The 114,300-nt window shown below is 42.6% G+C and overlaps 12 protein-coding genes and 1 long non-coding RNA gene across 18 annotated transcripts; 6 read left to right on the forward strand and 7 right to left on the reverse strand.

Moving 5' to 3' along the window:
- Nucleotides 1-1,523: 1,523 nt before the first annotated feature.
- Nucleotides 1,524-3,837, reverse strand: LOC127763756 (GPI-anchored protein LLG1-like). The gene is made up of 3 exons (XM_052288550.1): nt 3,413-3,837; nt 3,255-3,314; nt 1,524-2,052 (listed from the first exon to the last, which is right to left on the reverse strand). Exons 1-3 carry the CDS (start codon nt 3,495-3,497, stop codon nt 1,694-1,696), a joined length of 504 nt encoding a protein of 167 aa, XP_052144510.1. The 5' UTR covers nt 3,498-3,837; the 3' UTR covers nt 1,524-1,693.
- Nucleotides 3,838-4,928: 1,091 nt separating this feature from the next.
- Nucleotides 4,929-11,044, reverse strand: LOC127763373 (phosphatidylinositol/phosphatidylcholine transfer protein SFH9-like). 3 transcript variants are annotated; one of them, XM_052288050.1, is made up of 15 exons: nt 10,760-11,044; nt 10,352-10,457; nt 9,943-10,258; nt 9,752-9,851; nt 9,331-9,597; nt 8,535-8,612; nt 8,360-8,461; nt 8,230-8,279; nt 8,038-8,137; nt 7,826-7,924; nt 7,614-7,733; nt 7,280-7,421; nt 6,791-7,152; nt 5,995-6,069; nt 4,929-5,514 (listed from the first exon to the last, which is right to left on the reverse strand). In XM_052288050.1, the coding sequence occupies exons 2-15, from the start codon at nt 10,356-10,358 to the stop codon at nt 5,494-5,496; spliced, it is 1,839 nt and encodes a 612-aa protein (XP_052144010.1). In that variant the 5' UTR covers nt 10,359-10,457; nt 10,760-11,044; the 3' UTR covers nt 4,929-5,493. The 3 variants fall into 3 exon arrangements, with proteins under 3 accessions (XP_052144010.1, XP_052144011.1, XP_052144012.1); XM_052288051.1 differs by having other exon boundaries at nt 10,352-10,467; XM_052288052.1 differs by having other exon boundaries at nt 6,791-7,149; nt 10,760-11,043.
- A 1,844-nt stretch (nt 11,045-12,888) lies between these two features.
- LOC127761964 (tyrosine--tRNA ligase 1, cytoplasmic-like) lies at nt 12,889-32,618 on the reverse strand. The gene is made up of 11 exons (XM_052286300.1): nt 32,183-32,618; nt 31,946-32,105; nt 31,499-31,782; nt 31,275-31,371; nt 16,633-16,738; nt 16,413-16,495; nt 15,194-15,339; nt 14,848-14,953; nt 14,312-14,371; nt 13,325-13,390; nt 12,889-13,244 (listed from the first exon to the last, which is right to left on the reverse strand). Exons 1-11 carry the CDS (start codon nt 32,218-32,220, stop codon nt 13,242-13,244), a joined length of 1,149 nt encoding a protein of 382 aa, XP_052142260.1. The 5' UTR covers nt 32,221-32,618; the 3' UTR covers nt 12,889-13,241.
- Nucleotides 32,619-33,063: 445 nt separating this feature from the next.
- On the forward strand, nt 33,064-36,802 carry LOC127764482 (serine/threonine-protein kinase KIN82-like). Its single transcript, XM_052289366.1, has 9 exons — nt 33,064-33,163; nt 33,285-33,800; nt 34,301-34,513; nt 34,595-34,712; nt 35,273-35,401; nt 35,484-35,668; nt 35,745-35,859; nt 35,939-36,196; nt 36,555-36,802. Exons 1-7 carry the CDS (start codon nt 33,064-33,066, stop codon nt 35,831-35,833), a joined length of 1,350 nt encoding a protein of 449 aa, XP_052145326.1. The 3' UTR covers nt 35,834-35,859; nt 35,939-36,196; nt 36,555-36,802.
- Nucleotides 36,803-38,089: 1,287 nt separating this feature from the next.
- Nucleotides 38,090-41,197, forward strand: LOC127763103 (transmembrane 9 superfamily member 12-like). Its single transcript, XM_052287713.1, has 2 exons — nt 38,090-38,241; nt 38,825-41,197. The coding sequence occupies exon 2, from the start codon at nt 38,858-38,860 to the stop codon at nt 40,817-40,819; it is 1,962 nt and encodes a 653-aa protein (XP_052143673.1). The 5' UTR covers nt 38,090-38,241; nt 38,825-38,857; the 3' UTR covers nt 40,820-41,197.
- Nucleotides 41,198-45,309: 4,112 nt separating this feature from the next.
- Nucleotides 45,310-51,771, forward strand: LOC127763007 (probable amino acid permease 7). Its single transcript, XM_052287563.1, has 7 exons — nt 45,310-45,541; nt 46,969-47,205; nt 47,818-47,911; nt 49,478-49,695; nt 50,217-50,350; nt 50,471-50,698; nt 51,059-51,771. Exons 1-7 carry the CDS (start codon nt 45,451-45,453, stop codon nt 51,464-51,466), a joined length of 1,410 nt encoding a protein of 469 aa, XP_052143523.1. The 5' UTR covers nt 45,310-45,450; the 3' UTR covers nt 51,467-51,771.
- Nucleotides 51,772-51,820: 49 nt separating this feature from the next.
- Nucleotides 51,821-56,332, reverse strand: LOC127763009 (ADP-ribosylation factor GTPase-activating protein AGD12-like). The gene is made up of 9 exons (XM_052287564.1): nt 56,153-56,332; nt 54,911-55,013; nt 54,531-54,615; nt 54,277-54,352; nt 53,917-54,080; nt 53,589-53,718; nt 53,312-53,428; nt 53,128-53,223; nt 51,821-52,359 (listed from the first exon to the last, which is right to left on the reverse strand). The coding sequence occupies exons 2-9, from the start codon at nt 54,960-54,962 to the stop codon at nt 52,081-52,083; spliced, it is 999 nt and encodes a 332-aa protein (XP_052143524.1). The 5' UTR covers nt 54,963-55,013; nt 56,153-56,332; the 3' UTR covers nt 51,821-52,080.
- A 1,285-nt stretch (nt 56,333-57,617) lies between these two features.
- Nucleotides 57,618-62,237, forward strand: LOC127763010 (uncharacterized). Of its 4 annotated transcripts, none has more exons than XR_008015625.1 (4): nt 57,618-59,981; nt 60,054-60,510; nt 60,592-60,764; nt 61,943-62,237. It is a non-coding gene; the product is annotated as an uncharacterized LOC127763010 (long non-coding RNA). The 4 variants fall into 4 exon arrangements; XR_008015624.1 differs by having other exon boundaries at nt 57,618-59,350; nt 59,806-60,510; XR_008015626.1 differs by having other exon boundaries at nt 57,618-57,778; nt 59,202-60,510.
- A 2,290-nt stretch (nt 62,238-64,527) lies between these two features.
- Nucleotides 64,528-69,098, forward strand: LOC127763329 (KH domain-containing protein At5g56140-like). Its single transcript, XM_052287996.1, has 7 exons — nt 64,528-64,792; nt 65,292-65,377; nt 66,657-66,805; nt 67,575-67,679; nt 67,773-67,889; nt 68,243-68,386; nt 68,511-69,098. The coding sequence occupies exons 1-7, from the start codon at nt 64,683-64,685 to the stop codon at nt 68,658-68,660; spliced, it is 861 nt and encodes a 286-aa protein (XP_052143956.1). The 5' UTR covers nt 64,528-64,682; the 3' UTR covers nt 68,661-69,098.
- Nucleotides 69,099-69,624: 526 nt separating this feature from the next.
- Nucleotides 69,625-79,395, reverse strand: LOC127763328 (enhancer of mRNA-decapping protein 4-like). Its single transcript, XM_052287995.1, has 13 exons — nt 78,570-79,395; nt 77,975-78,024; nt 77,571-77,727; nt 77,275-77,493; nt 76,384-76,512; nt 74,798-75,371; nt 73,808-74,694; nt 71,549-71,908; nt 71,358-71,477; nt 70,877-71,047; nt 70,579-70,737; nt 70,230-70,355; nt 69,625-70,147 (listed from the first exon to the last, which is right to left on the reverse strand). Exons 1-13 carry the CDS (start codon nt 79,326-79,328, stop codon nt 69,839-69,841), a joined length of 4,020 nt encoding a protein of 1,339 aa, XP_052143955.1. The 5' UTR covers nt 79,329-79,395; the 3' UTR covers nt 69,625-69,838.
- An 18,653-nt stretch (nt 79,396-98,048) lies between these two features.
- On the reverse strand, nt 98,049-102,275 carry LOC127762647 (uncharacterized). Its single transcript, XM_052287122.1, has 4 exons — nt 102,263-102,275; nt 100,803-101,027; nt 98,324-98,468; nt 98,049-98,085 (listed from the first exon to the last, which is right to left on the reverse strand). Exons 1-4 carry the CDS (start codon nt 102,273-102,275, stop codon nt 98,049-98,051), a joined length of 420 nt encoding a protein of 139 aa, XP_052143082.1.
- Nucleotides 102,276-104,306: 2,031 nt separating this feature from the next.
- Nucleotides 104,307-106,163, forward strand: LOC127763413 (probable glycosyltransferase 7). Its single transcript, XM_052288105.1, has one exon. The coding sequence runs from the start codon at nt 104,664-104,666 to the stop codon at nt 106,005-106,007; it is 1,344 nt and encodes a 447-aa protein (XP_052144065.1). The 5' UTR covers nt 104,307-104,663; the 3' UTR covers nt 106,008-106,163.
- A 361-nt stretch (nt 106,164-106,524) lies between these two features.
- LOC127763414 (DNA-directed RNA polymerase II subunit 4-like) lies at nt 106,525-111,407 on the reverse strand. Its single transcript, XM_052288107.1, has 10 exons — nt 111,222-111,407; nt 109,396-109,464; nt 108,248-108,340; nt 107,977-108,075; nt 107,569-107,680; nt 107,374-107,451; nt 107,227-107,260; nt 107,082-107,150; nt 106,901-106,996; nt 106,525-106,810 (listed from the first exon to the last, which is right to left on the reverse strand). The coding sequence occupies exons 1-9, from the start codon at nt 111,286-111,288 to the stop codon at nt 106,922-106,924; spliced, it is 696 nt and encodes a 231-aa protein (XP_052144067.1). The 5' UTR covers nt 111,289-111,407; the 3' UTR covers nt 106,525-106,810; nt 106,901-106,921.
- Between the last annotated feature and the right edge of the window lie 2,893 nt (nt 111,408-114,300).

The raw sequence follows: 114,300 nt of genomic DNA on the forward strand, positions 1-114,300 counted from the left end.
TCTCTTTCTCTTCCCTTCGGCGAGCGGCGGCCGTGTGACGGCTGACAGAGGCCAGCGATGCGCGGGAGCCGGTGGCGGCGGCAGCAGCGGCGCGCGGGAGCCACCGCCGGCGGAGGCGGGAGGGCGGGCGGGCGATGGCGGGTGGAGGCGCAGGAGGGGACCCTGGTGACGACGCCGTCGGTGTTGCGGTAGTCGTCGGCGACGGGGTCGTAGACGAGGCCTCCACCGCCGTGGTGACGACCCTGGTGACAACGCCGTCGGCGTTGCGGCAGTCCTACTCCACCGCCGTGCAGTGCCTCTGCCGGAAGGGCGCCCCCGACGAGGCCAAGGAGACGCTCGACGAGATGGTGGCGCGCGGCTTCCGCCCCACCGTCGCCACTTTCTCCGCCGTCGTCAGCTGCCTCTGCAAGCACGGTCGTGTCACCAGGGACATGGCCCATGGAGGTAGCAACCGAGGAGGTTGGAGACGAGAGTGGCGGCGGCGGCGAGCGTACGAGGGGCGGCGGGCGAGCGAAATCTCGGGGGCATCGCCTCTCCTCCCTCCCTTCCGGCCCTCGCCCACCGCCGCCGCCGCATGCGTCTCGGCCTTCGCGCGCCGCCGTCGCTGCTCCGGCCCTCGCCCGCCACCGCCGCCGCTCCAGCCCTTGTCCGCCGTCGCCGCCGCCGCTCCGGCCCCGCCCGCCGCTCCAGCGCAGCAAAGGGGGAGAGGAAGGGGAGAGAGAGAGAGAGAGAGGGGAAGGACCGGAGATGGCCGCCACATCTACCGCCCTCGTTGGCCCTCGCCCGCCCGCTCGCCGATGGTCGCCGCCGCCGTCCCCACTGCCCGCCGATGGTCGTCGCCGCCGTCCAGCACGAGCCTGTCGATGGCCGCCGCATCGCCGTCCCCGCCACCGCCGCTACTCCCGAGTCCCGACCGCCAGACGCCACCGCCATCCCCACTGCCGCTTCGGTGGTGAAAAGAGGCTGGGGGAGAGAATGAGAGAAGGGAGAGAGAGAGGGGGAGGAGGAAGAAGGGGAGGAGATTGGATGACATGTGGGCCCCACAGGTCAGTGGGTCCCCATGTTAGTGGGCCCCGTATGTCATCCTCCGTGTGAATGAAAAATTAATTATTTTTTTTAAATTCTAATGCCACCTAAGCGCCACATCAATGCCACGTGTAAAGGAGACCCGGTCAATACCACCACGTAGGCGCCACGTCAGCAAAACCGTCCAGGGAGTCAAATTGCACCGGTTTTAAAAGTTTTGAGGGTCAAGATATCCGGTTTTGTGGTTGAGGGTCATAGATTAGATTTCGATCACTTTTAAGGGTAACAAAGTGAACTTATTCCCCGACAAAAAGCATGTCAGTGTCTGGGCTGAAAGACATTCCAGATATCTGACCGAAGAAGTCCAGCTCTTGCCTTCTGTTGTAATCGTTCATGTTAACAAAACAACAAATACCATTATACACATGAATGACATGAATTTGATGCAACATAGTGTAGCAGTTACAATGCAGCGACAGAAGGTGAGTTCTAAGTAGTCAACCGAGAAGTGAGATTCCAGATAATACGTAGCCTCTGCCATAAATTACAAAGGATTTTACACGCAAAAGGAAAATGCCCAGCCACCCCCTTAAGGTACCGTGAACGAACTCAATCCTCATTGGTTACAACAGCACACCAACTTTGGATAAATGAAAGACATAATAACTCAATGGAACCACAATGCAGCTAGTCCAAAGGTCAGCATGATGAAAGCAAGCAAGCTGCTCTGAGCTTGCTGGCCAGCACTTGAAACGACACTATCTTTTTGGGAAACGCCTTCGCAAGAAAGCCCTAGCTTGCCTTCTCGGCACTCGTTTGCAAACAGACCAGGTGGATACTTGCCATAGAGGTTGATGTAGCTGAACATTGTTGATGCACAGTCATTGCTCTCGTCGTTGATATATTCATTAAATGGGCATGCGAATTCCTTGAAAGCATCGCAGCACTGTTTAGCAGGAAACCGTGGCCCTTTGCACTTGCTTGTGATTATTGTGTAGTTTTGGAACTCAAAATTCACAGGGCAATCTGACAAGAATATGTAAAAAAGTACATCAGTATATTAGAACGATGTACTTGAAAGTCTTGTAGCATGCAGAGAAGGTAAGGAGTACTCCTATATTACAGACAACTTACACTATGATCAGAGATGACCAGTGATCTATCTTAACGTTATTTGGTGCATTGCATCAGCAATATATGTGTATTGTTCATTAGACCAAGGATACAGAAAATATGTAATTAGAGGTTGCCTTGAATAATTTAGTTCTTGTGCAGATGTTTGCAGGGACAATTTATCTAATTGGCATTTGGTCCCTTTGCAGAAATTTTCTATATTCATATTAACTTATCTGTTACAGGCCCACTTATTAATAAGTACATGTCGTGTTATCTGGATATTGCACATCAAACTAGAGAACGCATTCCTGCTTCACCATTCAAGGATCAACAGAATTAGCTCAGAGAACTCATTTCATCTCCGCCCATCTAAAATCAAGAGAACAGCAGTTTGCCTGTTCATCGCCATACCCTATAAGCATGACATTTTCAGTTTTTCTCACTATCATATACTTAGTACCTGCACTTTTGGCGTGCAATAGATTCTGAGCACCTCACACCACCCATCATAAAACAGTTCATAATCTTGGAAAAGCTGTGGTGATCAAATAACCACAAAGGTTCAGCTCCTGACACTTTGGCACACCAGTTGCAGCAAAGCGTGGTTTGTAATTTCCATTGGTATGTTATACTTAACCCTGTTGTCAAAGTCCCACCTCACAATGGTATAAATGTAGCAACAAGCATCTTTCTGTAAACAAAATTAGCAACATCATGTTCACATAAACACTACCCTGAAACTTCGCTCCAGATCATCCATCCGACTCATCGGAGTAGCTTATCCATAAAAAATGTCCCAGTTCTCTTCCTCAAGACAACATGGATGAGTCAATCAAATACTTTTCAGCAATCCTCGAAGCTACCATGATCCAATGACACGATTTCTAACTACTCGCAGGGTGGCAAGCATGTCTTTGATTTGGACAGATCGGGGAATCTACTCCATGAATCTACGCGGCAGCATCCAAAGGTCACTTCCACTTTGTCACATGTTCCCCCCAAATCACCAATTTCAGATCAAATCCCCCCTACCTTAACCCGACCTCGAATCCACCACGAGCAATTGAAGTTACAAAAGGATGGAACTGAACAAGAAATGGAGGGAAACGTACTCTTCTTGGCCTGCAGCAAGCTCCTCCCCGTAGATCCGACGCTCCCCAGGAACACGCTGTCTGCAGAAACAAAAGAGGCGAAACGAAACCAAACCCGTCAGAACCTCACGAACCGAAGCAAAGCGGAGTTCGAGGCAAGCGGCGGAAAACGAGCGCACCGGAAATGAAGGGGGACGCGGAGGCGAGCCCGACGAGGACGGCGGCCGAGACGACGAGCAGGAGGAGCCCACGGTCCACAGCCATCGTGCTGCACCTCCTCCTCCTCCTCCTCCCAGGCGCAGCAAGAACTCCTTGTGCTCGCTCGCTCGCTCGCCGCCGCAAGAAACGGCGGGACCGGAGCTCGACGGATCTAAGCAGCACGGCGGCGATGGGGGAGGGGACGCGCGGGCTGCCCACGTGCGCGCCTCAACGTCTTCGCTGGTGTCTCGTCGATCCTGAGCTCTCTCTCTCTCTCTCTCTATTTCTCTCTCTACCTTAAGAAGAAGCAGAGGTTAGTGAGGCAATTAATTATGCGCGGGGACGGAGCTGGAGTCTGGAGCTGGAAGAAGCAAAGAGAGACGAGCACGACGCGCTTTGGTTTGGTTGCCGTTTTTTCTTTTCTTTTTTTTTCTTTATTATTTTGGTTGCTATATTTGTGACCGTGTCGCGACGGTGCGATTCTGTGAGCTGGTTTGGTTTGGACGTGAGGGAAGTGGAGCGGTGGATGGAGGGGGACTTCACGCTCGTCGTGCGTTTTCACTTGGTTTTCTCTCTCTCTCTCTCTCTCTCTCTTTTCATTCGGGGCTTAGAAGTTGCTGTGATCAGTTACTCTTAGGAATACACTACATGCAAGTTTAAGACGTCATGTTTTTTGAAAAAAAAAATCTATAGGAGAGTTAAAGTAATATTATTAATCTAGTTTTTAAGTTTGAAATAATGGCTCAACTATCTCTTAATTTTTTTCTTTTCTTCACTTCTCAAACATAGTCAGAAAAACGAGGAGAGTATACAAAATGGATTGAAATTAACAGGCAAACAATGAATCTTCAGGGGGCGTTGATGAGGCCCAGCGGGAAGCGGGTAGAAATTACACAAAACAAGTCCAACAATGTGATAATTTTAACGTTTGTTCCTTCCGATTGTTACTGTATGACGCTGTGAGTAGTAAATTGCAGCGCCACTTGTTCTTTCTGATTGAAGTATTATGTTACTATAATCGTAAAAGGACTTATACATCACTTTCTCCTTTTGTAAATTGTATCTCATTCTCACGTGAAATGGTCAATATCTATGTGTGTTCCCATGACAAGCGCACGCAGCTGTAGAGACGTTAAAATGGGTCAGCCCTAACAAATCTTTCCTCGCAGGCATGTGCGTTGCCCGCGTCCATCCTTGTCCATGAGATGGACGTGACCTTCTCTCTTGACGAAAATGCCATATTCCATCTGGCATTTGTGACAGGAGTACATACTACTCCTATCACAAACTTTTCTGCGAGAACGAGTTTGCTGTTTGCCAGCTAAGTTGGTTACATCATGTAGTGCCACACAGCTCACTGCGCGGCGGAAGAATACCCACTCCCCAACATGCGATCCACAATCAGCGGATGTCAATGAAAGGACGTGGCAACACCAACCTGGAAAAACACCTCCTTTTGCCTCGTTCAGATTTTGCTTTGCATACGACAAGTAAAAGAACGGTAAATTTTGGCATTTATTGGCCGTTTCACCATGTCAATCTGGTATAAGTATCTTGCAGCAGCAAGCAGGCAGTCAGATATTTACACTTTACATTTGAAGGGAGGCAACGCAATGAAAAACCTGATCATGTATTGACCATATCAACCAAAAAAAGGGGTATGAAGAAGTATGAATTCCGGCCCATTGCCTCAAACTGTTCTGAAAATGAAAAATGCGCAAGGCATTGATGAGATGCATACAGCAGATCAGGAGGCTCGATGGAACATAAATAAGCTGTGCATTGGCTCTTTTAGAATATCCCTTTTGGACTATTATAAGCTGGACTATGTTAAGTGACTTCCAGCACGGTCTTTCTTGACTATCTTCTCAGTCTGCCTCGGGTCACCACTCTGTACTTATTCACAGTAAGATTTGCTCGGTTTTTTGATAGACCAAAAAAAAAAAAGTGAGAAAAGGGTAACCATGTACAAAGCAATGAAGTTTAGTTTTATGTTGGAATGCCGGCATTAGTAAGTCGTCGACTCTTCTTTTCTTGTTCCTGTACATTGCTGCTAAGTTTATTATGTACAAAATTTTCTTCTCTGCAACAGACAAGAAAAATAAAATAAAGGAATTTAGCGTCTGACAAGAACACCAAGAAATAAAAGCTGCAGAATAAATACAAATATAGTCTGTGCTACATAGATACACGCAGTAGTATTTGAACCTAGAGGCCAATCAAATCATACAATATGAAGAACAAATGCATTCAACGTGGGAAATATTGTAATTATTTCATAACTAAAATTCACTGTGGGAATTCGCTTGGATATATTTTTTTAAAAAAATCATGAGCTGCAATTAGGAGTATGTATTTCATCTCAAGTTAGCATGAGAGTTTTTTTAAAGAGATTTCTTATACAACTCATTTTGTATTTTCAAAAGCAAAACGAGCTTAAAATCCAACTCAAACACGGATCTATATTTCCAAAAGCAAACAAACATAAAAACCGATTCAAACAAATACCAACAAAACATCTACAATTTTTATAATAGTAGAGATAGAGATATGATATGCTCACCCTAAGATCGGACTCCTTTACAGCTTCCAATGTCTCAGCCATCTGCATTTGTCTAATCACTGTTGCATGCAATACCTGAACAAACAAATTCAAAAACATCACATATAAATAGACGAACAATGAAATACAACAACAAAGGAAGCTAATATTATCAGCTAAACTGCAAAAAGGTAATGAACACATATCCAATGAATTATAGCTTCAGTATGCACTCCACCCAAGCAAACAACTATATATTAACATGCCCACTCTAGTAGACTCCTAGGATCTGACCCATAGAAGGATTTACGTATGGCAGGTTAGTATAATTGCAAGCCTGCATATTAAGACTGCTATGAACATAACCAATGATAGCGATGTAAGATTTGAAAATGTTATAAAGCACATTTTTAATAAGTACAAAAAACGAATGGCCCTTGGGAGATCTCTTGTTAAAATTTTGGATTTAAATAGGCTGCATTGCATTTTCCTTCTATCTCCACTGTTTAACTTGTAAAGGTTGGACGAGCATAGCCCATGCAGTTCCTATTGGATAGTGTGATCAAAAGTCTCAGGAGTGGATTGGAAGTATCTTAAATCTGCATATTCAAATAAATAAAGCCACAATTTCATAGTTGACTTCAACTATGTTGGTTCAAAAATTCTCTTAACTATTTAACAGAAATTCATCTATCAATTACAGAACACCCTTCTGTGGTAAGCACATGACAGAGAGCTAACCTTAAACCTACAAAAAAAAAAAAGTCAGCACCATAATTCAATTACAGAACACCCTTCTGTGGTAAAACACCATTACCTTCTTTGTCTTCTCCAGATCAAATTCAATGCACTTTATCCTGTCAAAAGAATCCTGTATAGCACGATCCTTATCCTGTGGAATCTCTGGAGGCTTTCTGCTGAGCTGATTAAACATTGTCTCAAGTCTTTCAAGACGCTCTAGACAAGGATTTACACGATCTTCCTTAATTATCTGAAGATCTGCCTGATTACTGTGCACTGTTGTAGTATGCTGGGGGACATTTTCCAACTGTTGTCGATGACGGATGAAAATACGCAAAAAAGAGAGTACTTCAAGAATTACACCGAGAACTTTTTTAGAAATATATTTCAAGATCCCATGATCTGCATTTCCTTCACCATCACTTGGGACGTGACCTGCTAGTTTCAATTCATAGTTTCAAGAATCAGAGGGGCTGATCTCCTTACTTAGACAAGTGAATCAAAATATTAATGAATTAATTGTTTTTTAGAAAATAACTCGTGCATGCAGATTTTGACTGGATACCTGGCTCAGGCGAAACTCTGTTTATTGAGGAATTTTGTCTTGCGCTGTACTGTCCCGATCCATTTCCAGGAGGGTTGTATCTTGTATTCGTCTCAACAACTTTATCATCAGAACCACTGCATGTTGATCCTGACTCCCTGGCCTGCATGATAAAACCAGGAGATTAAGTCTGTTATGGAACGCCATTGGTGATGCATGCTATATGCAGGCACATGGTAACTGCAAAGAACATCTAAGCTACTTTTCATGACAACCGAAGTAGTAAATGCGTAGTTTAAGATGGAGCAGACAGATGTTCTTAAATAGTGGTAGCACAAAAGGACCAAGAACAGACCTCCTCATGAACTGGAGCCAAACTATGATACTCAAAATCTTCCTGTCCGATAGGAGATCCAAGATCATCAACATCTGAACCAGATTCAGCATTTGATGTATAACTAATTCTTTCTGGTAACTGAAAGAAGTAGCATCAAATAAAATGTCAAAATAGAAGATGGGACAACTGAGCATATGAGAGTTCATAGATTGAACAATTGGTAATCTTGCCTTGAGAGCACGCAATCTTACAGAGCCTGTAATTGCTTCTTCTATATCAGATACTTGGCCAATGTCCTTCAACGCAGATGATTCCATGCAATGTACAAGCTACAATTGGAATTAAGTTAACGAACAGTGGCAGCAGAGTTACAAATTTACCTCCTGCTGCACTGTGCAGACTATGATATGCTAAGAGAAAGATGGCAAATTTAGAGATTTACCTTCATAATTAAAGGATCACTCCAGGGGCCTTTGTTGGATCGCAGGCATCCTCCCTGGCTAGAGCACGTGCAAGAACCACCAAGAAACTCTGGTAGTTGGCTGCATATATATGTTGGTAAGCCAGGCACCACAGAACACCAACAAATCTTACATTTGAAATCAAAATAACATATAAGATCACAATCACCAACCTTGAGTCAATAGCTTCAAGAAGTCTGTGTTGGTATTTTGTTCCTAGAACCTGTAACAAATAGTAGGTATGAGCACACACAAAGATCACAAGGTGAAAAGTGAACTTTCAAAGCTTGCAAAAGTTTGTACATGGATTTTAGACGAGGTTTTGGGGTCAAGAAGTCCCTTCACAGTACTCCAGATCAGTTTAAAACCAGGCCCCGCATTTACGATGAACATTTGATGTAGTGTCTGCATGATTTAGGGCAAGCTTGGTAGTCAGCATGATTACAAAATAGGCCTAAATTTCATAAGTAACACCTACCTCAGGATAATAATCACCATCTATTTTCTGCATACAGCGCACCAAATCCCTTGCGATCTTGCTAAAGTTCTTCCAACCCTAATACACATAAAACAGAAGGAACAAGCTAAAATGCTATGAACCATTTTCCACTATTATGCAACCAGGATAGAGATCTACATTACTTGTAAAGAAAGGTACTGCTTGAAGAAAATAGTCTATTATCAAAAGGAAAACTATCCTGGGTCATATGTGCATATGTTTAAGGAAACTAATTGTCTGAACGTATACAGATCTACTCATGGCATTCTTATCTTGCATTGAGTGGATTTATCCCAAACCCTTCCGAAATTCCACCCAAGTGTTAGAATAAAATCCACTATACATTTGGTTTGCATGGATCAGATAAGATTTCCAATCATTAATTTGGAATTGGCAAAACAAAATATTTTGGTGTCCTTTCTCAAAACAAAATATTTTGGTGTTCTTTCTCAGTTGCTCCAAACATCATACAAATTTGACTAGGACAATGCTTGCCTTTTAAAACATGATTCTCAACTCAATATCATGAAGGATATTTATTTTACATGTTCTTGGTGTTTAATAAACAATGATGAAGGCTAATTTCCAAATTGATGGTTTCATAACTTCATGCCTTTAATGTATCAACACCTTAAGAAATTGTTAGTTCAGGCAAATGTCTTTATTGTGAGCATGAAAGTATCTTAATGTAGGACTGATATTCTTTGTCAATTTTATTAGACAACTGCTAGCAAGAAGAAGACATAGTTAGGTGGCGATGGACAATTGAACATACCACACCGTGGACATCCAGTATTGTAGTTGTCGTATCAATATGCTTTTTAGCAGCAATTGAGCATGCAGGAAACTTCTCTCGGAATGCTCTCTCAAATTCCTGTACATGATATTTAATATAGCGTTCCACTGTTGTAATTTGTACAAGCTTACTGGGTTCAACTTTCCCAAGCAACTCGATATAGACGGGCCTTCCTTCCTTGTCAACACCATGATAACCATGGGGATAATACTGCAGCACCTCCTCTAGCTCATGAAATTCAAAATCCTTTAACAGAGAAGAGTTAGATGCAATCAGTATACATGTTGTAGTAAAGAAATTATGTGGGAAGCAATTGTTCATATCCATAGAGTCCTAGTAAAAATGCATCAAAGTGTAGTACAGTTTTCAGATCAACTCAAAGAATAGACAGTGTCTTTACTTCCAAAATTGTGTCAGTCCCGAAATCCTTCCTCCAGTGCAGCATGTCAGCCCACATATGTGCTGCCTTTTCAACATCAAATTTCCTAGCTTTCAAGAATCTGCAGGATATATAGATCAGAATGAACAATCAGTAAGTGGGCATTCGACAACCGAAAATACTTATATGAGAATGTTTCAACTGATGCTAACCTAAGCATCGTGTGATAATCGTCATGCCTCTCAGGCAGCATGTCCCTGGCAAACAAAACCTCTCGAAAAGAGCTGACAGCCTGCTCCTCCTCCGCGTCCCTGACATCCTCTATCGTGATCTTCGGCACTCTGCAGCCCACTTTCCTCTTCCCTCTCTTCTTCAGCGAATGCGTCAGCCTCGTAGATGCATGCAGCGCCTTCTTCTTCAACGACCGTATCCTCGTCTGCCTTGGCTCATCCTCCGAAATCTCAGCGTCCCCTCTGTCCCTCCTCTCATCGTTACTAGCTGATATTTCGATTGCGTCGACATTGCTCTCTGCAACAACGCAACGCAATCCAGAGAGCATGAGCTGCATTGGCCATTATCCACTAAACCTACATACCAGCACGATAATCTACAATTTCATACCTGACATTCTCCACAAATGCACCCTCAGACGATCAGACTTCTCACTCTGTATTTTTCTCAAAGATCGCTGATCCGATACTTAGTCACAACCACACGGGCCTAGACGCTGCCAAAGACTTAATACAGATTAAAATTCAATTCAGAGAGTTGTACTAGAACAATAACGAACTCGCCGCACATTCATTCAACGATAAGCCATGGAAACAGCTAAAACCCGATCCCCCCAGAAAGCCCCCAAAAAAGAAGTGATCCGTTCAATCTGCAATAAATGCTCCCGCCGCGAGATCCAGCGGGAGCCGCACCCAACCCCCCAACCGCCTCGGGAATCACGCGACCGCAAGCAGCTAGCTAGATCCAACCGCCCCCAATCCGCGGGCGAACTGCGCCCTTATCCGAATCGATCCGTACCTCGTCGCCGGGAGAGGAGGAGATCTGCAGCTAGCGGCACGCACGCATCCACCAGCTGCGGCGGCGCGGGACTCCTCCGATCAGGCTCGGATCGGAGAGGCGGGCCAACGGGGGATACCCCCGGCGGCGAGGGAGGATTCGAGCCGGCGAGGGCGAGGGCGAGGGCAACGCGGAGGAAATTCGAGTTCGGTGCGAGCGTTTGTTTTGTTTCGTTTGTTTGATCCGCTCTCTCCTCGCGCTTACGCTTCCATGGCCTTCTTTTTCCGCCTACTCCTATAATACTAGTAGTGCTGTGCTTCTAGTGCTCTCTGTAACGGGGGTTTCCTTTTTCGAGGGGCTTTTGATGTGGGGCCCACGCGTCAGTGGGGGTGAGCGTGCGCGCGTCGAGATTGACCTGGCGCGCGCGCTCCGCCCGGCGCCCGCGTTGCGTGACTGCGTTACGAAGCCCCGGGAGGGGAGCGCCGACGCTCACGTGCGCGGTATCCGGGACACGTGGGGCCCGCTGTGAAGTGGGGTCCTGCAGAGCCACCGGCAGGAGGTAGGAGGTGGCTCCTGAGTCCCTGAGTCTCCTGGCTTCACACAAAAGTATTTATACAAATCAGCCAAGTATACTCCCTCTAAAAAAAATAAACATAATAGGATGTGATTTATCATTGTATAATAAATCTGAATAAAATATTCAGACTAGTTAATATGATAAATCATATTCTATTCTAGATTTAGTTCTTTTTGACATGGTGAGTATGACATAGGTGATTTTTCTCGAAAACACTTATGAATTGACATAGATATTAGGCAATGTTATTTATCACCTCTTCCTAACTCCTGCTCTCTCTTTTTTCGTGCGCACACTCCTACTAAAAAAATATATATTTATATTGAAAGTTGTTTTAAAAAAATTGTACTAATCATTTTGTTATTGTAGCTATTGTTTAAAAATCATGCGCTAATGGATCGCTCCTTTTTGATTAGGAGGTGAACCGAACTCACCTCGACCATAAAACTTTGCTCTTAGATAGTGATGCTTAGAGCATATACAATAGTTCCCAATATCCCTACATCCCAAACAAATTACCACTTTTGGAGATTTGCGTGCTCCAACAGTCCCCTAGTACCTTCCTCTATCCCCAATAATTATTGGTAATCACCAACACCCCCTTTCCCCTGACAGACAAACAGAGGCTTTGTTTGGATCATGGGTTAAGAGGAGTGGGATTGAGGTAAGGATATGAGTGAAGACTTAAGATGAAACGGAATATGAAAAATTAACGGCTAGGTCTAAAGGTTATCCTTCAATAAGATGAAATAAGAATTCTTTGTCCCATTATCCAAACATAGTCAAAAGGGAAGTTCCAACTCCCCTATACTCGCAGTTTGTTTTGGTGGCGCCACCCCTATCGCCTCAATTGGGCTCTGTTCGTTCACCATCGTGCTCCCTCTCACCCCACTCCCATGCCCCACCTACCAATATGCTCGAGGCCGCCACTCCCTCACGATGGCGCTACGTCGACACTGCTGGAGTTGTGACCGTCCGCGGCTTCTCGCTGCATCGAGCTCGTGCTTTGCGAGTGAGATCTTGTAGCAGGTTGCGATGATGATTTTCAAACATACATTGGTTATATAAATTGGAGGATTTTATAGAGAACGGATTATATGGTAGTGCCATGGAGTAGGATGCGTTATCTCCTTGTTGGTATTGATTGAGGGGTCCTTTGTCGCGTTAGATAGTACGCACAACACCGTTTCAAAAATATAAGACATCCTTATTTTTGGAGTAAAGGGTATTTATAAGTTGACTAATGATTAAATAAACTAAAAATATGTGTTTAGTATTATGCATGTGATTCAGATTCATAGTTAATTAATATTATAATATAAAATAAAATAATAATCAAAGCCGTAATAAAAAATATACACTATATCTTGGAATTTGGAATGAAGGAAGAATTACAATGTCTTGGTAAACTTATACCTTAGATTTTAATGATACATGATATTTGCATGAGAAGATACTACACATGGTGTGAAATGTGGATTTGCTTAGCACTTTAGCTAAAAGACGTGCCTTTTTAACCTTGCACAGTTTGTAACATAGACCAATTATACAAAGGGTATAGTAATTGGGACGGTATAGCCACACCGAAGTGCCATTAGAATTTAGAAGTTTAGAACGTACTGCCTCTGTTTAAAAATAAAACAATTCAATTACTGAATGTAACACACTCGTAGTATTTGAATGTGTCACATACACATACACAGTACTAATTGCTTTATTTTAGAAAGGAGAGAGTAGGGTGTAAAACCAAGGAACAGCCTCGCCATCTTAAATAGCTAAATATTGCACATTACTTTCTCGCCGAAACACAGACAAAGCAGAATAAGTCAACATCATATTCCATAGACAAATTTCATGCACAAGTAAATGTCTGATATGATGATATATACAACACTTTGCTCCTCGTCCTCGTATAGCACTGGAATATCACTGAAAAAGAAAGATTTTATTTGATATGAGTCGTGGTAGAGTATCCAGCGGACCAAACAGTTCAGGCCGAGAAAACTTACATGATGGCGCATCTCTTTGTTCTGCATTTGAATCTTCAGGACATCTCCAGTAATTTCATTCTGCAACTGAAGTTGAAGATGGTAAACATCACACACTTTATACGGCTGAAGTTTGCTAACCCCACTTCACAAAATGTATATTAACCAAACCATATATTTACAAAATGTTAATATCTTACAACTATGATAGCAGCAAGTACATAGTAGATGTTACTAGTTTACGTCTGATCTAGCACGATTGCTATGTGGTTTTGATTCACATGTTTGTAAGGATTTGTTTCCACCTTGTATACATATTCTGAGAATCATGCATAGTGCTAGCTTTTTTTTTCTCCAATTTCATTAACGAAACGCCAGTTGTTTTGAGCATAGTGCTAGCTATACATGACTCTCCGTTGATAGTTTATCTAGTTTGATCCTTCAAAGAACAGTTTATCCCGTCCCCTATGTTATTATTAATATTAATCTGCTCCCATACATAGTATACGAGAGTTGAGTATACCCATGATTATAACTTACAAGAGTGTTGTCATCAAAAGCACATAAATTTTTTAACAATGGACAGAATGAAAATCAAGATCCTTAACCAGTCACATAAAAAAAGATTGATGCATTTGTTAACCTACCAATACACGACGAATATACACACATTGAAATGCTCACTTAACCAAGGTAATTAGTCCATGAGAACACACTAAAAGGATGACCTACCAGAAACTAATGTTAACACATAAAGATGCGTAATATAGAACACACTAAGATGCTTGTTAAACTAGATAAAGCGTACAGCCACACAAAAACAACATTGCTAGTTTATTGGTGATGTTGGCATGGAAGAACATTAATTCAGAATGAAGTGGCAACATTTTTCACGCCAAAGTTCTCAACTTGAAACCCTATTGGTCATTTTCAGGCACAGAGTCAATCATAGGTGTTCTACCAACAACAATTGCCACAGCATTATCAAAGCTTAGGAAACAATTGTACCTGGCAGGCCATAATTAGAGCTTGGGCTTTAGTGTTACCACTGAAGTAGTCACGGACAGGCTTAAAGAACAAAAAAATACAGTAAGAACAAATTAAGAGCAGAGAATAACGAGTAGTTAAATTAAGGGCAAGAACATAATGGCAAGATAAAATATCTACAAGCATCCCTCAGATTTGGTTGAACTCCTGCATATCCAATATCCTGTAGTAGTTCACATACTGATTGGAACCAGACCATCATCCCGCAATCCCACTGCTCATTGTGTAACTTTATTTACTAAAATTATATTAAAGAAAATCTTGTTTGTCGCTAGGTATCTTATCGAAATGTGGACTTGGACCAGCCTTACACCCATAATAATGCAAAAAGTCCCCCTTAAAAACACTCAACTTTCATTTGTATACAAATAATTCCATGTACAGCTTTATTAAAAGGTGTTTTTAACCTAAATAGCCTAGTGATCCTAGTAGAAGCTATCAACACATGACTAGCCATTTGGACCGTAGCTCTTAAGAGAGCAATATATATAAGTTACCTCTAGTATGTTGTTTATTGCTTTCTCAAGAGCCATCTTAACATCAGCAGAATTGAGATAACCTCTTTCATAATCAACACTAAGTTCTTCCATGCTTACAAATGTCCTGTAGAAAAGTAAAAATCTCATATCATGGGGTTTGGAGTATGATATCAATCTATAGCACTTACATTTACAGCATAGCAAATTTGTTTATTTCGTGAATTAGTATTTACTAAGCTGCATCGACTGATTATTGAATATAGATTGTCATGATATAGAATGGATCAGTGTACATTCTATAGGTGAATAACAAAATTGACCTTTGTAACTTTTAGTAGATAAGCGAAAGATCAAAGAACCTTACTTGGTACTACCATTCCATTCATTCTGGACTACCTCCAAGTTCCCAAACCAAGGTAGGATGATATATTTGATATACTCCAGACATGGGTTGTGTACCACTACTTTTGGAGGACAGAATGCCCTCTGTATTTTTGAATTTAAAGTGTGCTGCAATGAACGAAATGGCATTTTCAGATAACCATATTCATTAAAAAAAAACAGTGAACAAGAGAGCTAAATATTGCCCATAGATCATAATACAAACCTGATTGTCCCCTAATAATACAGCGCACTGTATATCTCATGGAGAATTACAAGAATGGCGCAAGTGTTCAAAATTAACTACTTGATCAGCATTTAGAAGGACTTGAGTAGTGAAGCAAAAATACAACAATTTGAGATAAATCTCTTGTACAGAAAAAAAAGTTTCAGGTGTAAAAGGGGTTTTACCACATAGGCTGAGAGAGATTCAACTATGAAAACTATAGGGCTAAGTGGATAACATATTCTTAATATGGCATCAGGAGGCAATAAAGTTATTTTATTGTCTGCATCATTTTAATCTATTTAACTTGTACAGGCAATACAGTTGATCCCCCAAGTGTAGTTATTAGTATTTCCATATCTTTCCTTGGGCAAGCCATACTGTCCCTATTACTCAACCTTTAGATGAATAAGTAGTGCAGACGGATGTTTAATTCATTTAGCTAACCCAGCCAGCTCAAAACCTAATAAAATCCTACATTTTCCACGAGACACAGCCTCAAGCTTCTAACCAAGAATACCATCCGATCATTAAAATGCCACAATTTATTTACATCAATGATGCTATACGGAATGTCAAATCAAGAAAACACACTAGTATCATCAGAAAAGATGGTCCATCTCCGTATCTCACTTATTGATGCTTTGGCTTAAGGAAAACAACAATTTTTTTCTTGCAAAACAACATACATTCGCATAAATATTACATGCAACAAATTTCATAATGTAGCTATCACGTAATTTGTTCATATTGTCATTTTTCTTAATTACTATTGCAATACACCTACTCCTATATATTGCTATCAGTTACCATTTTTCCACAGCAATTGTGAGTGTATGCCCTCCAAAACTCTTGAATTCAACCAGATTGTGCATATATTTAGCTTAAAAATATGCAAAAGGGAGATCGATATATTGGCCTTAGCAATAAAGGCTAGATAGCCATTGCAAAATTATCAGTTTATCACACAAAATACCTCCTCATCATGCATGAAGATAGTTCGTCCACGATCTCGCAAGTCCACATATTCAGGATCTTCTAGTAAATTAGGTAGAGCATCTGCAGTTGAACTCTTCAAGTTAAGGATACATTTCAAAGAATGCCAACATCAACGCTAAAACAGCAAAAAAGTACAAACATATGCATCCATCATTAGCAAACTGGGGTTAACAGAAAAATAGGTCTGATAATCATACCATGCAGCAAAATAGTTGGTTTGTTCACCCAGTTTATGTTTTCGCAATAATCTCTAGTGAGCATGATAATATCTCGTTGATCCATGCTGAATAGCCATATGTTCGTCTGCAGTTCAACAATGGAAGGCTGTGAGTATTTTCGTGCAGGGCCAAGATAATCTATAAGTAATATATATATATATATAGAAAACTGTTCATTACAATAGTTGACCTAAACTAGAACTGGAAGGCTATTACTTGAGAGCTAACATTGTGATATCTGATAGCAATTCTACAGGAAGGGCACTTCATATCAAAGATCTTCTTAGAGTAAGAATATAAAAAAAAATGCTAGGAAGCTGTTAACGACCAAATTTGGCAATATCAGCATCGGAAAAGGAGATTAGATCAAGGTGGAGTCGAAGGTGGAGATTGATCCGAGAACAGAGCAAGAATCGGCTGAAGTCTAGATCGGCTACGATTAAGATCGGCTGGGTCTGAGTCGGACTAGGTGAGCCGATGCAGCCGATTCTGACAGTATAATTTGGTGTATGACATTGGGTTGAATTGAGGTGCTTCAAGATGATTGCCGCATATGGATAGAGTCCTGAGAAGGCAATTGTATCTATTAATTAGGATGTTTTATGTAACTTCCTTAGAGATATGTTTGGGCAAAAGTCTGCCGCAAAGAGGTATCTTAGAGTTTGTTAGAGATAGTGGTCGTGTCCGGTATGGACATATCTTGTAATTCTCGGGTATAAATAGACCCCGAGCCCTATGTAATTTTTAATACACACGTTCAATACAATTTCGGTGCATCGCCACCTTTTTGCTTTAGTTTTGTTTCGACGAGTTCTTGCTTTCGGGTTGAGCTGCATCGGTTTCGATCTTCAACAAGAGGTAAAACTTGTTATGACGACTTGTGTTCTCGAGATTAGCGTTTACATCTTTATGACACTCTAATCTTGTCTATATAATTCGTCAAGTTATCATATATCTTACATAATCCTTGGCAATATCGTCATCTAAGCTACAATCGGCTAACATCTGTTAATAGAAGGCAGCCGATTAGATTAAATAGCGACGTTGTCCTAGATCATATAAGATATCTACCACTTTATGAAACACCCAACAGCTTGATTGTGTAGATATTGTTCTTCTTTTCATACTTAATGCTACATCAGTTGAGTTTGATCTATTAAGTCGTGCTTAGAATATCAATCTCTAGCCAGGCCTCGTGTTTTCTGTCAACACGCTTTTGGCACGCCCAGTGGGACCGATTAGAAGTCAGCAAGCAATTCTTCCTCATGGCCGAGAAGCCACCACTGTCGCCATCCTCGGCTAGCCCAAGCACTGTTAAAGAAAAGATCCAGAAGTTGGGGTTGACTGACGTCAATGAAGGAAACGTCGTGCCCATCGATCTAGAGAAATTCACACCTGAGCAGAAGAAGGATTTTGAAGCAATGTTGCAGCAAGCCCGGGATCAGTTCTTGAACTCATTCATGCAGACCCGCAAGGGAACATTGGTTCAGAAGTATAAAGTAAAGGTAGTTGCCGATGATCCTGGGACCAGTTCTTCCAAAGGTGAAGACGGGAAACAAGCTCCAGATGGCTCGGTGTTGACGAAAAAATCGAACACACCGGCCTGGGAGATCTGCTTAGCTCCAGTGTAGGTCCAAATATGATGAGATGCGGGTGTGCCAGTCAGTTTGATCCTGCAACTGACAAGATATGCAAATAGTAGATCAAAACAGCCAATCGGCTGACAAGCCAATGGAGTAGTTCCAGCCGATAGCCGATAATAGCCGATACCGATACCAGCCGATTGCGATAGGGTTTAAGCAATCGGCTATATGTCCAATGTAGATATTGATATAAAGGCAATCGGCTGATGATGATGTAATAAAATAACAATATAATCCAATATAAACCAATCGGCTAGCAATGATATGATAAATAAGCATCGATCCGAAGGTTAAAGCATCCAACGGCTAGAGGTCCGATGTCATGAAATCCACAAGATTAGATTAAACAATGAAACCTTTGTTGCCATCGGCTAAATCCAACTTATATGTATATGCAATCCTTATGAGCCGATGCAACGTCCAGATAACTCACCGGCTGAAACCCCGATGAAACCCTTATTGGCAATCAATAAGCAGGCTAGAGATTATGGTTCTAAGCACGACTTAGTAGATCAAACTTAAATGATGCAGCACTAAGTATGAAAAGAAACACAATATCTAGACAATCAAGCCGTTGACTGATTTTCAGGGTGGTAGATGCCTAGGCTAATCTAATCTAGCAACGCGATTTAGCCGATACCGGCAGAAACCCTAAAGCGAGAGACAGCCGATAGAGCTAAATTGATATGCTAAGACTAGATTAACAGAGACATGATAAATAGGTAGGCAAATATATCATCCAAACCAGAGCAATCCAAGAGGTCGAATGTACTGATGCAGCCTTGAACGACGCCGATGTAAACGATACAATTGCCTGGGTCGACGGAACATTGGACTTACCCCTTCGCTGGAGATCGAACACCGATGCAGCCCTGCGTCAGGTGCCAAGTCCCGCCGGATGATAAAATAAAGTAGAAAAGGTAAAAGGTGGCGATGCGCCGAATTGTATTGATCGTGAGGATAGATTACATAGACCCCGGGTGTACATATTTATACCCATGGGTTGATACAAGTCCTTGTCGGACAAGAAAGAAACTAACCTAAAGATAAAAGGAAAATATAAAGTCCTTATCGGACACTAAACACACTTTCCTAAAGATAAAAGGAAACTAACAAATTATTCCTAATTAATAGATAACTTGCCATGCCGCATTCTCTTTGAACTCGGTCTCTTCTGGATAAGCTTCCTTTAGTACATCAATTTCCTTAACCGAATATAGCAAGAATCCGACAACTGACGACTTGACAATTCTCATCGGCTAATCTCAGGACTTTGAAGCCGATGCTGACTCTCAGCCGATGACTACTCCGGGCTTACCAAAATTCACTGTTAACACTCGGCTCAACTGAGTGATAAAGGTGCTACCAACGGTTCTCTAGGAAGTCAAGGTAACAACTCTCAAGGGGTCCGTGGAGTTTGAGGTGATAGAGTGCATGGAGTTCAAGGTGATGGTGCTCAGGGGTTGCAAGGGGGAAATCTTAATCAGAATAGTGATGCGGCACAAGATTTTTTCAATAATTTCTAAGACCGAGTCGACTATGCTGTGCACCATGCTTTGATCAATCAGTCTGGGGTGTTAGTCAATACCTTATCAAACATGATGAAGTCAATAGCCGATGGATCAATAGCTGAGCATCAGGCTGCAGGCCCAGTTTATTTGCAAGGAGGTGTCTTTCCAAATTATCGGCCTTTGATCACTGATGCCCAGCCATCTATTCAGGCAGTTCCCCCCGTCGCACCATCAGCTCAGCCGACGATGCCGGCATCAACTCCCTTACCTGCTCCATCAGCATTGGCACCAGGCCAGCTGGTGAACCCTCAGTTGTTAATGAGAGAGCAGCCACAGCATAGTGGGAAGGTTGTGAATCGGCCGACGCAAGATCAGGTTGTTGCCATGTTTCTGCCGCCTCAACCTGCTGTTGATCCAATACAGCAGCAGCCGATTCAACAGACACTCCCGATTCAGCAGGTTGTACAACCAATCCAGCAACAAGTTGTGCAACCAGTCCAACAAACGCCACCAAGGCAACAGCCTCCGCGGCCGATTCAGCAAACGCCGTTAAGACAACAAATCGTTCAGCCGATTCAGCACCAAGGCTCAATGAGCGCATCGGCCGGGTTTGTGACGCTTGGTGGACAGCCTGTACAACAATTTTTAAATCAAGTCGTCCCAAAACACTTGGTTCACCATGTACAGCCGGATGGCACAGTAATGCCTCAAGTGGTTCCCGAGCATTTGGCACGTAATATTCAGCCGAACCTTCATAATTACCAGGGGGGCAACTTGAATTATCAATATCAGCCTCCTTCCCTGCAAGCCCAATATCAACCAGGGGGACTGGCTCAACCTCAGTTTGCGTCTCAGTACGGTCAGTTCGAGCCCATGCAACAACAGTCACAGGGAGCAGCTCAGCAACGACCGTGGGCCGACGTGATTGCTGATGTAATGAGGAAACAGTTTGGGCTTAAACCAAAAGAGACTGGAAGCTTGTATCGGCAGCCTTACCCTGAGTGGTTTGAGAGAGTTCCTCTCCCCAATCGGTTCAAAGTTCCGGACTTCTCCAAATTTTCGGGACAAGATGGTGTGTCAACCTATGAGCACATTAGCCGATTTTTAGCTCAGTTTGGTGAAGCATCGGCTGTGGACGCTCTGAGGGTTAGGTTGTTCCGGTTATCTTTGTTTGGATCGGCTTTTACTTGGTTTTCTTCTTTACCGTATGGGTCGATCAATAGTTGGGCCGATTTGGAGAAGCAATTCCACAGCTATTTCTACAGTGGGGTTCATGAGATGAAGTTATCTGACTTGACAGCGATTAAGCAGCGGCATGATGAACCTGTGCACGAGAATATTCAGAGATTCAGGGAGATGAGGAACAAGTGCTTCAGCTTGAGTTTAACTGACGCTCAGTTAGCCGATCTGGCCTTTCAGGGTATGATTGCTCCGATTAGGGAGAAATTCTCGTCTGAAGACTTTGATAGCTTGTCACATCTGATACAAAAGGTAATCTTGCACGAGCATAGGTCTACGGAGGCTAGGAAAAGCTCTAAGAAGGTTAATCATGTTTGTCCTTACACGTATGGGTCGGATGACGATGGGGATGACTTTGAGATAGCTGCAGCCGAATGGGTGAGGAGTAAAAAAGTCATATCGTGCCAATGGGTAAAGAGTTCTGGAAAGGAAGAGAAGTATGATTTTGATATTACTAAAGCTGACAAGATTTTTGATCTGCTACTCCGAGAGAAGCAAATTCAACTCCCTGCTGGTCATACGATTCCATCGGCTGAGGAATTAGGCAAAAAGAGATATTGCAAATGGCATAATTCTGGGTCCCATTCTACTAACGATTGCAAGGTGTTTAGACAACAGATTCAGGTGGCCATTGAAGGAGGCAAGATTAAGTTTGATGATTTCCAAAAAGCCGATGAGGGTCGATGGTAACCCATTTCCCGTTAACATGGTACACACAGCTGGCCGAACAGCTGATACGGGGCGCATGAGGGGTTATCTAGTAAGTTCGGCTAGAATTATAAACAAATATCAAAGGAAATACGACAAGAAACAGGAAAGGCATCATGAAGAAGAAAATGGTGGCTTTGATCCTCATTGGGCTGTTAGTTCTTCAGGTTCTGTTGGAATGAAGGTATGAGGTTACCATCTATCGAGGATTGTCCTGGATGCAGTGATGTTGCAGGGGGTTCAAGCTGATTGTACGATGGAGGCAATTGGCCAAAAAAGACAAGAGTGCCTATTCATCAGAGATTGGGCCCGGTAAACCAACGTGGTGATTCGGAAGATGACGAAAATAAGAAGACTCAATGGTGTCCTCCTGATATTTTTACGAAGAATCAGAAAAGAAGGGTTCAAAGATTGAGGAGTAGAGAACGCTTCCAGGAGGTCGAGCAAGAAATTAATCATCGGCTGAAGAAAGCAAAACCGAGGCAGGAGTGGCGTGTTAAAGAATCAGGCTCCTGTAGCCGACAATGTTGCAGCTGATGAGGCAAAGAGGTTGGCAAAAGGAAAGAGTGTTGTGACAGCACCAGTTAACATGGTTTTTACCTTGCCAGCCGAATTCGGCATCGATCAAGCCGATGTCGACGAGGTGGAAGAGGAATCGGCTAAGTTGGTTCTATCACCAGAACAGACGGTGTTCGAAAAGCCTGAGGGGACAGAGAATCGGCATCTTAAACCATTGTATATAAATGGCTGTCAATGGGAAGCTGATGTCTAAAATGATGGTTGATGGTGGGACCGCGGTGAATTTGATGCCTTATGCCACGTTCAGGAAGTTGGGTAGAAATGCCGATGATCTCATCAAGACAAATATGGTGCTCAAGGACTTTGGTGGCAATTCATCGGAAACCAAAGGTGTTCTAAATGTGGAGCTGACAGGCGGCAGTAAGACTATTCCTACCACGTTTTTTGTCATCGATGGTAAGGGTTCTTACAGCTTGTTGCTTGGAAGGGATTGGATTCATGCCAATTGTTGTATTCCTTCAACTATGCATCAATGCTTGATTCAGTGGCAAGGCGACAAAATAGATATCGTACCAGCCGACAGGTCAGTTAATGTTGCCAGTGCCGATTTAGCTCTTTGGGAGATGGATGGCCTTGATTGTTTATCTGGAAAAGTTTGGAATGGAGATTTTCTAAAAGTGTCCGATTCTGATACACAGCCAGTTGAAGATGGAGAACCCAAGCTATTATTTTGAGGGAGTCGTGGAGGGTTCAAGTGTCTACACTAAGGATACGGTAAATGATCTCGATGACAAGCAAGGTCAGGGTTTTATGTCGGCCGATGATTTGGAAGAAATAGATATAGGTCCAGGCGATCGGCCAAGGCCGACATTTATTAGTAAGAATTTGTCTCCAGAATTTAGAACCAAGCTAATAGAGCTCTTAAAAAAGTTTAGAGATTGCTTCGCTTGAGAGTATTATGAGATGCCTGGACTCAACCGATCAATTGTAGAACATCGGCTACCTATCAAGCCAGGGGTTAGGCCGCACCAGCAGCCTCCGAGGAGATACAAAGCCGATATGCTTGAACCTGTCAAAGCTGAGATTAAGCGTTTATATGATGCTAGTTTTATTCGTCCTTACCGATATGCTGAGTGGGTTTCTAGCATAGTTCCTGTCATCAAGAAGAACGGCAAGGTGAGGGTATGCATTGATTTTAGAGATCTGAATAAAGTTACACTGAAAGATGAATATCCAATGCCAGTAGCCGATCAGCTGGTTGATGTTGCGTCAGGGAACAAAATTTTGAGTTTTATGGATGGAAACGCAGGGTATAATCAATTTTTTATGGCTAAAGAAGATATCCATAAGACAGCTTTTAGATGTCTTAGTGCAATCGGTTTATTTGAATGGGTTGTTATGACTTTCGGCTTGAAGAGTGCTGGAGCTATATATCAACGGGACATGAATTATATTTATCATGATCTAATCGGCTGGCTGGTTGAGGTCTATATTGATGATGTGGTTGTTAAATCTAAGGAAATAAAAGACCACATAGTCGATTTAAGAAAAGTTTTCGAGAGGACCAGGAAATATGGCTTGAAGATGAATCCGACAAAGTGTGCTTTTGGTGTATCGGTTGGCCAGTTCTTGGGATTTCTTGTCCATGAGAGGGGAATTGAGATAACTCAGAGAAGTATCAATGCGATCAAAAAGATTAAGCCCCCGGAAAACAAGACCGAATTGTAGGAGATGATCGGCAAGATTAATTTTGTTCGAAGGTTTATTTCTAATTTGTCCGGAAAATTAGAACCTTTTACACCATTGTTGAGATTGAAGGCCGATCAGCAGTTTACTTGGGGGGCAGAGCAGCAAAAGGCTTTGGATAATATTAAAGGATACCTGAGTTCCCCTCCTGTTTTGATTCCTCCACAGAAAGGGATACCTTTTAGATTGTATCTGTCGGCCGGTGAGAAGTCAATCGGCTCAGTCTTGATTCAGGAGTTAGATGAAAAAGAACGAGTTGTATTTTATCTCAGTCGTCGGCTCTTGGATGCAGAGACTAGATATTCTCCTGTGGAGAAGTTATGCTTATGTTTATATTTTTCATGCACGAGGTTAAGGCATTATTTACTGTCCAATGAATGTACTATTATATGCAAGGCCGACGTTGTTAGATACATGTTAACGGCTCCAATATTGAAAGGAAGGGTTGGAAAGTGGATATTTTCCTTAACTGAGTTTGATCTTCGGTATGAGTCACCGAAGGCGATTAAGGGACAAGCTATAGCCGATTTTATTGTGGAACATCATGATGATTCAATCGGCTCGGTTAAAATGGTGCCATGGACTTTATTCTTTGATGGATCGGTGTGTACTCATGGTTGTGGTATCGGCCTAGTTATAATTTCCTCTAGGGGGGCATGTTTCGAGTTTGCTTATACTATTAAACCTTATGCGACTAATAATCAAGCTGAGTATGAAGCAGTGCTTAAAGGGTTGCGATTGCTCAAGGAAGTTAAAGCCGATGCTATTGAAATCATGGGAGATTCTTTGCTGGTAATCAGTCAATTGGCAGGGGAGTATGAATGCAAGAATGATACGTTAATAGTTTATAATGAGAAGTGTCAAGAACTGATGAAGGAATTTCGGCTGGTTACTTTAAAGCATGTATCTTGAGAACAAAATATTGAAGCTAATGATTTGGCCCAAGGGGCATCGGGGTATAAGCCGATGATCAAAGATGTTAAGGTTGAAATTGCAGCAATAACAGCCGATGATTGGAGGTATGATGTGCATCAATATTTACATAATCCATCTCAATCGGCTTCTAGGAAATTAAGATATAAGGCGTTGAAGTATACTCTATTGGATGATGAGCTTTATTATCGGACGATTGATGGAGTGTTACTTAAGTGTTTGAGTGCCGATCAGGCTAAAGTTGCAATCGGCGAAGTTCATGAAGGAATTTGTGGCACTCACCAATCGGCCCATAAGATGAAGTGGTTACTTCGGCGTGCAGGGTATTTTTGGTCGACAATGCTGGAGGATTGCTTCAAATATTATAAGGGGTGTCAAGATTGTCAGAAGTTTGGGGCAATTCAACGAGCGCCGACGTCGGCTATGAATCCTATTATTAAACCGTGGCCATTTAGATGTTGGGGAATTGATATGATCGGTATGATAAACCCACCATCAAGTAAGGGCATAAGTTTATATTGGTGGCGACTGATTATTTCACCAAGTGGGTGGAGGCCATTCCTTTGAAGAAAGTTGATTCTGGAGATGCAATTCAATTTGTTCAAGAACATATAATCTACCAATTTGGTATTCCTCAAACTATTACAACTGATCAAGGTTCAATCTTCGTGTCCGATGAGTTTGTTCAGTTTGCCGATAGCGTGGGTATCAAATTGTTGAATTCTTCACCATATTATGCACAAGCTAATGGGCAGGCCGAGGCATCTAACAAGAGCTTGATCAAATTAATTAAGCGGAAGATTTCTGATTATCCTCGGCAATGGCATACCCGGTTGGCCGAAGCATTGTGGTCTTATCGGATGGCTTGTCATGGATCAATTCAAGTTCCTCCTTATAAGCTTGTTTATGGACATGAGGCTGTTTTGCCATGGGAAGTTAGAATCGGCTCTAGAAGGATAGAATTGCAAGACGGTTTGACAGCCGATAAGTATTATAACCTTATGGCCGATGAGAGGGATGACTTGGTTCAATCGCGTTTACGAGCCCTTGCTAAGGTTAACAAAGATAAGGAACGAGTTGCTAGGCATTATAACAAGAAAGTAGTGCCTAAGGATTTTTCGGAAGGTGAACTTGATGGAAGTTGATTTTGCCGATTGGAACTCGGGATAACAAGTTCGGCAAGTGGTCACCGAATTGGGAAGGACCGTTTCAAATCTATAAGGTTGTGTCTAAAGGGGCATATATGTTGCAAGGGCTTGATGGTGAGGTTTATGGACGAGCGCTCAATGGCAAATACTTGAAGAAGTATTACCCAAGTGTTTGGGTTGACGCATGATCGGCTAGTGTTGCTGATGCATGACAGCCGATGTGTTTTACATCGTCTTGAGATGGCCGATATTGTTATATCACCCTTAGTTGTTTTTTCAATTGTAATCGGTTATGGTTTGCCGATATATAATGGCCGATATTGTTCGCCCTTAGTTGTTTTTCTAATTTTATCAATGCTGTTGACATTATAAAATTGGGGGGGGGGCACATATATACAAAAAATGAAAGTGAAAATTAGAAGTTATGTTAATCGGCACAAAGGATTGTTAAAACAGCAGGGTATTAAGGTATCTTAGCTGATTACAAGAATTTCTAAGTCCTATTACACAAAAGTTATTGAGACAAGTACTGCTGGATAGCCGAAATATCTCTTTGCCTAATTTGTTTGACTTCTTCAATGGCTTGGGCATCTTGAGCATCAATTCCAGAAATGATCTTCAGGGACTTGGTTAGGTCAACAACATTCTTGATAGCCGATTTGAGCCTTGCTTTTTGCTCTTCGACAGATTTTGGGAGATCGGCTAGCTTTTTGTGCTCCATATCCAATTCAGCATTGCATTCTTCAAGCTGTGCCAAGAGATCGATCTTGCGGGCTTCAAGCCGATCGATATTGGATTTGATCGGACCTTCGGATAGCTGATCGAGTTTGATTTTTTCTTCATGCACAAGCTGCCGATTGACTTGGATTGTGGCTTCAATCTCCTTGCGCTCATGGCGTTCGGCTAATCTTAGCTTGGCTTTTTCTAGTTTAAATTGATGTTGCTCAAGATAAGCGGCTGGAGTTAGGACATCGGCCAGTTCTTTAGGAATTAGAGCTTGAACTTCGTGCAATCGTGTCCTAATCGATCCACAGTCGACCACTAAGCTATCCAGAGACGAGGCCTCTGGCCGACGCGAGATATCTTCAAGTGTTTTCTTTGCATCGTCAGATAAGGGAGCTAGAGCTTTGCTTGAAGTATCTTCTTCTGCCTCATCAAGATAATCTTTGATATCAAAAGAAAAAAGATCGGCTAGAACCTGCAGGTATAAGTTCAGAAAGTTTGAGAGCTAAGTTAATATAGTCGATCTAAATTCTTGCATCAAAGTAAAACTTACTGGGATAGCAGGAGCAGCCGGTTGTTCTTCTTCCACAATATGATGACTCCCCACGGCCGATGGAGTTCGGTCACTCGATGATTGTTGTACAGGAGAAGAAGGAGGAGGAGGAGGCTGTAAAAAGACAAGTGTTAGACAAAATCGGCTGAAATCAACTAGTAAAATTGAGTGTCTTACTGGTGGAGCTGGTTTGAGAATTGGTGCTGCCGATTTCTTCTTTATAGCAGTTTTCTTCTTCTGCAACTACAAAACCTATGAGTAGTTGGCTGAAAAATAATGATTATAAAAGGGTTTGCAAGGAAAGATGTTTTACTCTGAAGAAGTGAGTGGGGGCAGAAGGAGTTGAAGGTATCTGCTTAGGCGAAGCCGATGGTGTTTTTTCAGTATCACTTACTTCGGCTGCAATCTGATCAACATCATCCTCAATATCTTCTTCATCCAGAGCTTGTTCAATGGATGAATCCAAAGTAGGCAGGTCATCGGTTGGCTTGGTTTTCTTAGACTTGGCCTATTTCTTTGGAGCTAGAGTCAAGGTGCTCACAGCCGATGATCTAGTTTTCCTTTTCTTGGTTACATCGGTTGGTTCCCTGATGGCGCCTTGGAGGAGGGTTTAGACCTTGGGGGCATGATAGCCGATGACAGGGGGAGACAATCCGCCTCCATTAGGAATCAGACCTGGGGCATATTCAATGTTCCCACCACTATTGCTCTGATGTGGAGGGGAGGACTCTGTTGTTTGCAAAACAGGAACAAAAGATTAGTCAAGTAATGAATCGGCTAACCATTATGAAATTTAGTGATGACAAAGTTTACCTGGGGTATGACGTCAGGGAATAGATCTGTCATGCACATTGTGGCCGATTGATGAAATAGATGCAACTTCCATTCACCCCACCATCTGTCAAAGTTCTTGCTCCTGAATCCTGCTAACTCAATATTGTCGATACTGCCTAAGGGAGGTCCTTGGAGGTTAAGCAGTCGATCCATCATTAGAGTTGAATAAATTTCTCCTCGGCATTGGATCTTGTCAGCAAAGAATAAGCCGATTGGGAGTTGGCCTAATCCAAGTTGTCTAGCTGAACTTATAGGGTGATAGAATTCGTAGGAGACTTGGATATTTCTTCCTTGGTGAATACCGACAAGTAGGATGCATGGGCTGATTGCAGCTGTAAAGACTTCCCTGGACGTTTGATATCTTTCATGATTGATGTCTTCAAATCTGAAGTCTAATGAGAGCTCAAGGTCTGCTGAGTCTTCATAAAGAAACCAAACCCGGACATCTTTCTGGAAGCCTTCATAAAAACTGCAGAACCAATCTTTGAGCAGCTCAGCCGATAGTTTTGCCCCAGCATCGGCTGGTGTGGATGCATATTCTCCATATGACATGCATCTGCGATGGGTGCATTCTTCTCCATCGTCTTCTACAATTGGCTCCAGCCTTGGGAATTCAGCTTCTGTTATAGATGGCCGATTGACAACTTTCATGTCTACCAGGTTTAGCCAGGTCTGCAGTAGCCACCACGGTCCACCTGCTCCAACTATTGAGCCGATGGCTATCTTAGCCGATGCATTGTTCAACATTTGGTATAGATAGCCGAGAAGGATTTTGCCCAAGGGAAATTGTTTCTTTGATCTTAAGGCTTCGGCTACAAATTGCCAATTGGTTGTGGGACCACAGCTGGATCCACAGAAGAGAAACTTTTCTAGCCACATTAGCAAGAAAGCTACGTGCTCCCGAGGAGTGACAGGCCCTTTGCCCATGTATGTTGCTACATAACCAGACCACCCTCCTATGCTTTTGGTCTTGAAGTCAAATTGGTTCTTGGTGTTCATACTCATAGGGTTAGCCGATGAAGTTACATCTAATCCAGTAATCATGATGATGTCGATCAAAGTTGGAGTCATCGGCCCTTGGTTAAATAAGAAGGCATTGATGGTGTTGGACCAGAAATAGGTGGCGGCAGCCATCAGAGGTTCATCCTTTTAGCAGAATTGGCTATGGTGAGAGCAAGCGCTTGGCCGATCCCAATCTCATCCCACTAGGCTTTCTTACCAGCCGATATGCGTTGGTACCAGGTGGTCCAGCTCTTATCAGGGGTAGGCTTTTCGAGAGATGGCCAAGACTTGAAAGTATTCTTCCAGTGACCCAAGTTAGGATCGGCGACGATTAAGATCGGCTGGGTCTGAGTCAGACTAGGTGAGCCGATGCAGCCGATTCTGACAGTATAATTTGGTGTATGACATTGGGTTGAATTGAGGTGCTTCAAGATGATTGCCGCACATGGATAGAGTCCTGAGAAGGCAATTGTATCTATTAATTAAATGTTTTATGTAACTTCCTTAGAGATATGTTTGGGCAAAAGTCTGCCGCAAAGAGGTATCTTAGAGTTTGTTAGAGATAGTGGTCGTGTCCGGTATGGACATATCTTGTAATTCTCGGGTATAAATAGACCCCAAGCCCTATGTAATTTTTAATACACACGTTCAATACAATTTCGGCGCATCGCCACCTTTTTGCTTTAGTTTTGTTTCGACGAGTTCTTGCTTTCGGGTTGAGCTGTATCGGTTTCGATCTTCAACAAGAGGTAAAACTTGTTATGACGACTTGTGTTCTCGAGATTAGCGCTTCCATCTTTATGACACTCTAATCTTGTCTATATAATTCATCAAGTTATCATATATCTTACATAATCCTTGGCAATATCGTCATCTAATCTACAATCGGCTAACATCTGTTAATAGAAGGCAGCCGATTAGGTTAAATAGCGACGTTGTCCTAGATCATATAAGATATCTACCACTTTATGAAACACCCAGCGGCTTGATTGTCTAGATATTGTTCTTCTTTTCATACTTAATGCTGCATCAGTTGAGTTTGATCTATTAAGTCGTGCTTAGAATATCAATCTCTAGCCTGTCCTCTGGTTGCCGATTAGGGTAGTATCGGAGTTTCAGCCGATCTTATCTGATTTAACCATATTCGATCTATATGCTTCAATGACATGTTAAATCCGCCCTTTATGTCAGGATCTTATTGCATTTAAGTATATTAAGCTTTTGTTTGGTATATTATATTTGTTTTGATATCTTTATATAAAGTAGTATCGGAGTATTAGCCGATACATGCTAGATCTATCTGATCGGCTATGCTATAAACATATATAATCCTGTTATTAATATATATTTCGATCTAAGTGATTTATACTGTCTCGGCATGGTGATCGATCTATCCCAATCACTTGATTTAACTATATATTAATATAAGAACTATATATCGTTAATATCTACAGCCGATCGAATAGATTTAGTTCCTTACTATCTATTTATAACCGCCGATCGATTCATATATGACATCGGCTCAAAGATAAATGATATGTCATCGGCACCTAGCCGATCGGCTATCATTTATAGATTTAACCACGAATTCTTTGTCTCTATTTCTTGTTGATTACAGGATCAAATCAACTGGCACGCTCATACATTCGAAGGCGAGCTTTGGACCTGCACTGGAGTTAAGCAGATCTCCCAGGCCTCGTGTTTTCTGTCAACAGAAGCTTCATCCCGGCATCATTTGCAGGCATTCAGAATGGGAAATATGGTGCGCTGTTTTTCAAGGTTTCACGTACCTAACTACCTATTGAAAACTGAGTAACTTATTTGAGGAACTTAATAAACAGACAGACCTACCAATCTACTCCACAATAGCTTGTCAGCCTTAAGCTTTTTTGTTATTATTTTGAATGAAAATCCTAATGTGTCTGTTCACAGGGCTTTCTCTTCACATAATGTATGATATAGTATCCTGTGCAATGTTGTGAATGGTATATATCATTATGTTCATCTTCAATCACTTACAATAATTTGTATTCCTCTAATTGACTAATTTCTAAAAACCAACCTTCTCGCATAATATAGAAGCAACCTGCATGCAAGGATAAATTATCTCAGCAGCAGGAAGTATTTGTGGCCCATGTTCTGCATTACTCCAAAAGATCCTGGTTGGCAAACAGTAATGATGTGATTTGTTTCTTACAAGAACAAAGACTGATTTGGTTATGCAATGAACAAGTTCAAGGTTTGCAAGTGAAGAGAACCTAAAAATGCAAAAGAAGGAAATAATACCTTGCAATTCTTGTCATGGTATATCTTCTGGAGACATCCATGGCAACTGGCCAGTAATCAACTGCATGGAGATTCAATTCATCTGACAACCACACAAGCTCTACCCTGTCAAGGTCCATGCCAGCTGCTTTCCACATCTCAATATTGAGATAGCCAATGTTCCGTATTTTACTTAGGTTGTTGCCAATCTTATAATGACGCTGCAAAAACCAATCTGCCGTCACAATTTTGACTGCACAACCAGCTTTGACCATCCTGTTGACATAGATTGTCTTCATAATCCCCTGTATGATGACAGATCGATACATCCAATTCATTTGCAAACAATATATTAAAAGTATGAACTATCAGCAATTAACTGTTTATACTGATGCATTAGGTAGAGAATGGCCTAAGTAATTCCAAGATTCCCTTTATTCATGTGTTTACTGTTTGTGTGTGCTGTACCTGCTCTATGTCCATATTGGTGGATGGCTCAAACCAAACACAGCATGTAGGACTGGGCTTATTCTTCAGCAGGCCGCGGAGTTCATCCTCATAGATGCATTCATCTCCTATGCTCCTCAGTACTGCAAACTTCTCATCAGAATTAATCACCACGTTATCCCTACAAGAAAACTGACGTGCCATTACTACAAACTCTTCGGATATAAAGTTACAAATTCCATATGAACATATGATTACTCGTTGATGTCGAAGGCAACATCATCTAAGTTATCCATTGTGGTTGATGCAGTGCTGTAGAAGTGGAAGATAAAGCTGGTGTGGTTATTGCGGCGGGGTCGGCGGCAAGAGATCGGCAAATATCAGCGCCGGCGGCCGTAGGTGGGTGGGCTAATGGTACTGCTGCGGCGGCGGTGTATTGAGGACTACCAAATATATATAGGGTAAGGGTACATATAAGATCCTATATATAGCTATAAGAGAGGGACCCGGATCGGCATCCAACCGTTCAACAAGCAAGAGATAGTTGGATTAAAAGATCCTATTACTCCAATGCGGCGGCAACGGCGCAGGTAGGAATGGACACGCGGAGGTGCGACGAGACGGCATACCAGCGGCGGCGGCGGCGGGGCATCATGCGGAATCGCTCAACCACCACGACGACCCGGACGGGGACCCCCCCCCCCCCCCTACGTCCTACTCGCCGCCGCTCTCCGCCTCGCCTCCTTCCCCCTCCCCTGCATCTGCTCCGCCGCCGCCGCCTCCGTGGCCCGCTACGGCCGCCTCCCCAGTTTCCCCCACCCGCCGTCCCGACGAGGCTCCTCGTGGGCCTCACCTGTCAGTGACTCATGTATCTGCTTCCGCCCCTGCTTCTCGACTTGGAGCCGTTGGATAAAAATCTGACGTGTCCAAGAAAAAAAATGCGGAGCCCTCCTGTCGGTGTCCTCCAAATAAATCAAATTCCGGCCTCTTCCCCGTTCCCGGTTAGCATTTCGTTCTCCCGAAGAAATCCAAACCCATGCTTCCTCCTTTCTCATCCTCATCGCGCGCCTCCCTCAAATCCAACCTGCTAGGATAGTGACAGCCTGTTTGGCAAGAGAAGGGAGGAGGAATGGGAGTTGATGGTGGGATTGGTCATAGGAGTTATATTTTTAGTCCCCATCTATTGTTTGGTTTCATATCGAATTCCCTTCAAGTCTCACAAATTAACATGCCTCCCCAGGTAAGAGATTGGTGGGAATTAGACCTCTTAATTCTCCATCCCAAACCCCTTCGAATTCCCAAATCTTCCAACCAAACTAAAGGTTTAAACTCCTAAATATCATAAACTCTCATTCCCCATAGCAACTCCCTCCAACCAAACAGCCCGGGTTTTCACAATTCCCCAATCGAGCAATGGCGGAGTCCGGCGGGTCCGAGGAATTCCTCAAGCTCTACATCCATGGCGTCCTCGCCGACGGCACCACCACCTCGGATTACCGTCTCCTTCCAGCATGGGAGTTTTCCTCTTCCGAGCGCGTGGTGGCGGCATCCACTTCAACAACCTCCCGGCCATCGCCGGCCGATGAAGGCGAGCCCACTGGATGGGAAGGGCCTAAGTTGGAGGTGGAGAAGCTGGCATCGTCCACCGATGTTGATGCAGGTGAATCCTCTCAACCCCAACAGCCCGCAAGTGTTTGTGTACAGGAGATGGTAATCACGATGGTGAGCGCCGATGACTGCGTATACTCTCTCTTGCCCATGGTGCCGATCGCACTGAGTGATCCAGGAACAGCATTGCCCGATGCCAATTCTTACTTCTCTATAAGCATCTATCCTGTTGAAGGGCGCTGTGTCCTCAAACACTATCAGAACCGAGGTATGATATTCTAAGCATGATTGAGATATTTCTGTTATGTCATTCTTAAATGTTCAGAAAATTCATTTCCTACCGGATGAGAGGTGGTGGATCCATAGGGGTTTAGAACAAATCACTGTTGTTGACTTGTCGTCTTGTTGCTTAGTATTTGAATTTAGTGGTCATTCAATTTGAACCTGAATTTGATTATTGCGATGGGCATATGCAAAATTGGGCGACTAGAACCGAGGTATGATAGTCTAAGCATGATTGAGATTTTTTTCTGTTATGCGTCAGCAAAAATACTTTTTCTGTTATGCCATTCTTAAATGTTCAGAAAAATCATTTCCTACCGGATGAGAGGTGGTGGATCCATTGGGGTTTAGTACAAATCACTGTTATCGTCTTTTTGCCTAGTGTTTTTTAATTTAATGGTCATTCAAACTGAACAGGATTTTGGTTATTGCAATGGGCATATGGCGACTGGCATCAGTAACATGTATTTTATTTTACCTATGTAGGTTCAGAGAAACAGTGGGTATCTACTAGCATCTATTATTTGGCCTTGAATTCACTTGAGGATGATTTGGGAGAAGACCCAATTGAATTGGATTCTCCCGAGGATGCTTTGGGGAAAGACCCGATTGAATTACATGGTCAGATATCTATGGAGATACACATGCCACCTTTGATGATGAAATTCCAAAAGGACTACCGCTGTGAAAAGCAAATAGGTAATGCCGTTACATTCACATCTTATTGATATATGAGTTTTAATAGTTAAAGTTTATGTCTAAAATACTTCTACATTCTAGGAAAAGGATCGGAAGGAAGGGTCTACAAATGCACTTCACGTTTTAGTCCTCATTGTTTTGCTATTAAAGAAGTTGAGTCAAGTGAGCTAACGATGGCATCTACACACTGTGAACCAACGTACCTTCTTTCTCTTGCTTCAGTTTTATGTTTCATTTAGTTTGTAACAAGCAACATAGATCGGCAGATTTTGTATCAATGAATCAATCCATGGAGGCTTTATTGATATTCCCTGATCTTGCTTTTATTTGACGCAATCCTTTTGCGCAATTCTCATTTAAAAAAAAATACTTCATCCGTCCTAAAATGTAAACACTTTTGAAGGTTTTATGGGGATGGTTGTGATTGAGTAAGATGAGAAAAATAGATAGAGGAACTAAATGGTGGATGGTTGTGATTGGCTCAATAAGAGGGTAGGCAAAATAGTGCTATATTTTTGGGACAAAATTTGATCGCTTGTTCAAGGTTGAATTTTAAGTTTAGAATATAACCTTTTTATATACGTCTGGAAATAAATGCCTATCAAGGTTGAATTCTAGACTCTTAGCAAGAGGAGGCCGAATGACCTTATTCCTATATGCTGTTGCGGCCAAATATGTGAAATATTTCCTTTCTCAAGTTGTAATGTTTGCTCTTAAAAGAATGCCATTTTAATTATGCTTTTTATATGTGACATGCAGTGATGTCAGCACTCTTGCACTTCTGGATCATGTAAATATTGTAGATCTCTATTCGGCATGGATTGAGAAAAAGAAGTCCTTTGGCTCTGTGACCAATGTGATATATATTTGTATGAAGGAATGCGCCAGGTACTATTCTGAAATTGGAAAGGAATTCCTCAAATTGTATCATGAATGTTGTTTTAGTATAATAGTTTACATTGTTGACCAGGTCCCTTTCAGAATACCTTAATAAACGACAAGAGCTCGGGTTGCAGAATGAGCATAATATGTTTGCACAGTTAATTGATTCCCTTATCTTCATGCACCGGCATGGCATCGTGCATCGAGATGTGAAGCCGGGAAACATCCTCTTAGAAGAAAACTTTACAGTAAAATTGGCTGATTTTGGAATAGGTATGAACCATCACCTCCATATGTTTAATATCATTCAAGTTACTACAGATGCTGATAATTCTGTTTTCTCTTTTAGCCAAAAAAAAAAAAAACAGCCACCATATATCATTGACTTTCATGGGGGTTGGTATGGCAGTCTGCCCTACCGGGCCCCAGAGCTTGTAAACTCTTACGATCGTCACAATGAAAAGGTAGTGTAGCCTTACTGTATTATTGTATTAATTGGATGCGGAGTTGTTTTTAATTTTGAAAGTTGCATCAATCTTGTAGGTTGATATTTTCTCCATTGGAATGGTATATTTTGAATTACTCATGCCTGGTAAAAGAGAGAGGAAGAGAAAATTGAACAAGCTTAGTGAGACAATCAGGAGGAAAAAGCAGGAATACGATCAGCTTGATATAGAATTTGATTTGGATAGTGCTCTGGAGGGAACTGACGTGCTTACGGACTGGAAGGGCGATTACAACCTGCTAAAGAAAATGACAAGTCCAAATGCATGGGAACGACTTTCAGCGGTAGAAATTAAGGTACTCACTTCTTTGCATTTACTCGTCAATTTTGACCAATGCAGACATATTTAGGCAATCATTTTTTGACAAAAGAATGACCAAAACACCCCCTTAGAACAACATATTGTTAAAAGAAGTTCTTGGTGCAACATTTGACAGCCACTGAATCATTAGGTTCTTCTCTAGAGTCTAGACAGCAGTTGAAATTTTGATTGCAGCCAACATTACTCAAGATCCTATACTTCACTGGACAACCAAAGGGCAAGATGAGAAATTTTGCATTGAAAATAGTGTGGTGACAAGTATTTGTGGAAGTGTCGAGTGTATGTATGCAAACGGAGGAAGTATAGCATTTAATTTTGTTATATCTTCTCAGGAACATTTTCGAGCCACAAGGAAGGGTAGCGAAGAGCTTCTCAAAAGAAGAAATAACCAAATATGGTAGATATTATAGCATACAACCATGTGGATATATACTGTAAAGGAAGTGGTGCCGTCGAAAGTCTGTGGATATTATAGGAAGAGCATAGCTATGTCTGTACCTCTCTACGAATTTTCTAGCACTACAAACTGTCCTTCCCGTTTTTCATTTGGTCATTTGGGTAAGGAACAAATGTAAGTATACATAAAGGTCAGTTTTGCAGAATTGCAGTACATCATTTCCTCTTGTTGGTTACTAGTACTGTTACTCCCTCCGTTTCAAAATGTTTAACACCATTGACTTTTTAGCACATGTTTGACCGTTCGTCTTATTTAAAAAAATTTATGAAATATGTAAAACTATATGTGTACATGAAAGTATATTTAACAATGAATCAAATGATATGAAAAGAATAAATAGTTACTTAAATATTTTGAATAAGACGAATGGTTAAACACGTACTAAAAAATCAATGGTGTCAAACATTTTGAAATGGAGGGAGTACTTCTCAAGGAAGTTCTTCGTAGTGGAGTCAACAAGGCTTATGGGATTTTTGGAGGAATACTCTGTTCACCCCGTTTTTTCTTTCCTTTCTGCCGTTTGGGCCGAGGAAACCGGTCGTACGAAAACCAAACCAAAGTTTCCTTGATAACGATTTGTTCACGTGAAAAAATCCAGCTGCCTCGAGCTCCTTTTCCGTTTCTTTCCCATAAGATCATCGAGGCAATCAAGGAACCACGCGACCATCAGAGCAACAACAGTCTCAGAAGGGGAAAAAAAGATCAGATGAAGAGACCAGGGGAAAGGAGGAGCTCAACGCGAGTACGCTGGCTGCTGGAGCTCGCGGTGGATGGCCACTGAGACACTGACCTTTGACAGCTCGAGCTCATGGCGGCTGCAGCCCTGCAGGCCGCTGGAGCATAGCTGCATAGACCATCACAAATCGCTTCATCTCACGCTGCTGGCTCGTGGTCGATTGGAGAAGAATGGACAGTAGCTGGACGAATAAAGGATGTAAAACACGGGAATAGAAAATATGTAAGATCTATGTTGATTATATTCATGTATTTCTATAATGCTTTACAATTTTGTTTTTAAAAACGTTTCGTAAGTATTTGTCACTAGAGCGAAGTGAGCGTAACCGAACTGGTTAGGTTCCTTGTAACGGAACCAATCCACCCAAATTCAAATCATAGATTTAACACGAGTGTTCATATTTATAGCTAATTATTATTTCAGTAGTAGAGTATTCCTCGACAATAAGGTGTCCATAGTGTCTTCATTAATATCAAGATATGCCGGATAATGAGACGTCTATAGTGACTTCAATATTAAGATATTTTTTTGCGGGGAAAATATTAAGATATGTCGGTACAGAATTTTGGATTTGTATGTATTGTGTTTTTTTTTAAAAAAAAATTATGTATAGAGAAAGCCTTAATAAAAAAAGAAAAAAAAAGCCTATACAGTCACCCAAGCCAGCGTAACAGGCTAGTGCCCTGCCCTCTGACTCATTTGCGCTCGATCTCGTCGTCCCCTCGGCCTCGAAGCGACCCCGTCTCTCGCGAGTTCTCCCGTCGTCTGCGCCGATCTCGCGAGCAGCGGGTGCCGACGTCGTGCTGCTTCCGCCGCATCCTCGCCGGTGAGCACCCACACGCACATCCTCCACCTCCTCCCTCTCTATCCACACCTCTTCTCTTTGCCCCAATCTCATCGTCTCTTCTAGATCTGGAAGCTTTTCACTTTGCCTTAACCTAGTACGTGCTATTAACAGTTTGTTCCTAGAAAAAAAATTGGGTGTTCAACTGAATCCCCATGCCCCAAACGCTAGGTCCGGTCCTGGATCTACCTCCATGCCCTGCGTTCAGGGTAGCTCCCTTCCTGATTCACGATGTTTCAGTGAGCACTGGTGCATTTCGTTTCGTTTTCTTCTAGCACCAAGTTGAGCTGATGGATGATTACATCCCATATGCTTGTTTGCTAATTTCGTGTCCTATATGCATGCTAAAATCCTAACTAACAAGTAAGAGTCGAGCTATTTGGTACATTGGATTCACCCAGATATGGATGCTTATCGGTGAATTAATTAAGAAACCTGTCCATGATTTCAATGTTTGTTCTGTGTATAGTATTCTTCTTAAAGAGAAGTATCAATGTATCATCTAGTAGCCACATTGCTTTTTTATATATATTTTAAATGTGAATGATCTTTTTTCCCCCTCCAGATTTTAGGTCAACTTTCCCAGGATTTGCTAGTCATGGCCAAAGGCAGGATATTCTCTGCCTTGTTAATGGTGTTTCTAGTTTTGGCTCCCCACTGCGAGGCGTTCTATTTGCCAGGCAGTTACATGCACACGTATCGGCAAGGCGAGGAAATATGGGCAAAGGTGAACTCACTCACTTCCATTGAGACTGAACTGCCATTCAGCTACTACAGTCTCCCATACTGCCGTCCCCAAGGTGGGATAAAGAAGAGTGCTGAGAATCTAGGGGAGCTCCTGATGGGTGACCAGATTGACAATTCCCCATACCGGTTTCGTGTGAATGTCAATGAATCACTGTATCTGTGTACCACAAACCCACTTGACGAGGCTGATGTGAAGCTCCTCAAGCAGCGAAGCCGAGACCTCTACCAGGTGAACATGATTCTCGACAATCTTCCTGTGAGGAGATTTACTGAACAGAATGGAGTGACCATTCAGTGGACAGGCTATCCAGTTGGTTATACCCCGGAAGGAAGCAATGAGGTCTACATCATTAATCACCTGAAATTTAAGGTCTTGGTCCATAGGTACGAAGGAGGTAAAGTCAAGGTAGTTGGAACTGGGGAAGGAATGGAAGTGATCTCAGAGACGGAGACAGATGCCAAGTCTGGCTATGAGATTGTGGGATTTGAGGTTGTCCCATGCAGCGTGAAGCGTGATCTTGAAGCTATGTCAAAGCTTAAGATGTATGAAAAAGTTGATCCTACAAGCTGCCCTGTGGAGATGGAGAAATCTCAATTGATTAGGGAAAAAGAGCAGATTACTTTTACGTATGAGGTTGAATTTGTAAACAGTGATATCAGATGGCCATCACGGTGGGATGCATACCTGAAGATGGAGGGTGCTAAAATTCACTGGTTCTCAATCATGAACTCATTGATGGTAATACTATTTTTGGCTGGAATTGTGTTTGTCATATTCTTGCGGACGGTGAGGAGAGACTTGACTAGATATGAGGAATTGGATAAGGAGGCCCAAGCTCAGATGAATGAGGAGCTCTCCGGGTGGAAGCTTGTTGTTGGTGATGTCTTCAGAGAACCAACATCATCAAAGCTTCTCTGCGTCATGATTGGTGATGGGGTTCAAATTCTGGGTATGGCAATTGTTACCATCTTCTTTGCTGCCTTTGGGTTCATGTCTCCTGCATCAAGAGGAATGCTTCTCACAGGGATGATATTTCTTTATATGTTGCTTGGAATTGTGGCTGGATATGCTGCCGTTAGGCTCTGGAGGACTTTAAAAGGAACTTCTGAGGGATGGAGATCTGTTTCCTGGTCAACAGCCTGTTTCTTCCCTGGTATTGTCTTTGTTGTCCTCACTGTGTTAAATTTCATGCTGTGGTCAAGGAATAGTACAGGAGCTCTTCCCATCTCACTCTTCTTCACACTTCTGTCCTTGTGGTTCTGCATCTCTGTGCCACTTACCCTCCTCGGTGGTTTCTTTGGCACAAGGGCTGAGCCAATAGAATTCCCAGTTCGAACCAATCAAATACCAAGAGAAATCCCTGCAAAAAATTACTCTTGGCTCCTTGTGCTTGGTGCTGGGACTCTGCCTTTTGGAACACTATTCATTGAGTTGTTCTTTATTCTTTCAAGTATTTGGCTCGGAAGGTTCTACTATGTGTTTGGGTTCCTCCTTGTTGTCCTCCTCTTGCTGGTTGTGGTCTGTGCTGAGGTATCTGTTGTTCTTACCTACATGCATCTTTGTGCGGAAGATTGGCGTTGGTGGTGGAAAGCTTTCTTTGCCTCTGGAGCAGTAGCGCTTTATGTGTTCCTGTACTCTATCAACTACTTGGTGTTTGATCTCAGAAGCTTGAGTGGCCCAGTTTCTGCTACGCTCTACATTGGATATGCTTTCGTTGTCTCTCTTGCAATTATGCTGGCTACTGGGACTGTTGGGTTCCTGACATCATTCTCTTTCATCCACTACCTTTTCTCATCAGTTAAGATTGATTGAAGACCATACCTTACAAATCTCCAAGGATGACTGTACACTGAATCACTCTAAAGCGGCAATGATTTGATCATGGCATCTGAAGGCCCTTTACACAATTGTGATGTCTTCCTTATGTAGCTAATTACCGGGACTATTGTACCACGATGAATATGGTGATAGTAATGTACCAGCATATATGCTTTTAAGCTTGCATTCATCATCTTTTATTTGTTAAAATTTTGTTGATTGTGCAAATGCTTTCTGAAAAGACCATGAATTTTACTTAGCATATCAGTGGTACATTATGGAGTGATTGCTTTGTTACGTAAGTTGACTTTGCAATCAACCAGTTATTATCTTGAGGTATAACATCTTGTCCTGGCTTGTTTTTTCTTGTAACTTACCTCCTTTTGGCAAGATTCCATACAGCACTACTACTAGTTTTACTTTGATTATAATGTATGATAGTTCACTTCATACACATTTTTTACCTGAACCATTTATTGCCAGAAGTGAGCTGTAATCATTTTATTTCGGCATATGCACATGTGTTTCTAGTCTTTTATTTCAGTCTTCTTTAGATTTATATCTGTTCAGTGCCTTATCCGATTTCTGTAATTTCTGAATTCTGTAACAGATAGTTCATATACTTTGAACCGTGCTTTATTGGATAACTTCACATGTGCCACCATTATTTTGAGGTTTCTTAACTACACTGTCACGTAATGTAGTAATGTACTACGCATGTAGCTACACTTGCAACATGAGGTATATATATACTGTTATACATATACTGTTATACAGGCATTACCAGTACCACAGCTATTTCTGCACATAAATCCAGAATATGTCCTTCTGATTGTTGCTGTAAGGCATTAGTTGCGAGTGTGTTTCTGCTTACCTGTGAAAATTACAGGGTGCAAGCTCTGCTTGTTAGCCTGCATCATGCAAGGTGAACAAGTCCTTCAAATGCTACATTGTTTGGTAGCTTTGAACAATACTTCACACAGAACCCAGTATCCATGTATGGTTGATGGTTCCATGTTGACGTATCTATTCTCCGGTGAAATGTGTTGTTAGGCAACTTGAGCATTTTCATCATTAGGAACTTCTGACCACTCCTCTTATGGCAGTTGGAACTTCAGTTTAGATGGTGCTTTATTCAGTGCTCAGTTGTCTTCTTGGGTTAATGACATAACAAGATGTCGATTGTTTTTCTTTGGGGGGTCCGGAAGCAAGTCTCATTCTTTGCTGTTGTGGTTTTGTTCATTATTCTTCCCCTTGGTGTTCGGCTGTTATTCTCAGTCACAACAGTCATGGCATACAAAATGTACCAGCAAAGGCTGATGTCGATGTGGGTTGCTTTAAGTATTCAGCCTTTACCTCCCCCATCCACATAATCTTCTACTGTTCTACAGCTCTACTCTACCTACACAGACTTGATCTCTGCAGCTTCAGAACATTACTACTTAAAGAGGAAACTGCATACTGCTTGTGGTGTTTGTACCTTTGAGTGGTTTATCATATATCGAAACAGTATTCTTGTATGGCAAACTGGCATGTGCTTTGTATCTTGCTCCTGATGCACACCATTAGCCTTTTCTGACAATTGCGATATGCGCTAATTCAAAACTGAAAGGTAGTATACACATGCAGGTAGTGTTTTCTTGAAGAAACGTGTCCCTTTCCATGCTCATGCAATCCATCTGATTTTTTTTTCTTAAGTCCATGTTTATATTTTGTAGGCATGTTTGCAATGTTTCAGCTATGTTTTCTGACTTTTTAATACTATTATGTTTTGTTTTCTCTGGGCATTTGTGAGCAGCCTTTGTTGGAACACTTGACGGATATTCAATATTATAGAGCTATTCGATTACAGTCCTTATGTTTTATCCCCTGATATCATACTGTTGAATGCTAGGTGGCTGCTACTTGTTATGCTGCTTCTGTTACTCTGAAGCTTGCAATTGTAACGAATTAATGCCATTGAGCAATTTTCTTGATAAACATGTGTCTACATGAGTTCAAAAGTTGCTGTCAACCTATCCGCTGTGCATAACTGCATACTCGTTTTCTGTATTCTGAAGGTTATAACCAGGTCACAGTTTTTCTGGTAGTCGCCACATGTTCTGACGTCTGTGACATAGTTCGCTGTTTCTAGTGAGCTGTAAAAGTAGAGCCATACGCTGCTTCAAACCCCTATTCCTTGAAGAAATTATGCAGCGTTCAGATATGGCTGCATGTATTCTTGTTCCCTGTTCATGGTATGCTTATGATATCATGATGTCTGCACTCCATTTTGTGGATGATATACTTGCACTCTTTCTGTTGCATTCTTTTGTGAGAAATATGTACATCTGCAGCATGTTGTGCTCGCATCTTCTTCCCTGGTGCTACATTTGCATTTTCTGTTTATTGTTGGATCAATTAGAGTAAAACATCAAACTGCTACCTCTGGCCTTGACACACGGATCTCCCAACTTGCTAGATGAATAAAGCAGAAGTTTATGTCACCCAGTTTGAAAGAGCTGAGTGGCTGATGGATTATTTGTTTTGCGATAATATTTCAGCGTATAAATGAATAAATTAATTACGAGTAATATAAAGTTGAAAATTTTGTTTTAGAAAAGTTTCTAAGCAGTTTATATATATAAAGTTATTGCAAGAAAATGCTTAGGAAATGTAACCGCAAAAGGTGTTTAGAATTATCCATCATATCAATTAACTCCATAGGAAGAACTATAAGTTCATTTGTGATCAGCAAAATCAGATGCATACAGTGGTGGACACCTGAAAAAACACAGTATATGACAACTTGACAGGTAGCAACATAGTTTAACTGGAATTGTAACAAACTGCATTGGTGATTTGGTGAGTGCTTGTAATGCTAGGTTCTCAACCTCTCTCCATCGTATTCCATGTGCACGCTTTTCAAACTGCTAAACGGTGTGTTTTTTTTAAAAAGTTTTTATACGAAAGTTGCTTAAAAAATCATATTGATTCATCTTTTTTAAAAAAATTATAGTTGATACTCTCACCGTCCCATAATATAAGAACCTAAGATTGGATGGGATAGTTCCTAGTAGGAAATATCCCATGTAGTCCTAAGTTCTTATATTATGGGACGGAGGGAGTACTTAATTAATCACGCTCTAATGGACCGCTCCGTTTTCGGTGCGCACGGATGATTCCGAACACAGCCGTAACCTGCTCCGGTTTTATATTTGCGTGGTGAGGCAACTACCCACGACTTTTTTTTTTTTGCCGGACCTTGAAAAGTGGAGGCACGATGATACAGGGGAAAGAGATGGATGGATGGATTGGGGCCGTGGAGAACAGCGAGGAGGAAGGGGACGACGCCGTGCAAAGCCCATATCCTGGCCTTTCCAGTGGATGGGCCACTGGGACGGGATCGAACGAATCGAACGGTTCCCCTTCTCCGCCGGCCGGCGGCGGGCGTACGTCCTCCGGCGACCACCGCCGCCCCGCCGCGACAGGATGAAACCCGATGTACATGCTCGTATTCCGCAGTATCGTCATCCCATCCGGGGACTCGCCCCGCACCCCCGAGGGAGAGCGACCGCGCCGCCGCCTCACCGACCGCCCGTCACGTATGGCCGGAGCCAGATCGCGAGCGGGTGGCTCAATTCTCTGATTGCTCCGGCTATCCGGCGTGCCGCGCGACGGCGTCCTTCTCTCGGCTGTACGGGGACGCCCTCCGTCTCCGCCGCTATGACTTGCTGACTTTGCGGGGGGCAGACGCGCGCATGGCACCAGCGGGCGCACGACGGTGACGGCGGAGCACAGCAGCTTCAGCAGCTGCAACTGCCAAGTAACTAAAGCTGTCGTAAGTTGAAAACTTTCAAACATAAACTATATACTCTTGTAATATAATTTTATTATAACTAACATTATAGCTACAATGCAACTATACGGCTTCATCTGTTGGCTTATGCATATGCATAACCGAAGCGCCTATTACTAACTTAAAAATAATTTGTGAATAAATATTTTATATACGTGCCAATCGATAAGCAAATACGGTAAAATAAACTACGATGAAAAACCACAAAATCAACACCAAAATTAAATTTTAAATTTTAGCTTATAAACATATGCGAAACGATGAGATAGATAGTGTAATTAGATGTAGTTACACTATAAATATATTATACATTTGAAAGTATATTAACCAAACAACTTATGACAGTTTTTTCAGTAATTCTCTCTCTTTTTTTCAGCAAGCAAGCACACGTATACTTAAGCTAGCTGAATCTCCGGAGTCCCGGACCGTTTCAGATAGTGCACTCTCTTCTGCGTACCACTACTGTACCAACAGTGGCATCCGAGCTGATGTGAGAATTCCTGATGGTGAATTGGTGATGGCCACAGCTGCCGGCCCCCACCAGCAGAGCAGAGCAACCACCTGACGTCATGCGTACCAGTCGGACCACCAACCAATCCAATAGCCATCAGATTGCACTGCAGAGTGAGTGCTGGTTTATCAAGGATGATTTTGTCATCAGGAAAGCTTTCTTTATATAAAGGACGGGCATGTAGCTACAAAGTATTAGCTCTCTTAACACTAGGCTGAACTGCCCAGAGAAGAAGAGAGTGACAAGCAAGATCGAAGATCGAATCAAGCTACCGCCATGGGAGGAGCAGGGGAAGGCGACGGCCAGACGGAGCCGCTCCTCGAGAAGCTCTCGAATTCCTCGTCGTCGGAGATTGACAAGAGAACAGGTCAGGCCTAATCATCAGCTAATCCTTCGCAAGATTGCTCTTTCATTTTTTTTTTGTTTGCTTAAATACCTGCATCGAGATCATCCGTCACAAGGTTTCCAATCTTCCAGCTCTGACTTCTGAACTGTTTGTGCTGTGATGATCTTCCTGACTTCTGAATTGTCTGCGTTGTGATGATCTTCCTGTGTAGCTGATCTTAGTTAGCACCAGCTACAGCTAGCTAGTAAATTTTTCCCCGTTTGAACGATCTATATTGCTGGATTACATATATCCCTACATTAGAAAAACACGGCCAAGGTCGCATATATCCGGTTAGATGTAGATGCTTCGTTAAAAAAAAAACCTTCTCTAAAACAATATATATAAAAAAAGAGAAAAACATGGCCAGTCCTCGGAAAAAATAACAAGGCCCAGTTACTGTGGTGATAACAACAGAGACGGCATATCACTGTACACATTAATTTCTGATTATGTTTCAACGTGGCTCGTACAAATTAATTAAGGTGCGTAGTCACATTGCTGTGATTGCCCGTCAGGTCACTGTCTCGTAACAATTAACCACTACGATGGACTGCAATTGCGTGGGATAGATTTGTTTAAAAGTTTGCAAGATCAACAAGAAAACCTCTAGCATCTAATAGTTAATATTTTTTTAGGATATCATAAACATCTGAAATGACAACGGGAAATAGCTCAAAGCAAAATACGACTTTTTTTTCAATATAATGGAAGCAAATTACGACATGAAGAAAACAATTCAATTGTGAGCCTTATCAGATAGTTACATTGGTATGAAAATTTTAAAAAGAAAATAACTTAACCGGCAAGGACACGTCTGTCCCCAAGACTTTTTACTAAGAAGAGAAAACCTTAACCAAAACGACCGAGAAAAGCTACGAAACCTTAGCCCCCACACAAGGACTCCCCCATGGATTGATTCTTAACGTGTGCTTTGATATGGTTAACTCTAACTTTATAGATACACAATCAGAGTTGCGCGTTGGGCCTTTTTTAACGCCGATCATTCATCTTTGCACGAACAAATTATCTTACCGTGTTACATATTAATGTCTGAGTTCTTAGAAAACACTAATCCAGTCCATGTATATATGAACAAGCATATCAAGTTATGAGCAGCCGCCCAACACCTCATATGCTTGCACATAGGACACGAGAAACTGATCAATTGGAAGGTAAAGACGTCTTGGATCATGCGTGCGCTCTGTGAGGGACCATGAGTACTCGAACAATACATACAAAGTGAAAACTTTTAGCTAGAAAAAAAGAGTCATATCCAGCAGAGATATACCCATATGTGCCAAATATAATAGCAGGTCACGCTATATGAACAAGAGGTCCAGCTCCAGTCATCATGAGTCATGAATTGCATATGCGAGAGGCTATAATTGATGGGCGGGTGCTTGCAGGAACGGCATGGACGGCGACGGCGCACATCATAACGGCGGTGATCGGCTCCGGCGTGCTGTCGCTGGCGTGGAGCGTGGCGCAGCTCGGCTGGGTCGGAGGACCGGCGGCCATGGTGCTCTTCGCCGGAGTGACCCTAGTCCAGTCCTCCCTGCTCGCCGACTGCTACATTTTTCATGACCCGGACAACGGCGTCGTCAGGAACAGGTCCTACGTGGACGCTGTGAGGTTTTACCTAGGTGATCATCTCCCCCAATTTTTTTTTCCAAATTCTAGATTCTAGATTTTTTTGTTTGCACGTTTTTCAAGCTACTAAACGATATGTTTTAATTTTCTATATAATTTTTTTCATGAAATACTTTTCTATAAACAAGTTTTCAACTTTGGAATGATTAATTGATTCGTTTAGTTATACTCAAATGGCTATCGTAAAGATTATATTATCCGTTGATTTCCGCTATCTCAAAAAGGACCATGGTTTTACTGTTTGCACGCACATGAAGTAGAATCGGTTGATATCATACAGTACAGTAGGTGGTATACTATATGGCACACTGACAACAATTGTGTTTAGTAAAGAACATTAGAGAAAAATAATAGAAATGCAATCGTCAGAAGTTGCGATTATTGTCAATAAAATTAATGCTGTCTCTTTGCCTCACAAGGGGAAGTCGATGTACAAGTGCGTACGGGTAGATAGGACGAACCGAAAAAGAAATTGATCGATGATACACGGTTCATCGACCGATCTGTACTTTATTAATAGTTAAAATTATCAAATTGTGCCATTTTATGCTAATGACTTAATTAATGCCACTACTGACGGTGGATGGCACGAACGGTGGCTGCAGGTGAGAAGAGCCAGTGGTTCTGTGGCTTTTTCCTCAACATCAACTTTTTCGGGAGTGGGGTGGTGTACACACTCACCTCGGCCACCAGCATGAGGCAAGTTCATTTTTCATGTGAAACTAGCATCTTGAACACGCGACTGTTACCTCTCTATCTACTAAATATTATATGCTATTTATGTTAATAGACGTAAATGTTTAATAACAATTAATAATAAATATGTTTTTAACATATTTTTTAAGTAGTGCAACTATAACATTAATTATAACATTAATGGATTTATATATCTTAATTTGTCATTAAGAATATTATCGTAACAACGAATAATTTATCATATATTACCACCGCCATTACCTCCTACAATATCTAAATGCGCCATTTGTAGTAATAATGTAAATAGCCACATCTGTTACGTGTTGCAATTCTGTCATCACCAGTTGATAAGTATCTATACATGTTTTTATCATAAATCTTATAATCATATGGTTTAAATCAACTTTAAAAAAATATTATGTCCTCCATATCACATGATTTTTTAATTTAAGATGTGGTGATGTAATTGATAGTATTAGATTATTTAGCTATTCATATTTTCACAGATACTTGTTATTGTTGATATAATAGAATTACTGTTGAATACTCATAGGTGATTTTTTAAAAAGATAATTTTGAAGGTATTTTTCACTCTCATATCTTTGTTACCACATATTTTATCGGATGTGCTTGAAGGGTCTAGAACATCCCTTGACACTATTTGCTTTTTTGACTGATTTTTCTCTATTTTGATCCAACGGTTCTCTTCATTTAAATCGTGCATCCAACGGTTCATATTTATTTGTTGATGTGGCTCATTCTAGTGGGATGTTGATATCCCCTTTTCACTAATGTACATATGATCTCTCTCGCTTTCTGTCATTCTGTGCCTTGCGTGGCAAACATCTAACCACGGCTTTATTAGTTGTAATGCAGTCGTAAGATGAGGAAAAGATTTTAACTAACATGATTAGATAAAATTTATTTTATCTACTACCTTCTGCCGTTTTAAAATATAGCAATATAAAACTGAATAAAATATATCTCAATTTAATGAATGTGGACAAGGAGCTGTCCAAATACGTTTGAGACGGAGTAGGCACTGAATGGTGATGCTGTCGTTGTCCTTTAATAATCTCGGTAGAAGGTATAGTAGCTAGATCACTGTTCAGTGGTAATATACAGTCGCAATCAATGATTATTTAATTGATGGTGAGGGAGTGTGCTAATACCTAACATAGATAAAGGTCCTTTTCAAATGGACCTCGCGTCGCGTGTGCACCGAATTTCTAGTACGGGCAATGTTGCATTTGTAGTTTTTTTTGCCTTCTTTTCTTAATCAGAACACACAACTAAGGTCTCTTTTAATTTGAAGAAAAAACATAAAAAATGTATAGGATTTTTTTTCCTATAGATATCTTTGTTTAGAGAAGGGTATTTTTACCCGGCCTCTACATCCAACTGGATATATACAGCCATTGAAATAAACCAAACAACCCAATCTGAAATCTGTTCCTATGGAGATTTGAACTCAGAACCTTAGGGTACTACTCAGGTCACTGCAACCACTAGGCTACATGCGCTATTCTAGTTAGCAATGAACTCGGACATTTTCTATGGGTTTTGCAGGGCAATTCAAAAGGCGAACTGCTACCACCGGGAAGGGCACGACGCGCCGTGCTCCGTCAGCGGAGATGGCTACTACATGCTCATGTTCGGGCTCGCGCAGGTGGTGCTCTCGCAGATACCGGGCTTCCATGACATGGCGTGGCTCTCCGTCCTGTCGGCGGCCATGTCCTTCACCTACTCCCTCATCGGCTTCGGCCTCGGCGTCGCCAAAGTCATAAGTACACACGCATTTAACAGTATTCATTAATGCTAGTAGCTCTCACTTTCATTACAACTGATGCGAAATGGTACGATATTGGGAATGTGGATTTTCATCCTTCGGCAGGATATCCCTTTATTGTTTGCATGTCATCTAAATAGTTATTAAAAAATTTGAAAAAAATTTGATAATATAGATTAATATGAAATATATTACCCCACAAACATAAAAGATCAAATTCAACTTTGTACATGTTGCAACAAAAAGAACAAATTAAACTGAAAATAGTTATCGTACATTCACAGCTATATTTAATATTTTTGTTATAACTTGTAGAAGTTGAATTTAAACTTGTATATTTATAGAGTAATATCTATGTTACCATTTTTTTAAAAAAAATTTAGTGACTATTTAGGTGGCATGGACGAAACGAAAAGATATCCCCTCAAGGGATAAATATCGGATAATGCACTACTCCAACGTACGTACAGTACAGCTAACAACGCGATCGAATGTGGCTTAATTCGTTTTTTTGTTCAGCTAATGGAGTGATCAAGGGAGGAATCGGGGGGATCGCCATGGTGTCCGCGACGCAGAAGGTGTGGCGAGTCTCGCAGGCGATCGGGGACATCGCGTTCGCCTACCCCTTCGCGTCGGTTCTGCTGGAAATCGAGGTAATTCGTGCATGCTATGATGCGTATGTGCAATGCGCGACAAGCTAGGCGATCGAACGGCGATGAGCCATGCATTGCATGAGCTGAGCAGCTAGCAATGGCGGGTGTTTGTGGTGAAAGGACACGCTGAGGTCGCCGCCGCCGGAGAGCGAGACGATGAGGACGGCGTCGAGGGCGAGCATCGCGGTGACCACCTTCTTCTACCTCTGCTGCGGGTGCTTCGGCTACGCGGCCTTCGGCGACGCCACGCCCGGTAACCTCCTCACCGGCTTCGGCTTCTACGAGCCCTACTGGCTCATCGACTTCGCCAACCTCTGCGTCGCCGTCCACCTCCTCGGCGGCTATCAGGCAAGAACAGGGTTTGAAATTTCGGTTCGAAATTTCACCCCCCACTGAAATGCTCATATCTCGCCTGAAACTTTAGATTTTTTTTGCAAATTTTTATGAATTTAGTCAAATTTTATTTAAATCCATTTAAAATCAGTCAAAAATTCAAAAAATTCCGTACGAAAGAACCGACTCCCCCCCCCCTCCAGCAGAAACCCTAGTTTCAAAATTTGAAACCCTGGGCAAGAAGTGCCACTCCACATGTCCTCTCCTCGAGACCCTCCGACTCTGATACCATATTGAGTTGTATGAACCGATCAATTCATTTCAAAAACTTAAACCGATGAGAAAAGACAGAACAATTCACACGTACGCATGCAGGTGTACTCGCAGCCGGTGTTCGCGGCGGTGGAGCGGCGGATGGGCGGCGCGGGGGCGGGCGTGGTGGAGGTGGCGGTGCCGGCGGCGGTGGCGTGGCCGTCGCGGTGGCGGCGCGGCTGCCGCGTGAACGTGTACAGGCTGTGCTTCCGGACGGCGTACGTGGCGGCGACGACGGCGCTGGCCGTGTGGTTCCCCTACTTCAACCAGGTGGTCGGGCTGCTCGGCGCCTTCACCTTCTGGCCGCTGTCCATCCACTTCCCCGTCGAGATGTACCTCGTGCAGAAGAAGGTGGCGCCGTGGACGCCGCGGTGGCTCGCCGTCCGCGCCTTCAGCGCCGCCTGCCTCGCCACCGGCGCCTTCGCCTCCGTCGGCTCAGCCGTCGGTGTGTTCTCCTCCAAGACCAGCTAATAATTGAAATGCATCAGCTCGATCAGCAAATGAATCGAAGAAAGATGGTCTGTAAATAGCAAAGGAAGTGTTAATTTGTTCTTGTATGGAGAGAGCATTTATGTACAGATCGGTAAAATGAAATGCGCAAAATGGCACTTCAATCAATGGTCAATAGTGATGTTGATCTGCCTCTAAAAAAATTCAATGGTCTGGATACAGCCATACAGGATACACATACCTGTAACTGAAGTGCAGCAGCATCTTCAGGCTTTAGCCAAAGAGGACTTTTGACTCGAAAAATGGAACAAAAAAAACAGGGAGCTGTTGAAGCACCGGTATGGCATTTGCAACATGATTTAGTACTTGATATCACCACAATGAATTAGCCATTTTTATGACAACGGGTTGAAAGCACACTTCACTAAAGAATAATATAATTGGTCGTGAGTGCAGCCGACGGATTACAACATGATATTTTACAATGGCATTTTTACGAATTTCGTTCGGGTGGCCAAAATGTTGAAGACAGAGATTCAGTAAGTACACGGGATTTGAAGCCATTCATTTCAATTAAAAAACTGACGCTTCTTGAGTAATTTTTTTTGGCAGAGAACCAATCGAGCTTTATTAATCTAGGGTATTGGAACCCATTCCAGTTCTAACTCCATCTCACCTGATTCTACATTCTGCAACTTTAGGTGCACTTCCTGTTTTACCTTGCCCGACACAACATTGACAGTGCTATCTTTCACCAGGGCATTGTCTTTGGTCATGAACCACCTTCCAATTTGCATGTCACCAACACGCGAGGGATCTCCAAAGGCCATGACGGCTGTGATCATTGGTTGAAGATCTATCTCCGCTTCCCCCATGATATCATCAGCAGAGAACGTATCATGGTCGTATACTTCCTGAAAATAGAGAGATTATTATGTTATTTGGATTCAGTGAAAAGACAGCTTTTCATATTGGCTGCTTTATATAAGGGTACTTCATTCCATAAATGCTTCCCCTCTCTCCGTCATTTATTTTTATTCAAAAAGAATGCCACGGATGGTATCACGATATCACCTCATTTTATAGGATTTTATATACACCTTACGATTAAAAAAAAAATCGGATATGGAGCCATGGAGACCTGATTTTTCTTGTTAATTCCCTCCTACAAATTTCAAGCATCATTTTTTTAATTTCCTTGCAACCTGTACCGATTAATGTGATTCTAAATTGGAGTGAGATGTATGATATTAGGAAATACCAAAGCTCAATTTATTAGTATTATCTTTATTTATTATATAACTCATGCATTTTTATGTAGAATAATTTATGTATATTTCCATACCAGCCCATTGGTGCAAATAAGTATTTCCCTATGAACTGGTGAGCTAGAACTTTTACTACACTCACATTGAAATATCTTCATCACTTAGTTAGAACTACATTCATCACTTGCAAGATGGTAATAATCAATGTAATCTAGCCAACTATGTATAGCGTTATTTTAGGTTCTAGCATTATGCATGTTGTGTTTAACCGACTTTGTAGTTGATTAATCATGTTTCTTATTGCAACTAATTTCAGGAAAGAAAACTGTGTGATGATATTGCTACTTATTAGTGTACTACACTCTTCCATTAGCAGCTTATGGAACTCAGTGAAATAACTTTGATCAAACTTACAAGTTTAAGAGGTCCATAATTTCGAGGAATTGATATCTTAAGCACCTCATTCCATACTGGGTTCAAGTCACTCGGTTTAACAGTGGTTTGAGCTTTCTGCAATTAGGCCAACAATTGAATGTTTAAAGGAACAAATTAGCATAGCAATCAAAATGGTTTATGAATTTCAAAAGAAAAAGCATACCTGCTCCCCAAGTGTTAGAACAACATATGGATCGCTCGTTAGCATGTCTCTGACGGCCAACTGAATACCTCTTACCACTGTAATGTTCAGCTCTCCAACAAATTCTCTTGTATCGTCCTGTGACCATTTGCAAGGTTAAGGCTGATTGTCTGGATCACTAAAATCATGCAACAATCATTAAATATGCTCCATTTCAATGGCTAACTTGAACCCACAAATAAAATGGTTAGACAAATCTTCACAGCTGTATCATATATGTTTCAGCAGAACAGCTTACAACGACATGCTTCCCTGAAGCGCTAGAGATACTGCTAGTTACACTCTTCACAGCATTGGTCGCATCAAAAGAACCCTTTGATGTAATGCGCAAACTTGGCTTCAAAAAATCTTGTGTCTCATACTTGGCTCTGTGTATCAAAAAATAATATATCACTCTCCATTCTAAATATAAGCATTTCTGCTTGTTCTTCAAAATGTATCAAGACATCCTCCATCCAGATACATTTTGGGAAACACACAGAAATGTTTATATTTTGGAATTGAGGGAGTAATATTATGAATAACTCTGATGAAATTACATATAATTGGATAGATAATTATCAAACCTTATAAATTTAGTCCTATATTCCATAGTTGAATCCATCTTGGGTTTTGGGTGATCTTTTGGAAGAAAAGACTCATAAATGGAATTTGCATATGAGTTTCCACCAATCTCAAGCATGGAATCTATATCACTATCAGACCAATCATCCAGAGTTACTGACAAAACCTGACAAAAAAAAAGAACAGGTGGAAGAATGAAATCAGTAGTGAAAGCTGCAAACATGAATACTGATTGTGTAAGTAATTCTAAGAAGAAATAATGGGAGAAAAGTTTGAAGATACAGTTGCACAACAGGAGGATTTTTTTTCTTATTTTGTAAGAACTAAAACTGACAAAGAAAAGTTCCTGTGGTCCAAATAACCTTTGAAACGTCTGGTCCAAGTGCTCTATGTACATCTCCACACTTTAAGCAAAGAAATACTCCGATATTAGCAGACCTGAAATGCAAAGTAAACATTGTTTACACTCTAAATTTCAGATAGACGACATGGGAAGTCCAAAACAAAGGTCTTCAGCATAACATGCAAATGTCTTTCCATTAGTATGGAAACATTAGAACATAATAGGTATTCATACAAAAAAAGATGCCCTAATCACTGTAATAGAGGCACTTACGCCCATTTGGGATCAGGTGCACCACAATCAGCACATATCCGGTTGTCACTTTTTAACATTAGATCCTTCAATTTTCTTGCTTTGCCTGCCATATAGTAAAAAAAAATAGCTAAAAACTTGTAGACGTTAGGGAAAACAAGAAGAACATAAACATCATTGGCATCATTTAGGGCACTGAATAAACTAAATTTGGTGTGTCATGCTACAGCAAATACATCTTTTCCTATCCTAGTCATGAATAAAGTGAAATCCACCACAGAAGTTTTGCTATTTTGCAGGTTTATCCTCACTATCCATATGTTGTATATCAATACAAATACATACATTCTACGGTTCGCAGATAATGACATACTGTATATAATTTAGTAAGATATCCGCACCTAGAACAGGCTTGTTTGACTTGATGTGTTGATAGTGATTAGTGGTACTCATTTTGGATTTGGAACCTCGGATAGCTCACAACAGCAAATAAACTCTTTGTACCTGCAGAAAGCATAAAAGAAAGAGTCAAGGACCAGGTTCTTTACAAAATAAGAAGGTTAATGTGAATTTCTCCAAGGATATATAACTTAAATTAAAAAAAGAAACATCACAAATCCACATTTCACAATGCACAAAAACAAGTGTTCAGCTGACACGCCTCACCACAAATAAGGACCAATGGATGCCAAATTTAGGAGGCACAGTCCAGTACATGGGTCTGGTTATCAACATTTTGTTGGTCTCGAAGCATATAAGCAGCCTGGTTTTGGGCTTGAACAGAATTGGAAATCATGGATACCCAAAAGAGTTGATCACATTTGGTCGGGATTTATACATTTATGTAATTCAGGAAAAAGAAACACTCCAGCAGAGATGGCTGGAATATTTTGACCAGATTCCGAACCAAACGGCATATGCCACTTGTGGGGGTAAATGTGATCACCAATTGTTTGTTCCGGTCCTATTTCTTCCATGCTACATCGTTGTCACAGTTGCAAGGACGTGTTCGACAAGGGAAAAACAAGAATCACTGCTGCAGTAGTCTCCACTCGACCACCCTAACAGCCCAACCCAACGTCCCATGTGGATCCAGACGTTGTCTGATCTCAGTATCTCACAATCTCTCAGGCCAGCATGTAGATCGGCCTAGATCAGGCAGAATGACAGGCTTGAATACAAAAGGCCAGGGGATTTCAATAGCTGGTTGGTTGATGTCCATAAATTGTACGCTTCCAGCATATAACTCTAATAAATGGGCATTACCCAAGATTCCTCCCAGGTTTCCACACGCATATCCAAAGCTAAGATCTTCATCAATCGTGTCAACCTCCCGATCTCCGAGGCAATGACACCATGGTCGCATTCCAGCTCCGAAATGGAACGAAATGGTCGAAGAACAAATTGAGAATTCAGACATCAAGGCCCCCCCTAGCACCGAGGTGGGTTGTGTCCGTGTTCGTTGGGGACCAATCACGCGTCAAGCCATCAAATCAAACCGGATCAACCACGCATACGACATTCCTTTTCCCGCGCGAATCAACATCAAGACAATAGGAGGCTAACCGCATCCGGGATTCCAAAATCAGCAAAATCACGAACAGCAAAGCGGGGGGAGGAAATGGGTGAGGGGGAGGACCAACCGGATGGATCGCGGCGGGCGGGAGGGCGGGGGGAGGGGTGCCGCCGGCGGCTTCGCGGTGGTGGTGGGGGGGAGTGAGGTCGCCGGCGGCGGTGGAGCGATCGCCCACCGGGCAGTTCGTCGCGCTGGGGGGGCAGAGCCTGGTCGCGGAGAGACGCGGAAATGGAGCACGAGTGCACGACGACGTGAGGACGGAGCGGAATTAGTATTTTGGGGGGGATGGTAACGATATTCTCCTATTCCTATTTCTGTAAGCCCAATTTCCCATGGGCCACCATGGCGGATTGGCGCGTTGGGTGCTTCAGCTTGACCTGACGACGTCGTTGCTGTTTCTTTTCTTCCTTCTCCGGCTTCGTTCGGTGGAAACAGCCCTCGCAACTCTGGCAATGCATATGAGCACGCACATACACCCCCACAAATATGTCCCCTGATACATACTTTAAAAGATACTCCCTCCATTACAAAATATTTGACACCGTTGATTTTTTAGCACATGTTTGACCGTCGTCTTATTCAAAAACTTTTGTGAGATATGTAAAATTATATGCCTACATAAAAATATATTTACCAATGAATCAAATAATAGGAAAATAATTAATAATTACTTAAATTTTTTAATAATACGAACGGTCAAACATGTGATAAAAAGTCAACGACGTCAAACATTTCGAAACGGAGGGAGTAAAAACTATATTAAAAGTTTATCTACATGTACGTAATATACATTGACACTAGAATTTAAACTCTGGTAGGTAGAGTCATACACTCACGACTCCACCATCACATCATTGCTGTTTCCCTTAGCAATGCAATTACGCAATGATTGTTTTTTTAAGCTATGAGTTCTTTTTATCAGCAATTCAAAACTCTAGCTTTCTTCGATTTTCAAGCCATAAACAACTATAGCCAAGCTGCTATAAGTCATTTTGACTTTTTTTTAGTCAAACTTTTTTAATTTTAATAATATTTTTAGGAATATTTAGCAACATTTAAAACACTAAATTAGTTTTATTGGTATAGTATTGAATATATTTAATAATATGTTTATTTTATGTTGAAAATGCTAATATATTTTTCTACAAATTTGGTTTAAATTTGACCTGAAAACATCAAAACAATTTATAATATGAAACGAAAGGAGTATATCAACCATGGTAGTACTAGATTGCTATATAGTACTTTTTTTCATTTCAAAATATGGAGTATATAGATTCGACACAACTAGTGCTAATTCGTTATATTTCAAGATGGAGAGTATTCATGATTCATGTATTCAAACTTCATGTATTCGTGGTTCATCGATGAAAAAGAAAAGAAAAGAATAATCTTTGGGCTGCATAACCTGGAACTCATTTCGTCTTAATCTGAAGCATCCCATTACGATCTAACGTCAGATATGATCTTAACATCCCTTGTTCTAAACTTTTTCTTTCTTAACACATGCGTGGCACACGAGGAGCCGCCTCCAACTCCCAAGCCGACGGCGGCAATGGCGCGGCCGCGCGGGAGAGGCGAGGCGCGGCCGCGCGGGAGAGGCGAGGCGCGGCGGCGGCGGGTACTGGGCGAGGGAAGAGCCGATCTTCTTCGCCTACACGTGGACAGGATACGGCGTTCACATACTAAAGTGGTATAATCGCTTCGATCGAATTGTTTTTTCTAGGCTTGGAGCGCGTGGATTTGTAGTCTCCTCACTCAGTTGGGGCGCGTTCGCGTACATCCGTGTTGGTGTTCTCGAATCTGGAATGGAGGAGGGAGTGGAGGAAATTTGCAGCTAGGGTTCGTGTTTGGGATGCTAGTGTTTGGAATTTGCCAATATTCGGATTGATGGCCCGGCTCTCCGACCTATTTCGTACTAGTAGAAATTATTCTCCAATATGCGACCTACAATGTGCGACCCTTTAAGCATGTCGATGATTACTATGGTTCAATCGGCTTTGGTGTGGTTTCTTTTGATTAGCATTGGCTATTTGGGCTTCAGTTCTGATTGGTTCCGTCAGGACTGTTCAGTCATGTTGCTTGCCGTGGTGGAGGAGACGCTTCGAAAGTCTGATCGAGGCATTGCATTGGTTAATGGTTGGTCTAGAAGAGGGGCAAATTTATTGAGATGTCACTGTTTGCTGAATTGATATGGCCTTCATGTTTGCCATCGATTGCATCATATTTTCAGTTTTTTTTTTCGAGGCTCCTTGTCAAGAATTGTGCCATTCTGCACCTGCTCAGATGCATGATAGGTAGAATTTTGTTTAGCTCAAGTTCTCGTATCCTTTTGCAGCTGCCATCATATCCTACTAGAAAATCTAGCTGTAATTTATTTTAATTAATGTCCTCCATTAACTAGTTGATATGTTCTTTTCCATATTCAAATATTTATGGGTCACTTTCTGATGAAGTTTTATGATATCTGTCATGCTACTGAGCCCAAGCTTCATATAGACCCCAATTTAAGAACATGAGTGGTATGTGAAGTCATACCTTGGGAATCTATCATGATAAGATTGGCTAAGTTATGCGATGAGTCTAGGACACATTCATCCATTGAATTCTGTTGTCGCATATGAGTTTTTAGTTTTCCTAGTCTCATGGACCCACTTCAGTTAATTGCTTTGGTTTGCATTATTTAGTTGATGTTGATAGAAACTCAAACAAGTTAAGTTCATATTGTTTACAGCATTTCACTTGGTTTAATTTTGAACAATACTCATTTTGGAGTTTGGACAATATTAGCAAAATCTGCAATATGAATTTTCATGAAATATATATTCGGTGTCAATGATAAGTTCATGGAAGGTTGATGGGAGAGAAAGTAGTATAGTACTTCCTCCGTTTCACAATGTAAGACTTTCTAGCTTTGCCCACATTCATATAGATGTTAATGAATGGCTATAGAGTTTTCCCAGATGCCACAGCAGATTAATGCTATTCCAGAGTACTGTCATAATATTGCACTGCTTTGTTGGTTTCATGATAAAATTGCTCGTTGTTTTGCTTTGCTAACCTCTTTTTTGCATAACTGATGCAAGTTGCATTATCTGTTGAGAGGAAATACGCAGATAAACTAGTTTGCTCTGTGGACATTTGTCCCATGTGCACTGTTTGATGTCATGGCTGGACTGCTAGATGGACAAAGCACTTGCCCCACATGCATAGCTTCAATTATTCTCTAGTAATTCACATGTTTATGGCGTCATTACAGAACTTGGTAAGATTACTTTCATTGCCTTTATTTTTCGTGTTCCAACTTCAGTAGTCCAAATCAGTTGAGTGGTATGTTAAGAAAATGCATACCATTCATCTCGAAGTGACTTTGTCATTATGTACTCTAGTTCTCAGCGCCTCTCCTGGTTTCTGTTAAAAGTTGAGGTCTTTGCACCTGGTTTTCTGTCAAAAGAAATCTTATTGCATGGTTTCCTTACTGATTCTCTGCGCACTATTGTTATAATATAAATCTATTGAATCAATCTGTAAATAAGTCTCTTATTTTATGTCATTCATTTTACAACATTTTACTATGGAAGTACCTTTGCAACATGTACTTGCATCACCGTGAAAGGAGTATGGGGAAGGCAACCTGCCAACTTCTGCTATTGATCCAAGCAACTCTCACTTGTTTATCTTCAGAGTGATTTTGCAGCTAAAGAATATGCATTTTTCCAGATTTTACAAGTTCAGTTCCGAATACTTCAGGCTTCCAACCGAAGAAATACAGTGCTATTACTACATCAAGAGTAGCTGACAGTGACACCCAGAAATTAACTGAAGCTATGCATAGGGGACGATCAACTTGCTCCAGAAAGCTAAAAACCATAAGCATGTTCACAGGCACATACATTGTTGGTAGTTTGCTCTCATTCTTTTTTTAGAAAAACGAAAACTCTCATTCATTTAACGTGGAAATTTGTCAGGTTAGGCCACCATTGGAGGTGTCATGGATAAGAGTAATTAGTACTGCAGCAGACTAATTTTCAGGATCATCTGGTGAAACGTACACTTACTGCATATATGATTTATATCCATCTCTGGCCCCATTTTATGTACATTTGTTTTCTTCAAGAGCAACCTACCAATAATATATTTCTCCAGCATCTGCGCCGTATCAGCTCTTATGCTGGGTTTCTTAACAAATCACTAAACTCAGGTACAGGTAGGCAAGTGACAGCCTACAATGTGGAGGGGCCATTGCTGAAACCTATAATAACTACCAACCAGAATTGGTAGCATTGGATACCTGCACTGCATTCCAGTGTTGCAACTAACATTTTGTTTTGAGTTGGCACTTTTCTGGACACCTTTAGGAATGATTATGTCCACTTGTGTCCTCTGCTTGAACCTTTGGGGCAGCTATCGATCTCATTTATTCAGGTCGTTTTCAGTCCCTACGATTGAATTTTACCCATGTTGTGGAAACTACTGAACTATATAACTAATGATTTACTAATGCAGGTCTGATCAATCTGTGATGCCTGAACCTCCCTGAAGTGAAAGGTGCTCTATCGTGATCTACTAACCTGAGACATCTTGTCATATGGGGAGAAGTTTCATTTGCTGTGTCATGAGACCAGCGAGGAGATAAGGCACATATAGTTTCATTGTCATGCCAGCCAGAGCGAAGACAGGTAAAGTTTAAACTTCACTTTCTGCTAGCTTAAGGTTGGGGTGCTCCATAATACTTTGGTTAAGTTTGTATTGAAGTGAATTATGATAATACCATTTTGTGCAAATGTTTCTATATATATGTTTTTGTTGTGTTTTGGCCTAACCGTTTTAATAGTCGAAGTTGCAAACAGAGAAATTGTTGTGTTTTGAGAAATTGGACAAATGTCACAGAAGAAACAGTTGGATAACAGAAACTATCAAACAAATTACTGTACTTTAATTTTTCATAACCATGATTCTAGATGACCCTAAAAATTAAACAAAATGCAGCACATAACAACAACTGCAAACTGGCTCTTCCTCCGTCTACAGCCACTTGCACCCTAAAATACCCTTAAATCAATCAGATTAAACTTGATCGCACCAATATTTAATAGGAGTCGAGGGGAGATAAAATGGTAAAAAGAAAAAGAGTTGGGGTTGATGAACTTCAGAAATTCAGATTCTGACTTGTTTGACCAACAATCAAATAATTTCTGATTCAGAAATATGATAAAAAAAACAAATAATTTCTGATTTGTTTTTTATCATATGTGAGTAAAATACCCTTAAATCAATCAGATTAAACTTGATCGCACCAATATTTAATAGGAGTCGAGGGAAGATAAAATGGTAAAAAGAAAAAAGAGTTGAGGGTTGATGAACTTCAGAAATTCAGATTCTGGAAACCAGGACCAACTTGGCACTGGAGTACTGGACACTAAGCACAGGCGTTTCCATCAGTAGATGTTGTGGGGGACGGATTCTCTGCCCGCTTTTCTCGCGAAGCAATCAAATCACAGCGCTTTCGTTTTCTCATCTTTTTTTTTTCCTCTCCCTCTCCTTTTCCTTTTCCAAGAACAGCCTGGCTGATTGGGACGGACCGCTTGGTTATCGCCATTCATCTTGCCTTGTCGAGTAATCCCTCTGAACCTGTCTTTGCCTGTAGTGGTTATCTGCTCATCTCCCTCCATCGATGTCACTCCAAGCTCACATAACCTACATGCTTGTGTGGTACATTTCTTGGCAAATGGCAGACGTCTACGGGTGGCCAGTGATTCGGGATTACTTTACATTTTTTTTCTTAAGAGAAGATAAGTTTATATTCTTTTTCGTGTGATTGTTTCTTTGCAGTATAATGGGTTTTTTTTTTCTATAGTTATCTTGAAGTTGCTTAATGTACTGGAAATCGTGAATGGTTCAATGAGGCATGGAAGTCGTCGGCGCTGTCCCTGTATTTAGGCTTTCTTTTTTTCTACGGTAATCCGTTGAAGTCTCTTGTCGATGTTACATTTTATATATTGTTCTATACTGGTGGTTCGTTCATTTGTGTTTCCATTATGTTGAGCAATTGAAAACGTGTGTACTGCGTGCCCTGGCTGTTGTAAAAATATTAATATATTTTCTTTCTGTGATTACTGGAAACACCTATGCAAATGCAAGGAGATTAGGAGAGGAGGCAATCAGACACCTAATCACCACGTATTTTATACGCTGCAATGGTACTGTGCTGAATTGCTGATGTGACGTGGATTTTCTCTGTTCTCTCCTTAATTACAGGGAGAAATTTATTTTGATTTGAAGAATAATCAGACCGTGCTATTATGTAGCGATGGAGGTTGATGCATTTGACAGCCCTGCGTACAATTCTAGAGACGGAGATTAAGAATGTTGTGCAGACTCTGCATGCCTAAGTATAATATGTCGCAATCGTTCCCCTTATTATTTACCTGGTCAGAACTCAGAACTCAGAAGTAGCTGCGAAATGCAAAATGAACTTTCGTCAATTCAATCTGCTGCCACGATCCCGTCCCATCTGGTGAAGGCTGTGTTTAGTTCAGCGCAAAGTTTGAATTATAGTTGAAATTGAAGATGATGTGACCGAAAAGTTATATATGTATGATAGGTTGATGTGATGGAAAATGATTGAAGTTTGGATCCAAACTTAAGATCTAAACACATCTGAAGTAAATATGTGTCTTCTCAAGCTCAAGGTTTGAAAACATGAAGCATAAGCTATCTCATACAACGTGCTTTAAGAACAAGGATTCACGTACTGCGTGCTTGTTTGATATATTAGCTACTCAGATTATTATTTTTTTAACATTCAAGTGACTATAATAGTGAGTTTATCCTGCTAGGAAAGCCTAACTTGGTGGTATGGTTTTTCAAACTAAACTTTAGCTATAATTAGAAGTAAAAATAGTGTGATTATTAGGCAATTATCTTTAGAGTACCATGAGAGACGAGACTAATAAAAATATCACGCTTTTACCTATTTTAAAATCAAATCCTGAAAAATACAAACGAGACATCTTGATGAATTCATCAATCTCAACTTCTCAAGATATATCGGCTTAGTTTTTCGGCTGTGCTCATAGGAGTAGGATGTGTGTGTCTGTATTCATGGGAGTAGGTATACACTTGTTGTGAACGTATGCATTAGTAGTGTTTCTAAAAAAAATATATAAGAAGAAAAAACTGTACTTAGAAAAAAAACTATGTTTTATTTGTAGTTTTTAAGCTATAACACACACTCAAAATAGAAGAAACTATTTTTATTTGGTTGTACAGACTTACACTAATAAATCAAAATACAAATCTGAATATTTAGTAGCTTCTATGGACTGTAGTTACTGCATGCTTGCAAAGTAAAAATAAAGAAATTAGAAACTTCTTTTTGCGAGGACAAAAAAAAAAGGGATTGCTAAAAATATGTCGTCATAAAATATGATGGATTTCAGTCGGTTGAAACCAACCGCCAGATGATCCAGCTGGCTGTCTCCTCGCCGCGCGATGGTGCCATGGTGGTCCGCGTGCATAGCCGGCCGGCTGAGCTAGATCTCTCCCACGCACATATCGTCCCTCCGATTCACTTCTCTTCATGGCATCTGCTATAGATGATTTTTCTTAGCCACTTACACAGTAGTTATATATGTAATTAGTATGTAATTTTCGAATTTACATATGTAATTTTAGGACTTACATATGTAATTTTGAGATTTATATTGTAAATGCACTAAAATTACATATGTAATTTAGGAACTTACAATGTAAATATATGCCGACTATTTTTTGGTGAAAAATGTGGCGCTATAAATATAGCTAAAAAAAAACTCGCACACTCACAAGGCTACCATGAGAAGGCTGAAGATAGAAACTACCAAACCCTTAAAATATGTCCACACCAGGGTTTATTTTTTTTTTCAAAGTAAAAACTGCTCCTCACCAATTTAAAAAAACAACCAAAAATATATAAACCGACAACTTTGTGTTAATGTGTATGGACATCGGCTAATACCGGACGGCTTTCACAAATCAAGTATCACCGGTTTCTATCAAGGGTTGATCGGTTTTGTGAACCCTGGTCCACAATGTGTAGATTTGGATTGAGGGTACACCATGGCCCCACTGTCAGTCTCTCAGCCCAAACCTCCATCCTAAATTTCTCACCTTCCCACCCCACCCAGCGCCCCTTCTCCCGGGAAAAAAAGGAAAAAAAAGTTACCTACCGCCACCGAACCAACCCGCAGCAGGAGACCGAGCGCCGCCACTCTCCCTCTTGTACAGTCGCCGAGTCGCCTCCCCCTCCCCGCTACTATTCACTTGACTTGTTTGTTACCGCGCGCCGCTACTGCCCCCTTCCCTTTTACCCGCCGCGCCGCACGCCCATCACGCGCGGCAGGGCAGGGCAACCCAAGCGCTCCTCCCCTCCCCCCCATATAAGCCTCCCCTCCCCATCCTCCAGCTCATCCCCCCCCCCCCCCCCCCCTCTTCCTCCTCCTCCTCTCCCGCCGCCGCCGCCGCCATCGCGTCGAGCTGCCCCGCGAGATCCCGCCGTTGACGGAGGAGGAGGGAGGAGGAGGGAGTGAGTGAGTAGCAAGAGGAAGAGGAAGAGGATGGCGTCGGGACGGTACATGGCGTACTCGCCTTCGCCCTCCACCACCCCGCACTCCCCGCGCATCCCCGGCCTCCGCGCCGCCTCCTCCGCCGTCGCCGACCAGGAGAAGTAAGCTCAGCAACGCCACCTTCCTCCACTGCTTCGTTTCGCTTGTCGGGGGATGGGGGGACGAGCCTCCGCCGCCGCCGCCGTGGCGGCCTTCGGAAGGCGTGCCGCGTGCGGCTCGGCTGCGATCGTGGCAGATTCGGCCGGTTCCAGCGTGGATTCTACGTGCTGTGAGATTTCCCCCCCAAGGTTTTTTTTTGTGGCGTGAATCTGATGTCGGGTTTAAGGAATTTTTAGCATCGGATCTGATTCCCCTGCGGCGAGATCTCCCGTTTGTGGTAGCTCCGCTTCATTTTGACTGTGTCGAACAAGTGGGATGCTCGATTCAGCGTTTGCTGAGGTCGGTGATCATCGCACTGACTTTTGGTGCTTATCTCGTTTGTTTTTGGGGGGAGGTCTCAGTGTTTTTGCTTAGTATTACAGAGATCAAAGCTGAGTTGGTTGTAGGCGTGTATTGTATCACAAGGATGACGAATGATGAGTTTGTGCTGGTCATTTGTAGGTACCTCGCGGAGCTGCTAGCGGAGCGGCACAAGCTGAGCCCGTTCATCCCAGTGCTCCCTAATAGTGTACGGCTGCTGAATCAAGGTGAGCCCTCATATACCCATGCCATCTGTGCCATGATACAACTGAACTAATGAGTGATAATACTGGTTGATTGCTATTTCTTCCACACACGCGGAATATTCTGTTGCGATGTGGGAATCTTTGACTCCTGTGGCTTGTGCACATCTGTGTTTGCTTCATGCTGTAGTTTGTGTTAATATTTTCTTTACTCTACCAGACTGCCTAAGAATAGATTTACCATGAATTCATATTGTGTAAAAAATGAGTAGCTATCGGTTTTGAGACTGCCAAGCAATCCTAACTTGGTAATCAACAATCAACTTATGTTTTCTTCCTCTCTGTTGTAAATTTTGATTCTTATCAATCTTCCTCTCTACCATGCCACACATTGGCCTCAATTCTTTAAGCTTACCTTGTACACAACCTACTTGTTTTAGCTTGGCCCTAGATACCTTTTCTAACTTTGCCCAGGGTTTTCTGGACTATTATGGTTCCTTTTGAGCTCATTCAGAATAGTTCAAGGAGCATGCTGTTTCACAGAACTGAATTCTGCCTCATTTGAAGATAATGCCAAATGCTGTTTCAGAGATCTAGATCTGGATTGTTCAATGTGAGGTTAGAATGGAGTATAGTTTGTGATTTTTGAATGCAGGGTTCAAATTCTGACCTGTTTTGGTTGAATTTAGGATGCTATGATAGTAATTTTTGTGTCTATTATCTTTTAACCTTATCCAAACACCCCTAAGCTGGAGCTTGGTGTGGGAATACTAAAAATTGTAGTGGCATATCTCTCCTGATGGGTACCATCTATGGTTTGAGTATATTATAAATTTGATATGTCCACTAGACAAACTCCAACTTAGTGGGATGAAAGCCAGTTTTCTTGCATTTATACCTGTGAACGGACAAATAATTACAAATCATATTCGTAATTCTTAAATAATATGTTGAACATACCTTTTGGTATTTTTTCCATTTGTCTGCTTGAACACACATCTTTTGTTTTGTTTTCATAAATTTTATCTGTTCTAGTATCTCTTCTGCTACTCTTTTTTTTTACATTGTGCGTGATAATCATTTGTTTGATTCGCATAACTTCTCAGGATAAAATTTTTGTAGCTATACAACTAACTATACATGGATTCAGTTTGACACTGTTATAACTGTTAATTTTCTAGTGTAAAGGAGAGAGAGTTAAATGATTAAACTAACCCATCAGGTATATGTATGCATTTACTAATCACTAATTCTAACTGCTAACTTTCTATATCTTGTGCTTGAAATTGCAATGTTGGAGCAGAAATTTTACGTGTTTCCACACTATTGGAGAACGCGTCCCTTTTAAATCAAAGTGGCCTTGAACATGGTAGTCCACTAACAACTGGAGGATTATATTCAAATGGAGCAGCAGCTGATATGAATGGGTGGACATCAGCATTTCAATCAGAAGTATGGATACTGACCATTTAACATAACTTACTCTTCATGCCTAATTTACCATTTTTAAAGCTTAGGTTAGGTTTTTTCTAACTGATTTTAACACTACTGAAGCCGGTTACATGCTTGGTACTGCTTCTTCCTTGTGCTAATTTGCTAACTTTGTTATCCCTTCCAGGCAGTGGGTTCAAAAGATGGCATTAAATCCTTCTCTTTATTGCAACTAGTGGAGTTTGGATAACATGCTGACACTAATCCACTAATTTGGTCCATAGGAAGAAATTCTAACCAATTAGTTAGTTGCCATGCTAACATCAGAGTCAACTAATTGCTCTAACAATGTTATTTGTTATTTTATATTTTGTGCTGCACTTCAGAATTCAGATCAGTTTCAGATAATTATTCATGAGGCTTGTAAGTATCTGATTTGGCAAAATAGTGATTCCCTTACCAATCTTTATAATATAGATATAAAATGAGTTGTCATAAAACTATCCTTATTGTCTTATAGATCATAAATATCTTGTAATCTTTTGGGGTAACTAGCTTGTCAATGGAACCCATATATACGCCCAGAAGTAGTTGGGCACAATATTGCACTTTTTAAGTTTAGTCCTATAACTCTTCAGAATGCTCCTAAATCATCTGTAGTTTAATCTATTTTTACATTTGGATTTAAATTTCTGCATTTTCTATCATTGAATGCAAAGCTACTCCATTGCTCTGTATCGAATGCTCCTATTTGAACAAGTTTTAAATAATCAAACTGTGACCATTGCAGGGTTCACCAGCTTATAGCTGGCGTGGAGGTTCTCAAGGCAGTTCCTCTGGACTAATTGTTAAGAAAACCATGAAGGTTGATATCCCAGTAGACAAATATCCCACAGTAAGTGTGCTATTTTTTGTAGTTGGTATAGTCGTGAATAGCTATATCATTTATGGCTTCATCCTCATGTGCACCTGTGTTTATTTTTCTCAGTTCAATTTCGTTGGTCGCATCCTTGGTCCTAGAGGAAATTCTTTGAAGCGAGTGGAAGCAACCACCGACTGCCGTGTGCTTATAAGAGGTCGGGGAAGCATTAAAGATCCAGCTCGGGTACAACTCCTGATACTAATATACCGTGCTTTTTATCTCGTTAGATAAAGTGGACAATTTGGAGAATTATGTATTGATTATTGCATTTTAAGCAAGTTTTTTTTGTTGAATGGTGGACTAAAGATTGAATTATCACAAATATATATATTCTCTTGAAACATAGCAAATAGTTCCTTGATTTAATGTCATAGAAAACCTGTTCCAGCTTCCCCAAAACCTGTATGTTTCCAACTGGTACCATCTATTACTTTGGTTGGTCTTATTTGCCTTTCTGATGCATCTCTTGTATTTTCATTAGAGTTTACCTGCTCGGTGTTCACTTTTGCTAGTGCACTTATGCTAATGTTTTGTAGGAGGACATGATGCGAGGGAAACCAGGTTATGAACATCTGAATGAACCCCTGCACATATTGGTTGAGGCAGAACTGCCTGTTGAAATTATTGATACCCGTCTGATCCAAGCCCGTGATATCCTTGAAGATCTGCTGAAGCCTGTGGTATTGTGCTTTTGAACATTTCTGTTCTTTGAACTCTTAAAATGATCCACCTTGTATACGATCTGAGAACCCACGAATCATTTTACAGAACGAACGCCTTAGAAGTAACTTCCTTCTTTTGCAGGACGAGTCTCAGGACTTCTTCAAGAAGCAGCAGCTCCGGGAACTCGCCATGCTCAATGGCACCCTCCGTGAAGAAGGGATGCAAAGATCTGGCTCAGCTTCCCCTTTCCACAACAGCCTTGGAATGAAGAGGGCGAAGACAAGGGGGTAAGTGAGCAAGTGTTCATGATGGGAGGACCAATCGTCTATTCTGAGACCGATGCTGAAGTATGCCTATGGGGTTGCCTTGCTGGCTGATGGCCCAAAAACGGTCTCGCACCGCCAGCATCGGAGCGGCCCGTACTTGATAATACCATATATCTGGAGTTGTGTATTCCTGCTACCGCCTACCGAGGGGTCTGGTTATGGCAACGTAGGGTGTTGGGCTATATATTGGGTTGTGCATGGTTTGGTGGTAGCTATGTGGTTTGTGTATTGCTATGAACTGATATCTGGGGTTTTGATATAAAGGCCCTGAGCTTGTATTTTTGAACTTTTTTAAGACTTCGATCTAAGGATGATAATTGGGATAACTCGGATTGAAGAGACTTTGTAACTTGTAACATTTTTGTGGTTGTACTGTTTATCGCACACTAATCGTTGAGCAAAATTGATGTCGGTATTCCGTTGTCATAACCATTTGCGGCACCTCAGTTGTTAGTCTGAAGTATGGTGAACCCTACAGGTAACCATTTTCACTGGGCATTGAACAGTTTAAAACAGGATAGTGCACAGCAGCAGCATCAATGTTTGCACGGGCCTTTTGCTTTCGGTCATCTGATGCAGACTTTGCCTTTTGTGCAATCGCAGTCCGGATGCTTCATCTGATGCATATACTTCGAGGCCTTCTTGAGTCTAAGCATCTGATGCAGACTGCCCGTGACTTTCTGCAAACAGGAAAAGGAACGAGAGTACACTAGAGCTGCAACGCAAATGCTGCAGGAAATGGGACAAGAACACTGTAAGCCGGAGCGACAAAACAACTTGCCAAGGAAACATTTATCTTTTTGAACTACAAAATTTTGAGTGGAAATTGTCACTCACGGTAAAGCGGCCGCTACAAATTACCATCTTAAGCTGCAGGGGCTACAGTTGTGTGCCTGATTGAGCATTACTGGCTCAAGAGGGCGAACTAGTAGACACTAAACTGGATATTGAAATACTCCAAATTAAGACTGTTACAAGCCTAGTTCACAGCAAGGGGCACTTCCACCCTCCTGCCAGTGTTCTCGGTCACAGCCTCATAGGCAATGGAATGCCCTATTGGGTTTCCTTCGCTTACCAAAATTTCTCTATACAACGGTAGTAGACCATGCATCTCAGTTCCAGAACCTCAATAGATGCCTAGAATCACTTGTAGCTAAGCAGAACAGAATTAATTACATGCATGAATAAGCGGATGCTGGTGCTGTCTGATGGGCTGGTGGTGGGGAGCGAGCGTAGGTGGAGCAATGCATTGTAGACTTGCTCGAAAATAGGCTTCACGTGCATGGCGATCACCGGATCGGTTGGATTTATCGCCATAGCGACATCTGTCATCCACTGAATCTTCCGCGGCGTATCAGTAGCAATGTCAACTGCTAGCTGCTGCAATAGGGCTAGGAGGACCCCCTGGTTAAGGGGGACAGGGACCATTGAGCACAATGCGCGCAAATCAACCTGTTGAGTAGTATAATTATCAGAAAATAAACATAGCTGGTAGCTCCACATCAGGTGAACAATTCAGGGAAGAGGAAGATACCTGAGAGCACAACCAAGACACTATCGACACGTCACTTCTTTGAAGAGCCATTGTAAATGCCTCGTCAAATTTGCGTTCAGATATCAGTCTGCCCAACTCCTTCATTGGATCTAATGGAGCCTCAACCTTTTTACAAAACAAAAAAAGCAATGCACATGTGAATTATATAAATAAGCTTGTTCTTTCATACGTCAGGTTATACTAGAGTCAGGAAGAACTATCATTCTCATACCCAAATAGACATGTCAGAGATGAATAGTAAATTAAACTAGACAAGTCACCAGATTTTTTTAATAAAAAACAAAAATTCATTATCTGGAGCATTAAAAATATTTCAAGTATTTCGCACCTCCGGTGGACCAGTCACAGGGACATTGTTGGGCTGCAAAACGTTTGTACTATGTGCTTTTGCATTGCCCGATGCAAGCAGCGCCAATAGTTTGCGATGGCCATCAAGCAACTCTGCTGTAAGATTCTGGGTGATCGAAGACGCAGAAGAGATGGTATCCTGGAAATTAACTCAAGTAGACGGATATTAGTCGTTTGTTATGGTATTACCATAACTGGAAAGGACATTAGCACCTTAAACCTACCTGTGCCCTGACATCTTACATACAAGTGTACAACTAATAGTTGGGAAATTTTACCTTTAAAGTTTGCGCCAATGGGGTATGTGCTGCCTCAACTTGCTGCTGAATAGCAACAGTGTGTTCAGACATTCCTTTCTGGAATGCGCTATCGACTTGCTCAAACATTGTCTTGCAAGATTGTTCAAACGCTGGAACAAGGAAAGCTTCCAGGCTAGCACGTAAAGCATCCTGCAAGAAACCATTTAAGGCTAATCAATTCGTGCAGGAAAGCTAAAACCAATTTGAGCGCCTTTTCAGAAGGCAGCAAGGCATTTGTTGGTGAGACAGTGAGAAGATGAAGAAACAGGCCTTAACAGCAAGCACTATATCTCCGGAATGGATGAAACTATATACCAAAACACAAAAGTCCACCAAGTGGCAACAGTAATAGATGAAACAATCAATCAAGACAGAGAAATCCACCAAGTGGCAATGTTATATTATGTTCAACTGCTGCTTGACAGCCATCTATAAAAATAAATGAACAAAGAGTAAATACCTGAAGGGTCTGTTTTACAGATGTGTGGAACTGCATTTGGATTTGTCTAGCAACAGTAGCTTCAAGTTTTGCACTAACAGACTTGTCCAGCTGATTCACCACTCTGTCACCAACCACTTTCTGAAAGCAAAACGTCAGATGAGTGATGACAACATGCAGAACAAGATTCACAACAAGAAATTAGCCAGAACCTGAATTGAATCAGCAACTGCAGAGGCTGAACACTTCTCGATAATAGGTGTTATTGCCCGTGCAATAACAGGTCCAAGTGAAGAAATTTCTTTCTTCAGTGACTTCTCCAAAGTAGCAGGAAGGTCCTTGCTTATTGAATTAGTGATAAGAGTAATCATTTGCTGCATTCGCTCTCTTTCAGCCTTTTCTCGTTTTGCATTCTCCTCCTGGATACGAACCCACAAGGAATCAAGGTTAGCCTTGATAGATTTCTCCATGGTGCGCCCTAATGATGCCTCAATTCTTTTGCCTTCCTTTGCAAGAGGTGCAACAACAATAGTACCCAACTGCTTTTGCAAGTCCTTATGCATTGCTATGAGCTGCAAGACACAAACGTGCACAGTAAATAATCTGAGAACTTGCAATTATACCTTCTAACTTGCAGCTGAAAGGCATATAGTTAACCTACAATTATTGTCCTTCAGTAGTTGATCATGCAATAAACAAGTCAAAATTAACTAAGTGAAATAACAAGTGATGTTTTTTTGCTTATTCTTGAAAAGGAAACTTAATTTACATGAACAATAGACAGTAATGTCAAGATCATGGAACTGCGCAGGATGGCGTAATACTAGATGGAATTGTAATTCCATAGAGCTGAATTCAATTAAGCAAGCATTGTTGCTTGTTTTATATGAAACCAAGAAAAAAAATGTGATTTTTTATGGTTCCTCTATTCTTCTGAAATATATTTTACATGCTGATAAATTGGGGGCAATGAGATATAGTTTGTGATAGGCCCAATTCGGATAGAGCAAAAATCAGGTATGATTTCAGCTCATCCAGATGGAAGGTGAAACTTGGCCTCTAAATGAATCAACAGATTCCAGCCCATCCAATCCAAGTGGAGTTGAGCAGCTTGCTTTCCAAAAGGCAGCCCTGAAATACTTTTAGTGCTAATAAGAATGAGGATTCCTCTGGATTCTAAAAGCCTATTCAGGGTACTTGATTTCTGGTTCAAACAATGGAAACAGATCCAACTGGGAAAACTCTCTCATAGATTAGTACCAGAAAAATGTTGTGGGCATTAAAAGCTAGGCTAGATCTCACCTACCCAAATAGATGGTATAGAACATGTAGGACCTATTTGGCCTAGGCTAATAACCAAACTAGACCCAACCAGGATTCACTGGTCTTCCTAAGAAAACTATATAATGCCTATCCACACCTTGTAGTAAAACAAAAAAAAAAAAAAGAGTAAAGTCCATCACCGGTCCCTAAACTTGTACCGTTGTGTCATCCCAGTCCCTAAACTCACAAATCGACTGTTCATGTCCTCAAACTTGTTCGACTGTGTCATCCCGGTCCCTAAACTTGCAGATCACTCGTTTAGGTCCTCCAACTTGTTCAGTTGTGTCACCCCGGTCCCTAAACTTGGATTTGAATATCATCTGGATCAAATAGGATGGTCTAAAGACTTTATATTTAAAAATAATTCATAACTTTTTCATGTGAACTCTAATGAAGACAAACTTTATATCAAACTTGTAGCCCTCGATGCGATCTACAACTTTGTAGTTGAACTTTTTTTTATTTTAAGTCACTTTTTGTCCCAAAATGTAATTTTAAAATTAAAATTTCAAAATCTATAAACATGCAACAATACTTTGGGACCCTAAACAGTTTTAATTCAAAAACTTTTCAACTACAAAGTTGTAGGTCGCGTCGAGGGCTACATGAAAAAGTTATGAATTATTTTCTGATATAAAGTTTTTAGACCGTCCTGTTTAGGGACCGGAGTGACACAACTGAACAAGTTGGAGGACCTAAACGAGTGATCTGCAAGTTTAGGGACCGGGATGACACAGTCGAACAAGTTTGAGGACCTGAACGGTCGATTTGCGAGTTTAGGGACCGGGATGACACAACGGTACAAGTTTAGGGACCAGTGATGGACTTTACTCAAAAAAAAAACTAATAACACTAATAAAATCAGGATTCTGGTTAACATGCCAGACACACTACTTGTAAAGGACATCATCTCACAACAAAATAGCTAAGCAACATATAGCTAACATTAAAATTTGGAAGTGCAGTAGTAGCAGTACACAATAATTGTAACATAAAAAACATGCAAACAGATAATGACTTGGAATGGGGAAAATGCTTCACTAAATTGTTGCTATGCATTCAACAAAACAAATATAACTGTAAGTGCCAGAAGCATCTAGTCAAGGTAACCACAGTGCACACAATATAAATTAGTTGAATATGGTCACCTGTTGAAGCATCCCTTGCGTAGTAACTTCTGGAAATGAATTGATAGGAGGGTATGCACTACTCGGAGGTTCATGTGAAGACTCAGTTGAGTTGAATGCGCTTGTAGAAGGAGATGACTGCCCAGATGCTTGAGGATGCATAATTTTCTCCTTCTTGGTATATGAAGATGATTGCTCCACAGAAGCAGAGGAATAATCACTTTTCTCAGGCACTTCAACAGGTTTTTTTGTAACACTTTCGTCAGCAGCACCAGTACGCTCAGAAATGGATCGATCACATGATGTCTGTGATTCTTCCACACTGTACTTATCAGTTGTTACCGAGCGCTCACTAATCATTTTAACAGTTTGCTCCGATGAACCAGCTTGCTTTGTATTCTCACAAACAACCTGTGCTACTTCAAGGTCCAAATTTTGATCAGATGTGTGCTCATTGGTATGTTTTGGTTCTACTTCTGCCATCTGATGACCACTACTTGTGCCGTCCTGGATTTTCACTCCATCAGACTTAGGGACATGGTTGCTCTCAGCTGAAGATAGAGCGCCAGATATGATTTCAGATGGAGTTACCAAGTGTGTAGTGTTCCCTCCTACCTTAAACATCAAATGAGGATTTGGAAGCATTGTAACATCATTGCGACCATCTCTTGGATCATCCTTTCCAAAGTTGTCCTTAGGCATGGGTGTATCTTGCCTAGTCAAAATTTTAGGCTCCACATTTCTGTTCATCGCATAATCAAAAGCTGGTTGGTCCATTTCAAGGTTACCTAGTGACGATCCTGATCCAGAAGGGTCCATGTTTGATGCAAGAGAGGCTGATGGAAGATGAACAGAACCATCACCTTCTGTGTATGTAAGTGGTGGAGCTGATGGTTTAGGATCAAGTTCTGCAGATAACCACAAAAAAATAACAAAGCCTGAATTAACTACAACACAAAAATAACAATTTCCGATACAAAAAATAACAATTTCTGAATTAACTGAACTAACCAGACTGTTGATCAACGGTTGATGATTTACTTGGAGAACCGACGGAATAAGAATCGGTGAAGCTAGTTGGCATGGATGACTCTGCTCCTACCACTTCCAGAGGTGTCTCGTGAACACGAGAAATAGATGGATCCCTTCCAAGTCCAGTAGTTTCACTTGTAGGAGGTGAACAGAGTGATAAATCCAGCCCATACTGCTGGATAGCCATTGTTTGAACACAATAAACTTGTACAACTTGGTCATTGCCAGGTTGGCTTTCATGTGTGCCAGTGAGACTTAAAATAGGCATTGCAACTGTAAAATCTGCTATATAATCCAAGCGAGTTGAAGCAGGATCTGTGCCATACTCAACATGCACAGCATAAATAGCATTTTTCTTAGCATTTGCAAGTAAAATAATACTTGCTTGAGGCAGCACGGTAACTTGGTTGAAAAATGCCTCCTCTACCCTGGGTTCCAGTGAACTGACAAGTTCCAATGTCTGTGTGCAATTCCAAGTCTCGGAATCACTTGGCAACAACACACCTCCTTCATTGGCAGAAGCCCAAATTTTAACTTCTCGGTTTAGAGGACCCTACATCATTTAACAGCATAATAATGTAATGTGTAAACTCTAACAATAGCTGCTATGTTCCTCAAAAAAAAAAAAATAGCTGCTATGCACAGCGAATTGCTTAATTTCACAGCAGGTGCAAAAACATTCACGTTAATTGATTGTTCTAAACGAAAATGGAACACATAGAATTCAAAAGATCCGGAAACACTAAATATATCTAGCATCTCACAGTTTATCCAACCTAGGACAACCTTAGGCTACAATTCTGGCTCACAGCCTAATTGGTAGTCCGTCACTCGTAACTTGACAAAAGAGAGTGAGGGAGAGGAAGGGGGAGCAAGAGAGGAGAACAGCAGCAGCACGAGGAAGTGGTGCTAGGGTTGGTCTTAGCCACGCACAGCAAGAGCAAGGTGAGATGGACAAATATAGCTTTTGGTGAGGTGGGGTCAGACTACTCCCTTCTTCATATTATTTTGCAGCAACACTTAAATTAGATTGGATTCCTCTAAGAAAAGTTAGACTTGGATTAGACTTAATACTTATGTCAGACTTTGAAGGGAAAACATCACTTTAATCCGAGTCATCTAACTGACTTGATTGGAATCGCTCCATGTCCAAGACTAGAGTATCAAATACCACCCTCTAAACCCACATTTGCAGTGACCCACAACACTGTTCCTCCACCCAGTCATGATGGTTACTGGTTTCACTATCAATTAAATGCAAGTTGTGCACGCACCACTATGAGACATCTTGTTAATTCATTAATAGAAAAAAAGAAAGTGTACAATCAAGTGATTCCAGTATATGGAGTGTATGCAACAATGAGATACGTGTACTTATCCATCAGTTAGCATAATGGATTCAAGCTACTGGACAAATCTTTTGGCTAGCATAGCTTGTCTACGGAAGTTTACAGAACAAGATACCCCCAAGAAAAAGTATGCATAAAAAGGCTATGCACACTGAATAAAATATTGGCTAAAACAAAAGATTGTATACTGCTGTATCATTTTAAAAAAATACATACTGCTGTAACGAGGTTTATATGGTCTGGATGCTCAGGTGCCGTGAGAAAAGCAACAGAATAAACAGCTTGACCATCATGTGGCTTCAGAATCGATAGAGGCACTGGCTTGCGATCATCCCAAATTTTTACCTGCAAAACATACATTAAAAATGGGCTAACAAAGAACGATTATTTCTCTATATCACATTGAGTTTGTGGATTTAGGGATGGTGGAGGTGGGATAGGGGCTGAAATAGGGGTTTATCTTTCTTATGCACTGCACCAGGCTGTTTTTTATTTTACAGCATGGAAGAATCTTGGGCAGAGAGCAACTAGCAACAACTCACTAGCATTAGGTTTCACATGGCAGAAAAGTACTTGCAGTTCCACTATTTGACTATTTGTACTACGGCAAAGGATAGTTTACATTGTTATTTGGCACGGAGTAGTTTTGCAAAGTAAATATTGCAATCATGTACAAGAAATTAAATAAATTCAGTCAGAGCCATGAAATCAGGAAGGGCACAGACAAAATCGGGATTATTATTGGATAAACTATATCCGTTTACCCAGTGTACCTCGTGCGGATTTACCAGTCAGCCTCTGCCAAAACCAAAAGACATATTTTGAAATCTTTTGTCTAGAGGAAGTGATGCAGTTTCACCACGACAAACCCAGCATGTAAAAATTAAAATTATATATATATATATATATATATATATTTAATCCTATTATTTAATTTTAAGTTAGAACTTATAGCATATCTTATAATCAATGAATGATCTTATTGTTTATTCGTTGAAAGAGAAAAGGGAAGGCTTAATGACAATCAAACACAATTTTGAAAGTAACATTCTGGCCAAAGTTGCCAGGGCAAGTACAAAATGAGCAGGAAGGGTATTTGATACAAACCGTGCCATCTTTTGATCCTGAAGCCAGTCGGGTAGTCATCCATTGAGATAAGGACAAATCTGTAACGTCATCATCATGCTTACCAACTAAGCGCACACCATCAATGAGCTTGTCAAGATGACACTTGATAGGTTCCTCTGCACTTACGTCCCTTCCCCGTCGCACTTTAGTTGTGTCTATTCTTAAGACACAGTTTCCAATGCCAACAAACAGAATCTCCTGTAGGATAAAGGTGTAAGTACATTCATAAGTTGAGGAGCTTAAAGTCGGCAAATGTGATACAAATAATGCTTTACCTGCTTATGAGAGTGCCAACAGATCCTTGGATGGTAAGATTCAGCATCGCCAACAATCTGGATGGCAATTTCAATCTTTCCTGTAATTTGTGGTTTGCTGTCCTCATCAGGACCCTCATCAATCTTCCAAACATATATCCGACCATCTACACTTGCACTGCACAATAAGAAATCAAGTTAACACTTAAGACCCCCAAAAAATCCAAAAAAAAAAAGAACCATCCTTAAGAAATCAAGTTAACACTTAAGACTTAAGACCCATCTGACATTTATTTTATACAAAGGCCATAAACTCAAAAAATAATGAATATGAGTTCTTCAGGGTTAGAATGCACATAGCTTTTGCAGTACTAATTAAAGGTCCTTATGAACAAGGTAATATTTTATCACTACGTACTCAGTACCTTGCTAAACGATGAACATCCTCAGCAAAGAAAGCCATATCTGTCACCCTCTGCAGCAAAATAAAAAATATCCAACACAAGAAATCAAATACTAATGCACTTTTTAATGTACTGACCAAAATTCACAAATCCACATGGAAATGAGTATATAACCATCTTGAAATCCCCAATGAATTCCTTAACCACTTAAATTACAATAGGCATTTTACACCAGCTAGACAAATATTATTTGATCATTGCTCCATAAAATGTGAATTCACATTGGACGAACATATTATAACTAAACTAAGCCATTTTACAATCATTCTACAGACTTAACAATCAACGCCATGTTATCAGAAGCGAATAATAGTGTATAAGAACCCAAAATCAAGATGTTTAGAAGTAGCATACAACAGGACCATCTGAGTACGGGTACATTAAAAAATACCACATTCAAATCATACTGTATAAATGTAGAAACAACCAGATCACCTCATACATAAAGCAATATGCCCCACTTTGAATTTTACCAACCTATACCTTCCACATTACCGGGATCATACACATCATCATCAAGTGTCCATTAACCAGTGAAGGAGTATGCAGTGAATACCTGTGTGTGGCCACGAAGGAGCGAACGGAGCGCGGTGTTGATGTTTAGCACGCGGATGTTCCCGAGCTTAAGCCCATACACGATGTACGTCCTGTTCACGGCGATCTGCCTGCCCAACACGAGCCCGGGATCCGATGTGTACTTGGTGATCGGCGTCACCTCCAGCTGCGGCGGCTGCGCCTCCCCCGGCAGCCTCGAGTCAACGTCGTGCACCGCTCTGTCCCCGCCGCCGAGAAGGCGCCCCCGCGGCATCTTGCTGCTCGTGCTGCTCAGCATCCTCGCCGGCGGCGCCGACGGCATCGCGGGGATCGGCTGCGGCGGCTGCGCGGCGGCGAACTCCGACGCCGGCGGGGGCATGGAGGCGGAGGAATCGAGGTGGGCCGGCCCGGAGCTCCCCAGGAGCTGCATGAGGCGCGCGCCGTGGTTCTGGCTGGGCCCCGCGGCGGCGGCGGCGGCGGCGGCGGCGCTGGGGATAGCGGCCGGGTTCGGGGTCGGCATCGGGAAGGAGATGACGGGGCGGGGCATGTGCGGCGCCGCCATGGGGTCCTGCGGGTAGTGGAGGAACGGGGCGCGGTGGAAGGGGGGAGTCGCAGGCGGGTAGGAGTACGCGGCGGACGGCGGCGGCGGGCCCGCGGCGGGGCCGCCGGGGAAGATGGGGGCGGCCGCGGGGGCGTTGGAGGGCGGCTTGAACAGCATGCTGACCTCGAAGGGAGTGCTAGGGTTGGGGTTAGGATTAGGGTTTCCGGTCGGGGTCGCCATGGGAGGCGCGGCTCGGGAGGGAGGGGGAGGAGGAGAGTGGAGTGGCAGATCTGATGGAGGAGGAGAGGGGCGGAGTTGGAGGCGAGACGAAGTGGAAAGTCGAGGTGGACCGTGGATGTGGTGTTAATTTTTTTTTTTCACTTTTTAAGGCCGCGTCATTTGCGTTAATTAAGCCTTTAATTGGTTTGCATGTTTATTGCTGCTATGATATCATCTTGCAAGGGACTGTGCTGAAATTGTTTGAGTGAGGCCGGGTTTAGTTTTTTTTTAGATAATGGAATATAATATCCCGGCCTTTATTTAAAAGAGTTATAGCCAATTATTACATAGTAGTTTTCATGAATATAGCGTAAATCTAAATGAATAGAACACACCGAAGAGAAAAACAAAGAAACCAAACTAACGTAAGTAGATCACAATTATTGAAGTCTATTTGTAAATCTCCAACCATAATTGGCAAATAGTTGCATAACCGTAGTCTCCAACTTTCGGCATGCAACTTTCAGAAACTCTTCATCTTCATCACACCTTTGTAGTTGTGCCAAAAACCGGAGCCAATGAGTTGCCCTGAAAATGACCTGCATATAGGAAAATGATGATGATTTGTCAAAAACCATATCGTTCCTACTCAGCCATATTGCCCAACAAATGGCAGAAGCTCCAACAAGTATCAGTTTACTCATTTTCTTATCAACTCCCAAAAGCCACCCATTAAAAATATGAGATATGATAACTGGAAGATTAAAACCAAAAAAGAACTGAACTGCTCTCCATAGAAACTTCGCAAAATGACAATCCATAAAGAGATGTTGAATAGACTCGTTCTTCAAACAAAAAGAACATCTCAAACTGCCATTCCAGTTACGCCTTGCCAAATTATCCTTAGTTAACACAACCCCTTTAAGCAGGTACCACATGAAAATTTTAATCTTAAGGCAACTTAAGCTTCCAAATACACTTGTTTCTCTCGATATAGCCATTATTAATTAAAGCTAGGTACATAGACCTCACCGAGAACAAGCCATTCTGATGGAAATTCCATCTAAAACTATCAGACGAATCATTCAACTGAATATGTACTATAGAGGCACACAACTCATGCCAACAAACAAGATTCTGACCAACTAAAGCTCTTCTAAAAGAAACATTAAGCAGAACAGATCCCATAATAGTGGCAATAGAAGATGTTTTCCTCCGAACAATTGCGTACAAAGATGGATATTTACCCTTAAAAGCCAAGTTACCAATCCATCTATCTTCCCAAAATCTAATTTGTTCCCCATGAAAGTGTCAATTAGGCCTAGAGGGGGGTGAATAGGCTAATTCAAAAATTCAATTAAAAGCGGAAGCAGTAATTTTCGGAGTCAACACAAATAGCAAAGTAAAACCTAGATCTAGTTGCTTACAACAAGAATATGCTAGCACAAACAGCAACTAGACCTATAGCGGCTTAAACAAGCAAAGCTAGTGGAGAGGTGTAGGATCAGGGAGGCCGACTAGAGGGGGGGTGAATAGGCGGTTTTAAAACTTAATGGCACTTAAACAAAACTAACCTATGTTGCTAGGCAAGGTAAGGTGCAAGGTTAACTAAGCAACTAAGTTAAGTTTTGCAAACCTAGGTGATATGGGCTCAAATATGTCTCTATGAATGTAAATAGCATAAATGTAAATGCAACAAATAAATGAGACAAGAGACGAGGAATTTTTCACCGAGGTTCGGAAACTCGCCGATTTCCTAATCCCCGTTGAGGCGAGCCCAACTCCAGCGCTCAACCACGAAGCCACCGCACGCCCCCTTCGTCAAGGGGTGGGCAAGGCGGGAGCTGGTCCACGGAGAGGACTACCCAAGCCTCGATCACTCGGGGTAGTTCTTCCTTCACTCCGAAGGTGGTGAACTCCAAACCACTCACAAACGGCGCTAGGCCTCCTCCACAATCTCCTCGGAGAGGTCACCGGGCAACACCTACACAAGCCGTATAGGAGACGGCAACCTCCAAGAGTAACAAGTCTAGGATGCTTGCCGAGGATGATCAAGTGCTACACTAGCTATAACAATGAAGCAATGCATTTGGATTGGCTTAACTCACTCTCTAACACCTCACTACCTCACTAGATAAACTAAGTGCACAAGGGTGTGAGAGCTCTTGCAAGGGTTCAAGATAATGCAATGGAGTGCCAAAACCTTAACCTTGCTGCTGGGGAGTGGGTATATATACCCCCAACCACCAAAACTAGCCGTTGGAACCGAAATCCCCAACTCTGTGCTCTGCCGATCAGACCGCTGTTGTGAGGCTGGTCAGACCTGACTACTTTGTAACGGCTAGAAAACTAGATGTTACAGGGCAATCATTGAGCCCACTCAACCTGGTCGGTCTGACCGCAGTGTAATGGCCGGTCAGACCGTCCACGGCTCGGTCAGACCGCCGTCGGCTCGGTCTGACCGGTTACGGCTCTGGCGGCTCTATATCGCCACCAAAAACCAGACCAGTGCAACAGACCAGTGGGGCCGGTCAGACCAGCCTTACCACGCCGGTCAGACCAACTAACAGGCCCGGTCAGACCGGCGTAAGGCCCACGGTCAGACCGCAGGTCACTTTTCAGCTCAACCGACCGTTAGTAAAACGACGATATCTCTTGACTCGGGTCTCGGAATTTGGCGTTCTTGGACTTTATGGAAAGCTTATTCAAAGGGCTATCCAACCCATGAACAATCCATCCAAGAAACACAACTTTTCTCAGGGAGAAAGGGCTCACACTCCAAAGGATACTCCACCGGACATAACCACATGACGCTACCCAAATCTATAGGATTTGCCCACATCTCTCTTTGTTTAGGACTTGAGAAAACTCACCACACTTGGCTAGACAAGCCCACCAAATACACCTACATGCATATGAACTAATATGGCACAAGATCATCCACAAGCTTGCTTCATAGACCCCTCTTGATAGTACGACGCCTATCTAGCAAATCCGGTCTACACCAAACACCAAGACCGGGAAAAGACTAAGAAAACATTCTTAACTACATTATACCTTTGCCTTGCGCCATCCATCTTGGGGTCAAGCTTGAGTCGAGATCAACACTTGTGACCATTTGATTCAACCATGTTTATACCAAGGTATTTACCATCATTTGCCAAGACTTTCTTCTCATCACAAGCTTGATTTCATTCTTGCCAACATGGCGATGTCCTTGGCTTGGTGACCATTAACCCATGGTGTCATCCATTAGCCTCATCATAGTGGGACCTATTCCTTTTCACATCTCAAAGGAGAACATTAGTCTCAACAAATCGGTCGTCATCCTTCACTTGATGACTAACCGGTTGCATATGAAAGATATGGATATGTTTGTTGAGTATTCATTAACATCACAAGTGTCATATACTCATATGCAACCTTAAGTGCAAAGATCCGATATAAATAATAGGTGAACAACATGGATCTAGAACATGCACAATAAATGTATAGGATTTGCCCCCCTAAATATATGCATACAAATAAATATACAAGAGATGCAAGTGTATGCATAATTAGAGAATGACCAATGGGGTTTATCCTATACACATAGAGAAGGCATATGTAGTAATGATGTAGACCAACATAAAACATATACATTCATGATCTCCATGTTCTTAATATAAATGAGACTAAATAAGATACGACTCGAGTAAACATTAGTCTCACACTTATATAACAATAACATGGAAATCATATATATGAACCTATCAAAAAGTAGGAGATAAGAAGTGGTACATATCGTTTTATCTCCATGCATTTCATCCTTATCATGATTAAGGTCCATCACCAAAGAATGCATATCTACCACATCTTATCATCGGGAAATAACCTAGTTAACAACTTATGAAAAAGAGAGGTTAATCCCATAAACATCGGTTTATCATCTATCATCAAAGCAACAATTACACAAATTGTTTAATCCAAGATCTTTCAATCTTTTCTGCTATAGGTACGGAGCTTTGCCGCTATAGGTACTCACATAAGATGTAGATGTAGGGGGATAGTCATAAGGGATCTTAGCTCCCTTATCACCATCGTTCCCATCCCCCGCTTGGCCCGACATGATCTCTCCAAGCGGTTAAGCCTAATTAGGAGATTAGGCTCTGATACCAATTGAAAGTGTCAATTAGGCCTAGAGGGGGGTGAATAGGCTAATTCAAAAATTCAATTAAAAGCGGAAGCAGTAATGTTCGGATATTTCCGAAATTTTCGGATATATCCGAAAATTTTCGGAGTCAGCACAAATAGCAAAGTAAAACCTAGATCTAGTTGCCTACAACAAGAATATGCTAGCACAAACAGCAACTAGACCTATAGCGGCTCAAACAAGCAAAGCTAGTGGAGAGGGAGGAAGTAAAGTCACCAAAGATGAAGCTCACGAAGTTGTTCCCGAAGTTCGAATCCTTGAGGGGATTCTACTCTCCGTTGAGGAGCTCACTAAGAGCCGGGTCTTAGCTAACCCTTTCCTCAAGATGTTGCACTAAGCACTCCTCCTTCCACTAAGGGTATCTCTTCCCTTTCGGAGGTGAGATCCGACCTTCACAAACTTCTCTCGGCCAACCACAAGTAGATCGGTGGCTCGGGAGCGACACCTAGCCGCCTTGGAGTCCTCAACCTCCAAGAGTAACAAATGAAGCAAAGAACTCCCGGAGATGATGCAAGTGCTCACAAATCTTCACGAAGTCAACAACAAGCACTCACACAAACTCGAATCCACAACTCTCACACACACACCAAAACCAAATTGAACACGGGTGAGAGGGGAAACAAGAAAGCAAGGCTCAAAAGTGCTAGAGAGAGAGAGCAAGCCAAGGGCACAAATGATTGGAATGGAAACAGCAGCCCTCACAAGTGAGGGGAGGGGGGCTATTTATAGCCACAGCCCAGATTCTGCCCGTTAGGCACAATAATTGAGATTTTCGGATATTCCGAAAGATTTTCGGACATGTCCGAAAATTTCAGCTCAGCACCAATAGCAAAGTCAACGAAAGATTTTTCGTACTTCCGAAAACTTTTCGGAATTTCCAGTACTACAAAACATAGTTCTGGATGTTTTCGGAAAAGTCCGAAAATTGCTTTCGGACAAGTCCGAAAATATACATAAGTGATTTTTGACTTTGCTGAAGTTTTTCGGAAACTCCGAAAATCAATTTCGGAAAAGTCCGAAAATAAACAGAACCACATTTGCCTTCACAGTCATTTTCGGAAAGTCTAAAAATGTTTTTCGGACATATCCGAAAATTCCCAGAAGCGAAAATTGGTTCTGTGCATTTTCGGAAAGTCCGAAAATGGCTTTCGGAAAACTCCGAAAATTTCCAGAACACACCAAACTGAGGAGAAACACTTTTTTTTAAAAAAAAATGATTTTGAGCACTTTGATCACTCCTCATATGTCAATGCATCATCCCTCTTAATAGTGCGGCATTCCTATTGACTCAAACAAAAGAAAAAGGTACAATATACCATTTGCTCATTTGCCGCATCACACACATCAACGTATTCGGCGGGATATGCATTACGCTAACTCATTGAGGACATAACAACCTTCACATTTGCTTAAATAAAAATGTTAGTCCTCTCTAATTGCATTGTAATCAATCACCAAAATCATTAGGGGCCTAGATGCACTTTCAATCTCCCCCTTTTTGGTGATTGATGACAATACAATTAGAACACAAGAGAGAAAGAATATAATTTAAGGTTTTTGGTGCAAAGGTTTAGTGAAAGCTCCCCCTAAGAGTGTGCATAAAAGCAAGTGGAAAGCTCTCCCTAAATCTTTGCATCCACATTTAAGCTCACAAGAGAACAAATATATCACATATGCTCATCACATCCAACACATCACATGCAAAAGAATAATTACATCTCATCACAAGCACCATATAAAGAGGATAAGGCATTGCACCACATTAAACATAATAAGATCCATTACATCTCAAGCATTTATAATTAAACAATAGTCTTACAAAGCATTAAACTTAACATAAAAACCACACATAGTCTCATACAGATAAAAGCCAAATGTGCTCGACCCTAAGGACATGAAAGATAATCTAAAAACATGATAGATAGTCTCCCCCATTGGCATCAGGACACCAAAAAGAGAGGACGAAGAGACGACGACTCAAGCGAAGGGCGCCTGAGGAGGATCCTCTGGAGGTGGTGGAGGAGGATAGCCATAGCCAGGGCCATAACCAAAGAAGTCAAAGTCAGGAGGCAACCCAGCAAAGGGATCCTCAATCTCTTCATCCTCTGGCTCATCGGGCTCGGCCTCAAAACCCGGAGGAGAAGGAGGGATATCAATGTGGTGGTCCTCATAATACCTTGCCTTGAGGAACTTGACGTCACGAGCCGTTTTCTTCGTCGAATTCCACAATCGGCGGTTCTTTTTGGCCTCCGCAGAGCAAAGACCAAAAAGACTCCGCAAAATGCGGAATAAGGGAGACGGCTCACGACGAGCCACAGAGGCAGGGCGCTTAAGAGCAGGAGGCGGCTGAGTGGAAGAGGAGGGGATGTCCCGAGCAGCTGAGGAGCGGGGGGCCTTAATAAGGCGCAAGTGAAGCTGAGAATGAGTTACATCATGGCGAAACTGGAGCTGAGTCACAGTCTCGATCATCCGCATAATGTGAGGGGCATAGACCAACCCCTTCTTGTACTGGATGGAAGCCATGCGGATCTCCTCCCACACAAAGTGATAAACATGAAAGCGATGAGGAGGGGGATCAAACCTAAGAAGCACGGTCCTAGAGAGGTGGTTAATGCTGCTAGCATCACCATCCTTAAGCACAAAGGACCGGCGAAACATCCGGTTCAAGTAGGCAAAGTACGGCTTGAGGCCGTCGACCTTGCCCAACACCACATTAGGATCATTTGGAGTGTAAAGAGGGAGCAATTCTGTGTTGGCAAGAATTTGAAGATTATGAAGGTCATCAAGGTTGAGCAAAGAACGAAGACGGAAGCCCCAAATCTCAGCCAACTGCTGATAAGAAACAAAAAACCAGGACCCCTGAGTCATCCAGTGCATGGCACGATAACAATCAAAGTAGACGGTGGCATAAAACTGAGCAATGATCTCGTTGCACCAATTTTGCTGCAAGGTCATGAAGGAGCGAATACCCATGAGATCACAATTTGCAATCACAGAGTCTATCACGGGATCATTGTGCGCCTGCAGCTCCTCCCAATTGATCCATTGCATGGGAACAGTGGGATGAGCTTTGGACTTGATCACAGACTCATAAAAGTCTTGTTGAAAGAGAGTCCAAAACCGCGGATCCGTGGCGGTGCGGCGAAGGGAGCGCGGATCCTCATCTCGGCGAGGAGCAACAACCTCAGACTTGTGCCTCCAATCATACACTTGGCGAATCACCGCCAGATCCCTCTCGGGGGTATGAAGGTGGAGAGGCCCAATGAGGACATTGGGTTGGTGCGGCGGCGTTTGCGGTTAACGAGAGGAGCCCTCACCATCACCACCACCACCATGAGAGGATCGCCGAGGAGGGAGGTTGCCGCCCCGAGCAACCCGCGCACCCTGAGGAACCGCATCCTCTCCACCGGACCAATCACTGTCCGAATCATCATGAGAGGATGGAGTGGGAGAGCGGTCCCTCGGGCTCTTGGACTTGTGGGAGGTTTGCTTGCGGGGAGGCATCCTTCAAACAAAAAAGATACAAGGAATTAGTGTATGGAAGCCAAAGAAGCAAGAAACAAGTGAGTGAGGGCAAGAATCGTGCAAATCCGAAGTGATATGGGTTGGCCAGGGATTTTCGGACATATCCGAAAATTTCCGGACAAGTCCGAAAAATTCCGGTCGAACCCTATAACTCAGATGCCGCACAAATCCGCCAACAAAAACTTGTGAAAATGAATCTACAGGTCCTATGGCACTAGGGGAACATCTCCACTAAGGGAAATCGCAAGATAAAACTTGAGGAATCAAAGGATTTGATTTTAGGGCGAATACCTCAAGAACGCGAAGAACACTTGAAGAACACGGTGAAGATCGACAATGTAGGTCCCAAGGAGGGCCCCAAACGTGCTCCCACGAGGTTGGAGAGGAGGGGAGCCGCGGGAGGTCGCCGGAGATGAGGTGGTCGCCGGGGGGTCACCGGTGGGGAGGGAGGAGGGAGTCAACCCGTGGGGAAAAAGAGTGGAAAGGAGAGAGAAGGGAGTCCACGGGGTGATATATAAGGACCCCGAGATTTTCTGATATTTCCGAAAATTTTCGGATATGTCCGAAAGGATCCAGAAGGGTTACGCACGGTTCTGATGTTTTTCGGATATGTCCGAAAATTTTTCGGTAAGTCCGAAAAATCCTGGGATTGCAACAATTGAAAGAGCGACATGACAGAGATTTTCGGAATGTCCGAAAATTTTTCGGAAAGTCCGAAAATTCCTGGAAAACACAGTTTTGCAATGAGATTTCGCCGGGAATTTTGATGAAACTATTTTTCAAACATTTTAAAGGAATTTTGCAAGGGACAAGCACCGGAAATTTTGACAAAAGCAATTTTCACAAGGATTTTTGATAGGATTTAGGAAGGAAGGGATGGTCGAGCACTAGAGGCTCTATTTGAACTTGTGACTAGCACACAATCAATCACACAAAACAATATCCACAAGTCAAATGGACGATCCGAGGGATCAAAAGAGAGGGAATTACCATGAGACAAGATAATTCACCCTCGAGAGAGGGAATGTATGAATCTATTTCAAGTTGTGCTAGGACCAAAATTCATTGAAAAATGACATCCCCATACACATAGATTCAAGATCTCCACAAAAGTGACTAGTGTCCATCCATGAGTTCAATGACCATTTTGTCACAAAGTGATATGCAAACCTATTCTACCAAGCAAACATGCATGCAATAGATCAAGCCACATTCCGAGAATTCAAGATATTTAGTTCACTTCTCAACTCACAAAACCTAGCTTCATCTAAAGGCTTGGTGAAGATATCCGCCAATTGTTTGTCGGTTCTCACATGTTGGATGTCTATGTCGCCTCTTGTGTAATGATCTCTCAAGAAATGGTGGTGAATATCAATATGTTTGGTTCGGGAGTGTTGGACTGGGTTGTTGGCTATCTTAATGGCGCTCTCATTGTCACATAGGAGTGGGATTTTGGATACATTGAGGCCATAGTCTCTCAAGGTTTGCTTCATCCAAAGAAGTTGAGCACAACAACTCCCCGCCAAAACATATTCCGCTTCGGCGGTGGATAGGGCGACGGAGTTTTGCTTCTTGGAAGACCATGAAACAAGGGACCTACCCAAGAATTGGCAAGTACCCGATGTGCTTTTCCTATCCACTTTGCACCCGGCATAATCTGCATCGGCATAGCCAATGAGATCAAACCTCGCTCCCTTAGGATACCAAAGACCAAGGTTAGGTGTGTGCACTAAATATCTAAGAATTCTCTTCACGGCCATAAGATAACACTCCTTCGGAGCGGCTTGAAATCTTGCACACATGCACACACTAAGCATAATATCGAGCCTAGATGCACAAAGGTAAAGAAGTGAGCCAACGATGGAACGGTATACCTTTTGATCGATGTCTTTACCTTGCTCGTTGAGGTCGAGGTGGCCATTTGATGGCATGGGAGTGTGGATTGGCTTGGCGTTCTCCATCCCAAACTTCTTGAGCATGTCCTTCAAATACTTTGTTTGGCAAATGAAAGTTCCTTCCTTGAGTTGCTTGATTTGAAGGCCAAGGAAGAACTTCAATTCACCCATCATGGACATCTCAAAACGTTTGGTCATCATCCTACTAGACTCTTCACTAAAATACTTGTTAGTAGAACCAAATATAATGTCATCGACATATACTTGGCACACAAAAATATCATTATCATGTCTTTTGGTAAAAAGAGTTGAATCGGCTTTCCCGATTTCAAAGCCGTTTTTCACAAGAAAATTGCGAAGACACTCATACCAAGCTCTAGGGGCTTGCTTAAGCCCGTAGAGTGCCTTGTGGAGCTTGTACACGTGGTTGGGATACTTTGGATCCTCGAAGCCCGGTGGTTGCTCCACGTATACCAACTCGTTGATCGGCCCGCTGAGGAAGGCGCTTTTGACATCCATTTGATATAGCTTAAAATTGAGGTTAGTAGCAAAAGCAAGCAATATGCGAATCGACTCAAGTCTAGCTACCGGCGCAAAAGTTTCACCGAAATCTAATCCTTCGATTTGGGTGAACCCTTGCGCCACTAACCTCGCCTTGTTCCTTATTACGACCCCGGCCTCGTCTTGCTTGTTGCGGAAGATCCACTTTGTGCCAATCACATTTTGCCGAGGTCACTCCACCAAAGTCCACACTTCATTCCGGGTGAAATTGTTCAACTCCTCTTGCATCGCCATCACCCAATCCAGATCATTAAGAGCTTCTTCCACCCTTAGAGGTTCAAGAGAAGACACAAACGAGTAATGCTCACAAAAATTTGCGATACGAGAACGAGTGGATACTCCCTTGTTGATGTCTCCTAAGATGTTGTCGGTGAGATGATCTCTTTGGATGCTTTGGTGGATTCTGGGGCGAGCTAAGTTGATCGGTGAGGGTGGCACTTGCTCACCTTCTTCACCTTGATCCAAGCTTGAAGTAGAGGGATCGTCGGCTTGGGTTGATGTAGGTGGCTCCTCTTGTGTTGAGGAAGAGGCTCCTTGTTGTGGCTCCCTAGGACGTACGTCCCCAAGAGCCAATCTTTTGATTGCTTCGCTCGGATCCTCCTCTTCACCTAACACATGTGAGTCAACTTGCTCTACTTGAGAACCATTAGTTTCATCAAATGTCACATCACGCGCGATCTCAACAATACCGGAGGTTTTGTTGAAAACGCGGTATGCGCATTCATTTGACCCATACCCAAGCAAGAATCCCTCATCCACTTTAGGAGCGAACTTAGAGGATCTAGCCTTCTTATTAAGAATGTAACACTTACTACCGAAAACACGAAAGTAAGAGACATTTGGTTTGTTACCGGTAAGAAGCTCATAGGGAGTCTTCTTAAGAAGGCGGTGAAGATAAAGGCGGTTGATGGCGTGGCATGCGGTGTTGACGGCTTCGGCCCAAAAACGGTCTGATGTCTTATACTCATCCAACATGGTCCTCGCCATCTCAATGAGAGTCCTATTCTTCCTCTCGGCTACTCCATTTTGTTGAGATGAATATGGAGCCGAGAACTCATGCTTGATGCCTTCTTCATCAAGGAAACTCTCGATGCACGTGTTCTTGAACTCCTTGCCATTGTCGCTTCGAATATTCTTGATCTTGAGGTCGAACTCGTTTTGTGCTCTTCTTGCAAACTTCTTGAAGATAGCTTGTGTCTCACTCTTGTCATGCAAAAAGAACACCCACGTGAAGCGTGAAAAGTCATCAACAATAACAAGATCATATTTGTTACCTCCAAAGCTTAGATAAGCAATTGGTCCGAAGAGGTCCATGTGGAGAAGCTCCAACGGTCTTGTAGTGGTCATCATATTCTTGACGGGGTGATGTGCTCCAATTTGTTTGCCGGCTTGACATGCGCTACACACCCTATCTTTCTCAAATTGAACATTTGTTAGTCCAAGGATGTGATCGTGCTTTAGAAGCTTGTGAAGATTCCTCATACCAACATGGGCTAGCCTCCGATGCCAAAGCCACCCCGTGTTGGACTTAGCCACTAAGCATGTCTCATGTTTGGCTTTACTTGAGGAAAAATCCACAAGGTAAAGCTTTCCCTTGAGAACACCCTTAAAGACTACGGAGGAATCATTCCTTCTATAGACAGTCACATCAACATCGGTAAAAAGACAATTGTAACCCATAGAACATAATTGAGAAACGGACAAAAGATTGTAGTTTAGAGATTTTACCTAGAGAACGTTGGCAATGGAAAGATCATTAGAGATTGCAATCTTACCCAATCCCATAACCTTTCCCTTTCCATCGTCCCCGAAGACTATGTTATCTTGTGAAGTGCCATTTGGATCAAGAGTTGAAAACATTGATTCTTCTCCGGTCATGTGATTGGTGCATCCACTATCAGTCACCCAACTTCTTCCTACGGAAACATATTCCTACAAGAGATCAATTTCTAGTTTTAGGTACCCATACTTGCTTGGGTCCTTTCATGTTAGTAACAAGTGCCTTAGGCACCCAAAGTACTCTCTTGATAGAAATATTCTTGCCCCTTGGGCCTACATACTTAGCAACAACACGACCACTAGCATTCTTCCTAAGAACATAAGATGCATCAAAAGAACAATGTGAAGCATAATCATTAGGAATGATACTTTTGGCCTTAACAAAATTGCTAAGACCTTGGGGCCTCTTGATCATCACACTCTTGTCCACCTTTCCTTTTGGTGGAGGAACATACCCAAGACCCTCATGGTTGAAGTTGTCCCTTTGATAGCTTAGGTACTCCTTTAGGGCCTTACTACCCATATGGCACTTAAGTAGGCCATTGTGAAGGAGTCCCATAAGCTTCTCATTTTGCTTTTGCAAAGCACTCAAAGAAATAGAGTTAGTAGCACAAGCTTCAATATCAATATCTTTGCATCTCACACATGGTTCATTGCTTGGGACAATTTTGGAACAAGATGGCTCGCTAGGGAGAGAGACACTATTCTTTAAGATTTCGAACTTCTCTTCAAGAGTGAGGTATGCTTTGTCCAAGAGAGAGTGGATGGCTTGGACAAAGCATACCTCACTCTTGAACAAAGCATACCTCATCACTTGAGTGATCACTAACAAGATCAACATTAAATGACTTGAGAGGAGAAGGTACCATAGGCTCCTTTGCCATGAGGCAAACGGGAGCATCCTCATCACTTGAGTAATCGAAGAGTCTCGGTGGTGATGAAGGCTTGATGGCGAACGTGGCGACTCCTTCATCACTTGAGCTTGACTCGGAGTCGGAGCCGAAGATCATCCCAAGGTGAGCTTGGCCATAGTGTTCCCTCTTGCTATGCTTGTGCTTCTCCTTCTTCTCATCCTTCTTCTCACTCTTCTTCTTATCTTCCTTGATATGGGAACCATCCTTGAGGTGGGGGCAATCCGCAATGATGTGCCCGGGCTCTTTGCACACGTAGCACACTCTTGCGGAGTGTCTTCCACTTGACTTGTTGGAGTAGTGCTTGGAAGATCCTCCCTTGAAGAAGCCGCTTCGCCTCATGAACTTGCCGAACTTCTTGACGAAGAGAGCCATCTCTTCATCATCGATCTCCGCCTTGCTCTTGCTCTTGCGGTTCTCTTCTTCTTCTTCCTTTGCCTTCAAAGCCAAGTCTTCCTTCTTGATGCTTGCGGTTGAGCTTTGGTTGATGTATTGGATGACATCCTTGGACTCTTGCACGAGCATGTCATGGGCAAGGATGCATCCGAGCAAATCATGAGGTGTGAGAGTCTTGTAGTCCGGACGCTCATGAATGATGGTCACCAAGGTAGAGTTCCTTGGAGTGATTGCTCGAACCATCTTCTTGATCATAACCTCATCGGTCATGTCCTTGGAGCCAAGTCCCTTGATCTCATTGACAATCTTGCTCAACCGGTCGTACATGTCGCTTGGGCTCTCACCATCCAACATCACAAATCTCTCAAATTGCCCCTTGAGGATCTCCACCTTAGACTCACGAACACTATCTTCATGCAAGTTCCGAAGCGTGTCCCAAATCACTTTGGCACTCTCAATGCCATCCACACGGTTGAACTCACTTCCACTCAAGGCGCTAAGTATTGCATTAGCGGCTTGAGCGTTCTTGTGCTCGTTCTCGTTGTCCTCCTTGGTGGGATCCTCAGGATTCTGCAAAACATAGCCTTTTTCGACTATTCTCCAAATAGATGTGTTAATAGACTTCAAATGCATCTTCATCTTATGCTTCCAAGTGGCATAGTCCGTACCATTGAAGTACGGAGCTTTGCCACTATAGGTACTCACATAAGATGTAGATGTAGGGGGATAGTCATAAGGGATCTTAGCTCCCTTATCACCATCGTTCCCATCCCTCGCTTGGCCCGACATGATCTCTCCAAGCGGTTAAGCCTAATTAGGAGATTAGGCTCTGATACCAATTGAAAGTGTCAATTAGGCCTAGAGGGGGGTGAATAGGCTAATTCAAAAATTCAATTAAAAGCGGAAGCAGTAATTTTCGGATATTTCCGAAATTTTCGGATATATCCAAAAATTTTCGGAGTCAGCACAAATAGCAAAGTAAAACCTAGATCTAGTTGCCTACAACAAGAATATGCTAGCACAAACAGCAACTAGACCTATAGCGGCTCAAACAAGCAAAGCTAGTGGAAAGGGAGGAAGTAAAGTCACCAAAGATGAAGCTCACGAAGTTGTTCCCGAAGTTCGAATCCTTGAGGGGATTCTACTCTCCGTTGAGGAGCTCACTAAGAGCCGGGTCTTAGCTAACCCTTTCCTCAAGATGTTGCACTAAGCACTCCTCCTTCCACTAAGGGTATCTCTTCCCTTTCGGAGGTGAGATCCGACCTTCACAAACTTCTCTCGGCCAACCACAAGTAGATCGGTGGCTCGGGAGCGACACCTAGCCGCCTAGGAGTTCTCAACCTCCAAGAGTAACAAATGAAGCAAAGAACTCCCAGAGATGATGCAAGTGCTCACAAATCTTCACGAAGTCAACAACAAGCACTCACACAAACTCGAATCCACAACTCTCACACACACACCAAAACCAAATCAAACACGGGTGAGAGGGGAAACAAGAAAGCAAGACTCAAAAGTGCTAGAGAGAGAGCAAACTAAGGGCACAAATGATTGGAATGGAAATATCAGCCCTCACAAGTGAGGGAAGGGGGCTATTTATAGCCACAACCCAGATTTTGCCCATTATGCACAATAATTGAGATTTTCGGATATTTTGAAAGATTTTCGGACATGTCCGAAAATTCCAGCTCAGCACCAATAACAAAGTTAACGAAAGATTTTTCAGACATCCCGAAAACTTTTCGGATAAGTCCGAAAATTTCCAGTACTACAAAACATAGTTCTGGATGTTTTTGGAAAAGTCCGAAAATTCCTTTTGGACAAGTCCAAAAATATACAGAAGCGATTTTTGACTTTGCTGAAGTGTTTCGGAAACTCCAAAAATCAATTTCGGAAAAGTCCGAAAATAAACAGAACCACATTTGCCTTCACAGTCATTTTCGGAAAGTCCGAAAATGTTTTTCGGACATATCCGAAAATTCCTAGAAGCGAAAATTGGTTCTGTGCATTTTCGGAAAGTCCGAAAATGGCTTTCAGAAAACTCCGAAAATTTCCAGAACACACCAAACTGAGGAGAAACACTTTTTTTAAAAAAAATTGATTTTGAGCACTTTGATCACTCCTCATATGTCAATGCATCATCCCTCTTAATAGTGCAGCATTCCTATTGACTCAAACGAAAGAAAAAGGTACAATATACCATTTGCTCATTTGCCACATCACACACATCAACGTACTCGGCGGGATATGCATTACGCTAACTCATTGAGGACATAACAACCTTCACATTTGCTTAAATAAAAATGTTAGTCCTCTCTAATTGCATTGTAATTAATCACCAAAATCATTAGGGGTCTAGATGCACTTTCACCCCATTATTGACAATCCAAGAACCCATATTTAAAAAAGTACTTTTGACATTCATAAGACCAGACCAAAAATAGGAATCACCTTGTTTCCTGTCAACTTGGGTTATAGATTTATTATAAAGATATTTCCTCTTCAATAAATCATGTCAAACCCCTTCCTCATTAATTAACTTAAACAACCATTACTTAAAAGACATTTATTTTGTATCTCCAAATTATGAATCCCAAGACCCCCTTGGTCCTTTGGTTGACAAACAACATCCCACCTAGTGAGCCTGTATTTTTTCTTATGGTCATCCCCTTGCCAAAAAAATCGCGATCTATAATAATCAATTTTACGAAGAACCCCTTTCAGCACCTAAAAAAAGATATCATAAACATGGCTAAACTTGAAAGAACAGAATTAATCAACACCAGTCTACCACCAACAGATAAATGCTTGCCTTTCCAACTAATAAGCTTTTTTCTCAATTCTCTCTTCAATAAGTTCTCAATCTTTATTAGAAAGCTTCCTAAAATGCATCGGAATTCCAAGGTATTTAAAAGGAAAGGTACTTAACTTACAACCAAAAATATCATAATATTGTTCATAACATTCCTTTGCCTGACCAAAGCAAAATAATTCACTCTTGTGAAAATTTATTTTTAGGGCAGATAGCTTTTCAAATACCGATAAAATCAGTTTCAAATTCTTTGCCTGTTGCAAGTCATGCTCCAAAAAGATGATAGTATCATATGCATATTGCCGGGTTTAGTTACAACTTTTTCTTCAAACTTTTACTTTTTCATCACATCAAAACTTTCCTACACACACAAACTTTTAACTTTTCTGTCACATCGTTTCAATTTCAATCAAACTTTCAATTTTAGCGTGAACTAAACACACCCTGAGACTGAAATTTTGTGTCATGCAGAATATGGGTATTTGGCACTTAGGATGCATTCGCGTTGTTTGATCCGAATATAAATGAAAACCTAATGGTTTAATGTGGACTGCTAGAATATTAGTTACAGCATTTGGCATTAGGATTTCGGTTTGAAATCCTACCATTTTATTTTGATGCCAATAAGAAAAACAATGTAGTCCCTCCATTGCAAAATATAGGGTGTATTTATTTTGTTAAGTTTAGACTTTGGCTAACCATTGCTTCACAAAATTATAATCATACTTTTGAAGAAGAATCTAATAGCATCAATTTTATTTCACAAAATCTACATTATAATAGAGTAATTATTGATCAAAATTTTACCCTAACAAAACAAAATATGTCATATATTATTTTGAAATGGTGGGAGTACTAAAATTTAACATTGTAGTATGGGTTTTTACAACTTACAGGGTATATTACCTCATTTATGATTCCTCCCGGCAGCTCAACGGTAGAAAAATCCTGGTATCACAAATCAAATCATCAATACAGGGTATATTACCTCACGATGACTACTCAGGGACATAGATATCATTTAATCCCAGCAAGCGATGTATTAGAAGAAAGAAAAATCATTCTCTTTTGAGGAAAATGAAAATACACGAGATCAGATACCGATTCTGATACAATCTATGATCAAGAAGAGTAGTAATCCTTTCCAAGTAGACGTTGTTTTCTGATCTCCATGTATAATAGTAAAAGGAAACACTTTCTGCATAGATTTGCTTCGAGAGGTCAAGGGGATATGCATGCTAGTATCACGCTAATGCCTTGTTTAACAACTTCGAGACCGGATCTGAACTGACGGTGGCGCACAGCGGCGTAGGAGCCGCACGATTCGCGTGCGCGCGAGCACCGTCGCCACCGGCAGCGGCACGGCCCGGCGCAGGCGCGCGGCGAGGTACTACGGCCGCACATGCGCCTGCGCGGCAACGAGTACAGCGGCCACATGCGCGCGGCCTCGCTTATCGGGCCGGGCCATCATAAATCTTCAGGCGTCAGGTGCGCCTACCAAACGACGCTGGAAGTTTTTTTTTTTTTTTTTTCAGGGCAAAGTGTGCGTTGGAACGAAAGGATGAATTTGGCCGGTGTTGAATTGATGAATTCCAAGAGGAGCAGCTCTGAAATTGCTCGAGGAAACTGAATTGCACAGGTCTAGGGTACAGTCTACAGATCAATGCTTTGTATGGTCCACGGGTCCAGAAATAATTTAGTACCCTCGCCGTTTCAGAATATGTTTATTTTTCACATATCTTAAATATACCAGATACTCTGACTTTATCATATCTTCGTACAATTATTTCACTTCTTATATATTTTTAATGTATTTATTTTTTACCTTCATAAATTCTAGTATAATCATTAAAATAAACTTATTTTGAGATAAAAGAGAGTAGCTAAAAATGAACTTATTCTGAAACAAAGGAAGTATTGCATATTTAGGTTTATAGATAGAAATTTACTATTACTACAGCCTGTCCAGGTGACATGTTAGTATCTCTTAAACTGCAGGGTAATCCTCACTAAAGGATAATAGAACATTACAGATATGATAGTCCAGGATTATATTTACTACTTAAAAATTCATACACGAGCCTCTCTCTCTCTTTTTTTTTGTCTCCACATGTATATACTTTTCTTTTTTATGTCGGCGAAAAAATTAGGCCAACCAAGTTTCATTTAAGATATAGTAAAACTAACATGCTTGGTTTGACCTACTGCTAGTAATTCATTTCGACAGAATCGCTTGTGAAAAACTGAAAAACAATGCACCTTAGATCCACCGATGATCGATGTCAGAATCAGGGGGCGAAGTCACGTTGTGTTTCCCTGGTGCATTGGGACACAGGTCCGAAAATTTTCCATCCAAAAAATTTTCAGCGAAGCATGTTCTTTTACTGCATATGTAATTGAATAGTTAAATGTGTGATACTCCTATTCCTATTCCTTCGCCACTGGCTACAGAACTCCAACATAGAGTCAATGTCCAGTGAGGTAGCAATCATAATTAATTAATTCACAATTCTTTTATAACCTTGGACTTAATAATATTCAGGTCGTGACACTAGACTCAGCCAAACGACAACTGTTCGAAACATGTAGGAGTACTATCATTTTCAAGCTCCTTTAATGCCATCGCGACTATGACAAGAGATATTAAGATCAAAGCAACGCAGATGAAGATGTTCAAGACGCCGCCTGGAACTGAATTTTGATTCCATCCCTACAAAACAAAGGATGCTTCCATCAGCAATGATCAAAACAATACAGTTTTCACATTTAAATATTTATCTTCTACCCAAAAAAAAAGATAATAAGGTGGCAGTATATGATCTAAGCTAACTGTAGATAATAAGGCTCAGGTGTGACATGAAGCAATAATCTTTCCAAGCACGCTAAGGTAGCAAGAGTGAGAACCCAAGAAACACTCCATAGATGAAAACGAGAGGGGTATCAATTACTGTAAAAAAGATTGACTCTCGAGCAGCCATTCCGTCTTCGTCATCGTCCACCCTTTCCATGGTAGCATCACCCTCAACAACCTGAATGTGATCAGGCTGATGTTGACAGATTCTGACCAATCCACTATCGATAGAAAGCTTAATCCTGCATAATCACGAAAGAGAGATCAATGAACCAAAGACGCATCATATGTGCAATTAAATACTCCTGGCAGATATTGAAGGGCACGAGAAGGCGATTTATCAGCCCTAAACAACACTGGCTCAAAAGTTACGGGGCTGTCTATATATCTTGTGACAGAAAATCTCACATCCTATCATTCGAATTTTAGACCATTGAATATGCTTTAAGATTCGTGCAAACCCCCATAACCCTAACTCCTCTCCTCATCCCCCGTTCAGATCGCCGCCACCACTCCTCCTCCCGTCCTCGCACGATTCCCCGCCGCCACCGCCCGCCTCGCCGGCTGGCTGGAAAGAGTCAACAGCGCCGGTGAGCCTCCCCCTTCCCGGCAAGCCCCCTCCCCCTTCCCCCCGCCCCGCCATCTTCCCCGTCTCCAGCGGCTCCCCGCCGCCGGATCCGCAACCACCGCCCGTCGCCTCCTAACCGCACTCTTGCTCTGCCTCCCGCCGTCGACGCCGTCCCACCGCCCTCCTCCATCCTCGCGGCTTCGGCGGCGCCGCCGCCACCTCACCGCCCGATGAAGTCCACCGCCCACCGCCGGTCCTCCGCCGCCCACGGCCATCCCTCTAAGCCCCGAGGAAACCCCCTTTTCCCTCTCCCCCAACCCCCCTCCTACCCTCATCCCAACCCCAAACCCTAATCCATATGCTCCCTGGAGTTGGGGTGTCACCGGCGCCGGAGAAGAAGAGGAGCCCGCCGGAGTTGGAGGAGAGAAGCCGATGCACAAATCTTGGCATGGATCCAATGGTCCAAAATCTGTAAGATTTCATCCCTAAAGTTTATTCGAATGACATATAGCAATCCCAAAAAGTTATCGACATCACGAGTTTGTCTGAAGACTGGAGAGGAGAAGGCGATTATCTGCTTGGAGTTGTCTCTTCAGAAATACGACGAGATGGTTTCTCACTAGGATTTACAAAATCGTGTGGTTATTATGGTTATCACGTACGGTAAATTTCTTAGGTTTTTACCACACGGTAACCGCGTGATTACCGCGGTAACCGTTAAACCGTGCGGTGGCAGTAACCCTACCCTAAATGGTTTGGTAAACCGTGGTGTGGTCACTCAACTGAAGCTTAGGCAATGAACTCCATCGACTTCTTTATACCACACAGCCTACAAGGCAGTAGCCAATAGAAAATGGTACAGCTTCTTTAACACAGAAAAGCCACGGTAGTAGGCAACAATTAAGAAGGATATGAGTACAATACAGGATTGACAAAGGATGGGGCAAGGCAATCAGTATCCTGTATTCATTTAATAATTAATCACAGTTTGGCTGCTCCTCTTACTCCTCTTAGAGCAAGTCCAATAGTATAGCCAACTACTGGCTCTAATTCATCTATAGCCAATCTAATAGCTCATTCACACAATAGTTACATTCTACACTATTAATACCTGATCCCACCTGTCATACACACACTGTGTCTTGGAGTCCGTGCTACAGGTGGCTACAAATTTGTAGCACACTGCTCTTCTCTCTATTTATTTATCTCCTTAAAATATGTTTGCAGCTGGCTTATAGCCTGCTATTGTACCTGCTCTTAGAGTTATGGATTGACAGATATAAGAGCAGGTACAATAGCAGGCTATTAGTCAGCTATAACATATTTTAATGAGATAAAAGATGAGAGATAAGAGAAGCGGGCTACAGATTTGTAGTCAGCTGCAGGACGGACTCTAAGATGCAGTGTGTGTATGACAGGTGGGACCATATATTAATAGTATAGTAATCAACTATTGTATGAATTAACTATTAGATTTGGCTATAGATAAATTGAAGCTAGTAGTAAGCTATACTACTAAACTTGCTATAAGGTAGACCTGTCACTGCAAAATGTTCACTGCAAATCCACAAACATGACAGCTAAACTACCTAATCGTAAACTATATGATAAACCAAAGCTAGCTCGGCATATGCATGGGGAATGAGACTTTTGCCGACAGGCCGCGTCTTCCTCCCTCGAGGCCTCAAGGAATAAGTTCACTTGAGGTCCCTTAACTTTACACCGAGTCCGATTTGCGTCCTTCAACGAAAAAACCAGATACAATCGGTCCCTAAACTATCAAAACCGGTGCAAACAAGATCCCTCAGCGGTTTGGAAGGCGGCTTTGGCTGACGTGGCGCCAACGTGGCTGGTTTGACTTGGTCATCATCCCACGTGGCATTTGACGTGGCGCTTACGTGGCAATTCAATCCCAGAAAAATAATAAAAAACGTGGCCCCACATGTCAGCTACACAAAAAATAATTTAAAATAGTGGGGCCCACGTGGGCCCCACATGTCAGCCTTACCTCCCTTCTTTTCTCTCTTCTTCCTCATCCTCGCTCCTATCTTCTTCTCACTCCTCTCTTCTTTCCGGAGCCGCACCCCGTCCGGAGGCGCTCCACCTCTGGCGCCGGTATCCGCTCCAGCAACTCCCTCAGGCTGGGCACGTCGGCGATGATGGGCTTGAGGTAGTCCACGTACGACTCGTGCGCGCGCTCCGCCCTGGACATTGACATGCACGCCTCCCGTTGCTTGCGGTCATCGTATAGATCAGTAGAAATTCAGACATTCCAAACAAGCTAGTATTTGCAGTAAGAATTTTCAGAAAAAGAAATAAAAAACATGAGCAGATCCATGGCTAGAAGAGGACACCACCTACCCAACACAGTGTCGTCGCATGGTTTGATACACGCTCTCCTCTCATCTCATCTCGTCGCCATTGACAGACTAGCGGCGCCGTTGGCCTGGTGCGTGACGAGGCGCCTTCCCGGGCGAGCGCTGCTATTGCTGCGGCGGCGGCGGCGGCGGGCGTCAGCTCCGGATCCGCGAGCTCCCCGTCTCGCCGGCGACCTCCTCCTCCGGCCACCTCCGCCGCTCGCGACCTGCCGCTCCGACCACCCCTCTGCTCCGCCCGCGACCTGCGGAGTTCCCCCCCACCCCGGCCAGCGCTCCCGTCGTCGCCGCCGCGTCGCCGGCCGCCGCCGCCGCCGGACCTCCCCGGCGCCTTGAGAGAGAGAGGAGAGGGGAGAGAGATGAAGAGGAGGAAGGAGGCTGAGAATGATATGTGGAGCCCACGTAGGCCCCACTATTTTTTAATTAATGTTTTTAGTGTAACTGACAAGTGGGGCCACTTTTTTTCTTAATTTCTAAATTAAATTGCCACGTAAATGCCACATCAATTCCACGTCAGATGAAGACCAGGTTAATTTAACCACGTAGGCGCCACATAAGCTAAAACTGCTATCTAAACCGCTATGGGACTTATATTGCACCGGTTTTGATAGTTGAGGGGTCCGTTGTATCTGGTTTTGTGGTTGAAGAACGAAAATCGGATTCGTTGACAAGTTAAGGGATCTCAGATGAACTTATTCCAGGCCTCAATAAAATCTTCTTGGACGTGGTTCTGGCCCACGAACGGCCCACGTACTTCTAAACATGGGCCACAACAGAGGAGAAACGGTGATTTCTGTAAAACGCAAAGACCAATCCACGCCATGCGTATGTGATCCAACGGCTCCCAGAGTTGCAAACACCAGGGGGGATTTTCACACAGGTTTCCTCCAGTCGTCGGCGTGAGAAACGACAGATCGCCGCCGCCGCGGCTCCCCGTCGCAACGCCGCCGGGGAAGAAAGAAGAGGATACGCCGGAAGTACGATAACGAAAGGATCGGAGGAACGCGTCCTGGAGGCCATGGCATCCGCGCTGCTCCTGCCTATGAAGTGCCTCAGCCGCTTTCTCCTGGGGATTTCCCCACCCTCCACGTACGTACGCTCCCCATTGTTGATCAATTTAGTCTCTGGTGTGAATGATCGAATTGGTTGTTATGGAGGAGTAGTACTTAGCACAAGATCGTGGTTCATTAATTAAACCATAGCTAACATTGATGAAAAGTTATCAGCATCGCGAGACTGTAAGACGAGTGGGAAGAAAAGGCCAATGACCCGCTAGGAGTTGTCTCTTCAGCATATAAGAACGAGGAGGATAATATTTCATATCCGCTCGTGAGAGAACAGATAGTCCATTTTCAATAATGCACTCCACTAGAGCTTAGATAGTGAACTTCATCAGAATATTTATGCCACACAAGCATATAAGCATAATGAATGACATAGCTTCTTCTGCACAGTGCCGATCGAGCGCAGAGAAAGCAACTGTAGCAGGCAGGAGAGGGAGAGAGAGAGAGAGAGAGAGAGAGAGTAAAATACAAGAGATTGGATAAACTTATTGTCGGGAAAAATGATTTGGACAATAACTATACGCCTATACACCCAGATTCAGCCAAATAAGCTGTAAGCACACAATGCCAATATATGTAAGGCTGTTCCTTGAATATGAACTGAAAATAGACAAGGTAGGCGGTCACTCTCACCACCGTATGTATCATGCAAGGGTTTACTGCAAGCCACAATAGAGGCAAAAATTAAAATAGAAATGGATCGTGCATGTGGGCTAATTAATCATGGAGGAATCTGATGACTACTATTATTATTACCCGAAAATTAACAGTTCTCTTCATTTCTTGCAGTAGATTTGACATCCAAACCACTTGATGGTGAACCGACAAGGCATACAAGGGAAAGGGGTAGTGAAGTTACCTGCTAGGGGAGAGATCTTGCCGGCTTGCTGCCACTCCTCCCGAAAGCAATCTCGTGCTGCTGTCGCCAGTCGACACCACCACGGGCACATGGCCGCCGCCAAGCTGCAGTGCCGGACCGACGCCGAATCCGAATCCGACCGCGAGATGCGCGTGCAGTGTTCGTCGGTGACTGGCGCGAGATTTAGGTTGTGCTAGGTTATCGGTTTCACTCTGTCACAATTAAGGTTGAATAAGTTGTGACATCTATATAAAAGTTTGGTGGATAAATTGTTAATCACAAAGAATATGTTTGATTGGCAACTAAATTTGCTACACCTAATCATAGGTAAGTCAAAATTTTAGTAGACAGTGTTCAGTTCATGCTATAACTTTGCTTTGTCTAAATCTTAGTCACTTGATCTATGTCATACACTTTATTTATTTGTCTAACTTTGCCTATACTTAATTTGTCATTTTGTTTGCTATAAAAGTGTGACAAGACTAAGCTTAACCGTCTTACTCCGTAGTAAAAAAATACGTGACAATATTTGTCCCTAACCGATACATCATCTGAATTCTGATGATGAGGCGTTTTCTCTGATCCAGACACGCAGGTGATGTTTGGGGTCGTTGGGTTGGTCCGCGTTCTTGCCTCCTGGTTGGCCGATGTTTGGTCACTGTCGAATTCATCACATGCCACACAGGATCTCTGCAGAAACTCAGCTCTGGGCGATGGCTCATGCAGCGTCTCTGCAGAAACTCAGCAAAACGCGCGACATTTGTCAAGGCAAGGTCGGTCGGGGCCGTTGCTCTGCTGCTGGAGATGTACTGCGCACGTCTACGCCCCCAGTTTTTCCTTTGTTTTTTTTTTCTTCATCTATTCTCTTCCTTCTTTTCTGTTCTGCATTTCTGTCGCTTCCTCTGCATGCAACACTATTTCCAGCTCACCTCCTTTACTTTCTGAGACAAAAACCGAAGAAATGGGTAGCAAAAAGACAAAAGGCAGCGGCCGAACATTTCCCTTTCCGTTTGTAGTTTATTGAACAGCGAGTCAATGTTGTTTCTCAAACATCCTCCCGAGTGCCCAGCCCCGAGTTGTCTTTGGATGTTTGCACTGTCCCATGACGTGATGCCCCTTCCCCTTCTAGACCATGACATGGAGACACGTCCAGTTGGAAGTGGAAGCTTGGGACACGAATCCACGCGCAGAACACACGCCGTTTTCTGCATGTCACGGCCATCTCGCGCGTGGCTTGGGTAGCCAAAACGCGCACCAACCCAGCGGCCGTCTCTCGTGATCTCGTCGGTCTCGTCACGCACGCCCGCTCCGCTCCGCCTGCGCGAGCTACACGCGCGAGGCGACGCCCATTTTTGGGATTTTGGACGCACGCCGCGGCCCAACCACCCGCTCGTCCCCGCCCCGCTCCGCTAAAACCTCTCTTTCTCCCTTGGCTTCTTCCTCCCGAGCTTTCTCCTCCTTTGGTTTCTACTCGAGCTTCCGCCCCCTTGCGCACGGCACGGCTGCGCGAGGCCTCGTACGCTTCCTCCACCTCCGGCTCTCGCCCCGCGTGTCAGTGCCCAGCGTGCGCCATGCGTGCGACGACGGGCGCGCGGCATCTTCACCCCCCATGGAGGCGCGGGCTGAGGCACCACCGACAGTCGACGATGCCGCCGCGCGCCAGCAGGGGGAGGCTCGCCGACGCGGCCCTCTTCACCGCCGGCGCCGTGCTGGGGTCCGTGCTGCTGCTCACGCTCGCCTCGCCCTTCTCCTCCTCGTCGTCTCCGTCGTCCGGCGTGGGGAGCGGTGAGGTCGACCGGCTCGGCGGCGGGCGAACGTTCTACGACGACCCGGGGGTGGCGTACACCATCGACCGGCCCATCGTCGGGTGGGACGAGAAGCGCGCCGAGTGGCTCCGCGCGCACCCGGAGCTGGCTGGAGGCGGCGGCGAGCGCGTGCTGATGGTGTCCGGGTCGCAGCCGGAGCCGTGCGGGTCGCCGGCGGGGGACAGCTTGCTGACGCGGCTGCTGAAGAACAAGCTGGATTACTGCCGGCTCAACGGCGTGCAGCTGCTGTACAACACGGCGCTCCTCCGGCCGTCGATGGACAGGTACTGGGCGAAGATCCCGGTGGTGCGGGCCGCCATGGTCGCCCACCCGGAGGCGGAGTGGGTGTGGTGGGTGGACTCCGACGCGGTGCTCACCGACATGGACTTCCGCCTCCCGCTGAGCCGGTACCGCGACCACAACTTCGTCGCCCATGGCTGGCCGCACCTAGTGTACGAGTCCAGGTCGTGGACCAGCCTCAACGCCGGCGTGTTCCTCATCCGCAACTGCCAGTGGTCGCTCGACTTCATGGACGCGTGGGCCGCCATGGGGCCGGACTCGCCGGAGTACCAGCACTGGGGCGCCGTGCTCACCTCCACCTTCAAGGACAAGGTGTTCAACGAGTCCGACGACCAGTCGGCGCTCGTGTACATGCTGCTGCAGAGCGGCAGCCCGTGGCGGGACAAGGTGTACCTAGAGAGCGACTACTACTTCGAGGGGTACTGGCTGGAGATCGCGGGGAGGCTCGGCAACATCACGGAGCGGTACGAGGCGATGGAGCGCGGGGCGGCGCCGCTGCGGAGGCGGCACGCGGAGGCGGAGCACGCGTCGTACGCGGCGGCGAGGGACGCCGCGCTGGCGGGCGCCGGGCTGGCGGAGAGCGGGGTGAGCGGGTGGCGGCGCCCGTTCGTGACGCACTTCACCGGATGCCAGCCGTGCAGCGGCCACCGGAACGAGCACTACACGGGGAAGAGCTGCGACGAGGGCATCCGCCGTGCGCTCAGCTTCGCCGACGACCAGGTGCTCAGGGCGTACGGGTTCCGGCACGCCGGCCCGCTCAGCGACGCCGTGAGCCCGCTGCCGTTCGACCACCCCACGCAAACGGCGTGAGAGTGACGTGGCTCATCAGCCAATGAAACCGTCAAAGCTGTTACTGTTAAACCGTGCATACAGCAGACAGCTTTTGCTGGTGTGTGCGGGGTGAGTTTTCGAGGTTGATTGCTTGCTAGTACAGCGGTGCAGTAAAATTTGTTTTGTTCTTCGTGTTGATACAGCCAAACAGGTCTATATAATGATTGCTTTGATCTTCGATGAGTGAAGCACATGCTGCACACCTCAGGTGTCTCGCTCATCAACGCCGAAATGGTAGATGTTTTCAGCAACTGTCGCTCGGCCCAGGCATTCAACCAGAAACTGTCCGGATAAAAGATCAACTCTATAATTTAGAACAAGCAATTATTGCGACAAAGTTTTGTCGATTATTTCCCCTTCAATTGCGCGACGTACGCATCGCGCTGAAAGCCTGAAACAAGCAGCGAAACGCATCTGCCGCCAGGGAAACATCAACTTTCAGAACTTACTACTGATCAACTAGAGCGGCCACTTGCACCGTAAGTAAACAGACAAGTAGAGGCTAAAAACCCCAAAAGAACCATCTCATTGTTTAAGCCAGTTACCCCAAGGGTAGCAATTAGCAATTCTGAGTAGGCTACTTCAGCCATTTCTAGCAACATTTGCAGTTAGATACGGTAGTCTCTGAACTCAGGTTCAACCTATCAGACCTAGATAAGTAAAGTGCACATGGCACTTGGTCGTTTTTTTTGCATACACAGCGCAACCTGATTTGACAAAACATTCAGAACATCAAAGACAAACGCAAGTTGCGAATCTCCATTTCTTGATCCACAACATATCTGTTTAAGATTCAGAAGGCAACTGAGATCGATAAGGTGAATAATCAGGATAGAGACGTATGGCTAACAAAAAATCTCCACAGGGATTACCGGCATAGCTTCACTGGAGATTCACTTAGCAGCTTTTATGTCAGCAAGCGCAGTGAGAGCCTCCATGATGGGACTTTCGTTGAGTGATCTAGTGGCCTATTGATAATAAAGGATTTTGGAGGCGTTAGTTGCTAATAAGTTTAGATAACCCAGGACTGAAATTAGAAAGAAAAAGGCTGACCTTCAGGGATGGTACTAGCGCATAAACCTCTTCAATGGTCTCAGGTCCAACGTTCGCTATCAAGCACATCTGCAATATGTGCCAAACTGTTTTAGAATGCTATAATAGATTATAAAGGAGAGAAGGGCATTTAGGGGTTACAGACCTCTCCATCACTAACACCATATTTTCTAAGAGGGCTGCGTATACTAGTCAAGGAACTGAAGAACCAATTAGCTTGCTTGATTAAAATTAAATCGTTGTACAGTTAATATATATTAATATGCCAAGCTCGAATCAAATTAAAGGATACTCTAGGACTTGTTTCACAGACTGTGCGGTGGAAAACTGATTTCCTTCTTTCACATATTGGAAAGCCTTATCAAATGACCTGCAGAAGAAACAGAGTAAACGAGTAGCCAAACAGGTAAAAGACTTGCAAACAACATAAAGAATGACTAGTGAGATAAAACTACAACACAAAAACATAAGGTTTCTAAATTCTTACTCTGGAATTTTGATCTTTGGATCCTCTGATAAGATAGCCATATGCTCATGAATTTCTTGCAATAGTTCTGCTACTTCACAATTCATTAAAATGCAAGAGTTTGGAGGCATATCTGCAACCAGGTAGAAGATTTAGATACTTTTCATATGGGAAAGGAAGCAGAGATTGGCTTGCATTTTTTCTGTAGAGTAAAAGCTCTTGGAGATAATATGTCTGTCATTCATAATGATGTCAAAATATAAAAACCTTCATTGAGAATGGTTTTCCAAATTTCATTACATAAAACTTTTCAACTAAACAGCTTACTACTATAACAGAAATTGTCATGTTTACTATCAAACTATTCATTCAGTATAGAAAGGACAAACAGAAAGCTGCATTTATGGTATTTCATAGTTGGAGGCTGACCGAGCTCAAGCTTTAGCTCTGCATCAGACTTTGCAGAAACTCGAGCTGATGCAGAACCCTTTCCACCTTTGCCAGCATTCCCTCCTTTGCCAGTTTGTCCTAAAAAGGAAAAGAAAATAGAGCTTAACACTAATAAAATAGCACATGAAAGAAATAAATTCAAGAGCCACAGAAAAGTAGGACCCTTGGCCCTGGCACTTTGAGCCATTGCAGATTTGAAAGATATCAGCAGCTTTAGAAGCAAAAAAGAGTAAAATGTGTATCTATATACCTTTAGATGAGGCCTTCCCGCCAGTTTTTAGGCTCTCAGATGCAGCCTTCCCATTTGTTTTAGAGTTGACACGAGGCAGTTCTTCCACGAAACCTAAGCGCATGCAGTGATAAATGATGGCCACGGGGTTAAAATAGTGTCATCATATTACTCATATTTCAAGTGCCATTCAACTGCCACATTTGTCCCAATAATTTTATCTTCTCAAAATATTGAATAGCAATTATGGCATAGGCAGCTCCATCATTAACCAGTTATATGCACATACATGAGTCGCAATTGGATAGCAATCAGCATAACATCACACTAAAAGCAGTATGTGCATTCAGATCAAGTGTAACTGCAATCATGTATCAACTACATCGTCTAGCTTCAGTAAATGAAAAAAAAAACCCTAAAACATGGTATATATTCCTCGAAGAACATTTTCCATGCAGTAGTTTGATCAACAATGTGAAGGTTGCCAGGAAAAGTGAAATAGATACTTTATGAGAGAACATTGAACATGTCTGATACGGCATGTGATGGACATATTGGAGCTTGCGGTCAACAAGGGGAAAAGAAATGCTACAGTAGTCAGATTAGTAGTCGTAGGGAAATTAACATGCGGTTAGCTGAAAGCAAAATGATATATCTTGTTTCTAAAAGTAGGATTTAGGTATAATGTATTACTATGTGCCATATTTATTTCCATATGATAATGCGCTTAAATCAGTTATAGAAGCCATTGCATGTATGATGTATCCATTATAATGGACTTGAATTTGATGAATGAATTTCTAGCTTGTTCGTGTTTCTCCTACAATGGAGTGAATTTCTCATATTTTTATCACAATGGCTGTGGGTAGCATGATGCGGTACCAATTCATCTACCTGTGCTGAGTTTGTGAATTGTTGATTATTCAAGTGGCATATCATGTGCACATCAACATGTTAGAGAGTTACCATATAGATATTCAGCCATGAGCCAAGTTACCTCAACACAGTGAAAGTTCATGGAAAGTGGGACAACCTAGGACATGGCTATGCTCGCACATAACAGTGCCCTTATTGGCATGTCCAGAATGACGTGCTAAAAATACATTTGCTGGTTTTAAAGAATTTATAGAGCGGATTGTCTGTAGCATGAAAATCGGAAGTACTGTTACCTTCAGAATCAGAATCGGAATCAATATTAACATGCGGGATATTGGCAGAGCTGTTTTGCCTAAGTGAACCTGTAAAAACATTCATTGGTAGATCTGTCAGATTATTAGTTCGAAATCACAAAATCTACAGCGCATGTTTTGAAAAACATATATAAAAATCAACACTTAACAGGATCACAAAATTACACAATAGATGGTGCAGCGTATTGCATGACAGCATTAGTTGCAATGATCCCTCTCAGCAGACAAAAGTGTGCATGCATCAATTATTCAATTCTAATTTACTTCTTAGGCAATACTCCATCATAGAAACATCCTTTACCAAGAGAGTATAACCCACAGAAACAAGGGTAGATCTAAGAAAACCAATGTTTCACAATATTTGTGGTGTACCAAAATGAAAACATTTCTTCATTAACTGAAACCTAAGCACCAAAACCTGTCATACAATTGATCGCCAATAACAATAAGGGTCTCTTCAGCAGTGAGCAACTACATGAGCTGCTCTGTAAAATTATTCTAAAGCGCACTACTCTGTTTTATCTATTACATTCACGCCTTGAGCAACTCCCTCCATTCGCCAAAGGATGTCATTTTCACATCCATTCCAGAGACTAATACATCTTTTACTCCTGATAAATGTGTAAACATTACCCCTCATAGCAATTAACTAACCTATCTCTCGACATTCTGGTTACACGGCGCTGCATTCTCTTAATCAAACCATTAATTGAGGTTGGCACTTAGATTTAGGAATAAATGAACTGAATAGCATTGGCAGTACGGAACTCATGCCAATTACTTATAACAGTGGTATTACAGGAAAACATTACATAGAAAACCTTAAAAGGGCATCTATTTGAGGACAAAACTAACTACCTAAAACTATATCTAGAAAGGACGGACAGGGAAATTAACTACCTTTCTGAGATTATGGTCAAAATGAAGCCATATATATATATGAGACAATAAAAACACGCGGGACAACCAAGGAAGAGCTGCGAGACAATTAATTAAGAAGCGGTGAGCGTGCTCAGCGTCCACATTTGAGACAATGGATCACAAAGCTGTCAGTATGTTTAAGAAGTCTAACACCATGTGAGCCAGCTATAGTTTTTTTTTTTTTACTAACTCACCGGGGGGGGGGGGGGGGGATTCCCCACCTGAATTTGTCATTGCATATGGGAGAGAAATAGAGTTCGTTACAATAAGTTTAGAGTCTAGATGGGAAGAGAAAATCTGTTTCCATACAGAAATTACATGTCGATCCTCAATCTTTAGATTTTCTGCCCAGAGGGCTGCCTCACAATGCAATCGTTTATAAATGTATTCTAACCAACAATGCAATCGCTTATATATCTTTGCTTTACTTTTAACAAATTTCTGTCACACTATTTGATGAAAGGACTGTCTTTCCCCTCTCCTCTCTGGAAAAGAGCATATCCCCCAAGCGCAAAACGGCATTGCCATACAATACATATCTGCCATTCCACCGAATACCGCGCAAATCGAGCATAACCCAAATCATAAGCCCCCACGATTACATAAGTCCATGCCTTTAATAGCCACACTACAAAGCGAAAAAACCCTCCGCACAGCATAAAGCCATAAACCCTAGCCCCCTGCCATTGGTCCCGTACTGTACCGATCCCCACCGGTAAATCCGAACCACCGTCTCGCCGAGCGAGCTATACCACCGTGACCGTGACCGAGAGCCGAGAGACAGCAACGACAAGGAGATATCATACGCCGAACAGAGAGAGAGAGAGAGAGAGAGAGAGAGAGAAATGAAGTTTCAGAGGGGGCGAACGGGAGCGCGGCGACACCTTTCTTGGACGCGATGGCCTTCCCCTTGGAGGCCGCGGAGAAGCCCCTCGATCCCCTCTCCGCCATCCCCCGCGTCCGCCGGAGGAGGAGGTGGGCGGCGGCGGCGGCGGTGGTCGGGAAGGGGACACCGGAGTCGCCGACGTCCGTGCGTGCGAGAGGGAGGGTGGGAACAACCAGAGGGAGGAGTCGCTGTGTCTGTCGGATGCGAGCCCCTTATACTGTCACCGTGTCAGTTTGTCACGGCGGGCCTCACGAGGCCGATTCGTGGGCCGTAGGGGAATGGGCGCGGCCCAGATTGCATAGAACGGGCCTGTTTTGAGGAGTTTTGGTAGGCTTCAAAGTCACTGGCCTAGCTCCTGAAACGAATCTGAAAGGGCCTGTATTGAGGAGTTTTGGTAGCTGCATGTTTTCTCACAGTCAAAAAGAAAAGCTTGAAATTCATTTAGAATCTGAAGCTTAAAATTTAGAGGAGCTTGAAATTCCAAGAACCAGGTGATTCGTAGCTGGTAGCTTATTAGAATCTGAAGCTTCTGATTCTAGAAGAACTTGCAACTGGTAGAAGCTCCCCAAACAGGTTCCATTTTCTGAATTCTACCGCTATAGTTTCTCAAAATATAAACGAAAAGCTAAACTGTCTGGATGAGTTCCTGATTCTGAGAGAAGTTGCAGCTGTCAAAAACTCCTCTAAACATGCCCAGTATAGCTTTTCGTCCAGATCAAATCAGTTGCAACTGATTTATAAGAAGTGGCACGCCAACCTACTCAAATCAGTAACGATTCTTACAAATAAGCTAGCGACATGACCTCATGATTCATTCCCTTTCAGTTGCATCCCTTCAATCTTGGCAAGCCCTACATAGACAATTCTGCTGGTCTTTAGGCCCATGATTTACAGTAGCACTGCTACTGGATCTCCTTAATTTATTTCCCTCCAACAAGTAGAGTTTGATTTCCTGATGGAAATTTAACCAAGTTTAGCCATCCATCATGAAATATTGAAATGCCAATCATATCATCATCGACCGATGAATTTTCAAGAAAATTAAGCATGCATGCAGGTGGCCAATCCCTTTGCTTGCCGGCTTAGCTCCCTTGTAGCTAGCCTTCTTCCTCACTCTACATCTGATTGCATGTTTTGTCCCCAACGGACAAACGAAGGCCATGGATCATGGATGGAAGGATGCATGGTCGTCGTCTAGGACATCATCATTAGGGCCATGGCTGAGCAGGTTCATCGTCTGACCAGCCAATGGTGTTACACATGACAATATATGGCATGCATCGATAATTGCATCGCGTATAATGTGTTAGAGCAAGTTTGATAGTATAGCCCACTACTAGCTCTAATTCGTCCTTAGCCAATCTAATAGCCAATTCATACAATAGTTGTTTACAATATTATTAATATATGGTCCCATCTATCATACACACATTGCGTATTGGAGTCCGCGCTGCAGCTGGCTACATATCGGTAGCCCGCTGCTCTTCTCTCTCATCTTTTATCTCATTAAAATATGTTTGCAGCTGGCTAATAGTCTGGTATTATACCTGCTCTTATACGACACATTATACTATCTCTATCTCTTCATCTAGATTCTATAATCTCACTCGTATAGTTGCATATTATCTTTTTTCTCGAACGCGCAAAAGGATTGCACGTCAATATATTAGAAGATAATAATATTCGTTACACAACGCATTAAGCCAGACCGATTTATGCCAAGAGAGGAGGGAAACAAAAGACCAAAGGAAAAAGACTCGGAAAGTACGACTCCAACCAGCTGGAAGGGGGCAGGGCCCACTACTCTCCCAATAAAACCCCAATAGCTGCATATTATCGATCCAAGTACTGTCATCTCCAGTTCAGAGTACCCTGAATGGGGATCGCTGGATCAGAGATGTACAGCCCTGCAGCTTGCAAACGGCTGCCACTCTGTTCTATGAAAGGCATTTTGTTAATTACATGGTGTTCGATCGTTCAGGACGACATGAAGATAAAGAGAAGGTTGCAGAGACATGCATTGGCTTTAGGAGTGCACGCTTGCATTGCACACAAAGCGCTGAACGCCATCGATGGCAATCACTTTCTTCTCCCCTCTATCACCTCGCTGCACATTCCCTGCAAAAAAAGAAAAAAAAATTACTCCAGATGCTCTGCATTTCTTCAGGAGCAAGACAAGCAAGCATCCGGTGTTGTTCCTTCCTACTAGAAATATTGTAATATTGTTACAACTAGCAGGTAATGACTAAACCAAATTTGCAAGAATTTGATTTGGTGTGTCTTCACAAATCAGGAACACCTAAAACAATTTTGTGGTAACAGTGCTATATATGGCTTGAAATGAGGACAAATTAGTAATTAAAGCTTTGTGCATTTTCTCAGTTTCTCACCAACTGCTTTCTCTTTTCGTTTTCATCTTGATAAAGTTTCTTAGACATTCTTTTCTTTCTTCCACTGTCCTGGACAAGATCAAAAGACTCCCATCACTGACACACCTTTTATACTTTGCTTGTCTTCTTTGTTGGAGCATCAAACATAATATAATCCTGAAACACAGGTCTATATCTCTTGTGTACTGCCTTTGTAGATCAATAAAGCTAGATAACTGTAAAGCTAACGGAATAATTCACTCTCTTTTCTATATGCAGAAATTAAATTAAGCTCATGAATATCCATCTCTCTTCTTTCTTAACTGTTCACCTCAAGCTTAGGAACTTGTCCTTCACAAAAGCACCTAGCTCCATCGATCTTTCACTTTCTCTTCATTATCCTATCCTAGGCTCCTAGCAAATTGCTTAAGTAGTTAAGCTTATGAAATGTCGTGTCATTGTCTACGTTAATGCATTTTTGTCCCGCTCCTAGCTAGCAAATTGCTCGAGGCACTATTTGATTTAGTTCGTAGAGTTATAGTAGGAGTACGTGAGATGATCGATATGCACGAAAATACGATATATCATTAGCGTATGATTAAGCATTAATTAGCTATTATAAACTTAAAAAATAGATTTATTTTACTTTTTAAAAAGAACATATCTATATATAAAGTATTGTTTAAAAAAATGTATCCTTTAACAAAT

This window comes from Oryza glaberrima, chromosome 2 (genome assembly GCF_000147395.1).
Source record: "Oryza glaberrima chromosome 2, OglaRS2, whole genome shotgun sequence".
Lineage (NCBI taxonomy): Eukaryota > Viridiplantae > Streptophyta > Magnoliopsida > Poales > Poaceae > Oryza > Oryza glaberrima.

Excerpts from the sequence above, each read along its gene's own strand:
- LOC127763009 (XM_052287564.1), bottom strand. The coding sequence starts at position 54,962 with ATGAGTACCACTAATCACTATCAACACATCAAGTCAAACAAGCCTGTT. Across the intron at positions 54,616-54,910 it reads GTCAAACAAGCCTGTTCTAG|GCAAAGCAAGAAAATTGAAG; the intron begins GTGCGGATATCT and ends ACTATATGGCAG. Across the intron at positions 53,429-53,588 it reads CTTCAGGGAAGCATGTCGTT|GACGATACAAGAGAATTTGT; the intron begins GTAAGCTGTTCT and ends AAATGGTCACAG.
- LOC127763007 (XM_052287563.1), top strand. The coding sequence starts at position 45,451 with ATGGGAGGAGCAGGGGAAGGCGACGGCCAGACGGAGCCGCTCCTCGAG. Across the intron at positions 45,542-46,968 it reads GGAGATTGACAAGAGAACAG|GAACGGCATGGACGGCGACG; the intron begins GTCAGGCCTAAT and ends GGGTGCTTGCAG. Across the intron at positions 49,696-50,216 it reads CGGCGTCGCCAAAGTCATAA|CTAATGGAGTGATCAAGGGA; the intron begins GTACACACGCAT and ends TTTTTTGTTCAG.
- LOC127763414 (XM_052288107.1), bottom strand. The coding sequence starts at position 111,288 with ATGGCGGAGAGGGGATCGAGGGGCTTCTCCGCGGCCTCCAAGGGGAAG. Across the intron at positions 108,076-108,247 it reads CGGGAAGGCCTCATCTAAAG|GACAAACTGGCAAAGGAGGG; the intron begins GTATATAGATAC and ends TTTCCTTTTTAG. Across the intron at positions 107,261-107,373 it reads TCTGTGAAACAAGTCCTAGA|CCCTCTTAGAAAATATGGTG; the intron begins GTATCCTTTAAT and ends TAGTATACGCAG.
- LOC127762647 (XM_052287122.1), bottom strand. Across the intron at positions 98,469-100,802 it reads GAAGAGAGAAAAGAAGGGAG|GATTAAGCTTTCTATCGATA; the intron begins GTAAGGCTGACA and ends GTGATTATGCAG. Across the intron at positions 98,086-98,323 it reads GAGAGTCAATCTTTTTTACA|GGATGGAATCAAAATTCAGT; the intron begins GTAATTGATACC and ends TTTGTTTTGTAG.
- LOC127761964 (XM_052286300.1), bottom strand. The coding sequence starts at position 32,220 with ATGGATAACTTAGATGATGTTGCCTTCGACATCAACGA. Across the intron at positions 16,739-31,274 it reads CTTCTATATTATGCGAGAAG|ACGAACATATGGCTATTCAG; the intron begins GTTGGTTTTTAG and ends GTTGAACTGCAG. Across the intron at positions 14,954-15,193 it reads GAATGGAATGGTAGTACCAA|GACATTTGTAAGCATGGAAG; the intron begins GTAAGGTTCTTT and ends ACTTTTCTACAG.
- LOC127763373 (XM_052288050.1), bottom strand. Across the intron at positions 9,852-9,942 it reads GATTATCACACGATGCTTAG|ATTCTTGAAAGCTAGGAAAT; the intron begins GTTAGCATCAGT and ends TATATCCTGCAG. Across the intron at positions 7,153-7,279 it reads CAGAGTTTCGCCTGAGCCAG|CAGGTCACGTCCCAAGTGAT; the intron begins GTATCCAGTCAA and ends AATTGAAACTAG.
- LOC127763328 (XM_052287995.1), bottom strand. The coding sequence starts at position 79,328 with ATGGCGACCCCGACCGGAAACCCTAATCCTAACCCCAACCCTAGCACT. Across the intron at positions 77,728-77,974 it reads GATGTTCATCGTTTAGCAAG|TGCAAGTGTAGATGGTCGGA; the intron begins GTACTGAGTACG and ends CTTATTGTGCAG. Across the intron at positions 77,494-77,570 it reads GTTGGCACTCTCATAAGCAG|GAGATTCTGTTTGTTGGCAT; the intron begins GTAAAGCATTAT and ends TTTATCCTACAG.
- LOC127764482 (XM_052289366.1), top strand. The coding sequence starts at position 33,064 with ATGGTGGGATTGGTCATAGGAGTTATATTTTTAGTCCCCATCTATTGT. Across the intron at positions 33,164-33,284 it reads CAAATTAACATGCCTCCCCA|AGCAACTCCCTCCAACCAAA; the intron begins GGTAAGAGATTG and ends CTCATTCCCCAT. Across the intron at positions 35,402-35,483 it reads TGTATGAAGGAATGCGCCAG|GTCCCTTTCAGAATACCTTA; the intron begins GTACTATTCTGA and ends ATTGTTGACCAG.
- LOC127763756 (XM_052288550.1), bottom strand. The coding sequence starts at position 3,497 with ATGGCTGTGGACCGTGGGCTCCTCCTGCTCGTCGTCTCGGCCGCCGTC. Across the intron at positions 3,315-3,412 it reads CGCGTCCCCCTTCATTTCCG|ACAGCGTGTTCCTGGGGAGC; the intron begins GTGCGCTCGTTT and ends TTGTTTCTGCAG. Across the intron at positions 2,053-3,254 it reads CTTGCTGCAGGCCAAGAAGA|ATTGCCCTGTGAATTTTGAG; the intron begins GTACGTTTCCCT and ends TATTCTTGTCAG.
- LOC127763103 (XM_052287713.1), top strand. The coding sequence starts at position 38,858 with ATGGCCAAAGGCAGGATATTCTCTGCCTTGTTAATGGTGTTTCTAGTT.
- LOC127763329 (XM_052287996.1), top strand. The coding sequence starts at position 64,683 with ATGGCGTCGGGACGGTACATGGCGTACTCGCCTTCGCCCTCCACCACC. Across the intron at positions 66,806-67,574 it reads CATCAGCATTTCAATCAGAA|GGTTCACCAGCTTATAGCTG; the intron begins GTATGGATACTG and ends TGACCATTGCAG. Across the intron at positions 68,387-68,510 it reads AAGATCTGCTGAAGCCTGTG|GACGAGTCTCAGGACTTCTT; the intron begins GTATTGTGCTTT and ends CTTCTTTTGCAG.
- LOC127763413 (XM_052288105.1), top strand. The coding sequence starts at position 104,664 with ATGCGTGCGACGACGGGCGCGCGGCATCTTCACCCCCCATGGAGGCGC.